This window comes from Hydractinia symbiolongicarpus, chromosome 5, assembly GCF_029227915.1.
Source record: "Hydractinia symbiolongicarpus strain clone_291-10 chromosome 5, HSymV2.1, whole genome shotgun sequence".
NCBI lineage: Eukaryota > Metazoa > Cnidaria > Hydrozoa > Anthoathecata > Hydractiniidae > Hydractinia > Hydractinia symbiolongicarpus.
Genome location: NC_079879.1, coordinates 14,279,326 through 14,423,504, shown reverse-complemented (window position 1 = coordinate 14,423,504; position 144,179 = coordinate 14,279,326). Strand labels below are relative to the sequence as shown.

The 144,179-nt window shown below is 35.5% G+C and overlaps 6 protein-coding genes and 2 long non-coding RNA genes across 12 annotated transcripts; 3 read left to right on the top strand and 5 right to left on the bottom strand.

The window, feature by feature from the left end:
* Positions 1–15,867: 15,867 nt before the first annotated feature.
* LOC130645980 (DNA oxidative demethylase ALKBH2-like) lies at positions 15,868–17,036 on the bottom strand. Its single transcript, XM_057452110.1, has 2 exons — positions 16,903–17,036; positions 15,868–16,754 (listed from the first exon to the last, which is right to left on the bottom strand). Exons 1-2 carry the CDS (start codon positions 17,034–17,036, stop codon positions 16,022–16,024), a joined length of 867 nt encoding a protein of 288 aa, XP_057308093.1. The 3' UTR covers positions 15,868–16,021.
* Positions 17,037–43,397: 26,361 nt separating this feature from the next.
* Positions 43,398–45,914, top strand: LOC130644948 (uncharacterized). The gene is made up of 2 exons (XM_057450748.1): positions 43,398–43,849; positions 44,536–45,914. Exons 1-2 carry the CDS (start codon positions 43,575–43,577, stop codon positions 45,503–45,505), a joined length of 1,245 nt encoding a protein of 414 aa, XP_057306731.1. The 5' UTR covers positions 43,398–43,574; the 3' UTR covers positions 45,506–45,914.
* A 9,705-nt stretch (positions 45,915–55,619) lies between these two features.
* On the bottom strand, positions 55,620–58,094 carry LOC130644946 (uncharacterized). Its single transcript, XM_057450747.1, has 2 exons — positions 56,463–58,094; positions 55,620–55,741 (listed from the first exon to the last, which is right to left on the bottom strand). Exon 1 carries the CDS (start codon positions 57,747–57,749, stop codon positions 56,580–56,582), a length of 1,170 nt encoding a protein of 389 aa, XP_057306730.1. The 5' UTR covers positions 57,750–58,094; the 3' UTR covers positions 55,620–55,741; positions 56,463–56,579.
* Positions 58,095–61,504: 3,410 nt separating this feature from the next.
* Positions 61,505–94,917, top strand: LOC130644945 (uncharacterized). Of its 3 annotated transcripts, none has more exons than XM_057450745.1 (16): positions 61,505–61,648; positions 78,823–78,904; positions 84,491–84,632; positions 85,345–85,547; positions 85,618–85,819; positions 86,233–86,344; positions 86,424–86,668; positions 87,307–88,718; positions 88,981–89,110; positions 89,225–89,707; positions 90,050–90,174; positions 90,305–90,428; positions 91,025–91,070; positions 93,785–93,840; positions 93,990–94,049; positions 94,416–94,917. In XM_057450745.1, the coding sequence occupies exons 1-16, from the start codon at positions 61,624–61,626 to the stop codon at positions 94,818–94,820; spliced, it is 3,852 nt and encodes a 1,283-aa protein (XP_057306728.1). In that variant the 5' UTR covers positions 61,505–61,623; the 3' UTR covers positions 94,821–94,917. The 3 variants fall into 3 exon arrangements, with proteins under 3 accessions (XP_057306728.1, XP_057306727.1, XP_057306729.1); XM_057450744.1 differs by having other exon boundaries at positions 61,506–61,648; positions 93,779–93,840; XM_057450746.1 differs by having other exon boundaries at positions 61,507–61,648; positions 90,062–90,174; positions 93,779–93,840.
* Positions 94,918–98,342: 3,425 nt separating this feature from the next.
* On the bottom strand, positions 98,343–99,397 carry LOC130644944 (uncharacterized). Its single transcript, XR_008982647.1, has 2 exons — positions 98,651–99,397; positions 98,343–98,533 (listed from the first exon to the last, which is right to left on the bottom strand). It is a non-coding gene; the product is annotated as an uncharacterized LOC130644944 (long non-coding RNA).
* On the top strand, positions 98,360–130,801 carry LOC130644942 (TIP41-like protein). Of its 3 annotated transcripts, none has more exons than XM_057450743.1 (7): positions 98,361–98,869; positions 114,405–114,584; positions 114,874–114,964; positions 115,490–115,621; positions 117,633–117,728; positions 118,011–118,073; positions 130,655–130,801. In XM_057450743.1, the coding sequence occupies exons 1-7, from the start codon at positions 98,775–98,777 to the stop codon at positions 130,655–130,657; spliced, it is 660 nt and encodes a 219-aa protein (XP_057306726.1). In that variant the 5' UTR covers positions 98,361–98,774; the 3' UTR covers positions 130,658–130,801. The 3 variants fall into 3 exon arrangements, with proteins under 3 accessions (XP_057306725.1, XP_057306726.1, XP_057306724.1); XM_057450741.1 differs by lacking the exon at positions 130,655–130,801 and adding an exon at positions 125,378–125,776 and having other exon boundaries at positions 98,362–98,869; XM_057450742.1 differs by lacking the exons at positions 117,633–117,728; positions 130,655–130,801 and adding an exon at positions 125,378–125,776 and having other exon boundaries at positions 98,360–98,869.
* Positions 116,716–119,332, bottom strand: LOC130644943 (uncharacterized). The gene is made up of 2 exons (XR_008982646.1): positions 119,242–119,332; positions 116,716–117,695 (listed from the first exon to the last, which is right to left on the bottom strand). It is a non-coding gene; the product is annotated as an uncharacterized LOC130644943 (long non-coding RNA).
* Positions 125,841–127,442, bottom strand: LOC130644941 (putative sodium-coupled neutral amino acid transporter 11). The gene has a single exon (XM_057450739.1). It carries the CDS (start codon positions 127,425–127,427, stop codon positions 125,856–125,858), a length of 1,572 nt encoding a protein of 523 aa, XP_057306722.1. The 5' UTR covers positions 127,428–127,442; the 3' UTR covers positions 125,841–125,855.
* Positions 130,802–144,179: the final 13,378 nt, after the last annotated feature.

Here is a 144,179-nt window from a genome sequence, read left to right as displayed (position 1 = left end):
GACGGACCGTATATACACTCTGTTTTCCAAAAGTAATATCTTTGTTGATTCAAATTTACTCCTTATTTATTTTTGACATTCACGTTTAAAATGGTTGGTAAAGGTAACTACAGATCATTATACAAAGGAAATTTTTTTTGTGTTCTTAACCTGTTAATTTTTACAATTTGTGTATATTTTTGGGAAACAGGATAGTATGTAATTGAATAAATGTTTTCCAGATATAAATTTGATGTTTTTTGACACTTCTGATTGAAATATTAAAGGTTTTCAACAAAGTAAATATTTGAGATGTGTTATTTCTGACTTTATTATTATTGTTAGTGTTGTACTTAATTCTAACATTATTTTGATTAGTGTTTCAAGCTCTACACATAATCTTTGTTGATTCAAGTTTATTCTTTGCTCATTAATTTTTTGACATTTATGTTTAAAATTGTTGGTAAAGGGCAGTGCGGAACTAAAAGAGAAAATTTTTGTGTTCTTAACTGGTTGATTTTTACATTTTGTGTAAATTTTTGTGGGAGAGGATGGTAATGCAACTAAAATGACTGACTTTTCTAGATTTAAATTTTATGTTTTCCAAACTACGGCTTTTTTATAATTTTGTATAAGCGTAAGGGAAAAACAATATTTAAAATGTGTAAAAAACTTATTTTTGCTAACTCTTGGAGGCCTCCTTTTTGACACTTCAGAATAAAATACTGAGGGTTTTCAACATAATCACTTATAAGATGTAAATATTTGAGATGCGTTATTTTTGAAATTGTTATTATCCGTGTTGTGACTGTTGGTGTTGTAACTGTCGGTCTTCTTACTGTCGGTTTTGTGAGTTTAGTGTTGTGAGTGTCGTTGTTGTAACTTTTTACACCTTGCAAGCTGTTCTTTTTTATTTTGTGTAAGATTTGTGTGGAGGATTTAATGCGATTTGATATTTGACATTTTGTGTAAGATTTTAAGAACATTTTTTTGTATATACACTGCTGACGTCAGAAAAACATCTAAAAGAACCTATTTTCCCATTGTCCTTCTGCCTAAGTGGATTTCTCCACGGGCCTTATCGACTAGTCTCTATAATAATACGGAGCTTCTGTCTGTGAATTTTGCAAAGTGGATTAAATTATAAAACATCGCCTATAAATTTGTTCTGTAAATTAGCAAACTTTGACGTTAGAGCAATATTGACGTCAAAGGAAAGTATATTAAGATTAGTGAAGCCATTGCATTGCACTTTTAAATTTAAGGCTAAATAACTTGGAAACGGGTGGAAATAACTGACGTCATCTCCTGCGTGGGTAACTAGGGACTACCTGGGACCAATTTGGGTAAGTTTTTCAACCTGGGTCACCGAATCCGTTTCGGAATGGACGGGTTAATGACGTCATAAAAAAACTTTTAAACCCTAATATCTCTGCATCCGTTTGTCACAACTACACGATCCTATACATTTTCTTGATCAGCGTTTCAAGATCTATATGATGAAGGCAACAGGCATACACATTTTTGAGAAAAAAAAAATTGTGTTCTGACAGGTCTCTGCTGACATCATAAAATTTAAATGACGGTTGTTTTTCTCTGTTATCCTGCCTAAGTGGATTTTTCCACGGGCCTTATCGACTAGTCTATATAATAATACGCCAGTTCTGTCTGTGACTTTTTCAAAGTGGATTATATTCTTTACAATTTTCTTTAACAAATTCTATTAAACATCGCCTATAAAATTGTTCTGTAATGTACCAAACTTAGCAGGTTAATACTATTCAAAAAACTTTAACGTTTAAATAGTATTGACGTCAAAGGAAAGTTAATTAAGATTAGTGAAGCCATTACAGTGCACTTAAAACCTTGAGGCCAAATAACTTGGAAACGAGGTGGTGACGTCAATGATTTTTCACCGCGTGGGTAACTAGGGACCACCTGGGACCAATTTGGGTAAGTTTCCCAAACCTAGGTCCCCAGATCCGTGTCAGAATGGACGGGTTGATGACGTCATCAAAAAACCTTCAAACTCTAATATCTCTGCAACCGTTTGTTAAAAGTACATGATCCTATACATTTTCTCGATCAGCGTTTCAAGATCTATACGAGGAAGGCAACAGGTATATAAATTTCAAAAAAAAATGTTTTGTGTTTTCACGGGCCTTTGTTGACGTCAGCACAATTTTTAAACCCTTATATCTGCTTTTGCGTTTCTCGAAAACATATCATCCTATACATTATTTTAATCAGCGTTTAAACCTCTACACAATACAATAAAAGAATAAAATAAATTTCTCTAATTTTTTTGGGATCTTCACTGCTGCCTTCAGCAAAACATCTAAAACAACCTATTTTTCCATTGCCCATCTGCCTAAGTGGATTTCTCCACGGGCCTTATCGACTAGTTTGTTATTAATAGTAGGGACATACTATCTTCATACTTCTCTTTTGATATACATATTGGATATGGTTTTTTATCCTCATATCCGATGCATTTATTCTGATATTGTTTTGTTTTTCAATTTTATTATACTGTTTAGTCGTTACAGGAAACTTAATACCATCATAGTTCAATTCCTCTACATATCTTCTATCGGATTTTTTAATTCTTTCCGGTTGCGATCCCTTATATTTGTTTAAATGCCTAATATGACACCATCTAAAACATTCATTATCTGTATTTTGCATATTGATTAGTCCCTTTGAACTATTTCTTAATTCTTTGGGTAGTTCTATATAACTTGATCCGTTTAGTGGATCATATAATGTTAAACTCAATGTGAATCTACTGATTCAATAGTCCATCCAGATCTTTCAGAAATCCATTGGTTGATAGATTTATTATTTGCTGAGATGATAGATTTATAGCATAATGGATATCATTTTCATTTGTGACAGTGTATACTCTATTTTTAAAGTATGCAGTTTTAAACACCATATCATTTGCATTAAGAGGCTTTACAAATGTTATTTTTAATGTTTCCACATATTTGAAACCTTTTAATTTCACCAATTCTCTATTTAAAATACCAGATATATTATTTCTTGTGGATTTTTAATGGATCCATATTATTTTTAATTTTAACCTCGAATGAATTAGTTGCCATCTCAAATGCACTATCAAGTTGTATTATTGGGGTTGGAACAGTTTTTCTTGGTACTGGTGTTGGTTTAGTTGGTCTGGGTGCTGGTGTTTGTTTACTGGGTCTGGGTGCTGGTGTTGGTTTTATGGGTCTTGGTGCTGGTGCAGGTTTAGTGGGTCTGGGTGCTGACATTGGCTTATAGGGTTCTATCTTACCCTGTTTCAAAAGTTTTTTATGCGTTGCACCATCTATCTTGACCCATATCTTGGTCTCTGGATATCTAATATACCAAGGTTTCTCATCAGTGGTTTTATTACCAAGTATTAAATTAATTAGCTCAGCCTTGCTTAGTTTTTGAAGATCTATAGTTTTGGAAATTATTTTATTCATTTTATACTTTAATAAAGTTGTATCTCTTTAGGTCTAATTTCCTAACTACTATATTGTTTTTTATAAGCAAGTGCGTATATATTGATCCATTAGATATAAATATATACAAAAAATATATGTATATCTTTTAACTCATTTTTAGATAACTGAAATATGATACTTTATTTACTTAAGTTTTTTATGAATGTGTTTTAGATGACTGTCTAATGTTTCTTGTGATTTAAAAGTCCTATGACAATATTTACATTTGATTCTAATCTTATAGAATAACTTAATGATATCTGTTATAATTTCATCATAATCATTGCTTACCAGTATCTTATATCCATTTAATTTATATTTCTGTGTCATAACTCTCTGATTATCAGTTAATTGGCCATTTCCCTTGGTGTTTTAAACTCAATTACAAATCCTGGATATAACATGTGAAAATTTTGTATTACCATATGTGGTGCACCCTTCTGATATCCCATATTGTATGATCTTATTCTCATGTTACTATTTATGTGATTTTCACCCAATGATACACACATAATTGTATCCGGATAATGGTTTCTAATATAATTGACAACTTTTGAATGTAGATTATATTCTGATTTCATTGTGTATGTTATCATACTTTCCAGTTTTCCTTATTGATGATAAAACTTCCCATGTAACCCATTTTTTGAATTCTTTTGATTTCTTCATCCTTGATCTAATAATAGGGCTATATAATCCTGATTCATTTATGTAAATCATATGTCCATTTTTTAGGGGTACCGCCACAGACCCCCTAGATTTGAAGTCATTTAGTGTGGTTTTATCTTCTGGTTCAACATGATCCCTTATAGCCTTGCGAGTATTTGTGTATTCCAATATATTGGCAATTACTTTTGCTTTGAACCAAACAGTGTCATTAACATTAATAACATTTAATTTAACCAACCATAGTCATACTAGCAACAATAAATCCTAATTCCCTATATTTCTGTGATCCTGATGGTTTATAGAAGTCTGATAATTTAGGTTCAAGTGGTAGTCCTGGAAGTTTGGTACCAGTAAGCACATAATATCTTTTCATCGCAAGTCCTAAGTCATCAAACCTCTTTTCCGATAAGTTTTTCAGCCCATGCTATTTAGGTCTTTTGCATTGTTTCAATTGCTAGGTCGTGTCTTTTTCTCTCTTCATCACTTCCCCTTAATGCACTAAAAAGGAAATTACTACCTGAGAAAGCAAGCGCATTCACAACAGCACCAATACCCATCATTGCTAATCCAGCCATTTTTATTAGATAGTCCTTGGTCATATCAGCAGCAGCAACAACAACTACCAATTTAAAAGTATCCTATATATCAAATTTACTAAGAGATGGTGGTGTCATTTTAAACAGTGATTTTCCTAGCATTGTGTATCCAACAACAAGTCCATAAACGACAGCTCCATGATACAGGCTTTCTTTTATATTTTTAGTGTAATCCGTAGTACTCATTATATATTATGGCATAGAAAAAGTTATTCCATACTAAAGATATCTTTACTAGGTTTTTGGATAACTACCTTTGACCTTTCTGGTTCTTCAATTGACTGTGGTTTTTGTTGTAATACTGGTATTTTCGTTTTTATTTGACTTTCTGCAATATATCCACCTATTAACAATATGCCTGCACCAACAATCACATACTGGTAATTATTCGTTTTGTTTTGTTTTTCAACATGGTGTTCTTCTTGCTTAGTTATACTATCATTGAGTCTCTTTAATTCTTCTTTTTTACGACGATTATGTTCAACAAGCTTTTTACCCTGTTCAACTCTTAGGGGATTCTTCTGTTTTGTTACTTTCTGCTCCTCCACTACTGTTGCTACTGCTGTTGTTGGTTCCACTATTTGCTGCTCTTGCATTATTACTACAATTAGTACTAGAATTTTTCACATAATGTCTACCTGTAATCATGGCTACACTAACTGGTGCTAGCATTGCACCAAATTGATAGTACGTATCACAAGTGAATCTCTGTAAAGGAGTATTAAGAAATGGATCATTCTCTAGATCATCGTTTAGTTCATTTTTATTTTCCATACATAAAGCTCCACATGCTATATTAGAATATAATTCAATTAATGATTTTCCTAATGATTTAGTCATCTGGCCACTTAATTTGCTCTCATATCTTGTTGAAATATTATTTATCTCAACTGCATTCATCTCCATTATTTGTTGTTCAGTGTATTCTTTACTTAGATGTTGTTTAGAATTGCCTGATAGCACACAAATAATCAGTCTATTCCTTTTTTCAGGATCCACTTCTTCCATTGGTTCTTCAATTAATGGCTGTTCTATCTTTTTCTTTCTTCTAACATTTCTTTTAGGTTTTATTTCTTTAGCAACTTTCTCTTCTAAATTAGTTAGTTGATCAAGTATCTTAGAATCCATTACTATATTTATAAGATAGAAAATCTTACGCAACTTATAACATGGATATATAATTGCAAAAATAATTGCTAATAACAAAATGAAGTTAACGTATTCAATCATTATATTATTAATTAACAAAATTATAACTAGCGTATAACTAGTGTATCAACAAATTTTAGCAGGATTTTAAAAAATAATAACTAGTTGGCTGGTAACACTTCAATATAAGTTTAGAATATGGCAGATTTTGCAGGAGTGTTTTTAATCTATCTCGTTCATTCTTACCTGGCACAACATCATTCTCCCTTAAACAATCTTCAAAACTATCTCTATCTTTGGTGAAGAACAAGCAAAGCCATTTAACTTGTTCTTTAATGTCTTTTGAAACCGAATTATACTTTTGTGTTAATACCCATAGGGAGTGATTTCTATGTTTACTAGAGAATGCAAGTTCTGATAATGCACCACGTTTTTTATTTATTTCTTCTTCAGCAGAACAATCATCAATTATAAATAGTGTTTTGTGGCCCTTAAAATTATTGGTAAATAGTCTAATCCATTCATTTAATTTACATTCTACATCATAAACAATAAATACACTTTCATCATTGAGTAACCACTTTCTTGATAAGTACGTCTTATTATCTAAAACTGTTGGACATAGAATAATAATGTATTCAAAATGGTGCTTATATTTAGTTTCAAGTAGTTTTAATAAGTATTTGGTTTTACCACATGCGGTTGCACCAACAAACATTGCACTATGAGGAAATTTTGGAAAGTTCATTATATATTTAGTACATAATATTAACAAATTCACCATTTAAAATGTTAATTTGGGCATCCATAAATAGATAGATATAACACTGCAGATTACCACCAGCTCCAGCCGTCTTTGTAATAGCAAGAGTAATACCTTCTGAAGCATTCTCAATACGTCTACCTGTTCCATGTAGTGTGTTATCATCAGATGATCTAAAATCCAACCACAATCCAAATTGTTTTGTATAATAATCTACCATTCTCATATCAAATACATTTAACTCATGTTGTGCTGAGCCACGTTGTTTCAATCTACCAGCACCAAAGTGTTTCTTGATTTCATCCCATTGATTAGATTTTCCTTCAACAGCTACCTCAACATTAGTAATTTTAGGTTTTTAGAATTTTTCAGTGTCTCTTGGCCAATTAGTCTCTTTTGTAAACAGCATTAGAATACCTTTTAGACTCTTTGCTGGTGTGTTGAAATTCATATTTTATACTGTATCAGCATCTTTTAGAACAAGATGTCTGTGCCTTAAAAATCGATCATACAAAATACTCGTCCACATATATTCATTTTTGATTTCGGATGCCAATCTTGAATTAGAAATTACATCAAACTCCAATGAGATGTTGCTAATAGTGTATGTAGCCTCCGTTTTGTCACTCTTAATCACTTTATTGTATTCATTAAACGTTAGTTCGTATGAAAGCCTACCCGCTAGTCCAGACTGATAGAAGGGCATAGAACTTTCCAGCATTTTAAAGTCTAGTGGAATACAAAACTTATAACCGAATGCTGTAGATATTGCTTCATCTCCAGTATTTGCTGCTTTGTCTCCTGCACCAATTCGATATTTAATAGCATTTTCAGCTTGTCGATTTCCTTTAGTAACAATACCTTGAAATATAGCATTTCGTCTTTCAGAATATGCCATCCATAGATCATGTGTCAAGTGTGTCACTATCATCAATACTAAGTATTTCATTACCCTCAATTTTTATAACTTTTTTCTTAATAATAGCCCTTCCAATATTTTTAACCAATGTTCTGTTCAAATCATCGGTTGAATTAAGAGTAATATCAAATGTTAACCTGGTTGTTCCTGGGATGTTGTCTATTCCCTTTAATTCCAAAAGCATTTCTAAGTGATCTATTAGGATTTAGTTTTTCTCCTGTGGTTGTCATTATATATTTATACAATAGAAAAAGTTACATAATATGAAGAACAACCGATGTAGGTAAATTACTGTTTATAATATTTCTGTCATTATCTAGTAGCTCAACACTAATATAATCTATTATACCATTTCTCATAGTTTTGTATTGAACATTAGTTGGCTCGAATATTATTGTATCACCAAATGAAACATCTTTTGGTGTGTATCCAGTATGAAGGGTATTGGATGGAATCCCATTATGTAGATTATCTGTTGTAGAGAGAGCATCGGTGGAGAAAGTAAATGATTTTTTAGATAGAAGAAGATCAACGTAATTATTATTATTTACTCCTAATATGTTGTGAAGATAGTAATCAAACTTTTTTATTCCATTTCCAATTATAGATTTTCCAGTTAATGTACTATAATTTATTCTACTGCTGATATGTCGTATAATATCATTAATACTATAGAAACCCTTTTTAACAATAATGTGTGTATCATTTTTTAGATAAATCTTCTCGTCTTCTTCAATGTTGTAAAACGTGTAAACCAAACGTGCTCTAACTAAACCAATTCTTTTACTATTATTTCTATTGTCGATAGGTTTTTGCAAATGGATACCTTTTCAAATGTCATCTATTACAATATACATTTTCTAAGTTATATAATATAATTAATAGAATTTTTAAATACAATCCTAAAATATCAGGGTTTTATGAACCAAACGGTGGAAAATACCTACAACAAATCAAAGCAAAGGACCTATACATACAGAATATAGTGGTTTCGGAGAATGTAAGTGATACTGAGAGTTTCCAGAGTAAGTTTGCAAACATATTTACCAACTATGAGGTAGAAAGCAGTTAGGGCAGGAGATCCAACATTTGACAATTGGAAAACCAACCTATTCAAACTTTGGCAGACCTAATTAAATTTTGCAGTATTTCTATCAACAAGCGTATTTGGAATATCACCCGAGCATTTAAATGAAACAGATCATCCTTTGGCTAAAAGCATATACAGTTTCCATGTTTATTATCACATTAGACGGATATTCAAAATACTGGAAGCCTATCTACCATACCAACAAGGGTTTTCTGTTAGTAATATTACATTCACTAGAGATAAATATCTGCAATTATGTAGAGAATATGGTGTTGACAGCAATTATAATACATGGAAAAATGAAAACTACATGAGTTCATACAAAGTAAGAGACCAGAATATAACAACACACCCGGCGATTCATTTTATGATTCCAATAGTTTTGCTAGATGGATTATAGAACATTCTAGGGGTTTAACAACAATTGGTGTACAGAAGCTTAGTGAATCCGTTAGAGCCTATTCATACCTTCTACTAACATCCCAAACGTCTACAAGATCAAGCATTTTAGGTAATACAGGTCCAGCATTAGATTGTCAGCAAGTGTTTCTAAACAACTTTGAAAACATTATTAATAGGCATGTTGATATAACTATAATAATGAAATCCTAGTATCAAAATCAGACTTTGGCTTGGGTACTAATCTTAAAGTTAATACGGAAAAATAACCGGATCCAAAACCTATACCAAAAGAAAAGAAACCAGGTCCAACTACACCAAAGAAGAACCCAGATCCTATACCACTAAGGAAGACAGATCCTACAATTCCAAAGAGGAATACTACTGATAATACAAAATCAGAAGTACCGATAGGTGAAATAACTCATGAGGAGGAGAAAATAGCTGTAATTTTAACTATAACTACTGTGTTTTCAATGTGGTGGTATCTTTTTTAGATAGATTATCCTCTTTTTCTTGTCATAAAGTATGTATAGATTAACACACCTATACCTGTAATAAGTGCCCATACATTTTGCGATAGCCATCCAATGGCATTTTTTGCTCTATTTAGTATCCATGCGACCACGGATCCTATAATCCCTGGTAGTGCTGCTGCTACTGCTGCTTTCCTGCTAATTTACCAAGTAGGCCAGCAAGTGCTTTCAACTTATTCTTTATCCATTCTTTGGCACCTCTTTTGCCACTAGGTGTATCACCACCTCCACCACTGGCTACCGCTGCTGATCCACCACCTGGTAATAATGCTTCAACGATGACGCCAATAGCCATACCAAAGGCTGTTAGAACTGATACTATTGTAATTCCTTGTTCACGGAATAGGTTTTTAATTCTTTCACCTAGTGTACCGGTTTTCTTATCTACAAAATGTGAAAGTGACTGTTTAATTTGTTGTATTTGATTTAAATATTCATCTTTTAACTTACCGAGATCCTTATTACTTTTTCTAAGATCTTCATTTTCTTCATATATTCTATGACTTCCTGTTTCTGTTCCTCGGTATAGCTCTCATCATTTTCCATTACATTAAGCTTTATGTACTCCTTCTTTTGCCTATTTTTGGTTTCCTTTATTCTATCATATATATCTTTAATTCTATCTATGAGTTTCTTAAATGCACTATTTTTTGATTTTAGTTCTTTATTTAGTAGAGGTGTATTTTCATCACCAACAAGGGATATGTCTACAGTGTGTGTAAAAAAACTATGGATTTTGTTGTTTCTTTTGATTTTTTAATATCATCCATTTCAATATCAGTGCCTTTATTATCATGGCCTGATTCTAATTTATTAAGATCTCCCTGTAGTTCAGTAGCCCCTTTTAATAATGCTTTTTTTGCTGATTTAGATTTTTTCGGTCTAAAGCCAATCTCTCTTAATAAATCATTGCCAAATAATTCACCATATTCTTTAGCCGTTCTAAATTTGTTTTCATCTGTTAATAATATCCTTCTACTACCATAATAAATTGTAAAAAAATTGTAAAACTTTTATCATTATACTTAATTTTATCATACAATATTTAGCAGATTGTTCATCTTTAAACTTCACTCTTGTATTTATTTTATTTTATTATATTCTTTATGCAGTTTCGATACTATCTCTTTAGACATCCTAACTTTTTCTTTTTCAATTTTTTCATTATATCATAATAATCTTTTTCAATTCTTCTCTTTCAGCAATTTGCTCTTCTGATTGTTCACCTTTATCTATATGATATATTTTTGTTTCTAATTCTTTAACCAGGTATAATGATTTATGATAATCTAATCTATCATCATTACCATAATCTTTAGCTTTATTAAAACTTTCATTAAATTCATCGTTATTATCTAATGGTTCAAAACCTTTTGCCATTCTATAATATATAACTAGAATAATTTATTTTATATATAATATAATGAAACAAATCATATGCTTTGAATATAGTGGTGAAGATTGTTCAGACGTTGAAATAGTTAAACTATTGAATTGGTATAAGTATTACCAAGTTGTACATATACTACAAATGGAAATATAAACGTACTAAAAAACTAAAATTGGTTCTAAATATGGTTAGTATAACATTAATTGTTGTTGGTGGGATTGCTGGAACAATAACTGCAAATGCCATCATATTGGCAACTATAAGTGGTGTTAGTGTCATCATACAGGGATATATGACGAAAACAAATATTGTTAACAAGGTTGAGATGTATAAATTTGCATACACATCATACAATAAGGTTCTTACCCAAATACAATCATTTCTTAATGGATTAAAATATGAGGATACTACATTTCTATCAGATATGGTGATATTGGATGGTATTATTACTGACCTATGTCCACCAATCAATGGGATAAGTAACAAGTATGAAAAGATTTATGGTTCTTAGATATTATACTCCATATATTATAAGAATGAATAAGATTTATCATACTGGAGAGGTAGAAGTGCAATAAGTAAGTTGGCTAAAAAAGCCGGTACAACCAATTTACCAGCACCAAAGTATATTCCAAGACCCAATTCCTCATTTTCTGTTTATGCTACACCCAATGATATTCACCAGGTAGATGTCTTGTATCTTCCAAATGATAAGTACAAAAGAAAAACATATAAGTATGCTCTCTGCGTTGTGGATGTTGCTAGTAGGTATAAATCAGCATATTAACTAACTAGTAAAAAGCTCGAAAGAAACTGCCGAAGCCTTTAATTGGACATATGTTAATACCGAATTAAAATTTCCAAAAACATTAATTTGTGATGCTGGCAAAGAATTTTATGGTGATGTTACAAAACTTATGAACAAGAATGATGTCATAATACAACGTGGTGAACCTAGCCAACATGGAAGTCAAGGTATTGTTGAACGATTTAATAAAACATTAGTGGATAGACTATTTAGTTATCAATACCATAAAGAGTTTGAAGATCCATCAAAAAGTAACAGAGAATGGGTTGGTAGATTGCAAACTGTAGTTAGTGCTTTGAATAACGAAAAAACCAGACTAATTGGTATGAAACCAGCAGACGCCATAAAACATACTTCAATAAAACAGGGATTTTCACAGCCCAACAAAAGTGATAATAAAACATTGCTAGATGTTGGTACCAACGTTAGATATCTTTACGAGCCTGGTGAATTGGAAGGAGAAATTTATAAAGGTAAAAGACGAAAACGATCTACTGATCCAATATGGTCGGTGGACGTATATAGAATAAAAGATAGATACATTAAACATAATCAACCAACGTTAATTGTTTGGATGATGGTCCTAAGAGATCATTTGTTTCTGAAGAGCTTCAGCCCATTTTGAATCCTTAGATATTAAACCCCATATTCTTTCTATTTCCTTTTGCCTAGATTGGGTTTTTAATTGTGGAATTATTTTTGCATAATCATTCATACCCAGTGCTTGGAATATCTTTTTTAGTGTAAAGTAATAGTTTATAAAGCTCTTTTTCTTACTTGGTTTGTACTTATTGTATAGGCGACTTATGACAGTAAATAGATGTTGTGCTCAATTACGTTCCTCTATTGTTAGATGTGGAAACGGTTGATTCATTAATGTGAAATAAATGTAAAATATACTATTTTTATAGGACATCAACTTGTTCTTCTTTAATAGTGATTCTAGTATGGGGATACTCAATGGTATAACATAATTGTATACTAAATGTCTGTATTATTAATCTGACTCCACAACGTTTTTACCACATCATCAGGTACCACTTGATCTTGTATACCTATGAACTGCTTTAGGATAACAGTGAAATTCCCACCCCTCTTGTATATGCAATTCTTCCGAAATGTACAACGTTCAAAAACACTGTATGAATTTATATAAACTGGAATATCACTAACTACACCACATTTTGGACAAACTAATATCGATGCTGCTGTACTCTTAATCTTATCCACATCACAAGTACAATCTATAATATCTTATCATCAGTATCATCAAAATAATCATCCATATGATACCCCATATAATCAAGTAAATCCTCATCACCTAATTCCAAAATTTCTCTATCCGTAAATTTATTTATCTATACTATACATACATGTTATTTCTTTATATATATTCCATCAAACTATGACGTCATAACTACCACTACAACATTTGAACTTTTTCTATACCATATATTAGAGACATCGGACAGTTGAACTTTTTCTATACCATATATTAGAGACATCGGACGGTTGAACTTTTTCTATACCATATTTTGGAGAGACATCCGATGGTGTACACGCTGAAAAAACATACTCTTGCCGACCCTTGGCAACACCATAAATATACACTTGCAGACCCTCCCAAGTATCAAAAAATAGCACTTTACACGTAAATGGCCATACGTGTATTGTAATATCTCCAAAACACCATATGAGGGTATGAGGACAGTTTTACATGTGACGTCATAAAGCAAAGCCGAAGGGTGTACAAGTAGTCATAGAGATGAGGTGTTCGAGGAAAGTTTGGTTTACCAAACTGGCCTCGTACCCCCATCTCTATAATTACTTTGCGGAATACAACTACCATAATGCATTGCGAATTAGCCGTATAGAGGGAACGGGAAATTGATCCTGAACATACCTGAGCAGCCAGAGATACTCCTCGATGAATTGTGCAATGGTATTTATAAAAAAACTCATTTTATTTATTAAAAATTTTCTTGATCAATAAATCTTGACATGGACAGAAATTGACACCTTGTGCAGATGACGTCAAACTCTGTTGAAGTTTTTGCGCATGCGCGGATGTTTGTCGGATGACGTCATATTTTGCGCATGCGCAGATGGGGTGTCAGGGGGTGTAGGGGGATGTATGGAGAAGCGGGTGGTTTTGAGGTTTTAACAGTTTGCGCCAAAACATACAAATATATATCTCTAGTTGCGCTAATTATGCGAAATCATGACGTCATGAAGTAGCTCTAAACATGTATTTTCTTTTATTGAGCATAATTATGGTTACTATTACTAAATATTGAAATTTATGTAAAATGTTTAAAACGTCAAAGTGAACAGCCAGAAAACATTTTTAACTCTATATGGACCCAGCCGAATTACATTAATTGGCAATTTTTATGTTTCTCTTTAATAATAGCCGTATTCCGTCTGTCTGTCTGTGTGTCCGCGAAAGCCGCGTCCCGTAACGGAAACACGAAATTTTGTAAATTACGCGCCGATACCAAATGCGATATATTTTTACCGACTTTGTTTTGACCGCTCGCGCGTGGAACACCATTCACAACGCCTGATTCTTTAAAAAAAAACCAAGATTTTCGCGACCAGAAAGAATCCAAGATCTTCGCGGAACGAAGGCCATTTTGATAATGGTCGTGTTTGTGGTCAGTGTGTGAGGTTTGTAGGCCTGTTTGACTTTTTTATCTTCTAAAAGCCTTATATATTTGTAATATTTGTTTTCTGTTTGTTTTCAATGTTAGGATAAATATATTGTCACGTTTTTTAGCCACGTACAGATCTTAAACGCACCAGTTTTAGGATGTTTGGCTAGGAACGAAGATTAGCTAGCTATAGCTACTAGCTAGCTAGAGCCTCACTTATTGCTATTCTGTATGGTATAAGAGCTTTTTATCCTAGCCAACATTTATTTTTATGTTGAGGCTGTGGCTATTTAGCTAGCTCCTTAAAAAGTGAAAGTATAAAAATGCAGTTTGGCTACAACAATATTCTTAAGCAATATATAATTTTTATGCTAAATGCAGTTAGCTAGCTAGGTATAGCTACATATTTTATTATTTTTCTGCAAACTTTTTCTGCAAATGAAATGACTGAGCGATTGTTTTGGCTGGACGAGTAACGACAGGCTGTTCCCTGTGTTTTTATTTAAACCGAAGTTGCAATGAACATTTTTGGAAAAGGGTAATACGCCTTATGCGCCTGTTCAACTGTGTTTAACTGTACTAAGCGGTTAGCCCAGTGTTAAAAACAGACTGTTTTTTGTAAAAGGCTGTTACGCCTATGGGCATGTGCAACACCGTTTACCTGTATATACTAAGGTCAGCCCACCACTGTGACAATTAATTTTTAAACTTTCTTGGGAATCACGCCTGGACTAACCGCTCAGCCCTGTGTCTGCGAGAAAGTTTTTTTCAAAAGGGTATTATTACTATACGCTGTACAACACGGTTTAACTGTACTAAGCGCTCAGCCCAGTGTCACGATTAATTTTTTAACTTTTAAAAAGACTTTTCCACAAAATAAAATAATATTGACCGATTGTTTTTGCTATGACAGGGTAACAACGGTTTGTAAACTCTGTTTTCATATCAGCTATTGTTGCGGGAAAGTAATTTAAAAAAAATATGTTACAGTCGCACACTATAATGGTGTATGCGCTTAACTTGATTTACGCCTGTGCAACACGGTTTAACTGTACTAAGCGTTCAGCTCAGTGTCACGATTAATTTTTTAACTTGCGCAAAAAGTTATTCCGCAAAATGAAATAAAATTGACGATTGTTTTTGCTATGATGGAGTAACAACACTTTGTAAACTCTGTTTTTATATGAGTTATCGTTGCGGGAAAGTTATTTTTTGAAAAATATGTTACAGTCGCACACTATAATGGTGTATGCGCTTCAAATGATTAACGACATACTGTATACCTGTACTAAAGCGCTCCACCTGATTGTGTGGGACAGTTTACAGCTCTTATTAAGCGCTCCACAGAGTGTTCAATGCCGGATCACACCTTTACTTGTGGCTTAACCCGGCGTTTCGACGCCGGGTTTCCCGGCTAGTTAATATTATAATATAGAAATAAAATGGACACGTGTAACAATAAGAAAAAAAGGTAAAAAATTTTTAGCTATTTAATTTTAGCTATTTAAACAAAATAATTAAGTATACAAATGTTTTAGTATTCCATTTTCTTGGATGTATTGAGTAAATAGTTGACTAAGTCTTGATTTTTCTAAATGTCAGGTTTATCCTTGGGTTAGGACATGATCTAACAGATCGTTTAGGCAAGCTATGATACCAATATGTATTAGTGGGAGGGTTCATAACTAGCAAACTTCCATGTTCTAGTGCCAATTTCACATTTAGAATATCTTTTTTTAACTTTGATCCTCGTGATGAGTGATGTTTAAAAGTAAAGTCTCTTTTCTGTCCAAAAGAAAGTGAGACAATTGGAAAGTTTATGTCTAAATCTTTTTCATTATCTCGATGCTCACCAATGTAATCATTTCCATCCTTGTATCTGTTTACCAAGACAAAATTAAATTTGCAGTCACAAATACCCTCCACTATTCTTTTAAGATCATATACCAAAGGATGCCATGTTTGAGCAGGTACTTTTACACCGGAAAAGTTATAAGTGATGCCAAAGTCACCAAATGCTACTTGTTTTCTAGAAATATCAAAGGTATTCCCAAAAATCCTTATTTTACTGTCCAGTGAATACTTAATTTCTTTTTCCAGCTGCCTATATATTTTATTAGCAACATCAATTTTGAAAATAATTCTATAATCAATGTCCAATTTGAAGGATAGAATTTTTCTCACTTTGAAGTCTGGATTAGCTGTAAGTTCTTCAATGGAGTTAAAACCGTGGGAATCCTTTCTTTTTTTAGTCACAGCAGCCTCATTAAAATAAGTAGGAATGATCCTTTTGTTTGCCATACAAATGCTATATTTGAAATAAAAGAAAGACAAGGGCAATCAGCTAATATACGCACATTTTACTTTAAAAGAATATACTTTGTAAGAACATTAGTAGTAGTAAGGAGTGAGGATATACGGTTTTTCGCTCCTTCCACACCTTTACCCTCAAAAACCTCGCTTCCACCACTTCCACCACCACCTCATCCCAAAAAACAAGTAAAACGAAATCATATGACGTCATCAACGGATACGCAAAAGCAATAATGCTGACATCAACAAAAATAGAATTGAGTAGGGAAATTCCCATACTCTAAGGTCCGTGTTATTTGAAGTCTACACTGGAGTTGTAAAAGAAGAATGGAACGCTCAAAATGGCTACAGTGTAGACAATTTTTATCCATGGTTAAATTCAGAATCAAGGATGATGGGCAGAGGAGAAAATCCTACATCTGGTGCCTTGAGGCTATACAGGCTGCCGCCCTCGAAGAACGTCAGAAAAAATATGGTAATGGTAAAATGTGCCCCTGTTGCGGGGAGCTTAAATTTGATTTCGAGTATAGGATAATAAACAAAAAGAGCCTAAGATTTAGCACAAATTGTATCGAGTGCCTGCTCAAGAACGCTTACAGACATGAGCAAAACCGAAAAAGGTATTTCCATTGGTTATATCGTTGAATATAACCGGGTTTTCGCTCCTCCTACACCTTTACCCCCAAAAACTCCGCTTCCACCACCACCTCAGCCCAAAATCAAAACGAAATCATATGCTGATATCAACATATAATCATATCATATTGCCAATAACCAACACAAAATAATATGAATATGCCAGTAACCAACACATAATAATATTAAATGATATGACATCATCAACGCATGCGCAATATTATATACTCATATTATACAGAATATGAGTAATCATGTCCCCTGAATTATTCCAAAATAAATATGGATATTTATGAAGAGCTCAATATCAGAGACATTGAGCGCGACTCCTGGATCTCTGTTCTATTCCAGATCACTGCAAAACAAAAGACATGTGTATCAAGGCTACTAGGAAGGATCCATGGTTGCTCAAGTATGTCCCCAACCATTTCAAGACTTTAGAAATGTGTATCAGAGCCGTTGAACGCAATCCCTTTATGTTCGAGTATGTTCCAGATCGTTTCAGAGCCATGGTTACCTGAAGCCTTTAAAAATAAATGACTGAATATTGTGATGAATGTGGGATTGATCTCGATAAATATGATAGATGGAAGTGTGGACGGAGGTTAATTATATGCGGGAAAATGCTGTGTTGGCAGCATTACATGATGTTTATAACGTACAATGGTGGGTGCTGTCCTTGTAAAAACCCTAGTTAGAGTCTAATTTTCATAAATAAACGTGATGTTTAAATTTTATGGAAATGATATTGAAACAACGGCTTTTTATAGCAACCTAGCTGCATTTAACATCTTTGATATAAAGATCGAAAACATTGTACTTAGCGATCCAATACAAGCCAATAAAGGCAAGGATGCTAGATTTGTAAGTGGTTATAAAAATGATAATAGAATTACCGCCCTACTAATCAGAACACCAGGGGGGCTATATAGCAATGGAGCATCCCGCTATGATGATAGTTCCTCACTTATGATGTCATTTAACTGACACAATCATCCTGAATGGCTTGAAAGGTATCAGAGTATACTCACCAAGATAGAGAAACTGTACGGTAATGAATTCAATAATCCACCAGTTAAAAAAGAGTATGTTAGTACCAAAGTAAAGGAATGGAATAGGGAGATTAATACTGATTTTCATGATCAATCAGTACCACTGAAGCAGCCCTGCGACTGCATCTGCATTTTCTCGAGGAGTGTAAGTATAAACCAGTTCAACAATTCAGGACACGACACCTTGATTCAGATTATGATCCATTCGTCGTATTATAATAAATGAATGATTTGAAAAGAGAAGCGAGAGAGCTGGGTATTAAGGGCTATTCTATGATGAAAAGGGCTAAAATTATAGCCGCTATTCACAAAATAAAATATATCAATACTAGTAGTCAAACGGATGGTCCATACTGCAAGCCATGTTTAGATATCGCGGCTATGAAAGTACTCGATGAGTACATCAGAGGCCTCGAGGCAAAACAGAAACGAATAATAATTGACGGAGATTTCATGGTTGATGCAACTACTGGTAAGGTTGTGAGTACCATTTAATGTAATTAACAATACATTAGATTATGAATACACTGGCGGTTCGTCTAGGTAGCACTTACATACTGCGCAGACTGCAAGTTTTTTAACAGTTCTGCTCTGGCCTCCTGTCTTCCCTGTGCCAACAATTCCGCGCTCTCGTTATCGTTGATCATTGTCACAGCCTTCTTAGTCCTCTGACGTATCTGCTCCTTTAGCACCATATATTTTTGCTTCTCCTGCATAATAAGGCTAAACTCATAATCGGATATCACACCATTTTCAATAGCCCTGCTATTAAGATCAACTATACTACTAAGCTTAGTCTCTGCCAATAATCTTATTGATTCATGCTTCTTGGATTTTGCATCCAGCTTTTTCCCAGCGTTCCTTAAGCCTGCCTGACCAAGTCCTACGGCTATTGTGATGCCTCCCATGGTCACGCTCAGGAGAGCTCCCAATCCCGATAATAATGCTCCAATACCGACACTTGAGGTTATCACGGAGATACTCAACAATCCGTGATCGCAAAATCTAATCCATGTTCCATGCATTTTAAACTTTTTAGCGAGCTTATCCCGATCTTTATCCTCACCCCGGAAGAAAGCCTCGATCTCTTCAATCTTTTTTAACCTGTATGTCTGCCCCTCATTTTCTTAATCAGGTGCACTCGGTGGTAAGCTCGGATATAATTTCATAATATCAGTCATTTATCCTTTAAGCAAATGCATTGTTATTGACGCAAAAGGGTTCTTTTCGTTTTGATATTCGTTTATGAGCATGAAATATAACTTGTCCGTTGAACCTTTAAGAGGGAGGTATACAGAAGCGTCAAAAATCCATGTCACCATATCTCCCCAAGCGTTTAGCTCTTTGATTGGACCTCTCACCATTTAAAAGAGAATAATCCGGATCCAGCTGGGGGCATACTAGTCTCAGTCGCTGATGTATATCATTATTGTACTTGCTGTCGTAGTCACCCGCCGAAAATGATATTTTGTTAATAAAAGCATACCCCATAAGGTCCTGCAACGGTTGATCAATTATAACAACATATCCTTTATTAACCCTAATTCTACAGCCGCCGTTCCTAAGTACAAATATCTCTATCCTATCCCCTGCTTGGTTTTTGACAATAGCCGAGAGATCCTCGATTCTATACAAGCCCAGCTCGATAGAGATTGTGACTTCCAATGGCCCTACATTAAACGTCCCGTCACTCATCTTGGCACCCGCTTTATAGATATTGAATTCACTCTTTTTATAAAGATTCACCCACCTGGGGCGGATACTAATTTTTTTAGCGCTATTCCGGTGCCTTCACTCAGATATTCATCAAATATTGTGGGATTCGAAATGTCGGTTATACATAACTGTCGCATCTTTCTTTAAGAAACAATGAACATATATGAATATAATTCAAAAGCAAAATATACCCCTAACCATGGGAAATACCTGGAGCAGCTAAGAGGTGAAGATCTCACGGTACAAGATATAGTAATAGACGCGATATCTTCCCGATATCTTTATGGACTATGTTTTCCATGCTAACCCTCCGGTCGATGAATAAAGGACTCACCCTTTCAACCTCTGGTCTACGCAGTTGAATTTCTTTGCATTCGCCGCAACGTCGGCTTGGGGTATCAGCATGCAGCATCTAACGTCTCCATTACCCCTTGTTCTCTCTGTGTATAGGTTCCATGTCTATTTTCAAATTCGAAAAATACTAGAGGAGCTTGAGGTATCGTTGCCTGGCTCTTTCCGCTTCAATATCTTGAATAACCCATTCAATAATCAAAAGCTTCACGCATTGACACGTGAATTTGGAGTATCTGGCAGTAAGCAAGAGTGGAAAAATGAGAGTATTTTCAGTTCATGGCAAGCCAAACGTAAAGATTTTCCTGGCAGTGGGCCTTTATATTTTAATGAAAATTCATGGAGTAGGTGGGTAATCGAAAATAGTCAGGGTCTTACACGTATTGGCATTGAAAAGTTATCGCAAAGTGTACGATGCTACGCGTATTTGATTTTGGAGTCCCAAGCCAATGCGCGATCAGAAATTATTGGTAATCAAGGCAGTTCTATCGATGCCCAACGACTATACTTGACGACCTTTGAACAGTTGGTGATTAGACCTACAAATACAGGTAGAGAGACTAGTGAATTCGAGAACGTACTCAGATATGCACGAAGCAAGGTCGATTATAGTGTTGCTCATGGCGTCTACATGATCCCAAGCGATATGTCACTGAGGATCGGAAATGTGGCTGGATTTAACAAGAAGATCCTGATCAGTCAGGACCATTTCAAGATTGGTATCAATCCCAATATTAACGCTCCGCATGCTGTTGTACCAAGGAAGCAGGTACATGATAACCCCTCCCTCCACCATCCTCCGAGCAAGCTGCTTTTCACGAGGATACCAAAGCCACGCTGGTTACGGTAGGAGTAGGACTTATCCTCGCTTTCATCTGGATGAAGAAATAGGTTTAATGTGTTGAACAACATACTAGACTCTTCATCGATTCTTACTCCTCCTGTTACTTCCATAGGCAACAACAATACCCACGGCGGCAGCCAAGGCCATATACAAGTGCTTTGCTGCGAATTCAACAACTCTCGCTCAACGCTGCCAATGATTCCGGGAAGAGCTGCCCCCGCCTTACCTGCCAAATATTTGAGGAATTTTCCGAGTCTCTCCAGCTACTTTTGAACAAACCCTTTGCCTGCAGCACTACTTCCTCCAGCATTAGCTCCTGCTGCCCCACTACCACCTGTGAGCGCCAGGACGATGGTAGAGACCATCAATCCAACAGCAGAAACGATGCTCGCTATAGTTATCCCTTGCTCTTGGAAGAGAATAGTCAGCTTCTCCCTTAGCAATGTGTCATCTCCAGCTATTTTCATGAGGGTCTCCTTAATCGCTTTAAGCTGATTGTGTATATACTTATCCCAAATATTTTGTTGCTCCTCGGATACACCTGGTGTAGCTTTCTTTGTCTTTAACCTCTTCAGTTAAACGCTGAGAGTCTGAAGCTGGCGCTTAAACCCCTTTCTTTTACGTTCATCTAAGGCTTCGGTAAATGTAGTATCCTCCTCCATGAGGCTCTTCGTTTCATCTAGAAAATTCTCGAGTACCGGCAACATTTCGATGTCATCAGCCTTCTCTTCAACGTGAACAATCTCGTTAAGAAATCCCTGTGCCATATTTTTACTGCTTTTGTTGGGTGTAACATAATCGGGGAACACCATTTTGTTTCGTGAGCTCTACACCATCGTAGGTAAGCTGATTATCATCTATTTTAAAACTATCGTAATGCCTGGCATTCGGTTGCCCTAGCTCCTCATCAAGGGCTTCATATAAGTCTTCAATTTTAGACATCAACAACGCATGCCTTGCCGTCATGGTGTCACCTCGTGAAGGTGTAGTGGGAATATCCTCAGGTCTAAGGATCTCGCTCTCGCTACTAAACTCCTCGGCTTCGTCTTGAATATCTTCCTCTGGCGTAAAGTCATCTTCATATCCCGGATTATCAGCCATTTATTTCAACCACCAGCCTACCTAAATAAATGAGGAAGACTAAATTTTGGAAGACTAAACTCTTATCAGGAAGTCAAGACTATGCTCGCTGTTAAAGGCAAGAGGCAGCGGGTTAAAGTGAGTCATGTACCGTCCACGATTGGCCAGAATGAGGATCTCTATGTGGAAATACCGAACATGGGTCGAGACGATGTTATATTTCCTGGGAGTATCAGACTACTATTTGATATGGAATTGACCGGCACCAACACGAAAAGAACGATCGTTAGCAATATTGGGAAGGCCCTGGTGCGTGACCTACGTATTACTTTGAATGGGAATGAGGTCCAGCATATTGCGAATTATAATGTATTCAGTGTCTACTGTGATCTCGGATTTCGACATTTAATAGGGAGAACAATCTGATTTTGGAGGGAATCAATCCAAATGACGGGACAATTCGCGCTTTACAGGTAAAAGCATCTGACCATGTAGGAACAAATGAGGAGCGTGCTATAGCACACCTTTTGTATTCCGTTGGGGAAAATGTTCGAGTTGACGAGAGATCTCCCGTTTTATCAACATAGACTCCACGATAGGCTACAGTTCGTTCTACATTTCGCTTCATACGATAAAGTTATCAAGGATGCCGGTACACCAGCCGCGGGCTCAACCGCAGCCAAAGCAGCTGACGCTACATACAAAATCTCTAACATTTCGCTCGAGTTTGAAAAATTAGTAAATGAGGATCTGGCGAGCGCTATGATGTCGCGATACAGCCGCCTCGCCCTACCATACGAACGAGTATTGAGGAGTAAAGTGGTGACTATGAAGAAAAGTGATACATCCTACAATCTCCAAGTCGATACCCCTGTTAAATCGTTGGTGGGTACATTACTACTATTCGTCGATCCTGGAGTATCCAAGGCTTATGCGGGTGTCAATGAGCAATTCTACAATCCCAAAATCGAGAAGATTTCTGTCACAGTGGAGGGTGAGCCCAATGAACTGTATTCACATGCTATGCTCCCTCGAGATCATTTTCAGCAGATCGTTGAATTGTTTGGGTGCCATGATAGTGAAGTGACCATAGGTCAATTTTTCACCGAGCGTTATGCGCTATTCATTGATTTCAGGGCAACACCTGATCGGGGCCTACATGGTAGTGGGCGGCCTCTGCAAAGGTTATTGGACGGTATAACCCTGCACATGACGAAAAAGGCGGATGGCAATGGAGATATTAGGTGCTACGTCTTTCTTATCCAAGACGCGCAATTAAACATCCTGGATGGCAGGTTCCACAGTGTAGAATATTAAGAGATAAAAATTTGTTTTTGTAGGCCTTGGGTCTACAAAATAAATGGCAACAATTGGTGTGCTCGTAGCAGGTGCAGCAATTAACGCATTAGCCTTTAGTGTGTCAAATTTCCTATTCAGTAAACTCTCGGGTCATGGTGAAGAAAAGCGGAAAAGACACGATTTAGCGGTAGAAAAACTTCAAGCTGCCAAGGTCAATGAGTGCGTGACAGACATGCGAAGATTAATGCGTACAATAAGAGAAGGGAGGAGCAAAGGCAAGCTGGTGAAGATTTGAAGGAATTGGACGAAGGAATGAGAAAGTATTTCATTGCTACTATCGATAGGGCCCTAAAGCTCCTAGATTTTTTTACACCCTCAAAGCAGCAAAAAGACGGTGAACTGACGTTCCTTCTTGGCTCCTTAGCCTTTTTGGGTTTTGCGGCGTACAAATGGCGTAATCGTTTTCGATATGTAGTAAATATGTCGAAAGTAAAGCATATCATTACTCCAGAAAAAGCGAAAAAATTAAGCAACATCTATTACCAACCAGAACATCTATGGATTGGACGGAAAGCTATTAAACTACTCTCCGAGCATAGTGGTCTCTCCAAAAAGAGAGTTATTCACTGGTTATCTCGTCAGTTGCTCTGGCTCAGACATATCAAAGGGCTCAAGCGCATCAATTATCTACATTTCACCATCACGAAACCCAACGAGATGCATCAATTTGACTTGCTCTACATGCTTCATGATAAGGTCTATGGAAACACCTATAAATATATACTTACAGGCATCGACGTAGCCTCACGCTTCAAGATAGCGAGGCCATTACGTACCAAGAAAGCCAGTGAGGTAGCTGACATGCTCAAGGATATTTATAAAGAAAGACCTCTACGCTATCCGAGTATTTTCCAATGCGACAACGGAAGTGAGTTCAAATCTGATGTGAGTAAGCTGTTGGAAGCCAAAGGCGTTTCCATCAACCGGGCAACTACTAAACATCACCACGCGTTCACAGCGTTCGTGGAGTCCTACAACAAAGTACTCGCACAAAGGCTCTTCAAACCTCAACATGCGCAAGAGCTTGCCTCTAACGAAACTAGTACCACATGGGTCAAACACTTGTACACTATCGTCAAAAGCATGAATAATACCAAGACCGTCATGATCGACATGAAATTTTCGAAAGCCATCAAGCTCGATGAAGTCCCGCTTATGAAAAGCGATGGCCATCTTGAAGAAAAGCCTCTACCTGATGATGGCCTATACTTGTACTTGCTGCAACCCGGTGAAGAGCATGGTGATGCTAAAAGACGCGCGACCGATACTTGGTGCAGCAAAAAGACGTATAGATGCGATCGTATTGTGACTGGTACACGTCTCCTGTACTATTTAAAAGACGGGCCTGATCGAAGCTTTGTCTCTGAAGAACTCATGCTAATACCAGAGGATGTTGAAGTACCTCTGTAGTATGTTAAGGATTGGTAAATTTCTCGATTAGGATGACCGTTTCACCGGTTCCGCGGTACCGGGGGAATTGCTTAGTTGCCACTTGTGGGTGTAATTTTTTGTGGCAGTTAACGTGAACCTGTGGTTCACGTTAATATCTACCCGAGCAACATCCCTTTAATCATCGTCGGAGTCATCATCATCGCTGGAGTCAATCGGATGAAGGCGGGTATAATCATAAGGATGTAGGGTGTAGAATGGATAGCCATAGACGATTCCCTTAAATACATTTGGCTTGCTATCAAGGTCTTTGATATCAACTAGGCGCCTATCCTCGATTTGAATGTTGAGTATGTCGCCAATTTCCTTTAGGTCTGCTAGATCCGAGAGCCTTAGGTCCTTATCCTTGATGATCTCGTAGCAGAGCATGCCCCACTTGTTCTCATCAGCTGAAACAATATGCATACCCCGGTCCTCAATATCGACCTCGAGATCCTCATCTATATATTCCGTCGGGATTGTCGCCCATGGTTTTTCGCCCGAGGCTACTCTGTTTAAAAGCTCGTCATCATCCGGATATACAAAACCTTCATAGTACTCGTCATCTCTAAATCTAAAATTCTCCAAACACTGTGAACAATAACCGGTAGTGGAACCTGCATTGATACAGCATCGCAGAACCGGTACCGTCACATCGTAAAACTTTGAAAATTGCTGACACTGTACGTACTTTTCCATTTTTTTTCTTCAAGTGTTAAAAGATAGTTAACAATTGAAGTGGTCACGAAAGCATCGTCTCCGGTTACTTCCTTGGACGGTGCGTCTAACGTACCCCCTGTTATGAACACACAAAACCACGTGCCTCTAATCTTTTTCTAATGCTAGATAACCCAAGTCATATAAATCGTCTCTGGTAAGATCAATAAGCCTGAAGTGACATATGTAGCGCTCCATATGTCCTTCTTCCTCGAACCTATTAAAAGCATGCATCCCATTGGCGTTATCTATAACGACTATCTCCTCAGACTCAGGATATTGAACCCTGATCCATCGTCTTTTCTTTAAAATACCACGTCTTTGTACACGGGCACAGTAATACGGAAGACGATGATACCTATCGTCGTCAGGAGTAGTATGCTTGCGAAATATCATGATTACATTATCCTTGCCCGCATCATTGGCATGTGGCACATATCTCTGACGTAGTCCCGCAATTTCCAATGTTCGTAGATTGAGCTGTTTCTCTCTTTCATGGAGGTCATTGTTCAGCATCGCCATAGCCATATCCCTCTCCTCGATGGCCTCCTCTAATTTTAAAATACCCTTTAGCGCCAGCCATTTCATGACCTTAAGTGCCTTTGGTTTTCTTGAACGCGCGCAAATCTCAAGAGCAGCATTTAATGTAATGAAGGCATCATGAGGATTTTTAGTTTTTCCAAGGGCCTGGTTTGAAACCATACCCATTTCATCACGGAAGATGGTGGGAATATCTCGATACCCCTCCACAATATTAGCAATACCCAAGAACCTCCCAAGATCAGCACGTTTAAACATGGGTTTACCTTGATCATCGAATAGAATTTCAATAGCCCCAGCAGGTAATGTGTTTAAGCTTTGAGGAAAGAATACGGAAGGAGAAACAACTTCATTTCTGTACGCTTTAAATGTATTGAATTTTCTATTGTTTTCAATTTCAAAAGAATCAGTGCGTGAGGTGCTCGACCGAGTCTTTTTCGCAAAAAATGATCAAATTCCATATTCTCCTTTAATAGGGGCTAACTTTTTTCTATTGAAATCTAACTGTAACACGCTGCAGGCACGTGATATTTGTATGGAAAGTGTACCTAATATAAGTCGGTAAACATTGCTGTTAAAAACTTCAACAATACGTTTGGAAGTAAGCGTTTAACCATGATATTAACCTATTTTTGCAGGTTTGAGTATACCACTTTGATCAAGAAAAACAATATAGATAGATATGCGCCGGACGAGTGCCGACAAAATGTGTGCTGGATTAATGTTTATTCTAACTAAAGAAATAACTTCTTATAACAGAACGTCGTTTTAAAACGAGATATAAACTTTTTGTTTTTGTTTACAAAAGTGTCGAGCAAGTGCTTCTTCGCTAATTATTTTAACATAAGAACAACAGAAATTTTACCGATTTCAATATGGCTTCTTGTTTTGATAATATTATCAAACTCATCATCAAATTATCTAATTATTTTTATAACCAATCATAGTTGCGAATTGTTATTCACGAATAATTTAGTCACACAAGCGCCAAAATTTCAAATTAAGTTTCTATACAGACACCTGCTAGAACCTCACGCAGTGTTTCAATAGAATTAAAAGAGTTGTTTCTCCTTCCGTATTCTTTCCTCCAAGGTTTAAGGTAAGTGACATTTTATTTTTAAATAATGGTTCCAACCAGGGTGATCATTAGGACAGACATGAATCCGAAAAAATACATGGTGTTCCTCTGATACCTTTCCCTTTCTAATGCATCCCTTAGCTCTTCATCAAGAGCCTCCAGACTCTGCTCCAAATGGGGTGTGCGATCGAGCTCTTCATAACAAGCCCTCAACTGTTGTTTTATCAATTCATATTTATTCTAGAACAGCCCAAGACCTGGGGTGCTCGAGTCGAATATATAAGCACACGTGCTTAGACTTTTTGAGTTGATTTTTGATCGACTCCCAGTCGTTAATTATGTTGGTTTCTTCATCCACCAATTTCATGTCACTCCTTTCGTGCGGGTACCACATGAACAACTTCTTTTTCTGCCTCCTCAGGTTTTTGGGAATTGCCGTATAACTCTGAGTCAACAGCCACAAGGAATGCTTCCTGTGCCTCCCGCTAATGGCTAATTCGAGCAGGCTCTGGCGTTTTTTATCCATGGATTCATCAGCTATGATATCATCAACAATGAAGAGTGTGCTTTCACCCGATAGGAGGTTGGAAAATTTGCTTATCAATCGAACAAATTATCACCTGGATCAATAAGAAATACACAAGGATCTTTCCAAAGCGATCTATCGAGTTAAGTCCTATTGTAACGTATGGTGGGACAAAGGATTATAACATTATGAAAGTGACCCCTGTATTCATTTTCCAGGAGGTCGAGTACACGTTCGGTCTTTCCACATGAGGTAGGGCCTGTAAATACTGTAGTGCAGGGGTCTTTAACGATATCTAGAGTCATTTATTCTTCATGTATACCACGTGGAATACATGAAACTGGTGGTTGCTTTACTTAGGTTTTGGGACTATACTCGCGGGCAACCATCCTTTACTCACTGCCATCTCACGGCTTTCTCGACCAGCTGTAAAATATGCTACCATCTTCATCACATCTCATATATCATGTCTATAATCTCCTTTTGCTGAGGGGTAACATTAGAACTCATGTTTATTATACCCTATCTCATACGAAAAATATCAATATCTGGCTTAGGCTCCTGCCTAACGCTTGGTTGCTGAGCCACTGCAGGAAGCTGCTGTGTACTCGCGGGTCTCTTACGAATAAAATATATAACACCTCCAATACAAACGATTATTGCAATAAGGCATCCACCAATATATACACCACTTCCTGACTGTATAGAACTCACTCCAGAAGAGGTTTTGACTGGAGGTTGTACAGAACCCTCTTGTTGCTTCAGATCTTTCTTTCTCTTCTTCATCAGTGCGGCCAACTTGTGGCCCTGTGCTACTCTCCCCGGATGCTTTACTGGTTTAGTAATGACCCTTTCTTCTTGCGATTGTTCAGTGTTCATTTCTTTATAAGTCGTGACACTCTAGCTAGCCTTCAAATCTTCCCTGCCGGCATATCTTATCTTATTCAAATGTGGAACACTCATTAAATTACAAGCTTGTGGTGGAAACCGATCAGCCGCTGGTGTCAAAATCACTAGACCGCGTGCGAAACAGTCACCATATATACCACACCAATCCGTGTACCGCGATTTTATTGTGCTATTATTTAATGAATCTGCTATGAATCTGCTTTGAATTGGGCTTGGATATGACCAATGAAAGTGCAAATACCGCACCCCAGATACTCGGTGGAATAAATCTCTCTGTCACGGTTTAGAGCAACGCGAATCCTGGTCATGATAAGGTCATGCATATACCCCGGGAAATCACATTCCTTACAACGACCCCTCTGTTTTTGATGCGGGCATTTGTTCCGCTCTACTGACGCCCTCCTACTATCGATGCATTTGATACACATATAAGTCAATTGTCTGTCCCTCTTGATTTTGAAGTTATTAAAAGATAAAGACTTTTTGCATTGTTTGCATTTCTTGGTTTCCTCCATTTTGTTTTTTTTACATTTTGTGAAGTAGTGCTTCACAAAACTTTTGGACATGGAAACCTCACTATTTACAGCGTCAGCGGGGAGGTGTGCACGTTATCCTCATGTACAACTCTCTTATTATAGAACGCCGATAGCTCCAGCTTGTTTTGCTCATACGTGATCATCCCCTGGTTATGCACCTGGAAGCCTACATTTTTAGCTGTATCTAGCTCGCCTTTCAGTGCTCCCATGTACCTTGACCATGTTACTTCGTTCTGCCTTTTCGACATTCCTTTACAGGAGAATTTTGTGAACATTTCAGCCATGACTTGGGGGTAATAAAATAAACAAATACGAAAATGGTTTTTCTTCTATATAAAATCAACAAACACGTGTTTCTTCTTTTACACTTTTAACTCTACCATCTTTAGTCCTAATGCCGTTCTAGTTAAACGGCACCGAAAGTCTAGCAAACAAAAACAAATATGGCGGCAATCTAACACCCCCACTTGACGTAAAGTTCTCATTAAAAATTACTCTCCAAATAAATATTGTTTGAACATTGTCAACAAATGTTTCTTTGGCGGTTTTGTAAATATATCAGCTTTGTTTTCACTTGAAGGTATATATTCTACAGCTATCTGATTCTGTTGAAAACATTCTCTGATATAATGGTATCGGATATCGATATGTTTGGCCTCCATGTGCTTTACGGGGTTTTTCAATAACGCTAAGGCGCCTTGGTTGTCATTTTTAATCACAGGCGGCTTGAGGTCAAAATTTGTTAAATCTTTGATAAGTCGTGTTAGGTAGGCGGTCTCCTGAGCTGTTAGTGAGAGGGCCATATATTCAGCTTCGCATGTTGAAAGTGCCACAGATGCTTGTTTTTTCGACCTCCAACTGATAGGTGGCCCACTCGGATTGATGTTGATACAATAACCGGTAATACTTCTTCTGTTATCCAAAGAAGAAGCCCAATCAGCATCACAAAATGCATAGAGACGAAATTCTTCATGGTTTAGTTTACGAAAAGTGAATGTATAACTCACAGTATTCTTTATATATCGAAATACATGTTTTAACATAATCCAGTCTGAATTTTCAGGCTTTGACAAGTGTTGAGATAGCTTAGTTACAGCATAACTCAAATCTGGTCGGGAGCAAGTCATGGCATATACAATGCTTCCCACCATTTGACGATATAGTTTGGTGTCGTTATCGGTCTTCTCAGTATCACTGGTCTGGAATATATACTCGGCAGGGTTTTGTTCGCATGGGGTATTCCTCGGTTTACAATCATTGAGACTGAATCGAATAAGGACATCTTTAAGGTAACGGGACTGGGACATGGTGACGTAGTCAATCCCCCTCTCAAAATCAATTCCAAGAAACGATGAGAGTGTTCCAAGATCTTTCATATTAAATCGATTCTTCAACTGGATCTTGACAGTGTTGAGCAGTTCGTCTTTACTTGATGTAATAATAATGTCATCCACCCAAACAAGTAACATAATGGTATCACCACATTGTCTACGAACAAACACACATGGATCGGCATGAGATTGGACAAAACCAATATCACATAAAAATCATGCAGCAATTGGTGCCAATTGCGTCCACTTTGTTTGAGCCCATAAAGAGATTTATTTAACTTCCAAACATTATTGGCTGTTTCATATCCAGGAGCTGGTTGAACATAAACTTCACATTCTATTGGAGCGTGTAAATATGGTCCTTTAACGTCCATTTGATGAATTTTCCAATCTTCATGAACAGCTACCTGTAGTAAAGTACGGATAGACTCCATTCTAGCAGTTGGTGAAAAGGTTTCTGAGTAATCTATTCCTTCTTTTTGACTGAATCCTTTTGCTACATAACGCGCTTTGTAAATTGGGTTGCTTGAGTTTCCTTTGATGGTGTACACCCATTTTTCCCCCACTGCTTGCTTATTTTTGGGTAGTGGTGTTTCGGTGAACGTATCGTTGAGCTTCAAACAGTTGATTTCTTCTTCCATCGCGCTTATCCATTCATCTGCGTCATCTTGTTGAATTGCGTCATTGTATGTGTTTGGAACATTCAGATAGCAACAATCATAACCGGTGTCTTCAAAATCACTACAGTGATAATCAGCATATCGTGGTGGAGCTTTGCGTTCCCTAGTTGGGTATCGAGCCTCCGGATTTCTCTCTGGGTTCTCATTTTGTTCTGAACTACTTTTTGTAGCCGGTTTAGTACTGGCTTCAGTTGAAAATAAGTCGTTGCTGATGGCTGTGTTCGGCTCTTCGACATGAAATTTTTCCGTAAATTTCACAAGTCTATGTCTTGATACAGTCCTGCTGTCGGAATAGTAAACTAGATAGGCTGGACTCTCTTTGTCATACGCGACAAAAATTCCTTTACGGCTTCTTGGGTCCAGTTTCTTTTGATTATGGACGTATGCATAACATATTGTACCAAAAACATGTAATCTTGAGATGTCAGGTTTTAGTCCTGTGATAAGACCATATGGCACGGATGTCTGGCTGACGATTACGACTGTTGCGGTCTACAAAACAACGATTTCGAATATGTGTAGCAGCCATAACAGCATATGTCCATAAATGTTTAGGTAAGCTAGCTTCAAGTAACAATGCTCTTCCCATTTCAAAAAGGGTGCGCCAGCTGCGCTCTGCAGTGCCATTTTGATGAGGAGAATGTGGAGCAGAGATTTCGTGTTTGATACAGTATTTTGTCAGGATAGTTTTAAAGTCCTGTAATATGTATTCCTCACCCCCATCCAATCGCATTCGTTTTGCATCACCAAATGGAAAAATTTCTTCGTCAAAATTAAAGGTTTTCACTTTGCCGTAGGGCGCTATGTCTGCTAAAAAATTTTCTAATGCACGGGACGCATCAGATTTCTGTTTTAAAAAATAAGTAAACATACATCCTGTGAAATCATCATTGTAAACAAGAGCATATCTGAAGCCATTCAGTGACGCTGGTTCTATTGGTCCGGCTAGGTAGGTGTGTACAAGTTCGAAAGGAGTCGTGGCACGGATGTCTGGCTGACGATTACGACTGTTGGTCTGCTTTGCTAGTGTACATACCTCACAGTCAAACTTTTCTCGTTCACTGATGTGCATTCCTTGAACTACAGATTCTAATTTTATCACATCATCAATATTACAGTGTCCTAATATTCTGTGCCATGTTCTCAAATCTTCTATGCGTTTTTGGCTCACATTATTCTTGTACAAATAGTATAGTCGTTGGCCTTGTTCGATTGGAAAGATTGTTCCATCTGGGGCAATGAGATTATCATGATCATTGGAGAGGTTGACAACAGCACCTTTACGGGTTGCGGATTGAACAGAAAAAATATTTTGAGGGTAAGTTGGTACATACAGTGCGTTTTCAAGGTTAACTTTAACTAGTTCTCCACTTTCTGTACGTAAGTATGTGATATACGTTCCTCTTTTCAATGCAACATTGTTTGATTTGCTCCCATCTGCCAATTCTATATAATGTTCAGCTGGTTTGAAGTTGTTATCAATTTGAATCATATTTTCTTCAGAATTCACTATATGGGTTGTTGCTCCACAGTCCACGAGTAGTGTCTCACTACCATTAATTTTCATACTGAAGTCATCATTAATCTTGAATGCAAAAGAATGACTCTGATTATTATCACTCATCGACTTGGCCTGGTCGCGGTTTTGTTTTCGGCAGTTACGGTTCGAGTGCGATGAGGATCTACAAACGGTACACCATTGTCGTCGACATTCACTCGCTTTATGTCCAGCAACTCCACAACTGTAACAAATGAGTTGTTTAGATAAATATTCATTTCGTGCTTTCATAATAGCTTCATTTTTATTAGCTTCTGGTTTTGTAGATCGGGCAGTTTCAGTTTCATCAAAATTTCTCAGAGCTTGCTTGAATTTGTGAAATGTGTCTACAGTTTCGGATTGTGTTATAATAGCAACAAAAGCTTTGTACTGATCGGGGAGTCCCTTGAGTACCATTGCAATTAACAAAGCATCACTGACATTCTCACCAGCTGTTTTCAATGTGGCTGCAGCTTTTTCTGCCCTCATCATATAATCAGTTACTGATTCATTGTCACTTTTCAACAATGTTGTAAGTTGGTTGTATAGGGTAATTATTCTCGGTTTGCTACTTCCTGAATAAAATTCTCTTAGTATTTTGAACGCCTTTCTTCCATCATCTTTTGCTTCACGAATGACCATTGACAAAGAACATTCATCTAAAAATTGCAAGTTCATTTTATCTTGATCAATTTCGATACTACTAGTTCCAACTAAAGTGTCTTTAAGTTCCTTGACTCTCATGTAACGTAAAATCTTTGTTTCCCATATCTCAAATTTTCGTTCATCCCCATCAAAAATCAAGTTCTGCCACTGGTTTCTTGGTGGACTGGGCCCATAACCTGTGAACATCCAGCCATGACTTGGGGGTAATAAAATAAACAAATACGAAAATGGTTTTTCTTCTATATAAAATCAACAAACACGTGTTTCTTCTTTTACACTTTTAACTCTACCATCTTTAGTCCTAATGCCGTTCTAGTTAAACGGCACCGAAAGTCTAGCAAACAAAAACAAATATGGCGGCAATCTAACAAATTTCGTGCCTTCTAACCCTTCGATGCAATCATTCTGGACCCTATGAATTCTCCTTGAATAACCCTCCGGTGCGGCTTGAATGCTTGTCGGTAACGACATCCTCATCATACTGCTTGAGTAACTCCGAGCGAACAACATGACGTAGATTATCACCAGAGATTGCAAAATACGCGGAGTCCGTATCCATATAAATGTACTCGTAATTTTGTCAATCTACGTACTTATCCAGGAAGTCATAGTAAAATTCGAGCATCCGCAGCATGGCCAATTGATATACAAGGAGTCCACATTGATACGCCCTATTTATGGAAACGCCTTGTTTACTCCGTCTTACTTTATATGCGTCTCCAATTTCTTCTAAATCCTCCAAATATGGGCTTCTCATTGCTGCATCTACTACCTTTTCATCACTGGTAAAGGTGGTATTGGCATGTCTCGCAAAATCCTCGATCATTTTTCCATAGAACGAGTTCCCTTTTAATTTTGAAGTATCACCAGTGATGCGCTTATCAGGGTCTTTATCAGCTTGACGCCGCGCATCCGCGATTTCTTCTGGGAACCAAGCGAATGGTTTACCACGTAAGTACTTGAGTAGCTGATAGCAAGCCGTAATTTTTAACCCATGATTCAGATACCACTAGAGTAGGTCTGTACAGAGCAGGATCTTTGAGGCTCTCATCACTCCCAGCAGCTTTCTAGTGCCGGGGATACGTTTTCGTCCAGTCTTGGTCAAACACTCGTGCGTGTGCTCTGGCATTGGCTTCATCGGGTATCGCCTTTAACACAAATAACGGGGCCATTTCGCTGAACTTGTCGTACAGCTCGGCAGGCACTTCGATATCAACTTAGGCAAAACCAAAGAACGATCCATCTTGAATGCTCACCATTAGAACATCTAGTTCTCCAGCAGGGTCTGCTATTATGATCAGCTTCTCCTTACCACAAGGGAAGTCCTGCAGCAGGGTGCTAGGGTAGAGCATGTTGGCATCATGCCCGAGTATAGTCTTGCATTTGTTTGGCTCAGTATAAATATGTGAGCGAATACCCGTCACATCAATCTCATGATATCTGCAAAATACGATTGCGGGGCCATCCACCATGCCTGTTTGGAGGAACTCATATGCATCGTTTTTTGTACAATATTTACAATCTTTTTGAACCACCTTGCATGCTTTGCATAAGGCTTTGGTACAATGAGTCTCACATTTATGCTTACATGGATCACCCGGGGCATAAAGATTAATATCAGGGTTCAACCGCAAGGATTTGTTCAGTACGTACCGCATAGACACACCCGGAATGCTCACGGCATCTTTCAAAATGTCAATCTCATCCTCGTAGTATGTGTTGCGAGTCTTGTCGACGGCCTCGATAAATGGTATTACATCGGCCATATTGTATTCAACCAACCAATCAAGCATCGTGACGCACCCTCTCTTAAAGAACTCATCCCGGAAAGCCTGGTAATCTTCGGGTGAGAGTGTGTTTTTACCACTGTGTGTGCTATAAAAAGCCTCATACTCTACTGGGCCCATATGGTTCAACCTCTCATAACTTGTTAGCCACTCGTATGGGAACACTAACATTTTGAGATTGCAATGCAATGACTTGCACCATTTTTCATAACTCAGGCCTGGTGCGAGGAAATTTTTTATATCGATGAATTTGAACTTTGAAGTGGTTAGAAACATATAATCATTATCTTTTTTCGCCACTTTGATATTGGGATCAATTCCTTCGACAGAATACCGCTTTATCATGTTGATATCGTACTTGCCGCTATTGAAACCGATCACCGTCAATTGGTTAACCCATTCGTGCCAAGCAATTTGAGTTTGTTCCAAAAGCATATCGAAATCATCGGGCTTGGAATATATACGTTTGACTTCTTGGACAATCCTCATTTGTCTCTGCTCTAGTTGCTCGACAAATTTTTGCACAACCACCCTTGGGTCTTCATTCATGATGAAGGTAGAATGTTCTTGGAGCGAATGGCTACGCTGACGGGGATATGCTCTGAAATACTTGTCAAATCAGATGTTTGCTGCTGGTTCAATGGTGCCAGGAGGGCCTCGAAATCAAAGACAATGAAGTGGGGATATCCTCGAAATTCTTTCTTGAATACTCTCTTAACCTTTGTAGGGTTTTCACACGCAGTGACAAGATCTCCCATGCAGTGACAAGATTGTACCCCAGCCCCCGAATGTGGTCTTTTTTAAATTTGGTACGATTGAAATTATTTTTACCTACGTTGGTTCGCTGTGGTTGACATGTGCATCCGTGCCATTTGCAACCATGATATTCGTATACTGTCTTTGTCTGAGGATCATACCCATCAATCTTGTATACAGCCTTACTACCGTCGCGTATAACAGGTTCTCCCCAATGCCCACAAAGAGCATGATGTTTATGCCTACATTTTTGCTCTGACATGGCCTCAATCCATTGCCAAGCCGCGTAACTAAAACCCTTACCAGGGTAAAATACCTTTTCGGAGCTACTGGGCATGCGCTCGATCCTCTCACCTCTGCAAATGATCTTGGTTTTAATACCTTCACCGTCATTTTGCTTGTGTCGTGTGAGGTTCTCCGATCTGGTAAATCTTTGTGTACAAACCTCGCATTCCCAATGCTGAGTTATTACCTCCATTTTCTTGATATAAAAACAATGACCCTGCAGCATACCAATATTGATCGTGTCTAAGTCTTTATTGTATTGGCCTTGTCCATATACGAGTCGCCATGGGTCCATATCGGTGTTTGTTTTTGGTTCAAAGACTCTTATGTTAATTTTGATTTTTTTGGCGATACCCTCCAAATCCACGAGCCTCGTGGCACGTACCTCTCCCCTCTTTAACTTGGGTTCCTCGTAGTATTCACGAGCTAATTTGAGGGCTGTCTTTGTAAGGAACTCTGTCCCTCTTTTTACATCCGCTCTCTCCCTTACAGCTAAGCATCTCCAAAAGCATAGATTGTCCGTTCTAGCATCTTCACCGTCTATGGCATAGATACATCTTTTTTCGCGCAGCCAATCTGGCAAAGGTCCACATCCAAGTAGGGGTTCCCTCGTAGAAATTATCTTGATCTGAACGTGCTTGAATATTATTTTACCTTCATATGCTCCTGGTGTTTCTATAGTCCTTTCTGGTGGCAAGTAGGCTTTCGTCCAAAATTCTGCATCTTCCAAATCAAGGCGTTTCATCTCACATTCATTGATGAAAGCCTCGATTTCAGCCATGCTTGAGAGTGACCCGGAGCTCTTTGTTTTGTGATAATTTGCAACATCTCCACCACCTCTGTAAATATCACAGCTAAAGCTGTATACCACCTTCACATGCATGTCTACGTGTGGTGTGATTTTTCGCATGATAGCGTCCGTCAATGGCTGGTTAATGTATTATTAAATCGCCATGTCTTGCTGCGGTTTCCGTTTCTATCATTTTCGCGTCATCATCAAAAATATTATGAATATCCTCAATTACATCAGTATTGGTGGCATGCTTTGATTCTTTCCCAAACATGTGTTTGAGGTCCTCAATTCCTTGGTATTCCTCATCTATGGTGACACGTTGAACCTCATCGTGGAGAGTTGGTGATCCTGAAATTGATCCCTGGCCTTGTTGTAGCAGTAACTAACGGTATCCCGCACGATCCTTAGTTGTTTAACGAGAGCTTCGCGAGTTGCCGCTACTGGTGCCGACACGGTATTATATATTTTAATGATTGCATTTTTGAACCAACTTATTCCTTTATTATATACAGATTTCATTCCCAACCAGAAAATGTTTTTGATTTGGTCAAGGATTGGATATTTTGGGGAATTTCCCTTACTCATATTCTGTATGATTTAGCGTATGACGTCATATATTGTTGTTTATATCATTTAATATTATTATGATTTCACGTATGCGTTGATGACGTCATATGATTTCGTTTTACTTGTTTTTTGGGATGAGGTGGTGGTGGAAATGGTGGAAGCGGGGTTTTTGGGGGTAAAGGTGTGGAAGGAGCGAAAAACCGTACATCCTCACTCCTTACTACTACTACATTCAAGTTAACAATATCCTAAGAATATGGCTATTCAGACCCAACTTAGAACACGGCCTGTCTATTGACGGGACGGACCATCTTTCGACATGCTGCGCAGTCAGTTAACGGGCCAGGACCAACTTGCGACATGGCGTTAAAATATTTTTTGCATACATCAAGACCTTGTATTTAACGTAAACTAACTCCAAAAAATGGAAAAACTGTGAACTGCGGCAACTTTTTATGACGTATAGTTGTACATAGCTGGCTGAGATTAAAACGAGTCAAGCATTCAAAGTTTGTTATGGCTAGCAAAAACAACACTACTTGGCAACTCTTGGTGCATTTTGATTTTCATTTGTAACACAGCTGACAAGATCGTATGGCAAATGCATTTTTTAAAAGTAGTTACTCCAAATAAACAGGATTGAAATATTTTGTAATATATTTAATGTTATGTTTTTATTTACATTTTATGTGATTAGTCTCACCAATTTCGAGCGACACACCCTTTCACTTGTCCATGAGGGATAATGGGGATCACTAATGTTCTTCTTACTTTTTTACTTGTGCTTTTATTTATCAAAGAAAAAAAGGAAAAAAGAAAGTTTTACTGACCAGAAAAGTAATGGCGTCAGCCAGGGCCACACCCAAATATGGAAAAAATGATTTGTTTATTTTTTTGTATTCAAATCAACCAAAGAATAGATAAGTCTACAGGTCCCTGCACACGAAGTTCTAATTTGTAACATAGTGACCTTCACAAGAACCACAAAGGCAGTTCCAGAGTGTTTGAAGCTCCCATTTGGGCCTAAAAAACTTTTTTTAAATTCTTGCCCAACCAGACGACAAAAATTTGTGGAAATCAAACTCACAACCACTTGGACACGAGTCGAATGCTCTACCAACACAGCTACTCAATCAATAGTATTTCCTATATCAAAAAAAAAGCGAGTATTAAGAAAAGTGCATAATGTTTCGAGACAAACGTAACAGAAAGCGAACTTTTGGAAAAAGGAAATCAATCTATTGCTTCCGTAAAAAAGTTAATTACTTTAATTGCTGTGATCTGATTGGTTGATTTCGATCCTCTGATTACCTCAACTAATAAACAGCCAATTGCGCGTCGATGACAGCTGTAGCTGTCGAAACGTAGCCTGGAATAGACTCGCTTATTCATAACATGAATAATTTGCTTGCATTCTAAATGAAATTATGAGTAAATGCTTGGCTTAGTATTCTCTGTTAACTCGTTTTCTAAGGTTTCGTTCGAAGTATATTTTGCCACAAAATCTAGTAGTCTGTCTGTAAGTTGAATTAGCTGACAGTACTTTAGGGGTAATTTTTTACACAATTTTGCATTATCAGATCTTTTAATCTTAACTGTGCGAAGAATATGCCAATAGCAACATCGAATTTTTTTAAACACAGAACATTGTACGAAGCAGTAATACAGACACTTTAGCAATAATAAACCTTAAAGCTTCCAATAACCTAAATTTTGTTGCATAACAGTGGCCACAACAGTCACCATTACAACTCTTTTGGAAACATGTTAGGGTTAGATAAAAAACTTTGCTATCTCTGCAACAGTTGCCCAACAATTATGGACTTTATTGGAAACCAAGCTATTATACCTGAACTTTTTTGGCCCTTGTAACCCTGTGGGGTAAAGGGAACAAAGCGCCTGCTGGCCATAAATCCTGAACCACTCATGGCTAAGTGATAAAACTTGCCACAGTAAGTACAAACTCTTTGCGGGTAAAAAAATAATTTGACGTTATAGGGATCAAAAATGACGTCATATGTATGAAATGCTACGTTTACACTGAGCACACTTTTGCGTTTTCGTCCAAGAATTCCGTTTTCGTACAAAAACGCTAAAATCAAAGATCATAGATGATTGACTTATAGATTTGTGTTTTGGTATTTTTTGCTTTTACATTAGTCTTAGAAATCATTAATAATTTTCGCTTATAAACTCTGGCCATATGATTTTCTAAAAATATATATATACCGTTTTAAAAATAAAAATGTTTGAAAACGAAAAACGGCATGAAAAGAGAAAAAAGTTTTTCAGATTAGATTCTGTTTTCAAATTTATTCGTTTCCATCAGAATTTGACCCTAAGTATTTTACTTACTTGCGTATTTCAAAGAAAATATTTTTTGTGTACCAGTGACTTTTCGGCACAAAAAGTGTAAATCAAAATTGAAAATCGATCACAAGGTTAACAAGAAGCCCTGGGGGCTCTAAGAATTTCCGTTCGCTACCAAAACATTTGATGACAACCTGCTTATTCGTTGTGTTATCGTGCCAAACATTCGAAGAGGTTTGGTGCATGAAGCTCTGAAAATAAAGCACACAAGTGACATTATATCTTACAACAAACGCAAACAAAACGTGCTAACAAAAAATACAGCCATTCATGGTTGAAAGTCTTGCGATTGAAACGTTTATGGTCTTAAACGGCATTTAGTTGACAAAAAATCAAAATTTTGATGTGACTATTATGTTCAGCATACTTTTTTTGTTAACTGTGCCAAATTTTGTCGAAAATAAAGTAGTATTAATTTTTGGACCAATTTTGGCCTAAAATGACATTTAAGGTGGCAAAAAATTAAAATTCTAATGTCACCATCATGTTCAGCATACTTTATTTGTTAACTGTGTCAAATTTTGTCCAAAATAAATTAGTTTTAATTTTTGGACAAATTTTGGCCTGAAATGACATTTAAGTGACAAAAAATCAAACTTTTGTATCACCATCATATTCAGCATACTTCATTTGTTAACTGTGTCAAATTTTACCGAAAATGAAGTGGTTTTAATTTTTGGACCAATGTTGGCTTAAAATGGCACTTTGACACAAATCAAAATTTTGATGTCACCATTATTTTTAGCATACTTTATTTGTTAAATGTGTCAAATTTTGTCCAAAATAAAGTAGTTTTAATTTTTGGACCAATTTTGGCCTAAAATGACATTTAAGGTGGCAAAAATTAAAATTTTAATGTCACCATCATGTTCAGCATACTTTATTTGTTAAATGTGTCAAATTTTGTCCAAAATAAATTAGTTTTAATTTTTGGACAAATTTTGGCCTGAAATGACATTTAAGTGACAAAAAATCAAACTTTTGTATCACCATCATATTCAGCATACTTCATTTGTTAACTGTGCCAAATTTTACCGAAAATGAAGTGGTTTTAATTTTTGGACCAATTTTGGCTTAAAATGGCACTTAGGTGACACAAATCAAAATTTTGATGTCACCATTATGTTCAGCATACTTTTTTTGTTAACTTTGCTAATTTTTGTTGAAAATGAAGCAGCTTTAATTTTTGGACCAATTTTGGCCTAAAATGGCATTTAAAGGTGGCAAAAAATTAAAATTTTAATGTCACCATCATGTTCAGCATACTTTATTTGTTAACTGTGCCAAATTTTGTCGAAAATAAAGTAGTATTAATTTTTGGACCAATTTTGGCCTAAAATGACATTTAAGGTGGCAAAAAATTAAAATTCTAATGTCACCATCATGTTCAGCATACTTTATTTGTTAATTGTGGCAAATTTTGTTGAAAATAAAGTAGTTTTAATTTTTGGACCAATTTTGGCCTAAAATGACATTTAAGGTGGCAAAAATTAAAATTTTAATGTCACCATCATGTTCAGCATACTTTATTTGTTAACTGTGTCAAATTTTGTCCAAAATAAAGTAGTTTTAATTTTTGGACAAATTTTGGCCTGAAATGACATTTAAGTGACAAAAAATCAAACTTTTGTATCACCATCATATTCAGCATACTTCATTTGTTAACTGTGCCAAATTTTACCGAAAATGAAGTTGTTTTAATTTTTGGACCAATTTTGGCCTAAAATGACATTTAAGGTGGCAAAAAATTAAAATTCTAATGTCACCATCATGTTCAGCATACTTTATTTGTTAATTGTGGCAAATTTTGTTGAAAATAAAGTAGTTTTAATTTTTGGACCAATTTTGGCCTAAAATGACATTTAAGGTGGCAAAAATTAAAGTTTTAATGTCACCATCATGTTCAGCATACTTTATTTGTTAACTGTGTCAAATTTTGTCCAAAATAAAGTAGTTTTAATTTTTGGACAAATTTTGGCCTGAAATGACATTTAAGTGACAAAAAATCAAACTTTTGTATCACCATCATATTCAGCATACTTCATTTGTTAACTGTGCCAAATTTTACCGAAAATGAAGTTGTTTTAATTTTTGGACCAATTTTGGCTTAAAATGGCACTTAGGTGACACAAATCAAAATTTTGATGTCACCATTATGTTCAGCATACTTTATTTGTTAACTGTGTCAAATTTTTTCCAAAATAAAGTAGTTTTAATATTTGGACCAATTTTGGCCTAAAATGACATTTAAGGTGGGAAAAAAATTAAAGTTTTAATGTCACCATCATGTTCAGCATACTTTTTTGTTAACTGTGCCAAATTTTGTCGAAAACAAATACCAATTTGGCCTGAAACGTCATTTAGATGACTTCCCAGTACTTAGGGAGTTTGGGTACGAAGTTTAAATCTGTGACGTTGCAATTGACTATTTGGGACAGGGTTAGTTAGATCCTCCTCTCAGAGAAACGTGAAATCCCAGGGTCGATTTTTTCTCAAAAAATGCTCCGAAAGAAAAAACGACGGTTTTAAAGAATTTCCTACGCCTTCGGGCGCGGAAATTCAAAAATTTCTTCTCTTAAATAAGAGAATAGGAAAAAAACGCAAACAAAAAAATGCTGATGTAGTTTTGTCATGTTAGCAGAGGGAAATAAAAGAATATTTATAAATGTTATCATTTTTGCGTGTTTTATGATGGCTCCTTGAATAAAGTCTGTGTTTTAAAGAGGGAAAAAAAGAAAGTGAACTCAGGTTGGAACGATATTACTTTAACTTTCTTAACAAATTTTTCCAATAAACTTCCAAACCTGTTTTTGGTCAGCGCCGTCAGGTAGCTGATCTTTCATTTCAGTTTGCCTTTTGTGCTCGTGTGTTATTCTGTCCGTCCCTAGTCAGCTTCCCGACCACCTTATTACCGCCTACTTAATCCAAAGGCCGTTTTCCACTCATCAGCCAATCAGGATGCAGGAATCATGAGTTTCCAGAACCAAACGACATTTTAAAAGAAAGAAACTGATCTGATCAGATCTGAAATACAGCTAAAATATAAATAAAACGAAATATATTTCTGGTTTTGGCTGTCTGACTGGTAGTTACGTCTCCGTACACTGACGATCTCACTGGTTTTGTTGTTCGCTGACCATTTTCAAGGCAAGTTATTCTACTTATCTATTTATTGTTTTATAGCTAGCTAGCTATTAGGTAGCTACCGTTAATGCATTTAAGTTTTCTTAAGTTGTGATTGGCTAAAAATCAATACCCTGCAAAAGCCAAAATGCTCACGCTAGTCTTCATCTTCATATCTTCCTCAACACCATTGCTCAACATGGCGTTTAGTTCAGTGAGAGAAGATGTTTTGAAATTATTTCAAGACGAAGATTTGCAGAAATTGTTTGAAATATTTAATATTTATTCTGAGAAATGGATAAATTCAAATAAAAATGTGTTTTTACTTTATGCTGTACTTTCTTGTGGAGAAATTGGTGTGAATGAAGATGCTTTGAAATATCTTCCTGCATCAGTTTCTTCCAAGAATTGTGTTGCATTGAGGTAAGATTTTATTTTCTGTAATTTCCATTTCTGATTATTGCTGACCATTTGTTACCATAGTAATTAAGTGTACATCACTACGTCATCACCATGTCATCACCATGAACTACTTATGGCTAGATAGATAGATAGATGTGCATATTTTACATGGCTAGCCTCACAAATATCGAGGGATATACCCTGTCTATTATTTCCAGGAGGGGCCATGGCTTAGATGGAGAGTCCTAGAGTATTTAATGCTCATTTTGAGCGACGCAGACCCAATTAGGGCCCGCGCTCTACTAGACAACTCCCGGCAACATCCAACGGCCCACACAGTGTGCCATCTTCCCAATTTCCCTCACATGGCTTGGGTTAACCCGGGGCTATGAGAACATTCACTCGCCCATGTTGAATCGCCGTCAAGAGGAATCGAACCCCGGTCTCCGCACAGAGTACGAGAGCTATAACCACTAATCTACGGCGCCATATAATAAGCTAGCTAGCTACATGTATTCGTGGTTTTTGTTTTGATTATTACTCTTGGAGAGCTAGCAACCGTATCTATGGTAGCTAGCTGGCATGTGTGTGTGGAATTAATAATGGTTTTGATTCTTCTCAAAATGTTAAAACTTAGTGTCTTTGCTCTGAGGAGTGAATTCTCTTTAATTTCTCTAAGAAATATTTATTTGTTTTTCACTGTTTAGGTCCGAATCATCTGGAAATTGCTTGTTTAGCTCCATATCCTTATGTCTGGTAGGTGATAATAGTTTGACGCAACAGTTAAGGCTACTTGCTTGCATTGAACTTTTTGTCAATTCTGAGTATTATAGTTCTCACCCCAATTTATTTGTTGACAAATATCCATCTTTAAGTCCATCAAATATTTTAGCAATGTCAGTATCTCATGCCGCTGTTGATACTAATTTTAAGGCTGCTGAACTTGTCAAAGCTGAGGCTACTTTTTGTTTGAAAAACATGAACCAGTGGTCTGGTTTTCTCTTTGTTTTGTCATTGTCTTCTATAATTCGCAGAAATATTATGTGTTATTATCCTGATTGTGGTCCTCTCAAATACAAAAAAATATTCAATAAAAAGGTTTTTCCACGTGTGCCAAAGGTTGATGAAACTTGCTTCCATATTTTGTTTTGTTATGAAGGTCATCTCATTTCAGATCTTACTTTTAAACATAATCACTATGTGCCACTTTTATTTACTTCTAAGGAATTAATTTATAAGCCTCTATTTAAGAAGAAATGTATGTCTACCAATGTTTCTGGATTCTTTCAAAAGAAAATTGATTTTAAACCTGTCACCAAGAATAAGCTTATTTTACCAAAGGTATCTCTTCCTCACCAATTGCCTACATCAAGTCAGGATCCCCAAGCAATAATAAAAGGTACTAATAATACACCTTCAAGCAACATTTCAAATCCTTCTACTTCTTCTGTATCTAATGTTTTTAGTAATCTTTTACAAAATAGTACTAGCCATGAACCTAATTTTTTTCCAAACAATAATAAATCAGTCATAACATCAAAAATAGTTGATTCCCTTCCACAAAATTTTGATGTAACTGATGTTTTATTTGATATAGATGATATTATTTTAATTGTTATGTATATTTGTTGCAAAGGTTGGTATTATATTATACTATTGGTATTCTTAAAAAATTAATTTAATAGAAAATATGTTTATCAAAATTATTAAAACACTTATATTAATACTACTTTATCACTTTGATTGTTAACATATTTCGTGTTCCATTTCCATTTTTTTAGTCCATAGTTTATTTTCATTTAATTGACAACTGTCAAGAAATAGTAGAACATAGTTGCAGGGACTATGGGGTTACTCAGTTGTCATTTTATCCTGCATTCATTTTTATTCATATCAAACCATTTCATTCCAATATTCATTATCATTTAATTGGCAACTGTCAAGAAATAGTAGAACATAGTTGCAGGGACTATGGGGTTACTCAGTTGTCATTTTATCCTACATTCATTTTAATTTATATAAAACCATTTCATTCCAATATTCATTATCATTTAATTGACAACTGTCAAGAAATAGTAGAACATAGTTGCAGTTGTCAAGTTATCCTGTATTTTTTAAATATAAATATGCCAATGACAACTAAATTTTTCTCTATTTTTTCCTCATCATTGTATCTTGTTATCTTAATTCTTTACTTCTGGATGACATTTTTTGTTATCCTAGGCATGCTGATGAGCTCTGATATTGAGCGAAACGGCCTATTAACATCTATAAATTATATGAGATAATCTTGTTTCTTTAGTTCATAGGCTTCATATATAACAATAGAAACTCAGCAAGAAAGACAAGCAACCAAACAACATTGTTGAAAAGATGACACGGTAACGATTTTCGTTTTATGCTGTATGAATGACAAATAGCCTTTTTATTTTCCAAATAATTTAGATGCGGGAATGTTGTTTTCAGACAATCTAGGATCCTCCAATGTTTAAAAATTTTCTGGACCCTCAGGCCCAACCATGGTGGGCCTTCGCGTGTCACTAATATAAGTACATTTTATGACGGGGTACATCAGAAATCCTAGATCCGCCCCTGATAGAGATAGATAGATGTGCATATTTTACATGGCTAGCCTCACAAATATCTAGGGATATACCCTGTCTATTATTTCCAGGAGGGGCCATGGCTTAGATGGAGAGTCCTAGAGTATTTAATGCTCATTTTAAGCGACGCAGACCCAATTAGGGCCCGCGCTCTACTAGACAACTCCCGGCAACATCCAACGGCCCACACAGTGTGCCATCTTCCCAATTTCCCTCACATGGCTTGGGTTAACCCGGGGCTATGGTAACATTCACTCGCCCGTGTTGAATCGCTGTCAAGAGGAATCGAACCTCGGTCTCCCGCACAGAGTACGAGAGCTATAACCACTAATCTACGGCGCCACTAATTATTTAATTATTTACTAATTATTAACTAATTAAATACTAATTATTTAATTAACTATTCCCAAACTTTAACAGGTTTCCAATTTTTGCCAGTCGCACTGCATGTAATAAGTTAGCTAGCTAGCTAGCTATATATTAACTGAAATATAGCTAGTTAACGACCTACTGTCCTAACTGCTAAAGCCGACATCAATGAAATGTTCGGTTCGTGTCATTTTTGCATATGAAAATGTGATGAGCGAGCAAAAAAATTTGCCATCTTCGTTTAGGGTAGGCATCCATATGGTCACATTGCCAAACTAAGCGTTGAGTCGACGTTACTTTGAAAACCCCCCACCAGCACCCTCTGCCATCATGATGACGGAAGTACATTCTGACCAAATGTAGTTTGTTTGATGCTACATGGAAGGTCCCTCTCTCTTCCGCTCGTAAACAGACAAGATCCGGGCACTGTAAAATACGATCGTTTTATCAAATATATCTCTCCTGGCCCAGAGACAGGAGAGATACATATAATAAAACGATCGTATTTTACAGTTAAAATCGAAGTCGTCTGGCTAATTTCGCACCCTGATATTTGTGTAGCATGTTTTGCATTTGTGATTATTTAATTTGTGAAACTGCTTTCAAAGCTCGTAGTAGTGCACACAACTCTCTCCGTCATCTTGAATGAATACATTTTGATTCAGTAGACACTAATTCTCCATGCCTTCGTGGCCCTGTTGCCATAGATGTAAAAATTGCATAATATTGCACAATATATATATATATATATATATATATATATATATATATATATATATATATATATATATATATATATATATATATATATATATATATATATATATATATATATATATATATATATATATATATATATATATATATATATATATATATATATATATATATATATATATATATATATATATATATATATATATATATATATATATATATATATATATATATATATATATATATATATATATATATATATATATATATATATATATATATATATATATATATATATATATATATATATATATATATATATATATAATATATATATATATATATATATATTCACGCTGAATTAACTGGGCATGTGTCCTGCAATTACCGCAGGAATAAATTGTGGCGGATTTTGCAACTTTAGAATCTAAAAGTGACCGATCCGCAAAAATAATTCCATTTTTAAGAATTTCGAGTTTTTGACCCAATTTACAAAAAGACTTTCAAAGATGGTGGATATTTCAAAAACACAGTTTTTCATAACCGATTAAAATTTTGGTACAGGACCGTAGAATTTATCGGTAAAAATACATTATCAGCCATCAGACTTTTCGTCTGTCATATTCAAAATAATTAAGTTCTTGGTGAAAATCTGCTTCGCTCCTAATGCAATGTATAATGCGTGTAAGTCATATTAAAGAAGAACTACTTTGTTCATCACTAACATACTGCCAAGCAGTGAGCGGGATTCGATCCGCGGTCCCCAGAACTGAGAGCCGCTTGGTAGTATGTTAGTGATGAACAAAGTAGTTCTTCAATATGACTATTTTTTCTCTTTAATACGGTCTTGATATATTTAGTAGCATTATCCTCATAATTTACTTTATGGGGCATTAATTTGGATTGTGAAATCGAAAATGGAGCGTTTGATGGTCCCTAATTTTCGCAAATTTTCCTTCTTGCAAAAGTTTCTTCCCTTTGTTTACAAAATATTGTGTAATTTTTTTTCTTCTTTTCTTATAGGTCAAGCAAAAGAACAACGGTTTACTTGGTTACTTGTTTACACACGTTTACTTTGTTACTATTTAATCTCTTGTCAGACTTGGACACTACCTTGATCTTACAATATACTTTTACATATATATAACTTACAGAAAAGATTTTTTTTACGATAAAAAATAATATATATAAAAAATATATATAGCTAGCTATATAATTTTACTGTTCTACTTTGTTGTATTTTTACGATCTAGGCATATCGCATTGCTATTGGAACTTTCGGTTCAACCACTCAGCTCAGTTCAGAACTACTGTTTCTGAAGAAATTTTCTCGCTCATTTAAGGCCAGCTCCATTCTGTTTAATTTTTGTGTAAATATTACTTTGGCTTTTCTAATGGCTAGTGACGTTTAGTCCAACCCCGGGCCTGTCAACCCAGATAAAATAGTAATGGGCTCATTTCATCAAGGTCATTCTAGATTTGGAGAATCAGCGGGTAGCCAATGCGTGTGCAATGCTTTGTGGGCCATCTGTTACCCTTCTATTGCGTCTGCGCGTTACTGGACTGAATGGGATCTTGATCGTATTTTGACACTAGGGAATGATCTTTACGTCAGCCTTTAGGTTACACCAGTCAATATACATATAGGTGAATATTTATCATAGCACATCCGTATTTCATTCTCAACAGAGAATGCTTCACCCCGATCAGACCTCTGATCATGACGGGCGAATATAATGCGTGTATGTCATATTGAAGAAGAACTACTTTGTTCAACACTAACACACTGCCAAACAGTGAGCGGGAATCGATCCGCGGCCCCCAGAACTGGGAGCCGCAGATGAACCCACCACACTACGTGCGGCAATATATGTTAGTGATGAACTCAGATAGTTTATCCGGATGGTGTGTATACATATAGGTGAATATTTTCTCTGTTGAGAATGAAATACGGATGTGCTATGATAAATTTTCACCTATATGTGTACACACCATCCAGATAAACTATCTGAGTTCATCACTAACATATATTGCCGCACGTAGTGTGGTGGGTTCGTCATTTAGAGGTTTGAGATTATTATCGCTTAAAAAGTACTTAACAGTACAGTACTACTCAAATCTTAAGTAAATACTACTCTAATCTTAAGAAATGCTTCGAACAACACTACACTTGGCGATATCGATTTTGAAACAATGCAGGATGGAAAAGCTGCAAAGTATGCAACTTACATCAAATGGACCGACGAGAACCGTTATACGATTGGGAAGTATGCCTCCGAACATGGAAACACTTCAGCTGTCTGGCGTTTTCGGAAGCAATTCCCAAACATAAAAGAAAGTACTGTAAGGGATTTTAAAAAAAAGTATGAAAGGCTTATTCAAGAAGCAAAAAAAAGAAATGTCGAACCACCTAAAATGATCGAAAAGTACAGTTCAAAGACTGGACGACCTTTGCTCTTAGGAAAATTTGATCATATGGTCCAAACGTACATCGAAGGAATGAGCAATCGGGGTGCTGTTATCACCTGGTCTATCGCTAATGCCGCCGCTAAAGCCTTGATCAGAAAATACCCTAACATTATAGGAGACATCAATCTTGAATTTTCGTATTGGGCGCAGAGTTTATTTCGAAGAATGGGATTTTGTCGTCGCCGAAAAACTTGTGCCAAAATTGATCTCCCAGAATCTGCCCGAAAAGAGATCGAGTACCTTTTCTTGTACGAAATTGTATCAAAAGTGGAGAAGTACACGATTCCAGATTGTTTGATAATCAACTTCGACCAAACACCATTGAAAATGGTTCAATGTGGAAACAGCACCCTTGCAAAGAAAAACAGCAAAGCAGTTACAATTGTAGGAGCTGATGATAAGAGATCTATAACAGCCACTTTTTCTGTTACCTTATCAGGAAAATTTCTCCCAATGCAATTAATTTACGGTGGGAAAACATTGCAAAGTTTACCGCGTTACAAGTTCCGCGTTACAATTTTTCCTTAAATGTAAACAGGAAGCACTTTTCCAACACCACCGAGTCCATTAAATTGCTGAATGAAGTAATTGTTCCGTATGTTAAAAAAGAGCTGGAGCTAAAAGGTCTTGATAAACGACAAAAGGCACTTGTGATAATGGACGTATTCACGGGGCAAATGACTTCCGAAGTCAAAGAAGTTTTAGAGAAAAACGACATATTAGTTACCAATGTTCCTGCAAACATGACCCGTTTTTATCAGCCATTAGATCTTACAGTAAATGGGAGCGCCAAAAGATTTATTGCGAAGAAATTCCATAACTGGTACTCGCAACAAATATCCGATGAGCTTGAATCTGGCAAGTCATTGGAAGAAATCGAAATCAAACTGCGTCTTTCTACCCTCAAACCACTACACGCGGGTTGGATAATGGATTTCTACAACTACATAACGTCAGGCGAAGGAAAAAAAAGTCGTCATGAATGGTTGGAAAAGTGCAGGCATTTACGATGCTTTAAAGCAAGGCACCGAAAAATTACCAAACATAGATCCTTTTCATGATATTGATCCGTTGATGGGTAACAATCCTTCAACTGTTGCAACAAATTTAGACGCAGTCTGTCAGCTACGCCAGGAACAGTTTGATTCATTTCGCAGCCAGAGAGATATCAACGGAGATTACGAAGATGAGGAGGAAGTATGGCAGCCTGAAGAACATCATACCAATGCATTCGATCTATTTGACGATTTTGATGACGAAACATCTCTGTAAAATATAAGAGTTTTTGAAAACTTATATTATAGCTAGAGAAAGTGACGATTATGCTAAGAATTTTGAAGTTTTTTCTAACTGAAAAATTTCTTGTTCGCGAAACTTTATCTCGCAAAAATTTGCGGGTTTCTTTCATTCGCGAAAGTTAATCTCACGAAATTTTCCGAATTTCTTTATTCGCGAAATTTTATCCAAAAGATTTCGCGAATTTTTTTTCTTGCGAAAGTTTCTCTCGTGAAAGTTTCTACAATTGAAGTAGTTTAGCGAACAAAGAATAGAATGCCATTTTTGCTGTATTGATCAATAACTGTCAAACCTCAATGCACGCAGGGTAGTATAATGCTGTTAGCGTGATCTCATAAAAACATAACAAAGTAATTAAACTCAAAACCATGTTTATTCGTTACGTTGTAACTTTCGAATGTTTATCAAATCCGAAGGTGCTGCATTGTGGTTAAAATGTACATTGTTCTTGATGTTGCTGTTGTTGTTAATATCATAAAAAATGTTTTTTGATGTTTATCGCAAATAGCTCTGGGTATTAAAATGCTTTTTCTGCAAACTTTTTATTAAGCGCTTCATGGTCAAATAATTTCATTCCAAGTTCAGTCCAAATGAGCGCCCAGAGTATAGATACTAAAATACTTAAATTCTTAAACCAAAAACATGAAAGACGGAAAGAAACAATTATGCAGATAAAACCTCTTTGTAATGTTTTCTTTAAATAATTTCTTGCAACATGTATGCTGTTTGCACTTGCTGAAAAACGAATGCGTTTTTATTAAATTTACAATTTTTAATAACTTGTACGGGCTCCGCACCTCCACTCTCATTGTAAAAAGAAACCGTGGATAACAACCATTATAAAAAGTGAAAATAGAGCCCTGGGGCGAGGTTGCCTGGAGACTTTCAAATTGCTATAAAAATTTTTGCTTGCGAACATAGGGGACCTCTTTCCACTGCACAACCTTTATATATAGACCACTTTCCGCGTGTTGTAGTTGTTTTGATTTCATTTTGAGAACAATGGGCATACGTGCACTTTTGTGTAGGTAAGAAAAGCAGGAGTCGCACAGGGTAAAATGGTTATTAATGTAAAGATTTTTGGGGTAGCATCATAAGATGCCAGAGGAACTGGAATTAAAATTTAACTATATATATTCTTCTTATTCTTCTTGAAAAAAACCCACTAATTTTGAGTGAATACTTCTTTTTGGATGGTTTTCTTTGATTATTGTGGTCTGTTGTTTCTATTTTCTGCCTACAGAAATGCTTGCACAAGTGCAAAAAAAAACACAAACTTTTTTAACTTTTGTAAGCATTAGCAAGTCATCTATCTATTGATCTAATTTTAGTAACATGACTAACAAAAACGGAAAAATTTGCATCAGCGTAAACGTAGTATATATAATTATCTGGTTTTTTTGTACCCAAACTTCTTTTGCCTGAATCTGTAACAAAGTTGGAAAAGTCACCAAATTTCAACATTCAATGTCATCCACACCCCCCCCCCCCCCCCTCAAGCAGGTATAATAGCGTTAAGCCACAGACAAGGACGACCTATCAGGAATATACACCAAGTGTTTATAAAGTTACCTATGCATATGTATCAAATAAATATATCTAGTATGTTTGTTATGTTAAAAGATATATAAATATGTTAAAAATACATCACAAAAATATAAATATGGCTTTCTTTTTTTCTTTCCTTTTTTATTATAAAATATACATATGAAAATGATTAGTTCCAACAAAGATGTGTGTGTGTGTGTGTGTGTGTGTGTGTGTGTGTGTGTGTGTGTGTGTGTGTGTGTGTGTGTGTGATCTGTAACAGGCAAAGTGAATATGCTTATTTATTTTTTGATGCAGCCGAAAAAGTTGTCTCAAATGTTAAAATTTCTGACGTTACAGCGCAACGTCAATAACAGTACTTTAACGTCGATATCTTATATAAGCCAATATAGTGCACTTAAAACTTTGAGGCCAAATAACTTGGAAACAAGGTGGTTACGTCAATGATTCTTCACCGTGTGGGTAACTAAGGACCACCTAGGACCAATTTGGGTAATTCTCCCAAACCTGGGTCCCCAAATCCGTTTTAGAATGGATGGGTTGAAGACGTCATTAAAAATCTTCAAATCCTAATATCTCTGCACCGTTTGTCAAAAGTACATGATCCTTTACATTTTCTTGTTCAGCGTTTCAAGATCTATGCAAGAGGGCAACAGGTATACAATTGTTTTTGTGTTTTGACGGGCCATTGCTGACGTCAGCAAAATTTTTAAACCCTCATATCTTCTTTATTAAAAGCACATGGTCATATACTTTCTTTTAATCAGCTATTTAAGCTCTACACAATAGAGGCAACAAGTAAACAAATTTCTAAAAAAAATATTTTGTCTTTTGACGTGTCCCTGCTAACGTTATCAAAACTTAAATAACGGTTCTTTTTCACTGTTATATCCTGCCTAAGTGGATTCTTCCATGGGTCTTATTGACTAGTATTAGTATAAAACAAGGAAGTAGGTATTTTGATGCTTGCGCGAGGATAACATAGAATAGGAAGTGGCTAGTACTAGCTATTATGGTAACCTTGAAAAGGGGGGGGGGGGAAGAAAATAGGGTAAAAAACAAAACAAGTAAAAAAAAAGCAATTGCAAAAAGAAACCGGACCAACAATACACAATGCCATTTCGGCTAAACTTTAGAATACCATCGCAAAAATTGATCTACACAAGAATGAGAACCAACGAGCCAATGACCAATTTATCAGATTACTTAGAATAAATCCACCAACAAGCCAACGATCTACGTGTGGTAGTCCCCAAGCTACCGCAAAAGAAAAACTTGAGCTGCTGTTCTTTGTTTGACTTTAAAAAAGTAAATGTTCGTCATTCAACATCTTTATAGTTCATCGAAGGATAAGATTTATGCGCAGTCTACGTCCCCTGTTTAAGGGCATGAGATTTAATGCCTATCATTTGTAATTATTTGATATAGAACTAATAGACTCTGTTTTAATTTTATTTATCATTATACAAAATATTGTTTCCTTACATAATTTAAAAGCAATATCTTTGTTAAAAATCAAACTTATTCGACGATTCGATTCAGCTTTGTTGCCGTAGTGATGATTGACATTTTGCTTAATTAACGAATCACATTTGTGCTACATCCGCCATTTTTAAAATTTTGCAGGGTGAAAACTAGTTTGTAGGAAGAATGCTAAAAAATGTGGAAATGGAAGAATAATTAGCTAATGAAATGTAACCACAATAAAAATCTGTCTGGAAATGATGCTTAGCTATCTAGAATTTGCTCGTTGGCTATGTTGGTTCGTTGTTGGCTATATTGGTTCCTTGACTATGTTGGCTCGTAGTTGGCTAAGCTAAGTTGGTTCGTTGGCCACAAATTAAAAAGCTGCGATGGTATTCTAAAGTTGCTCCGCCATTTCTCAATAAGGTGGCCAGAGAAAGGAAGAAGAATTGAAGAAAACAGTGGAAAATAGACAATACACACATCTTGTACAATCACACAACAAACACCCGTGCGCTACCAAAACAATTCTGTTGTGATGCACTAGTAATGTTATATCATTCAGAAATTGATTTCAATCCAATCCTAAATGAAATGACATAGAAAAGGGCAGTCGTTCATTTACCTGAAATTGAAGGATTAATCGAGTACTTACGTATGATGATTGATCCAGATTTTATTTTCCAAATCTTCTGCGTAAGCATGAGGGTGAGAGCGAAGCTCGATAACCCAAAATCCTACTTTGAAGACAGAACGTGACTCGCTGGCCGAGTGTACCTGCTAAAGCCAAAAAGGCATAGGGCAGGGAGGGCAGGGCACCCTCATGCTTACGCAGAAGATTTGGAAAATAAAATCTGGATCAATCATCATACGTAAGTACTCGATTAATCCTTCAATTTTATTTCCCAATCTTCTGCGCAAGCAGAGTATGAGACTTCAAAGCATAAACGCGGCCAGCGAGTGTGGTGAAAACAAAACAAAGGGTGAGAAGGATAAGATAAAGAAAATTTGAATAACTGAGCAAACTTCTTTTAACAATATAATGTTACTAGCCGTTAACCCGTGGAAAAATCCACGGGGTCGCCCGTCCTTTATATCACGTATTTCGTGCTTCCGTAATACGACGTTTTTCTCGCAGACAGACCGACAAAATACGGCTATTATTAAAGAGACTAGCCGTTAGCCCGTGGAAAAATCCACGGGTTCGCAACAAAGTGGATAAAAATATATCGCATTTGATATTCGTGTTTCCGTAGCATGATTTTTTAACTCAGCGGGGGATCCGCGCAGAGACAGACAGACGGAATACGGCTATTATTAAAGAGACAATCAGTATGTAAATGTTAAAAAGAACGCAAACTAAGATTCATGACTTGTCGCTTCCATAACTGAGTCCAAGAGCGAGGCACCAAGATCATGAAGACTTGTCACACTACCAATAACATCTCTACAATAATAACGATAAAAGGTAGAATCCCTACTCCAAGTGCCATACTTTATAATGACATCTAGAGGTACCCCGGTAATTTTTGCTTTACTCCCAGAGGCTGAACGACAGCTGCCTGGGGAAAAAACACTGGTATCAATACCGGCTGAGGTCATAGCTGATTTTATCCATCTTGATAGTGTATCCTTAGAGGCAGCATGATGAGGTTTCCCAAAAGTTACAAAAAGCGGAGCAATTTCCTTAGATATCAATTGTTCTCTTTTTGACAGGTAGGCTTTGGTACATTGGAGTGGGCATAAATCTGGGTCAGAAGGGAATGCCCTGTACATCAAGGTCCTATCAGTCTTTTTAGGCCGTGTTGTTTTAAGCAAGCCAGGTAAGTGACATAGCATCACATCGTCTGTCAAATCTATATACGGAACAGATATATTATGGACACTGTGAACTCTTTGACCTGCTAAAATAGTAAGGAGACAAGCCAGCTTGATGTTAATATCCTTAAAGGATAAATCTTTGTTAGGACTAAGAGACTTTAAATAAGTCAAAAGAACATTTGTATCCCATATTAAAGAGTATTTGGGGGTACTTGGTCTTATATTAAAAACTCCTTTTATAAAACGACTTATCAATGGATGCTCTGAAAGAGAACTGTAACCACTGATTGAAACAACTGAAGCAATAGCACTTCTAGTTGTACATAAAACACTATATCCAGACCCACCTTTGAATAATTCAGTAAGGTGTATTAACACATCTTTCACATTTGGATGATAGGGATCAATCGACCTCCCAGTGCAATTAACTGCTAACTTAAGGTCAGCAACAACAAGGTCTTTACCTACCATTGTTTTCTCCCTTTGTACCCTTTGTACTTCAGGGTTTGAGTGTACCTTCTCAGGGAGTGGTTTCGATCTTTTGAGAAGGTCTTCTCGTTTTTTGACTGGTTATACTTTGCAGAGGAGGAATAACTGGAGGATGGCTGTTTGTAATTTTTAAAATTATTTTTTGAATATGGTGTAGATGGTCGTGAGAGCACTTTACTAGTTTCCTCCTCATCTTGCAATGATTGGATTCTTTTGTCCAAATCATCTCCAAACAGCAACAAGTCTTCTTCAGACACATCCTTTGCCAATCCTTTTAGGTGAGGCATTGCACCGATTAATCCGACTCTTCGATACTGATTTAGCTGCTGGTTGGCGTTACCGATTAGACAAAGAGCATCTTTAGCCAAATTTAATAAAATGGATGGTTCTATTACAATAAGGTTTCCTTGTTTGGGTGCCTTAATAATTTGGTCTGCCAATTGTAAGATATGCACTTGGCTTTTCGAAACAGTGGTTTGCAGTTTCTGCAATACCAGATCATTTGATCTTTTGCTGTCTGCCTTGGCCCATATAGGTTTATTGCAGCTCTTTACAGACAAAAAACGGCAATTCGTGGGAATTTGGACTTTTTCTAGTCTGCCTTTCAATTTTTCATTGGTAAGTTTCTTCGACCACATGAGTTTAGCCATAGATGCTAAAGGTGGAGCTACTTCTGTGCCAAAGGAGTCCTCATCGTTATACTCTTTGATGAGGTCAGACCAGACATCTTGGTCTGGGTCCTCTAACTGGTTGTCTTCTTGCCCCAGCATTTCATTCATTAAACCATCATACAATTGGTTGGATGCTGATGTACTTATGGCATCAACATCTTTTTTACTAGGCCTCCTAGTAGAAGAACTAGATTCTACATGACTGAGGCAAGTTTCTGCTGATGAAGACCTGGATCTTTTCCTTCCTCTAGGGTGATCTGCAGATATGGAAGCATTTGCTTCATTTTGTTTATCTGCACCATGACTTAGACCAGGAGAATTGTCTCCACTGCGGTCCACATGGAAGTTATTATCATTGTTTAAAACATCGGCTCGGAGGCTGTTCAAGGAAGTAGAAAATTTTTCTCCTAGGGCTGTGATTGCTTCCAGCTGCTGTTGTTGCATGGCTGGAAGGAGCTTAGTTAAAAAATCCATTGGAGTTTCTAACACTATGGGTTCACCACCTTCTTTTGGAGCTGAGGTGTCTGCTATTTTGATTGCAGCTCACCATAAATTTTAGATCTATAGCAGTAAGTAAATAAATAAAATTATATAAGAGAAGGAATAAATATAATTCTCTACTACTTATGGAAAAATAATAAAATATAGCTAGCTATAGAAAAAGAATTAAAAACGGATTAGCATAGCTGAAGTTTACCAATCGCAAACACCAACAAATCGCACACGTCCTTCACCTTCAGTAAGATTTGGGAAATGAACTGCTGAGGATTTTGGGTTATCGAGCTTCGCTCTCATACTCTGCTTGCGCAGAAGATTGGGAAAGGTCTCCAATGCCGATTGATCGGAACAAAAAACGCGAAGAATTAATTGAAGTAACGACGAAACATCATTTTCACAGTTTATTGGATAAAAATGGTTAAAAGAGGTCATAAGCAACCATCGTCATCGAATTCAAGAATTGATAGTGTTGAGCAGAGTCAAGAGACTTTTCCATGTATGAAATGTCACCGAAAGTTTAAAACATATAGAGGTTTGGTACAGCACTTGAAGTATTGTAAAGTGTTGACACAGAACATTGCACAAACACAACAGGATACAAATCAACAACGTAACGTAGACGCAACTTCATCTCAACATCATTTTGCTGATGCTCCAGAGAAGTTTTGTTGGAGTAATGTTAAAGGAAGTGAAGCAGTCAATGACATCGAGGAATGTTACAGCAGAATTGTTTATTGGAAACGAAACTTGTTTATGCTGCCTAATGGAAACGCAGGTAAATCCTACATACGTGAGACCACAAGATTGCTCAATGCGTGGATTGAAAACACACCTTTAAGAGCTATAGCATTAAAAGCTATACATATCATGCCTGCTCTGCTGCTGCAAAAACCATCACAAGCATCGAAATCTAAGGAGCACGTAGAAGCATTAAACAGACGTCTAACACAATGGTTTAAAGGAGATTTTATGAGCTTAATGGATGAGGCACAGACGATTCAAAGCCGACTACCTAAAGTAATAAAAAAGCAAGATATTGCAGTTATTTCAAGGAAGTTCCGGAACCATATGCAAAAAGGAGATGTTCATAAAGCGATTAATGTGGTGACGAACAATATGTCTGGAGGAATACTTCCTTTGAATGACGAAACTCTTGAAATGCTAAGACAAAAACATCCTGAAGGAAGTGAATCATACGAAGACACGCTGATACAAGGTCCGATCAAATCAGTTAATGCCGTTGTATATGACGTCATTGACGAAGACATGATAATGCGAGCAGCGAAGACAACAAAAGGCGGCTCCGGACCATCTGGAATGGATGCGAATGGATGGATCAAAATCATAGCGTCTAGAGTTTATGGCGACACTGGAACAGATTTATGGAAAGCGATAGCTAAGTTTACAAGAAGACTTTGCCATGAAGAAGTAAACGATAATTCTTTAGAGGCGTATTTAGGATGTCGTCTTGTGCCTTTAGACAAGAACCCTGGTCTTAGACCTATCGGAGTAGGAGAGGTTTTAAGACGCATTATTGGAAAAGCCGTGATGTACGCATCAAAGAATGATGTTATTGAATCTTGTTCAAAAATTCAAATGTGCTCCGGTCATGAATCTGGGTGCGAAGCTGCTATACATGCAATGAAAGATGCATACTCTAGTGAAGAAGCCGAATGTGTCTTATTAGTTGATGCTGCAAATGCCTTCAATAGCTTGAACCGTAGTGCAACACTTCATAATACCAAGATCATTTGCCTGATTCTAGCAACATACATCAACAACTGCTACATAAAGCCTGCGAGACTTTTTGTGATTGGTGGAACTGAACTGAGTTCAAGAGAAGGTACCACTCAAGGTGACCCGTTGGGGATGGCCATTTACGCAATAGGACTCACACCATTACTTGATAGAATGAAAGACATTGCTGATATTGATATGAAATTGGTAGCTTTTGCTGATGATTTTTCCACCATTCGGAAATGGTGGGACGAGCTCATTGTGGAAGGCCCAAAATTTACCAACCACAGCCAAAGAAATCATGGCTAATTGTGAAAGATAAGAACATTGAAGGAGCAAAAACACACTTCAAAGAAACAAATATCCAAATTACATGTACAGGAGAACGACATCTCGGAGCAGTTATTGGCAGTGAGACTTTTCGAAAAGAGTACGTTGAAGACATTGTCGCGAAATGGGTGAAAGAAATCACACTAATTTCAGAAATAGCTGTTATCGAACCACAAGCAGCTTACACATGCTATGTTAGTGGATATCAACATCGCTTCACATACTATTTACGGACCATCCCAGAAATATCATCATTACTGCGACCAGTGGAAAGTGTAATAAGACACCAACTGTTGCCGGCTATTACTGGTGGTCATATTGTAAACGATGTAGAGAGGGAGCTAATGTCTTGCCACCACGTCTCGGGGGTCTAGGAATAAAAATCCTTGAGAATGTTTCTGACACAGAATACGAGAATTCTCGGAAAATGACGACGGAGCTCGTAAATATTCTTCTCAGACAAAATGAAAATGCGAACGAGATCAGCAAAACGAAAAGCCAAATAAAGTCTGAGAGAAATAAAAGCCATCAAAACATTCTGCAAGGACTATTGTCACAAATGGATGAAAGTGCTAAGAGGCAGAACGAAGCAAATCAGGAAATAGGTGCGTCAAAATGGTTGACGACTCTGCCAATAAAAGAGAGTGGTTACTACCTCACAAAGGAGCAGTTTTTCGACGCATTGAGAATTCGATATAACTGGGAATTACCCAGGTTACCATTTGAATGTGCATGTGGCTCAAAGTTTGATCTTGCTCATGCGTTATCCTGCAAAAAGGGTGGGTTTGTCACACAACGTCATAACGAAGTTCGTGATATAACTGCTCAGCTTTTGAAAGAAGTGTGTAAAGACGTACGAATTGAACCGATGCTTGCTCCACTACAAAACGAACGCTTTGACCAGAAAAGTGCGATCACATCCAATGAAGCTCGATTAGATGTTAGCGCACTTGGTTTCTGGATTCCTGGCCAACGGGTATTCTGCGATGTCAGGGTCTTTGACCTTAACGCCCAGAGGTATAGGAACACAGAAATCAAACGTTGCTATGAAAGAAATGAGCAAGAAAAGAAAAGGTTATACAACGAAAGGGTTTTGCAGGTTGAAAATGGTTCTTTTACACCTTTGGTGTTTTCTACACACGGTGGGTTAGGAAGAGAATGCAAGAGATTCTATCAACGTCTTGCTGAGTTGATAGCAGATAAACGTGGTATACCAACGTCTATCGCTACGACGTTTGTCAGAACGAAAATTTGCTTTTCGTTACTCCGATCGACATTGCTATGCCTGCGTGGATCAAGATCATTGCGGCGGGATGTTAACATATCTGATATCGACATGTCTTTGACCAACACACTATCGGAAGTAAGGGAATTCCGATAGCCGAAATAGTATTACATATTATATATTTTGAGCGGCGGTCTCTCGCTATAGAAATAGACCAAAACAAAATTATATAAAATAACGTATGTTTGAATTTTCAAGGTATCAAGCCGAATAAAAGGATGATACTATGTAATTTTATAATTTCTAAATATAATATATAACCGATCAAAAAAAGAAGATTGGGAAATAAAATTGCACTTCTGCTACCATTTATAAAGCCCTTCACCATAGAGCTTTCAAAAGGGTAATAAGTTGTCATGGGCCTCAGTATATTAAATTATGTTCCGTGGAGTGTGGTATATTCTACAGAACAAAATTAACTTTTGGAGTACAAGATTCCAAGAAAAATGGCCGCTGCCCGCAATGATAACATGATTTTCACATTGTAAAACAATATTGATGGATTTTAAAGCAGCTATCTCAAGTAATATATTGATCTTGTTATTTCTTATGTTTAAAAAATTTGTTATTTATTTTCTTATCTTTAGTATTTCCGAAGATAATGGCATTTCTTAAAATGTTTAGCTAGTTAGCTAGGTGAACAACAACATTTAGCTACAGTTCATTAGCCAATTGACTTTTTTTTACATTTTGTCAGGATTGACATAATAATTACCTTTTGACATAACTAGGCATTGTTCAGAAACAATCAAGGAAATCAAAAATGAATGGGATTCCGTCTTTCTTTAGGGATACTTTTAGTTTTTAAGGGCCTTCTGCATTATTAAACTCACACATAAAAACTCATCATTGTAGAGTACAGTTCTATTGCTGTAGATAGGACAAAAGTTACAAAACATTTATATATAGTAATAGCTGAAAATATAAACAAGCATGAAATGAAAGTAGAACACATATATAATATAAGCAACAACAAAGCCAAGGTAATAACACATCTCTATAAATATTAATAAGCGTGAACAAAATATATATATACATAGCATAGCTATGTGAAAACATAGAGGTATATATAATAGCAGCAGGGAGGAAGGAGGAAGAAAAACTGCTAGAACTGAAAAGGAAAACCATGAGGCAACTGCAGCTTAAATACTAGAAAGAGTGTTGACCAAAATATATGCTGCTGACCAGAAAAAGGCACATAGGTAAATGGTGAACTAACTATGGGCAATACAAACCAGAGTACTGTAGGAAGAAGATCCATATGTGTGTGCATTTAAACACTCATAAATATATATTTATGAGTCACAAAAATTTGTTTTTGTATGTTACACAAGTCGTGTATTCAATTAATTGTGTTTGCATACCTTGTAATTAGCCTGTAGCGGTAATTCACGTTTTCACTGACTAAATTCAAAAGTTAACGTTAATTGGAAACATGAAGTACCCCATTTGGGGTAGTATTAGGGGGCCATTGACAATCAATTTCGGATCTTTTATGCATAAACACCCCGGTATATAGAGAGACTTCGTCTTATGAAGAAGCATATATAGCTAGTTAATACTTGTTGTTATCTGTGTCAATTATTTCTTTAAATATGTAGCAACATATAGCCCATCGCTTCACCATAACTGGATATAACATGGTGTCAGAACTGTTTAACTTACAGAAGTTATATTTCACTGGTTTTATTGTTTGATATGGAATCTCTGAAGTGCCCACAAGAAATACACTTAGACTCTCACTCCAACCTCTCAGAAGTGTGGAAAGTATGGAAAAGGGACATTTTTTCTCAATGCCACCGAATCAGCAGACAAGCCAGACATGGTAAAATCATCAATATTGCTCCATTGCCTAGGTAAATCAGCTAGAGATATATACAATACTTTTACTTTTGATGAGGGACAAGAAATGGTATATAATAATATAATCTCAAAATTTGATCAATATTTCTCTCCACGAAAAAATCTGACCTTCAATCGCTTCATCTTTCTCACTGCTAGGCAAACTGACGATGAATCTTTTGATGAATTATACACTTGCTTCCGCAAACGTAGTGAAGATTGTGAACTTGGAGAACTCTGAAACTCATTGATAAAGCACATAATAATTATTGACATTACAGATAAGAAATTACAAGAGCGTTTACTAAGGGAATCAAACATTGACTTAGAAAAAGTACTCAAAAATAGACATGCCTCTGAAGCCTCCAAACAGCAAACTAAAGCTCTCCACAACAAGAATTCCTTTGCTGCTTCTAATCATGGCAATTCTACCATCAATCACGTCCAACGTGAACAGATCAACACCTCTGACTGTAACATGCAGTCATTATCCACAAGTTCCCAAGACTGGACAGTAACTTTAGAAACAAATGGAACCAATGTGATGTTTGAAATAGACTCTTGGGCCCAAGCTAACATACTACCTCTCAACACGTTTAAACTTCTGCATAAAAACAACCAACATTGCACAAAAAAGGAATAGCGGCGATAGAAATGTTTTTTTAGATCGCATTTTTAAAGTTTAAAAATGAATAGCGGCAATAGAAATGTTTTTTTAGATCACATTTTAAAAGTTTAAAAACAAAAACCGGCGATAGAAATGTTTCTTTAGATCGCATTTTAAAAGTTTAAAAACGAATAGCGACGATAGAAATGTTTTTGCGAAGATGTATCTCCTTCTCTTTTAAACCTCCTTGCTTCGTTAGATAGTGTTTTAAGTATTTAAAATGTTATCAACTCTATCAATGTGACACGGCGAGCCATTGTTTGATATTTTTATAAAATAAAAGATTTGCGCGAAGACTAAATAGACAGCGAAATGCATTGTTTCTTGGAAGCATTGTTTAAATCTTTTAAGCTATAGAACTGTTGCGCGCTAGAAAAAACAAAGACAATGTTTTTAACAATAAAATGTAGCATAATACTATAAAACACAATTATCGACATGTCTTTTTAATACAAAAGGCTAGCGCATCCTTTTTAAATCTCATAAGAGAATTTTGTTATTTATTAATGTGATTTTATTATGCTCTATTCGTTGTGTGCAAATCTATTGTTTAAAGTTATGTAATTTAGTATTCACATAAACAAACACAAGAATATTAAACAGGTTATGAAAAGTACTTTCAAAAATAAATAATGTATATACAGAAAAATATAAAATAAACAAAGATTTAAAAATGTTTTAATGTCCAGACGCTCTCCCCTCGCTGTACGACAATTGGCAAAACTTTAAATACATGGTCAATATATTTATTACATTTTGCGATGCATACAGTATTCCACAACTTAATAATTCCATCTACAAGTTCTTGTTTACTCAAAGGTTTTACCTGCTTACATAATTTTTTAGCTCTGCCCACACCATCTCAATAGGGTTCATGTCCGGAGATTCAGAAGGTGTAGGCCAATAGTTAATTTTATTATTTTTCATAAATTCCATGGCATATTTTGATTTGTGCTTCGGATCATTATCCTGGAAAAATCTGTGCCTAACAGTTTGGATTGGCAACAGTACTTTAGCAAATATTGTGTCCACATAAAATTCCTGAAAATAAAGTATAAATATAACTACTAAATATTATTAGAGGGCCAAAGATGAGGTGGATTAACACATTTACATACCTTTCTCATTATACCAGTGAGAATAAGCAATCCTGTTCTCCCTCTTCTGGAAATGCCAGCCCATACATGAACTTTGTAGGGATGTTTTACTTTCGGTTTGAGTTTGGCAAAGTGATTTTTTCTCCTAAAACATATTCTTGAATGTAGCTCCATCCAGATACTTGATTCGTCTGTGAAAATTACATCGTGAAAATCTTCTTTGGTGGTAATTAATTCAGAGGCGAAATTTAATCTTATTTCACAATTTACTGGCCTTATTAGCTTGACAGTACCTCGGGCCACTTTGTATCCAACCTAACCTTGCTCTATGGCACTTTAACCAAGTAATTGATAATCTCATTTTGAATTCTTTAAACATCATTTTTTGTAAATCTCTTGCACTAAGTTTGTCATTCTTTACTTACGCAATATCTATAAATTCCAAATGCGTTAAGTTTTTTTCTTCCAGATTTACTTTCCCACAACAATTGTTTTTTTTTCTTGGTATTTTTTAAATATTCGTGACACGCTTTGCCGCTGAATTCTAATTCCATCCTCCAAAAGTCTTTTTACAATAGCACCAGGCTTAAATCAAGATAAACGTAAACGTAGATTAATAATCTTTGCACTATTTCTTCGGTATTAAAATTTAAAACAAAATGTTCTCACAATGAGTGTTTTGATCTTTCCCGAATGTCAAAAGTTATATTTTTAGATTTTTTCTTTCTTCAGTATTAAAATTTAATTTGTTTTCGAAAAGTCCTGAACGTAGGGTTTCTCCGTTTGCGTTGCTAAACGTTGCTTTTTATAAAAAGAACTTTTAAAAGTTTCGCATGTTAAAAAATATGTTTCGACGATAAAGAAATATTACTAAAAGTTTTAAAAGTAGCATTTTTTTTTTAAATATTTAGATCATTGGATTTGTTGTTTTTTAAAAGAGCTTGTGTTTTTTAAATATATCGAGATTAAAATCGTGTTACTATAATTAGTTTTGTTGTTAAAAAAAATAAAAATTCAATGGCCTTCGCGTTTAATTTTTTCTCGCGCAGAGTATTGTTTATAAACAATGTTTCTTGCTATGCTTTTGTTTTTAACACGAAGCAAGAACTCGCTATCCTATTGTTTTTTTTGAATGAAAGCAATTATTTTTGCAAGTTGAGTACTGTACTGTAGCTGCAATCGTGACATGCCTCCACCCACAAACGTGAAATAGCTTCAAAGATTTCTTGGAACGGTAACCTATCCAGGAAAATTTATTCCGAATTTAGCAAGAGAAACCGCTCCTCTCTGTAAACTCTTAGAAAAGGACATCATTTAAAAATGGATAAACCACAAAGTAATGCTTTAGAAAGACTCCAAAAGATTGTCACCACAAGTCTTACCCTTCAATTTTATGATCCAAATCTACAAATCCGTATCTCCTGTGAAGCAGCGATTCAATTTGGGCAATTGAATATTACCAGAGCTCCGGGTTAACCCAAGCCATGTGAGAAAAATTGGGAAGATGGCACACTGTGTAGGCTGTTGGATGTTGCAGGGAGTTGTCTGGCAGAGCGCCAGGCTTGGACAAGAGTAAAATCTCTGGCATGCGGGCCATCACACGCCAAAATCTTGTTGGCGAGTGCAACAGACCTCATGCCATAAAGTGAAATTAGGCGTGCATAGTACACGCCTTAAATACTTGGCGTGCATATACGTTGGGTGAAAAATTGAAAAAAATGGGTGTGAATCAACTTTTATCAGACAAAACTTCCAATAGATTTCCATCTCTGTCGGACACTCCCATTTGCTTAGATCTCAGATTTATTGAATAGTCCGGGTCCTTTTAATCCAGGAGTAAGCCTATTCATAGCCAACCTGACCATCCTAGCTAATTCACTAACTCCTGACTTATTTAAAAGAACTATGTAGACATGAATCCAGTCATGTGGTTCTTAACTAATGCGGAGGTGAACGCCGATGGAGCACAGATGAAGCAAGTCTGCAAAGCTGCACTTACAGGCAGAACGACACACATAAATATTTTCAAGCACAAGCGACCAGCGTTCTATTACCAGTTCGAAGGTGAACAAGGTGAATCAATAACGTTACTTTACTTAGGACCACTGTTGTTAAGGCTACTAGAAGTTGATTCTTTGTTTATGGTAACTTGTTGCGATAAAACTAAAATGCGCGATGCGCTAATTTTGTAATCACAAAAATAGTTATGTTGTTAAACAGAAGTTTTTAACTTTTTGTGTGATTTATAACAAAAATTAGCTATACTTTCGCTAAAATAGTTGCAAGCGAAAAACAAGACATATTATTGTCGTAACACCCTCCTCCGTTATGATTAATATATATGTTTAAAATTACACTAGCTAAACTGTAATACAGTCAATACCATTTAGGAAAAATAATTAAAACAAGATAGAATACGCTTGTCGTAACACACTTCTCCGTTATGAATTTTAAAAAAAATGATTTTACCGCTGCGAAAGACTTTAAATATTCTCAACTAAACAACCATAGTCCAAAAAAGAATTTGCATTTAAATTTAGATTTTCCTATAAAACTGCGCAAAAAACATTAAAAGAACACTAAAATTGTTTGTTTTTTTATTTTAAGTAGGAGAAAAATAACTTGCTGTATAAGTTTTGAAACAGCGCAAGTATAACCTGCTCTTAAACTTTCAAAACAATACAAGTATATTCTGTATAACTTTCAAAACAGCAAAAGAATAATTCTTGCTGCACAACTTTCAAAACAACACAAGAAAAATTCTTGCTGCATAACTTTTAAAAACAAGTTTTTGAGCATGCAAGTATTTTTATCTTTCACCTTGAGAACTAGTTGCATATTTTTTAGCGAGACAAATTCTTATTATTTTTTCTTCGCAACTAAAAAATATAAACTGTGTGCGTTATGCAAAAATACATAGAAAAAAACGGTTGTCATAACACCCTCCTCCGTTGTTATTTTTATTATTTTTTTTGTTGTTCCGACCATACATTCTGAATAAAACTATTTTTATTTCGCCAACCGACCATAAGCTACTATCGACTTCGCCCGTAGAATAACTAATTAAATTGGAGTCGCCTTATATGCTTTAAGTTTTCTTTAGCGATGGCATTTTTGTGATTTAATTGACTTAATAAAATGCGCAGCCTTACTTTGTTTTTTAATGGCGCCCTGATACATTTATTACTTGTGGTAAGTGTGATCATGATTGTGAAACTTCCATGATGGCACATAGCAGATAAAAAGAAAACGAAAGAGATGCAGAACGAAGATTGATTAAAAGAGACAGATTATATTTGAATTTTCTTGTTTTTTTGCATGTTTCGATTTTAATTTTTGAAGTTATAATAGGGGATGTGTAGCTACAAAACCGGCTTATTTTGTTTTAATGTTTAAAGGCTTTTACAGTCTCCAGTGTTTGGGGTTTACTGGTTAAATCTTCCCCACCTTTTAGGAACACGCCAAAATACTTTCTACACTACTGGAATCAGGACACCTAACATCGTGAGCGCGTATCACGCGCGACAGGAACAATCCATGATCCTATCGTGACCATCGCGATAGAAAAAATGTTAACGAAGAGCTTCGCAATAGTCGCGATGTATAAAAAAATAACGATGCTATCGCGATCGTCACTATTAATTGTGATTGTCGCGATAGATCGTGAATAACATTAAAAATATTAAATAATAGATTTGTATAGCTAATCTTGTGTCTTCGTTTTCGTTACATTTAAAAATTCTTGTGCATCTTGTATTTTTATTAGAAATTAGATTTTTTTAATAAAGTGACTCCAACTTACGTACTTGTTCTACGCACGAAGTAGATAGTAGTTTACGGTCTGTCGGTTGGCGAAATAAGAATAATTTTATCAAAAATGTATAAATGGTCGGAACAACAAAAAAATAAAAACAACAACGGAGGAGGGTGTTACGACAAGTATATTTTTCTATCTTATGGTTTGCTTGTATTAGCGAATGTCCGATTTAATGAAAGTTCATGGAAAAATAAGAATGTATGGTCGGAACAACAACAAAATAATAGTAATAATAAAAATAACAAGGAGGAGGGTGTTACGACAACCGTTTTCTATGTATTTTTGCATAACGCACGCAGTTTATATTTTTAAGTTGGGAAGGAAAAATAATAATAATTCGTCTCACTAAAAAAATATAACTAGTACTCAAGGTGAAAAGATAAAAATACTTCCATGTTAGGGGTCGTCTACAAATTTCGTATGATATTTTATACGAATATATACGAATTTAATTGCTTTCAATTCGTATAAAAATCGTATACAATTCGTATAGTGTTAAATAGTTATACGATTTTTAAAAAATCTAATACGAATTTTATACGATTTTCATACGAATTGTCATACGAATTATATTCTCTTTCATACGAATTTCCATACGAATTATATTTCGTTTTTAAACTTTTAAAATGCAATGTAAAAAAGCATTTCTATCGTCGTTTTTCGTTACTAAACTTTCAAAATGCGATCTGAAAAAACATTTCTATCGCCGTTTTTCGTTTTTAAACTTTTAAAATGCGATTTATGCAGCAAGTTTTTTTTATGTTGTTTTGAAAGCTGTACAGCAAGAATTATTCTTGTGCTGTTTCGAAAGTTATACAGAATATACCTGCGTTGCTTTGAAAGATATAGAGCAGGTTATACTTATGCTGTTTGGAAATTTATACAGCAAGTTATTATTTTCCCATTTAAAATAATAAAATACAAAATTTATTTTAATAAAAAAGTTAAGTGTTTTTTTAATGTTTTTGCGCAGTATTATAGCAAAATTAATATTTAAGTGCAAAAAAGTCTCACAGACTATAGTTTACAGTACCGCCTGAATTTGATGTTACATGTGCACGATAGTTATCACTCTTACACGAGCTTTCGGTAGCGTCAGAACTTTACCGATTTTTGTGTGGCTTATTGTTTTTTATAATTACCGCAGCTGCTAAGGGATTAACACAAAAAAATGTTGAAAAAGTTAATTACCCTTCGTGTCCCTATTGTTTTAGCACACGAACATCTTTTATTCACACATGAATTTATTTGTTAAAGTATCTCCGATTTTGTAAACGATTATGCGAATGTTATTGTTCTGCACATGAAAGAAATGCTATATCTTTTGTCTATACATGTAACGATTTATATTACGCTAGTTAAAATGTATAATCTGTCGATTAAAATAGTCTACCATATAGGAAATGTGATATAAAAACAAAGCAGAATGCGCTTGTCGTAACACCCTCCTTCGTTATGATTTTTAATTAACTTTAATGCTGCGAAAGACTTGAAATATTGGTAACTAAACTATATTCCATAAAAAAAACTTCCACTTAGATTTATTTAGAATTTCTTATAAGACTGCGGAAAAAACATTTAAAGAACGCTTGAAGCTTTTTTTACATTATTAGTGGGAGGAGAATAACTTGCTGCATAAATATAACTTTCAAAACAACGCAAGCATATTCTGTATATCTTTTACAACCAGCATAAGAAAACTTTTTGCTGCATAACCCTCTAAAAACAAGTTTTTGAGCATGCAAGTATTTTTATTTTTTTTACCTTGACAGCTACTTAATAATTCAAAACAAGAGAACAATTTATCTGAACATTTTTTTTGGTGAGATAAATTATTAATTTTTTCCTTCAAAACAACCAAAAAGTTTAAAGTCTTTCGCGACATTAAAATTATTTATTTATTTCATAACGGAGAAGGGTGTTACGACATGCGTATTTTACGTTGTTTTAATTATTTTTCTAATATCCTTAAAAAAGATTTAATGATATTAATTATTTTTCCTAAATGATATCGACTAAAGAAATTTAAGATTTTAGCAAGCAGCGTAATTTTAAACATATTATAATCATAACGAAGGAGGGTGTTACGACATTCATAATCTTTTTTTTTCACAAGATGGGATAAGACATAAGACATTAATTACATGGTTTTTATAATGTTTAAAGATGTATCATGACGATCGCGATATGGATCGCGAAAGAAAAAGCAATTAATTGCTCGCCTCAGAGTGTCTACGCGAGCAATTTTGCTCGCCATATTTTTCGCTAAAAAAACTTTACATTTAGTCTCTTTTTCAGGAGAGGCCTGCGCCTTGGCACACACCTAAATCGTTTTGGGGGTGTGATTAAAACGTCCGCCACATTTCCAGTTTGGTCGGACATGGCTGTAGCTCGTTTTGAACTTTCGTCGGTTAAAACGTCCGATAGATTTCCGTCTTGGTCGGAGACTTTTAGATCTCAGAATTATTAGTCCTGGTCCTTTAAATCCACAAGCAAGCCCATTCATAGCCAACCTGACCATTCTAGCTAATTCACCCACTCCTGACTTAGTTAAAAAACTATGTAGACATAAATCTCTTTTGCTCGGCCCCTTTGTCGTTGGTAACCAGGTCTTACATAAGAAATCCAGCCATGCGGTTCTTAACTAATGCGGAGGTGAACGCCAACGGAGCACGGATGATGCAAGTCTGCAAAACTGCACTTACAGGCGGAACAGAGAATTTATCATGGATTTAATTGTAGATAATTTCTTCATTTGACGAAACAATTGGAAACCATAGCAGGTCCAAATTTAATGGATTATTTTCTTTATGCCGCAACTGTTATTCAAACAATTTTAAAAACGAAACCCACATGCGGTATAATTTTTTTTTTCTGTATAAATTTTATGTACCTGATGTGTACCATAAAAAGAGATTTTATTTATTAGTTTTATTTAAACCACGCGGATAAAGATTTTTTTTAATTTGAAAATGAAGCATATTTTTTTCCTATTTGCTTGTTATGACCTGAAAAATAAACATTAAATTCTATTTTGGACATGTAGAAAAGGAAGTTAAGATTGAGAGAGTCGCTATACATACCAGTAGACGCTGTAAAATAAATGCGCAACAAAGATTAACCTTAATGCCCGTATCGCACACGTTTTATAAAATGGCGAATAAACTGTTTTGCACGATGGGTGGAGAATAATCACACCAAATATCTTTTCAGTTCCACTTAAAAAACCAATCAATTCTTGAGAAGAACGCAAGCACTACGCGGGCGCGAGCAATTGCATGCGACTCAGCTCTTAGAACATCACCAACCAATAATCTAGGAGTAGCACCCACAACACTCTTCTTCAACCGAACCATCCAAACCATTATCCCAAGCATCAACAACGCTGGAACTCACATCATTGCTTCTCTTGCTAAGCTACGTCAAATAAAGCAAGGAAAATATTTCAAGCCTTTGGAACCTGGAGATAGTTTGCGAATTCATAATGGTACCCCCTGGACCTGCCCTAGAAAAGTCATCGATTGTACACAAGAACCTCAATCATACCTGTTACGAACGGATAAAAACACAGTCATCTGTCCCAACTGACGCCACTTCTCAAAACAGCTGAGACATTCAACAACTTGTCTGACAGTTCAACAACGGGAAGCCTCATTGAAAACAATGCACCCAATGAATCAAGTGTTAACTCAGACGCAACAATACCGTATGACGAACCACTTACTCCAACAGCTCCAACAACAAGATTCGGTCGAGGGAAACAACTAACCAAAACACCTCAAAGACTTTTAACCATGGTAAAACATTCAAGCATTGAGTGAGGATGTTATGGGTCGCTCGAGACTCACTACACAACAGTATATGGTCAGCTACTAACATGACCACTGACCTTAATGTACATAAACACCCCGATATATAGAGAGACTTTGTCTTATGAAAAAGCACATTTAGCTAGTTAAGACTTGTTGTTATCCGTGTCTTTTATTTCTTTAAATATCTAGCAACGTATAGCCCATCGCTAGACCATAACTGGATATAACACCTCCTTCTCAATTTCTGGGCCAAATTTTAAAAAAATTGTCCAGAAATAAAAGAATACGAAAACCAACTTTTCTATGTAAACAGCTATATCGTCTTCCTTCCACCACTATCTTTTGTTTTATCGATAAAATATATTAAGAATGAATCCAACCAGCTAATACAATGTGTTAGTAGATATATCTAATCTAAATATAAACATAAGAATATAAAGCATGTAAACAGACTAATCCCCTTTCTTTGAGGATATAAGAGATAAATAAAAGTAACACAAAAAACTGTTTATTAAGTCTAAGTAAATGTTTTAATGTCTCTGTTAAGAAGTTGGTTCATATGAAAGTTCTTTTTATTTATTTATTTTATTTTTTTATTTTAATAAACAATGTTCTACAACTCTAAAAATCCTCTTTCGATAATACTCATAGCTTTTGCAGTACAAACTCCCTTTTTCGTCAGAACATCTGTCAATTGTTTGTTGGTGTTGATCCATTGAACAGCCTATACTGTGCCATTTTCGACCATCTCTCTAATGCTGGCCACATTAAGCCCTCATGGTTTCTCAGCTACATGTTTTGTAGAGTTGACAGTGGCAACAAGGTTCTTGCTTCCAGTAAAACCAATGATACAGTACTGTGAAAAGGTTTTTTAACATCGTGTTCGTGTAACGAGCGTGGTGCACACGAACCACAATAAAATTGTGGTCTTTATGTATAACAAACATTCAAACATTCTATCGTGGCCACCACGCTAGTATTATTATCTCCACGAAGGATCATGTGTCCCACAATTATTTTCGCGAGCTCCACAATTTTTATAGCCAGTATAATTTAGTTTTTTTTCTTTTTAAAAAAGTCTTTGATTAAAGGTAATTTGTTTGTTTCAGGTTTTATCAAGTTAAAAAAGCATATTCGTAGTTTTTGCTTGGTGTATACTTTTTCGTTATGGCGTGGTTGTATTTTACGAAATGTCATTTGTCTAGAAAAGTTAAACTTGTCTGCGGGGGTAGAAATGTTTTTTAAGATTGCATTTTAAAAGTTTATAAACGAAAAGTGGCGATAGAAATGTTTTTTGACATCGCATTTTGATTCACGAACGATTAAAATCTATTATATAGCTTGCTTTATGACAACGAATTAAAACAATTTATTTTTTTGCTGTCGGTTTTTGATTTAATTGATAATTGATGTACGGTCTTTGTTGTTTTACAATAGAAGTTATCTATCGTGGACGGCACGGTGTAATGTTTAATTTTTGTTCGTGTAGTCCACGAAACATGATCGTGAGGTCCATGATTGTTAAAAAATACGCATCGTGAGCTATCGTGGTTCGTGCGTAACATGAAATAAACATGAACCACGATGTTAACAAACCTTTTCACAGTACTGTATGTACTTTTTCGCCAAGTAGTTCCTGTAACATTTCTTGTAAGAAGATTGCATTTTCAAGACCTTCAGCAAAAGGAAGACTTTCTGCTGCAGTTGTGCTCTTAATAACACGTTTAATCATGAGCTCCACATGATTAAACAAGCTTTTCTTTCTTCACCAAGAAGAAAAATCATGTGTCCACAGGAAGTTGAGTTTAGATCTAACACAGTCTAGATCAGATTGGAAGAGGGTCATTAATATACCCCGTCCAACCCATGCTAGCATGGAAAACGGACGTTAAGCCGAGAATGATGATGATGATGATGACAGCACTTGACACTTCATCAGGCAGGTTTGCCAAATGAAGCGTCAGTGTAGACCACAATTTTTGTGATAGACTTAACGAAGGAAAAACCAGTATTTGTTGCTATGTTGCAGTTTCTTGATAAATCTGTTAGCATTTACTAAATGCATTTGCCTGCATGCTCATTTCAAGAACATCAAAAGCAATATCAGGTCGTGATTAATTTGCCATCCTATTGATTTATCCAACAGCAGCTCTGAACAATTGATGTTCGTTTTTATTGACATCATAAAATTTCTTTATAGCTCTTTTATTATCAATTTGGATTTCAGTTATTGATTCAGCAAATTTGTGTTGATCAGGAGTTTTGATGTTTCCTTTTTGTTAAACATTAAGTCCAGCATACTTGATTTGGTTTGCAACACATCATTCAGTAAGAGACAGAGTAGGCTGATAACATATGAGTCTGGTGGTTGTAAGACACAGATAGATTACTTCCTGGCTAGAAAGTCAAACAAGAAAGTGGTGAAGGATGTGAAAGTTATATCTGGGGAAAAGTGTGCTTCCCAGCATACAGTACAGTCTGAATGTAATCTACCGCGGACGTGAAACCCGCATGAATAGTTACACAGAACAATAACATTTGCTTTTGTTTTTTTAAGAAAATAATTGCCTCGCTGATAAACAATGACCCCACGCGATCGATTGTTTAATCACAATAGGTTGCAAGATCAATTTTAGCAATCTATTTTGCGCGAACTCTTTTGAAAGTTTTAATTGCAGTAATTAAGCGTTTTTTTGAGATTGCATTTTAAAAGTTTCAAATCGAAAAGCGGCCATAGAAATGTTTTTTTAGATCGCATTTTAAAAGTTTCAAATCGAAAAGCTGCGATAGAAATGTTTTTTTAGATCGCTTTTTAAAAGTTTAAAAACGAATAGCGGCGATAGAAATGTTTTTTTAGATTGCATTTTAAAAGTTTAAAATCTGCTAATTCAGCTTCAAAGAAGGCTTTTCTGGCTGCATGCATCGTGTTTATATGTTGTACGACATCCATTGACCCAGATGTGCCATGGAGAGCTGGAGGTTTATCTGCAACTACTGATGGTAAACGTGGCTGTTGACCATACACAAGCTGATAAGATGAGAAGCCTGACCACATCCGCAGAGAATTCTTGGCATTGATGGCCAGGCTAGTGCTGTTTCTGATATATACTGTAATGACTAAATTAAGCAACATTGCTACAGCAATTTTATAATTGCAATTTTCAAATACTTTATTTGGAGAAACTTTTTTGTGTGTAATCGTCGCGAATTTAGAAATTTAAAAATTTTTGCGAGATAAACTTTCGCAAAATCTGAAATTGGAAAGTTTCAGTGAGATTATTTTTTATGTTCTTATAAAACAAATTCTATTTACAAATTGGGCTTATCTTCAAAATCAAAAAACAGATCAAACACATTTCTAGGCTCGTTTTCTTCCGGCTCCCATGCACCGTCGTCATCGTCTTCTTCGCCAGTAATTCGGTTATAAGCATTCTGCTTCTCTTCATCAATTCTGCAAGCGGCGTTCAGATTCAAAGCTAATAAGGTATAGGGTCTTGATTGACCAAGGGATCAATATCATGGAAAGGATCTATTGTCGGTAGCTTACTTAATCGAAGTACAATGGAGTCGTATATTCCATCCATTAATTATGATATCTTTACCATCGGCTAATATTATGTAGTTGTAAAAGGTTGTAAATCACCCAACCAGCATGCAAAGGCTTGAATGTTGAAAGACGCAATTTAATATAGATTTCTTCTAACGACTTGCCTGACTCCAACTCGGCAGCAATTTGGCTCAATTTTGTTTGATGATCTTGAGGTATCATTAACATTAAATGAGACTGCTGATTTGATGGAAACTGTAACTGAGAAAAAGTAACCAAAAGAGGCAAAACCGCCAAGTCATTAGACATGCTTGGTGGTGAAGATCCAAACAGGCAAAGAAGAAAAGAAAAAAGCCCAGAGACTGTTGTCCTTGATTAATTTTTTTTTTAAATACATACGTTTGATACATCATCACTTTTGTTTATTTCTAAGTTTATTCCAACCTCGTTCCCAGCACCGGCTGTCTTTTTTATATCGTGAGGGTGAGCCAAGTGAGGGCGAGTCAAGAAATAACTTTTACAACCAGCAAATTTTATTAAAATTTTAGTGGACAAACTTTCGCGAATCTACAATTTAGAAAGTTTGTACTAAATAAACTTTCACGAATGGCCGTTTTTGAAGTTTTGGCGAGACAAAATTTCGCGAAAAGGCCAAAAAACGCCAAATTCGCGAAAGTTTCTCCGGATAAGGTAAGAACACCTTTTAGCCAAAATATTATATCTTCTGGTAATTGTCTGTACCTTTGTGATGGATAAAATTCTTTTTACTAAAATGTTTTTAAGCAGGGGTTTTCAGTACTTTAATAGCCAACAAGCCAAAACACTCAATTTTGAAACTAAATTTGAAAGTAATTGTTTTTTCGAAAAATCGTTTAATTGATAAATAATTTTTTCAAAAAAATATTCATGTCAGTATTCCGAATGTAAGCAATAGTTGGGTGAATAAAGAAATACATTATTAAAATTTCAAAGCAAAAGCTTTTCAGAAGTTGTTCATCATCAGTGCTATAAAAGAGTAAAAATTAAAAACTTTTTTCCATGGTTTAAAACAATTAATGTTAATTGGATTATTTGCATTGCATCCTTAAAGTTGAGAAACCCATACAACAACAATAAAAAAATATAGCGAACAGATAAAAAAAAACATGAGAACTCGAAAAAAAATTTTTAGCCCTGGCAAATATATACTATATACCATGGCGGCCTTGTGGTAGAGCGTTTGCCTCCAGTGAAGAAGGTCTTGGGTTCAAACCCTGACTGAGTCATGCCAGAGGCTATAAAGTGTAAATCGAACCTTTTTCGAAGCTTTTTTGTTAAATAAAAATATCTAAAATTTTATAACACAATATAAACACATCATTTATTACATACATTGCTTTAAAACAATCTATTTCTTTATCACTTGCATTTTAAAAATAAGATTCACGTTTGCTGCATGACAAAATTTTTGGTTGTGCTGCAAATGAACTTTTGCCACATTAAAATGTTGCCACAGTTAAAAAAACTACCGAAAACTACCGAAAAATAGACCGTATAATGCTAAGCAGTTTCCGTAGCGTGCTTCAAAAAAATCAAAACAGGTCCGTATAAGGTTAATACAGCACCATAGTTTGTTTGAAAACTGTCAAAACGATACCATAGAAGGTTAATACAGCGCCATAGGTTGCTTGAAAATTATCAAAACGATACTGAAGAAAGTTATGCGGAACTGAAATTTACTTAAAAACTGTAAAAATGATACCATAGAAGGTTAATACAGCCCCATAGGTTGCTTGAAATTATCAAAACGGTGCCGTAAAGAGCTAATACGTCTTCTTCGCAGGGAAATCCCTATAACAAAATCAGCTGTTGCAGTGAATTTCCCTAGCTAAAATACTTTTATACAGAAAGAACTTTTATTAAAGTTGTGCTAAAAATGTACTAGTAAAATGTTTACAAGGATAATATTTTTTCAAAAACGCAACAATTTTTTCACACAAAAAATTGAGGAAAAACTTTTTTAACAACAATATTTTTGTGCACAATTTTTATAATCTTTCGTGTAATGTTTTGTTGAAAAAAAGAGTATAGAATAAAATGTTAAGAAAGATAATATTTGTTTCAGAAGACTAAAAATATAAAAAAGCATGCGCATAAACTTTTTTAATAGCAATAGCTTTGTGCATGATTTATTGTATTTTTTCTCCTAATTAACAAGCTGTTAAATTCTATACCTATGAGAAAATAATTACTGCATTATTTTATCAAAATCATTAAAGTAATTAAGATAAACAAAGGTAAAGGGCTTTCGACTTGAAGATAAAGATTTTATTTAGCCCGTATGTAGAAGCTTAAAATCGGACTGTACTGTAAGCGATGTCTATTTAGCCAGAGTAGGGGTCCAAATTTCAAAATTTTTGCATCAATGATAGGCCTTAAATGTCACTAAATTATATGCTCTATAATATATACTATGCCCTATACTTAGTTGTACAAATTATGGTTTCATATAGTTCTTTTTGAAATTCTTTCAGCCACATCTTATACAAAATTTTGTCTTCATTAACACACGCAAAACTTTTTACAACAACTTCTGTTATGTTCAATAACAAATAATAGATCTAGTCACAAAAACAAAACACATTTAAAACCACATCCACTAAAATTTATATTAAAATCAAACTTGTTTGATTTTATTTTTAAAAATTATACACATGAATCCCAGCTCTAGCACCTCATCATAATCCTTATCATCATTATCTACATCATAGCTTAACATCTTCCATGCTAGCATGAGTTGGACAGGGTATATTTTTAATGGAAAAAATGGACAAGAGGAAATCCACTGTTTTTATTTGCACAATTGTATTGGGTGTTAACCCTTGAACATGGACATTACCTGTTTCATAAATGATGCAAGTTTCTTAAATTTTCAGATTCGGGAGAAGAACGGCTATTTAAACAGTTATCAAGTGAAATTGAAAGAAGATTACCAGCAGAGGCGGTAGAATGGAAAAGGTATTTGATTATGACTTGCCTTTTTCTTTAAAGTTTTGAAATATAGCTTTGGAATAAAATGCAGAAACTTTCACAGACAAAAACTTGCATGAATGAGAAAATTTGCAAAATTTATTATTATCAAAGCATAAAATTGAAACTGAAATGTCTTGGATTAATTTTGTTTTATGAAGTGGGCCAAAATATGCGGGATTCATAAAAGTTTCTGCACTTAAAGTACAGAAAAATTTGGATATTTATTTTACTGGCAACTATTGTTTCGTCATCTTTAAAACGTTGTAAAACATGGTCATCATATTTGGCAATTAATGACTACATTGTTGCGAAGGAAGAATTGACCATTAAATTGCTCAAATGATTTCTCTTTAAAGAACTTAAATAAATTGCATCAGAAATGCCTTTAGGTAGATAGCTACCATTATAGATATGTAAAATGAAATTCTAGTTTTTCACTTTGTTGTTTTGACTGTAAAGAAGTTTGATTCAAATAAATGTTTGTGGCAGCTTCATCGTGAAGGCCATTCCTTAAGAAACTTAAGCAATCATCTCTAAATCTTGCTACCCATGGATTAAAAACTTGCATGTTTTAGTAAGGCTAGACAAACCCACCACTATATATTATACCCTATAAATATACAATCACACATAAACAAACTGTATTGTCAGAGTCAGACAGTAGGATGTTGACATTTTCATTCTCTCTTTTCTTGTAACAAGTAATATAAACATACGGCAGCAAATGCATAGAAACACTGCAAATGCCCTAAAACAAAATCAAAACATAACCAAAGGTTCGTGAAAGTGTATCAAGAGTATCTCCATCCAATCTTTCCAGTTTCCAAAACAGCTGTCAGCTTTGTTGGGTCTGACCAACTTTTGTCAATGAGTCTGCAAGTTGCATGAATGTAGGAGTCCATTTTAGGCTTGACAGTTTTTTTCACAAAATCATTTCTTTTATGACAAAAATATCAACTCAGCTCTCTGCAGCCATTGTTGACGAGTAAGTATTTTGGTAAAGAGAGTCATTATCAGTTAATGCATGAATCTAAATGTGCTTATGTTGTCTGTGGAAATCATTTCAGTAAGAACTTGTGACATAAAATATGCAGTGTCAAGAGCATCAACCATGGCACTGGATTCGGCAGCAAGTGTACTTCTAACAACGCGTCGAATAGCTTTGCTACTCCAAACTAATGGGCATACCTGTTCCTTATTATCGGAAAGGAAAACAACATATTGTCCTGAACTTTGACCTGATGACAAATTTGCCAACGATGCATCACTGTAACATACAATCGATCAGTTTTACTTGAGGAAAGGTTAGGAAGAGGAATCTTTAATGGATTACCTTCTGTCCTTAGAAGCACTTTATTTGCTTTCCAGAAATTTCACACAGTGGGTGTTTTCATAGCCGAGGTCAACACAGAAATATCGAAGGCAATATCTGGGGAGTATGTGTAGCTGCCCAGTTTAATTGACCAACCAATTTACAATATTGAGAATATTCAGTTTTGGTACAAACAGAATCTTTCTGAAGTTGATGTTCTTGAGTGATTAGAATGCGATCAATTTTTTCAATCTAATCAAATTGGTCAAGTGATAGCTGTCCAGATTCAAACTGACTGATATTAATGCCAACATATTTAAGATGTGATGAAGCTGAATGGCAACTTAAAACATTTGGTAAAGCTTGTCTATGACATCAGCTTTAAAAACATCAGTACCCTCCCATAGGAAATCATCAACATGACCTTGTAAAACACCACATAGTTAATCCTTTTTATCTTTCCAATAAAGAACACCACAATCGATAGTTGATCTACTACATCCTAAATTTTGTAATGCGTTCCATACTGCAAAATACCACATACGATCAGGAGAAAAGTGTGTGTGTGTGTGTGACCATAGACTTCCAGAGTGTGTTTGGCAAGGGTGCATCACAAGGTGGAACAATAAAGACATCCTGTTGTATTGGCTTGCCTTGAGAAAAGCTGGTTTTATGTCAATAGAATTTAGTGTCCATTGTTTGCTTGCAATTAAAGCACTAATCTCATACATTCTTTACTGCTGGTAGGTGAGTCAGCAGGTATGGTAATATTTTCCTGAAAGCCGTGGATGACATATCTTGCTTTCGGTACAAGTTTTCTGTCAACAATTTAACCTACATCTGCAACCTCTTGGTAAACCTCATACTGTTTCCATTTTTCAAGTTCTTCACTCTTGGCATTCGTGAACTCGTCCTGTGCTTTGAAGCAAATAGCAACACATATCTCCTCTTCACAATTAGAAGCAGTAGAAGGTTCAGCCTCTGTTTGGTGAGACTGAACTTCGACTAAGTTCCATTCTGATACATCACTTCAATCCATAGAATATTTATGGTTGGGGTGATCTCAACGTTTACCCAATCTTTGTGGATCCAACCCTTTTTTCTAGCAGGGCCTAGAATTTTTACTTTTTTCCATTCTCCATCAGGACTGTTGTATTGCACTATCTGTTCTCGTTTTGGGAGAACCCTGATAGCAGGACTATATTCTGGTTGTTAAGCTTGGATTTCTGGTTGTTGAATTGCAACATGTTCATTAGAATGTTGTACTTCCTGTTCAGCTTCTTCTTCTACAATGTGGTGCTGCTCATACTGTGCTGTCTGATTTTGAGAAATATTTAATTGATTGTTTCCAACTGGTTGTGGTGATAATTCTGGCTGTGATGAGGGGTGGCCAATTTTATTAACAAGCTGTAAACAACATGGATGAACACGGCAAAGAGCACTGCCATGACGAATTTTCCAGCGCCTATCTTGTAATAACTTATAGAAGACTTGGTTACCAGGTTGATGGAAGATATCTGCACACTTGCGAATAGGATGTTTTAAAGCTTTGCGAAGCTTTGAGCTTATTTCTGCCTGCACAAAAGCTTTTCTGGCTGCAGCGATGGCATTGAGATGCTTGGCTGTTACAGAGCTGGTAGTAATGCCTTCTAAGGCGGGAAGTTCGAGTAACCATATTGATAAGGTAAATTATCCATTTACCCTTTCTTTCTTTTAGATCAATACTAACTATTTCATTAAATTTCATTTTATCTGGATCATTTGAGTTACCCATAGCTGGCCTTGAAATGGTCGGTTTGTACCGTTTACACACCAGACAATTTTGAGAATATTTATGCTGAATGTCCGAAAATTCCTTGTCAGGCTTATCAAGGACACTGAGAACTTTCTTTCGAAACTCAAAGGGAGGATGTCAAAATTGGCACTACAAGTGTGTCCTCTATAAATGAGCAGATTCCATGCTTTTATAGTTTGCTTCCTGAGTAGAAAAGGAGGATCAGTGTCAACAACATCGAATTTTAAGGATGTGATTTCCCCAGCAACCAAAACAGGAACTGTAATTGTGTACAGAGACTTCATGACTTGTCCACCACCAAATATAAATTTGTTTTTACTATCAAGGTTTATGACAGCCTTGAACATATCAGTACTTATGGAATCAAGAAAACACTGTATCCAGACTATTTCTGCGACATTCTGTGGGCAGCCTGTATCAAGAATCATTAAGTTAAATGCAACATCATCTGCCATAAATACATCAGATGCTTGGCATTCAATAACGTCAGAGTTAACAAAAGCAACCCATGAGCGGTTTGTAGAATTATCCTGCTGCTGGTTGTCTTCTGAGCCTTGTTGTTTCTCAAAACAATGTGGGGCAATCTTGAACAAAATGTGCAATTGAACGACAAACACAACATGTTAATGGTTTCCCATCAGCATTGGGATTGCGATGTTCCACGACCTTGTCCTCTGTAACCGTTATTTGATGAGTTACTTTTTATGGATTGGTATTGTTTCCATGCAACATATGTTTTATACTCATCCAGTGTGACTTGTTTTACCCAAGGAGGTTTCTTTTCAAATTTCTTTTGTTTACGCGTTTCTTGGAACCCATCCGTTGCGCTGCTTTTGCTGTATTTTTACATACCAAGAGTGAGACCAGAGTTTCAACGACAAAGCAGAACTTTCAAAAAAACATATTAAGAACTATACCGAACATGAATAAAACACTTGGCTCTGTTGAACTATAAGAATTAATGCTGGTAAAGTTTATTTTCTCTACTTGCAAAAAGATTCAGCTTGTATTTGGAGCTTCTATAGTGTAAGTTGTTGCCCTGAGATATGATATAATTTTATATCTTGTGGATATTTCTGAATGTTCCCTTCTAGCACAGCGTCAGTTAAAAGGTTGATAAAACTTTTAAAAAATATTACTCCAGGAGGGGTTGCATATTGGTACATATTTTTTCTTAAATGTTAATGAATTTTCGGTATAGAATGGGTGTTCGGTGACTATTGTTTCTTTCATAGAACAAAAGAAAAAATTAATCATTTGTTACTATCTCTAATTATGAGTTTTTCGTTGGTTGATATACTTTTATTTCTTTGCGTTTTTATTTTCTGATATTGTTTTTTATTTTTTCTTTACCATAACTTCCCAAAAATAACCCTCATATTCGGCTGATTTTACTTATTTTCTGCATATACCACCAGAAATGTTTAAAAACTGATTTTAACCAATCAAATTACAAAACAAACGAGTTTTTACCGCTAGAAAATTATTTATAATTCATGCAGAAATAACAATGAACAATGGTTACTTTTATAATTTACGCGCAAGATTTCAAAACAGCAGTGTTGTATGACTGAGTACTTCTGACTGCAGCACTTCCAAAATATTTCTTAAGAGCCTTTTTAGCTTGTTTGTGCATCTCATTTGGTTGATCTCCATCAACTTCTCTCATCACTAGACGGAGGTCAGAATTAGTAAAATTTGCACCACACAGTAAATAAGTCCAAGAATGTGCTCTCTAAGCTTCATGTCAAAACGTTTAATTCTAGCTTTATATTTCTTATAATACATGATATATTGTTCAATATTTTGATGTTATCCTTACTATAGTAAGTTTCAATCAATTCTATTACCCTTTTTCCACCCATCATCACTTATCATGTCCTCTGTATCCAGGGTATCAAATACCTGACGACGTATTTCGCTTCCATTGGGAAGATGTAGTGCTAATTGTAAACCATGAACTTCTTTCAGTCCAGTTACACCAGAAGGGGCAACTTTTCATGCCTTGGCTTCTTGGAGCCATAACAAAAACTCTTTGTTTTCTTCGTCCAACCATAGTGGGTTTAAAAATCCACTAGCCATTGTTAAACTACAAACCATACTCTGCTATCATAAAAATTCATATGTATTAGTTAAACAAACCCACCACTATATATTATAACCTATAAATATACAAACTCACATAAACAAACTGTATTGTCAGAGTCAGACATTAGGCTGTTGACATGACTTACCCTGTTATTTTTGTCTGTCGTTTTACTTGGGACCAGAAACCTCAGTGAAATCCATTACCTCTAATGTTTTTTTATCCAATCCTGCATTGTATTTCTCCATCAAACTTGTTTATCTGATTGAAACACACAAGTCCTCCTTTACGTCAGTTCAATTTTGTCACATTCTGAAAACGCAGCCTTTCATTGTTCTTCTTGTTTATAATTATTTATTTTTTTGGCACAACATTTAGGTCTTATGGTCGACCACCTAAGCAAGTTGTTTTGCAAGCCAATTTTTCCAAGTTTGATGTTAGTCATTTGTCAAGCTCCGTCAATAATGCTTCGAGCCTGGGTGGGAAACATTTGCTGCATGTTTTCTGGACTGCTTGTTTGGTAAGCTATAATTTTGTCCTATAGTGTAACTTAATTTTCAAATATACTTTTTTCCAGAAAATAACAAGGCACAAAATTAATGCAAGTTTTGAAAACTTGCGCTAATTACCCCTAATAAACGTAAATTTCCAGGACTTTAAAAAGTTACTTGTAACAATTTAAAACCTGTATTAAAGTTTAAAATATGTTTTTCTAGTAATTGCAAAATTAAGCTCACACAACGCATTTTTCAGATACAGTTTACCCACCTAATGTGATTAAGGCAGGCAGCAGGGAAGCTGATATTGTGAAATGGTTATTATTCAATCCATTCTCAAAATAAAGAGAAACATATTTCCAAATTCACATTATTTTAATGCTTTTTGTGAGTTGTTGTAAGCATTCACGTTAATTCCCTTCGTGTTAATTCCGTGTTTAAAAATTTTCTGCCTTGTTAATTTCCTGTAATATGGTATATAGAAACAATCGATCAAAATTTTTTTACCTCATAAATCCTTATTTGACTTAGAAAAGTTGGTGAGATCAACTAAACAATCAAAGACAGACAGTGTTTTAGCCAATTTAATTTTTTTTATTAATTAAGCAGTGAGTTAAAGAACTACTGTAAAAATTTAGAGTTTGTGAAAAGGCTAACTGTGCTATGTTTTTACACTTGTTTGTGCACCTTGCTTGTTTCAGTGTTGCTCATGATTCATAGGTTTTATATTGTTAGGATAACGATACCTATAAAAGTTGGGTAAAAAACAGCATTGCAAGATGGCAGCAGCAGCTGCAGGAAAGTTCCATTACTGATTGGCTCATCATACATGTTATGTATCAAGAAAACCACAAGTCTGCAAAATCGAAAATTCAGCTGCCACGCACTTCTGTTTTTGATAAAATTAAAACAGATTTTGGACAAAAAATACAAGAAAGGCATGTATGAACTTCTTCTTTTTATTTTTTAACATTTGACTTTATCGCTAAATCTTTCCCCCCCCTTTAGATGCATACAGCTATGGGAACCAGACAAAGAAAGTTTATTTACAAAATCTGAAGAATCCTGGATTGCACTTTTAGGGCAAATGCGCTTGTTGCTATTAGATTCCTTTGGCAGACAGCTTGACCAATTTGAAGACAAGATTCGAGTTTTGCGGGAGAAGTATGCAAACCCAGACTGGCCATTTTTGGAGTACTTTATTGTGCATGTAAGTTGATTTACGTATACTAAATTGTCAATATTAAATGCTGATGGCTGTGTGATCATTTTAATTTACCATGCATTGGAAAATTCTGAGTCCTAAAACAGTAGCAGACTTCCAGACAGCAGTAACATTTTAAAAAACACAATATACAACATGTCTTACTATTACACAAGTTTGCCACATCTCTTCAAAACTTCTCACTTCCCCTCTAAAATTAGATATCTCTTTAAATCTTCTCAATTAAAATTTTACAAAACTATATGGTAAAGTGCGTCTACATGCTACATGGGTACAGCAAAAAAATAAAAGAGTGACAACCCTGGTACAGGATGTAGGCATTGATTTTGTTAAGGTAGGAATTGCTGTATGTAATATCTGACACAATAAAAAGCTAAGCTCTCGTTTTGTTTGTATAGGAAGAACTGGCATTTATATACCATAGTATTATGCTGAAAGAAGATGCACTTGTTCAGTACGATGAAGTAGATGCACTTTTATCTCAGTTTATTATCAACTGCAGTGGAAAAGGTTTTGTAGCATATTTTTTTGATAATGGAGCTATTGATGCTTTAGTCAAGAGATTTACTGTATTTACATTTTATTTAAGAATTACCACATTGGTTGGAAAAATTTTGCGTTGCGCCTAAATATTGGAATGGTGTTGTCTTAAACAAAGAAACTGCGGAGCATCACAGAAATCTGATAAAATCAGGAAAAGCAAGTTTACTGGATTTTAGAAATTACCTTTTTGCAAGACAATGTAGGTTACTGATGAAAAACCAGAAATGGGAAATACCTTCAAGATTGTTGCAATTTTTGTTCACAGTTGTGCACGAGTTAAAGTTGCTAAAAGTATGTGGTATTATTTTATTTGCACTTGTTAGAAGATAGGCAGACCAGGGAAGTCTATAGGAACTATAATATTACTGTGTTTATGGTCAAATATAAAATAATTAACAAGATAAAGTTTGGGTAACTTGGATTCTTCATTTGTGTGCATAGTGCAGAGGGGTCAGGACTTCCACCTACAAATAAACACCCCACCTACTAACTAACACACCGAGGTCAAAAAGGTCTGGTAAAAAAAATTCCAACGGTATCTCCAAAAGTATTGAATTAATTTAATGAAGAAACTTTTGCGGTTCAGCTTTACCGCAGAATTTTTGCATTTTGCCGTAAAACATTTTTGTTTAAGAGGAAAAGTTTTTGAGGTTCTTCAAAAATTTTCATATTTCCGACTAGTTATTCACATTTTCTCTTGTAACAGCGAAATTTTCCAATTCACTTTTACGGTTTACGATTGAATTTACTTTTTGCGGGAATAAATTTTTATAAATTTCCAAAATAAAGCGAAAATTTTCTATTACAAATGGTGCAGTAGTGTTTCATTATTATTTAGGTAACAGAATATAAGCAGATACAGTATTTTTAATCAGAAAACAAGCGTCACTGTGACTTGAAAATATGAAATTCTTCTGACATATTTTTAGATTGATTTATTTGAAGGTGTCACTGCTTGCTGGATTATACTGACATGTATGCAGTTTTTCAAGTCTTTGGAAAGCTTCGAGAGTAAAGATCTAACATACAATGCAACCATGGCACAGTTGTGTGATTATATGAGACAGAAGCTTCTTTTACTTGGATGTTTAACTGGATTGTATTTTTACCGTGCACAGACACCAGAGGAAACAAATATTTCTGAACGTTTATGCAGCGGTTTTGGTAATAGTTCATTTGCTTCTGCGCATTCGAACCAATTGAGGGATGCTTTATGCTCGAAAAAGGAATTTGAAAAGTTTTATCTAGATGTAACAAAAAAGTCAATGAACATGTTTGATAATATCAAAAGGTTTAATTTTTCCATGGTGATAGGTATTGATTTAGCTAAATTTCATCTTCAGCATGGTCGTTATATTGACGCTGAGCCTCTTCTTGAAAATGCGTGGAACAAGTTTAAGAAGCGCAAATGGGAAACTCTCTATACGGACGTCTTAATTCCACTTGCTGATTGCCAGTTTAAGCATAGTTTACACGATAGATATTTAACTGCTGTGGCTTTATTGTCGTGTGCGTACTGCTTGCCTACATCAACTCGACATTATTATTCCAAAGAACTGTTTAAGCTATCACGAAGCGAGAATGTACAGTTGCCTGTCATAGTTACAGAACCAGTTTTAAAAGTAGTCAATATTAAAATCGATTTAGTAAAGAACAAAGGCCACATAGGCGATGAAGTAAAAGTCATTCTATCTCTTTCTAACGAACTGATTGACGAGTTGTTGTGCGAAGAAATCTCAATATTCACTCGTCATCATGATCTAAGCGATCCTTCGAGTTTTACAGATAATATTTCGTCACCAAGAGTTTCAATATTTGACCAAACGGATGGTAATATGGATGTATCTTTAACTCCTGAAAAGCAACCCATTAAGGAAAACGCGAAAGAGCCCCTAACTCCAAGCGGCCTTTTAAAAAGAATTAAAAGTCATAGGAGGACATGGAGTAAAAACAAAAACGTTTTTGACGGTAGTGAGATTAAGGAAGAGGCGAAAGTTTCAAGTACAATGGCTAACTTGGATGATACACCTATTACAAATATGCAAGATTCTTTGGAAACTCCTACTAACGTGATAAGCCCTACTTCTAAAAAAGCTTCCTTTACGTTGGATGGAGACTGCGAAATAAAATCTAAAAGTACTGGGGATATTCAGAGCTTGGAAGAGTCCGAAGCTAAGCTACCATTGCTAGCACTTTTAAATTCAAATGGAGAGTCTAAAAAAGCGGAAAGTGAAAACTACATTCAAAAGTTAGAAAGCAAACCTCTAGCTACCAGCAGTGTGTCAGAAGAACATATTAATATTGAAATGTTGTCAATAGCAAATGATGATAAATCCTCTCAGTGAGTTTAGTATTTATTTATCTATCTCCTTTTTAAGCTGGGTTTTATTAAAAATGTGTTTTTTAATGGTGGGAATTAAACTAAAAAAAAATACAAAAAAATAAAATTAATTAATTAATATTTATAGGGATAAAATAGTACATAGTTTCTGCCCTTCATTTTAAAAAAGATTAAGACAGAATCGATGAAATCTTGGTCATTGGCAGCTGCGAAAATATTTTTGAAAAACGTATTTTCTATCTATATATTTTTATGTTTATAGAGATTCTATTAGCAGCGCGGAAGAAAGTAGTATGTTTGTACAGCAAGAACCAGTGTACGATGAAATGTTAACATCTGGAAGAAAAATAACATTAACTCCTGGTATTAATGAGGTTACTGTTAGTGCGAAGGTAATTTTTCGGATTAAGTAGAGAGAGAATACGGTATAAATAGAAAGATGAAAGTTGCTTCACGCTATAATCAATACTGCTAATAATCTAATTTCTTAATTCACTTTTTTTTAGATTAAGAATGAAGGGAAGTATAATTTACAATCTCTTCGCTGCGTTGTTGGTAATCTGACTTTATCCAAGTCGTTTCCATCGAGAAATTCTAAGGCATTTTTTATGGTGGCTGACCCTCCGAAAATTACATGGACAACAGATTACGTTGTAGATTACCTCTTAACCGGAAGTAAGCAACGCCTTCACGTAACCCTGCTCAATGGTCCTGGCATCATTATGGATGGTTCTATATTACGTATTACGTCCAATTCAGGTCTGTTATTTTATCCTCTCGATTCCAGCTCCATAAATATCTATCCGATGGAAAGAAATGGTGCTCCTAGAGAAGCAGCTATTTTAATAAGAACTGAGACGCCAGATTGTAGTACGGCTGCCGACTTGATTTTGCCTGCTTGTAAAGCATTTGAGAGAGTTGGTATTTTTTTTGACGTTGTTGCTCCTGTTCACCGTAACACAGGCGAAAGTAGCCAATCACAGCACGAGGTTAGTTCGCCGTTCCGTAAAGCGAAGTAAATTTTTGACGAGGTATTTGTGCCAATTTGGCAGGTTAATGAGCTTGTTTCCGAATTTAACTGCCTATGAAATTTTCCATAATATCGAAAGTACCTTATAAAAAATTCTCGACAATACGTTCTTAATTCATCTAAGTATACAGTTAACTGTAAACCACCTGCTTACGTGTAATTGTTGGCTTAAGGTTTTAATGTCGTTAAAATATATCCTGTATTTCTTTTGTGTATTCTTCACACGGCCGGTTTTAACTATCAACGTCGAATATTATTTAGACTGGCAAAAATTTTTTTCCTATTTCATTATTTCTTAAAGTTCTACATTCAGATAAATTTTTGGTACGTATGGTTAAAAGAATTGGTGAATACTTCACCGCGGTTGGATTGCATATTTTATGAACCTTTTCAAGTGAGCAACGAAACCATATGTAGGGGAAATAGGTTAGTTTAGGTATCTTTGTCTTTTATTGTTGCCCACATCGTCTGTGTTAATTTGTGTGTTGTTTAATGCTGTTAAAGTACCAGGGAGACATTTCAAGACTACGAAATAAAAAGATGTGTTTATTTTTAGAAAATTTATTAAAGTGACATTGTGTGGTGTGAATCCTGTCTATTTGGTGTTTTCATCACCTCAATTGTACGCTGCTAATGCAAGGAAAAATGTGTTTTCAAAACTATCTTCCGATGATGAACTGGTAATGAATTTTTTTACTTGTTAACATGTTTGTCGTATAACATTCAGGAAGATGGTAAGAGGACCGCTTTATTACTTCTTATGTATTGACTGACTGGTAGTCTTGTGGGCGAAGATTTGCTTGCAGGACAGCTGATCGTAGTTTTGGAGACTACAAAAATATAAACCAATATAAATTGCTTAGCACTTGCCATGAGAATAGAGCCGTTGCACAGGTTCTGCAGTGGACGTAGAAGTAATTTATTATACATTACAATGTTTTTTTAGATATGAACATTTAAGAATTTATCCAATCAAGTAGAATTTTTTAAACCAAAAGTTCCAAAAAGATTTTTAGAAAAATTCAACACTTTGCTTTGGTATTTCTCGTTACCAGCTGCCTTCCACGGAGTTATTTAACAACCATTGGCAAGCTTTTTGTCAACCCTTTATGTCGAGTACTTAACAGCGCTTTTTAACAGGGCAGGTGACTCCCCCTACGACTCCCTTATGACCCGTTAAGGGGACAACACGGACATTAAGGGGTTAACATGGGTGAAATAAATATCACTTCGAATTTAACGAATGTTTCACAGCCTTCATGTTTATATGTTTTAGCGTGTGTTTGGCAATGAACAATGCCATGTGTTGTGGGAATTGACAGGTATTGCGAAAAATACTATTTTAAAAAGCATTTTGTGATCGCACTGCTTAGGCATATGTGATAACAGTCAAAAGTCTTAACTGCTGAACTTACTGCGTTTATTATCAGTGTGGTTGTCAACATTTGTTAAATCATCATAAAGTTTTTAATAAGGGATGATTCATAAATTGACGTCAATTCCTCAAGCATTGAGTATTTAGACATTAGAGACCTTAAGCAAGGAGCACGGGAGGATAAAGTACGGGCTTCGACTCACGAAGGTCAAAGTTCAACTACGTCGTTTCCGTAGTTATCTTTTTATATTAAGCAATGTGAATTTAGCGGGAAAACTTGAAAATATTCAGCAGTGCAAAAATTTAGTTTCGAAAACAAAAAAAAAAACATGCCATGTAAAAGAAATGTCAGGGAGGCTCTACTTGTTTCTTCGATGATCTTATAGATGACGATGAATTCGTGCTCTTGTATGATATCAACAAATCGACGAATCCAGATTTACCTTACTGGAAGTATACGAGCTTTGATTTATATCGTTCAGAAGATGATGAATGTTTAGCCAGCTTCAGGTTTCATAAATCTAACATTTATAAATTGCTTGAAACGTTGCAGATAGCTGATGAAATTCAGTGCTATAATCGTACTAACGTGGATAGTGTCGGGGCGCTTTGTATATTTCTAAAACGATTCGCGTATCCTTGTAGATTTGGTGATTTGATCGCAATGTTTGGGCGGTCAGTTCCTAAAATGAGCATCATTTCAAACCACATTACAAATCACGTCCACGATACCTTGGACACCTTTTATCAACATTCAACCAGGCTGTACTTCAAAGGAATCAACTGGAATTGTATGCAGATACTGTGCACCGAAAAGGTGCAGCGTTGAATAATTGCTGGGGTTTCAATGACGAAACAGTACAGTATATGTACACCAAATCAAAACCAGAGAATTCTTTACAATGGTCACAAACATGTACATTCAATTAAGTTTCAGTCAGTTGTTATTCCTAGTGGATTGATTGCTAATCTTTGGGGACCAATGGAAGGGAGACGTCACGATTGTGCTTTATTGGCACAATCTGGATTACTCAACCAGCTGTCACATCATTCGTTTTCTAGAGCTCGCGATCGCCTTTGTGTTTATGGGGACCCAGCATATCACTTGCGGGTTCATCTTCAAAGCCCATTTAAGCCAGGTGGTGGGCGAAGACTGACTCCTGATGAAGATTTGTTCAACAAAACCATGAGTAATGTACGGGTGTCTGTTGAATGGATATTTGAATGGATAGTTGAATGGATTGAGCGCAGTTGGCAAAATGTCTATCGGATGTGCTTTATTACACAATGCTAGAACTTGCTTTAATGGAAACACTGCAAGTACTTTCTTTGACATACACCCACCAGATATTGATGACTATTTCCAGTAGAAATCTTACACCTTTAAAATTTTGTATCATTTTTCGATTTATTGTTTTTTTCCTACAATATTTGTTTAATTAGTGTTCGCTCAAAAAAATCGCCTAATCAAAGGCGCGTACTTGTCAAATTTCTTGGAAATCAATAGTGCGTATCATTGAAAATTTCTTTCTTTTTAAAACTAAACTTTTAAAACTAACATTTTTCTTGTACTTGTTCATCTTTTCAATCATGGATAATATAGCTAATGTTGTTTGTTTTTGCATCTGCATTATGGCTCTTGTTAGCTGCTGTTGATCACTTTGTTGTTGTTGAAAGGTGGCCAAAAAAGTTTGTTGCTGTTCCAATAATTTTTCGTTATTTTGTTGTTCATTCTGCTTTACCTGCAGCTTTTGTTCTCTAAGAGCATGATCTCGCTCAGTCTTCTCCCTTAAGTAGCCAATTGTTTCACTGCCAGTGTACCTACTTTTCTTAGCTTTAGCATCTCCACCTTCTTCAAGTTGTTTTCTCTTCCTTGTTTCTGCATATGTTTCCATGCACTTTTATCTTATCTTGTGAGCAGCAGATTCTTCTTTGTCCTTTTCTTTTTTACTTTCCTCATCAATCTCTAGGAATCGTTTCTCATATTCATCTACTTTATTCATGACTTCTTCCATGAGAACATCCAGTTCTGTGACCCTTGGAGATACACCAGATTCTTTCAATGCATCCGAAGCCCTTTTAGCATAACGCTTCTGTAGGGAAGCAAAGTGTTCACGAAATGCTCGTTAATCAACAGTGAAAGGTGGTGCCACGTCAACTTTGTTTAGATTATTTGCGATGGCTGTCCATGATTCTCTTCTGTCTTTGGTTGACTTTTTAAACCTGAATGGTTCCACAACCAAGATTTCTCGACATAAAATTACCTATATTTATTGAAAACTCACGTTTTTCTCTGTTTTGTTTCTGCTTTCATCACGTACTCTCGACGACAAGCAAACATAGTAAATGGCGTATTCTACGAAAGCACTGCTACTAGCTTATGGGGTTTTCACTGTCTTACGCATACGCAGTTCATACAAATTTGATATGATTCCCGTAGTTTGGTCTGCCGTTGTAGTTGCTTAAGCTGTCTAATACGCTATGTGAAGCATGCCGAGAACGAATCAGTTCACAATGCTTCCTATTTTCTCATAATTGGTATTATAACCTCTCCGTGCCTAATGTCGGAGAGAGTTTACATTTGTCGATTTCTGAGTCATCCCTAATAAGACTTGTTATCTGCAGTTTTCATAAGGAAATTGATTAAACTTTTAGATTTAGATTCTGTTGAGGAAGAAGAGTTAGAGTGTTTGTTTAAAGTAAATTTTAACACCAAGGTATTTATCCTTTTTTATACGAGTTTTTTCGTTAATTTGAAATATTTATACACCATTTCAGTTACAAAATAATGTTATAAATGATCTTATAAAATGTTATTTTTTTGAATACCATGACGAAGAATATGTTAACGCTTTTTTTCTTTCAGCACGACGATGAAAAAAATTTAGGCTGCTTTGAACAAAAGTTTATAATTTACTTGCATCCGGTATGTATTTACTGACAAGTTCGTAGTGAAGAAAAGGTCAGAAAAGGATTTCTGTGGCACAACACGGTTTTCTCATAAACATAACGCGTATAAGGATATGTAGGCTCAAAATGGAGAAAATATTCCTAGACTTATGATTGGATTTCAAATTATCTGTACAAAAAAACATGGATATATAACTAGCAGCAGTACAAGTCGGCGACACAATTTTCGAATGGTGGCCAAAAATTTATGTTAAGCATTTTTCCATTTTAAATTACAAGAAAAGCACAAATTTTTCAAAATTCTTTTCTTAATTTTAACACAAAAAAACATGGCACTCGATGAGATTGTGTGCAGTTATTGTTGTTATCATATTGCTTTCAGTGTCGTTATGTTGTGGAAGCTCAAATATCGAAAGGAAAAATTCTCCGATCAAAACCATGTACTGTTTCGGTTACTACTAAACGATTGCTACCCGCAACCTCCTCTTATCGTCTATTTTTAACGCTTCACCCAAGCGATACGAACTGGAGAACTGTTGGCGATGAAATACGTCAAGAAGTTTTGTTTGACGATTCCAATCAATCTGTAAACGAATTTGAACTTGTTACGGACAATTTTATATTGGCATCACTACCAACATTTACCTTACTAAAATTACATGAAACAGGAGCTGATGACCAAAACAGAGTGGAACTTTTGTCACAATTTAGTAAAGGAGAAGTTGCTCACCAAAGCTACGCCGAAGTCATTGAAACGTATGATGATAACACGGTAACAGAAGTATAAATTTTACTTCAGATTTTATATTTTTTATTGGAATTCACTAGCCTATTTAAAGTTTTGTAAAATTAATAACGATAAATCCTCTGTTAGCGCCGAAAAACGTTTTTTATTTTGTGTGGACTCAGCACTTATAAAATTTCTATGTTTTTTCTCGATTCGCATACCACAATGTACCTCCTTAAATTTAAAATTTGTAACAAACGCCTCCCTCTTTAAACACCCCCTTAACAAGGTCGTTAATCGTCTGTCTGTTTGTGCGCGAAAAAAACATTACTACGGAAACTTTACATATGCGATATAAAAAGCATTGGCACCTGCTACCGGCTAGTCTCTTTAATAATAGCCTTCTGTTTGTCTTTTTGTTACGGAAACACGAAATGCGATATATAAAGGACGGGCGACCCCGTGGGTTTTTCCACGGGCTAACGAATAGTCTCTTTAATAATAGCCGTCGTCTGTCTGTGTGTCCGCGAAAGCCGTGTCCCGTAACGGAAACACGAAATTTTTAAAATGCGCATCAATACCAAATGCGATATATTTCTGTCCACTTTGTTCCAACTGCTTAATTTAAAGGACGGGCGACCCCGTGGATTTTTCCACGGGCTAACGACTAGTCTGTCTTTCTGTCTGTCCGCGAAAGCCGTGTCCCGTAACGCAAACACGAAATTTTTAAAATGCGCACCAATACCAAATGCAATATATTTCTGTCCACTTTGTTGCAACGGGTTAATTTAAAGGACAAGCGAACGCGACGGGTGACCCCGTGGATTCTTCCACGGGTTAACGACTAGTCTCTATAATAATAGCCGTCGTCTGTCTGTCTTTACGCGGACCCTCCGCTGAGTTAGACAATGATGTTACGGAAACACGAATATCAAATGCGATATATTTTTATCCACTTTGTTGCAACGGGTAAATATAAAGGACGGGCGAACCCATGGATTTTTCCACGGGCTAACAGCTAGTCTCTATAATAATAGCCGTAGTCTGTCTGTCTCTGCGCGTACCCCCCGCTGAGTTAGAAAATGATGTTACGGAAACACGAATATCAAATGCGATATCTTTTTATCCACTTTGTTGCGACGATTAAATTTAAAGGACGGGCGAACCCGTGGATTTTTCTACGGGTTAACGACTAGTCTCTTTAATAATAGCCGTATTTTGTCTGTCTGTCCGCGAAAGCCGCGCCCTGTTACGGAAACACGAAATGCGATATATAAAGGACAGGCGACCCCGTAGATTTTTCCACGGGTTAACGGCTAGTATATTATAATACCCGTATACGTCTCTCTGTCACGCAAAATGGTAGCTTAGCTGCGCAATAGCGAGAAGCACGCAATGCGGTATAAAAAGGACGGGCGAACCCGTGGATTTTCCACGGGCTAACGACTATCTCTTTAATAATTAGCCGTATTCCGTCTGCTGTTTGTGCGCAAGAAACACGCCGTGTTATGAAGACACGAAATGTGCAAAGGACGCTAGTCTCTTTAATAATAGCCGTCGTCTGTCTGTCTGTGTGTCCGCAAAAGCCGTGTCCCGTAACGAAAACACGAAATTTTTAGAATGCGCACGAATATCAAATGTGATATATTTTTATCCACTTTGTTGCGACGGGTAAATTTAAAGGACGAGCGAACGCGCCGGGCGACCCCGTGGATTATTCCACGGGTTAACGACTAGTCTCTTTAATAATAGCCGTCGTCTGTCTGTCTGTGTGTCCGCGAAAGCCGTGTCCCGTAACAGAAACACAAAATATTTAAAATGCGCATCAATACCAAATGCGATATATTTCTGTCTACTTTGTTGCAACGGGTTAATTTAAAGGACGGACGACCCCGTGGATTTTTCAACGGGCTAACGACTAGTCTCTTTAATAATAGCTGTATTTTGTCTGTGTCCGCGAAAGCCGCGTCCCGTAACGGAAACATGAAATTTTAAAAATGCGCACCAATACCAAATGCGATATATTTTTGTCCACTTTGTTGCGACGAATAAATTTAAAGGACGGGCGACGTGGATTTTTCTACGGGTTAACGACTAGTCTCTTTAATAATAGCCGTATTCCGTCTGCTGTTTGTGCGCAAGAAACACGCCGTGTTATGAAGACACGAAATGTGCGATATATAAAGGACGGGTGACCCCGTGGATTTTTCACGGGTTAACGGCTAGTCTCTTGAATAATAGTCGTATTCCGTCTGTCTGTTTGTCCTTCTGTTACGGAAACATGAAATGCGATATATAAAGGGCGGGTGACCCCGTGGATTTATCCTAGTCTGGACTAGATTGAACCTATTATTTTAGCAAATTTAGTGTCAGGATGTACGTTGACATTACAGGAACAAATTTTTGCGGGAACTAAATTTCGCATGCTTTGCTTAAATATGCAAATATAAATTACTACGAAAACTTTTAAAATCAATCTTGAAATGTTAAAATCAGGCATCAACACAGTTTTAAACAATTGTCCTAACTGATGTCCTGACATCATTATTTTTTGTGCGCAAAATTGCATACAGATCATTTTTAGCACATGAAAAACGGAAGAGAAATATTAGGGCAGTTGGATTCGTGGTGACATAGACTGCAATCCCTGCAAAACTTTTTCAATCAAACGTGAAATTAAATAACTGCAAAAATTTGTTCCTATAAGGTATTTAGAATTTGCTTATTTTACCATAAAGGGAAAAATTTATAATTAACAGAAACGTGTAGGTTGAATAAACATCTCGCTTGAATATAACTTCCCTAAAGTGGTTGAAAATTTTATTAAACAGCTGATGTGTTTGCTATAAACTACACATCATTAAGAAAGGCAATAGTTATGTAAATCTACAGATTGGAGGGATTGGATTGGAGGGATGCAATACAAAAAACAGGGTGCAAATTTTACCATAATATTGAAAATTAGACAATTAAAACATTTGAATTGCTTTTTTCAAAAAAGAAACCAAGCAGTATATACAATTTATATTGTTTCTATTTGAAATACCTTAAGTGGATAAATTTTGGTGAGGATTAAAATTAAATGCCCGCCAAAACTTTGATAACTGACTATTCGGCAAATTAAATACTCGCCAAATTTAACATAATTTACCGTTCGCCAAATTAAATCCCCTCCGGATTTAAAAAAAATATATTTTTTTTTAATTATGAAAAGAAAAATTTTTTTTTCCTCAAAAAACGAACTTGTGTTTATATATACGTTTATTCTTATTTTTTATATAAGATTTCAAGACATAAAAATTCATTTCTTTGTGTCATTTGCCAAAATAAATACCCGCCAAAATAAACATTTTTTTGTATTCACCAAATTAAATCCTCACTAAATATTCCATTTTGTTCATTCAACAATTTAAATACTTGCCAAAATTTATACAATTAAGGTATGTGAATACTCTAGGAAAACGAAACACATTAAACACATACATTAAACTACAATAGCTCTTCTCATATACAGGCATGCCATTCAATCAATTTTACTAGTACCCAATAAAGTTTTCAATCTTTTTATATTTCCATTCTTCCTTTTGTGATTTTTCAAGTATCTGTCTCATTTTATTTAGTCGTTTATTATGCAGTTCTTTGTTTACTGCTTTCATGTTTTTCCCAACTTCAATCTCAACATCAGTTTTTTTCATAAATGTCTCGATTGCTTCGTTTTTAGTGATGTTTGCTGGGGATTTAAATAATTCTTTTTTCACCATTTTGGCGATGCCCTAGTAAATATAAAATTTAGCACCCAAGCTAGATTTGAATATTATGGTCATAGTGCATATGGTATCTTAAAAATTAGAGCAAAACAAAAATTGTTGTCTGGCATAAATCTACCTTACTCCTCTCCAAACCAACTTCTTTGCAGCCATACGCATTCCGTCACGTGTAACAATCGCTTCAATTTTTCACCAAGTATATTATAATGTTGATGAGAGAGTCGTGCGCTTGTTGTATGAATATAAAATGGCAGTCAAGATAAGCAAAGATAACTTTGTTTTCGGTCCATGGGAAATCATTGCTTCTAAGGGTCCAATCTTAAAGTCAAGTGATGTTGAAAGGTGAGAATTTTATTATGCATTTACACCTCTTAGTACTAGGTAGGTAGCTAGCCAGATTATTTTGTGGAGTGATTGCCAAGTAGCAGTAAATGCAAAATGTCTTGCCAATGTTTACAAAAAGTTTGCAGATTTTCGTACATATGCACACATTCTTGAAGTTAAAACAAACAAACAAAATGGCTATGTAGCTAGCTAGCTAATGTAAGCTGGAAGGAAGTCTTGTATGAGTTTTCTGTCACATGCCTGCATGGGCAGTACTACTGTGGTTGCCCAGCCACAAATTTTTCGTTTAGTAAAAAAGATAATTATTTTACAAAAAATTCTAAAACTTCTGGAAAAGGTGAAATAAGCCTCAATTCTCACAAAAGCAACAGCTATTAGCGATCTACATGTTTCAAATTTGTTTGTTCACAATTGTATCCAAAAAGTACCTATGTGTTTTTCTTTATAAAACACCATAAAAACTGGTTGTAGTAAATAATATATATATATATTATGTGTGTCAGATCAATAAAATACACGGTACTTTTGTAGGACTTCAAGTTTCATGTTAAACAATCATCAGGTACAAGTTACCAAATATTTTGTTAAATCTATAAGATAAAACAAAACAAGCATTAATACAAAATCATAAACATATTTAAAAATCTTGAACTCTTATATTTAACCCACACCGATTCTCTTAACGTTCTTTAACAAGTATTTGTTGTCATGACGACATTTACTGATAAATTCGTTTTTTGAGTTAAGTAATTTCGGGTCGTCAAGGGAGTTCAAAATCACAATTTTCTCTGTTAGACATAATTTGCAATAATTTTAAGATGTGAAAAAAAAACATACATTACGGGGACATTTAATTAAGGGGGACATTTTCATGTCCCCCTTAATTTTTAAAGTAAAATTCTTGCAAAAGGGGACATTTTCAGCTTAAGCTGCTTAAATTTTCCTAATCTCTTAGACACTACTAAAAGTCTGGAAAAACAATTTAAAGTAATTCAAAGTAGTTTCTCAATTATCATGGATTGAATATTTGACGTGTATATTCTCGTATATGTTGTTGTTAACTTAGGTGGACATTTACATTTTGATGAAAACTTAAAAGCGCATGTGTATATTTTACTTTTTATTACAACTGTGCGTAGCCTTGCCTTAGTCCTTCTTCCTCGCATATGAATCATTATTGGCAAATTTGTGCTTCTTTGGTTTTTATAGGTACGTTAATTTTACATCATTTTTGATGTTTAAATGTCCATTTCAGTCCTCCATTTCAGTTTTTATTATTTTTTAAAGTATTTTTACAATGTATGAATCCAGAAAAATGAATGCGTTAATTTTCTCTAAATATATACTGCTGTCCTCTTAATATGCATTTTTATAGCATTATTTGCTTAAAAATTGAAGGATAGGAGGACATTTGTTCGTGGAGCTACAGCAGGCACGGAAGTGTGTTAATGTCCCATTCAGGTCTCCAATTGAGTTTTTTTTCTCAAAGTAATTTTACATGGTATAAATCCAGAAGAATAAGGGCGTTAATTTTCCCTAAAAATACACTGTTGTCCTCCTAACCTGCATTATATTATATTTGCATTACATTATATTATATTATATTATATTTGCATAAAAACTGAAGGATGGGAGGACATTCGTTCTGGAGATAAAGAGGCACAAAAGTAATTTCTTTCTTTTTCGATACATATATTATAAAAAAATCCATTTACGTCTGTAGTTCTGTTCATAAAAAGTTGGAAAATGGTAGTTTTTTAGCCACATTTCAAAATTCGGGTGGTTACGCGCCTTTGCAGATTCACAGCAACTGTTTTTTCCGGGAACTGTAATTGGTTTCATCGTGCTACGTGTCAACTGAAAGTTGATCAAATGTTAAACTCGTTGATGGCAATACGTTTCCATTTTTTTATTTTTTAAGGAAAACCACGAAAGTGAAGCAATGAAATCTTTTGTTCCTTTTAAAATTAAAAGGGTTTTGTTTATCAACTTCTACGTTTTGTCAAATTGAAGGTTCATAGGTATGATCATTATGGATAAGGGAAATGCAACAGTTGCATAAAACAATAATAGACATCGTCACATGTTGTTCTCTGAGGAATGTCTTTATATTGCTTATTTCTTTATCTTAGGTTTTACTTTGTTCTCATCAACGTCTTATATATGATAAGATTGAAATGATAATGTTTGTTGTTTAGTTACGACTTGCGAGGATATTGGTTGTTTAGGGTGACAGAAATTGTCGGTTCCAATTGATGAAATGGATTAAATAGCACATGCTTACAGTATGATTACTATCGAAAACATTGCGCATTTCTCTATTTCAGTGTGTATGTTGTTAATAACATCGTATATTTACTAGAGGTTTAGGACAGAGTCAAGATTTATTGATGGTCGTTTAGGGGGAGGAGAGGAAAGGTGCCAGACAGGACCGTTTCTAAAAGGATAAAAGACCGTGATGAAACAGTACATGATGTATTGTTTGAAATAAAAGAGACAGCGTTTATATAACGCATTAGTCAAAGAATGTTTTTGCATCGAATATGTAAAATATGTTTAAAACAGTATGGTAAGATATATTGCTGGAATAATAATTCCTAGATACCTGGTTGCTTAGGGGACAGCAAAGGCTCGTTTCAAGGTTATAAAAAGCCGTGTTAAATTACAATTTTCTATTATGAAAAATATTATCACATCGCACATTTTTACGTTTTAGGTTTATATTTTGTTGTCCCCATTAAAAACATCGGATATTTAAAATATGTTAAGAAGGATCTCTGAGCGTTATTGGTAAGTTAACATTTATTTGAAATTAAACTATTATTCGGAATTGTATGGAGACAGAAATAGTTAATATATAAAAATATACAGAGTGATAAAATAGCGCATGTAATATTTTAAGAAGGTTTACACCATTTATTACTTTATTTCAACACATATTTCGTTGTCCCCCTTAACAACGTCAATCATTTAAAATGTGTCTCGAACAAAATACTGTCCTTGACAATCAATTTTAGGCTTCACTTTGTTGTCCCCCTTAACAACATGGTAATATAAAGCAGATTCAAAGCGACGCAAATAATAATTTGAAACTTTGCACTTTTACTTTGCTTGTTTGTTTAGGGGGACATAATGGGTCTCTGCAAACTAAAAAAGACAATGTCGAAATAGCACATTATTGTACGAATATATTCACATAACATAATACTCCATTCCAGATTTTTCTCTTTTGTCCCACTTGACAACAATGTATAATAAAAATATTTTATCGGAGGATCCAACAAAATATATTTTTGAGTTACACGCTCAAGTTACTTGGTTGTCAAAGGAAATAAAAAGCACTGTTTAAATGGCATATGATAAAATATCCAAAAAATGTTCACATCGGCTTTTTTTCTCAATTTAGTTTTGTTGTTGACCCCCTTAACAACATCGTATATTTTAAAATATGATAAGAACGATCCATAAGCCTTATTGTTAAATTAATAATTCGAAATTATTAAAATTTTTAAAGAAACATGAAGAGTTAGCTTATAATAATAATAAAAAGAGTGATGAAATAGTGCATGTAATATTCTAAGATGTCTTTGCACAACAAAAAATTTATTTCAACAGATATTTCGTTGTGCTTCTTAACAACGTCAATCATTTAAAAAGTTTCTGGAATAAAAAGCACAGTCTTTTACAATCACTTTCGGCTTCATTTAGTTGCCCCCTGTAACAACAGGATACAAAATAGATTAAAAGCGACGCAAATAAGAATTTTAAATTATACACTTCTTTGTTGCTTGGTTGTTTAGGGGACATAAAGAATCGGTATAAAATGAGAGAAAAAATGTCGAAATAGCACATTATTAAAGGGCTATTATCACATAACATAATTCTCTATTTCAGGTCTTACTTTGTTGTCCCTCTTAACAACATGATTACATAGAGAATAGGTTAAAATGGACGCGAATGATAATATTAAACCTTTCTATGTCGCTTGGTTGTTTCGGGGGATTAAACGGGTCGGTCAAAAATAAAAAAACAGCGTTAAAATAGCACATTATTGTAGGACTATTTTCACGTAACATGATTTTCCATTTTAGGTCTCGTTTTGTTGTCCCCCTTAACAACATAATACATATAAAATAAATTCAAAGCGTTGCAAGTAATAGTTTTCAACTTTGCTCTGCTTGGTTGGTTGGTTGTTTAGGGGAAACAAAGGGTGGATCTAAACTGAAAAAGACAGTGTTGAAATAGCACATATTTGTAGAAATATCTTAACATTACCGAATTCTCTATTTCAGGTCTTATTTTGTTGTCCCCCTTCACAACATAATACATATAACATAGATTAAAAGTGACGCGAATAATTATTTCAAACTTACCACTTATATGTTGCTTAGCACATTATTGTAGGACCCTTTTCACATAACATAATTCGTTATTTCAGCTCTTATGTTGTTGTCCCCCATAACAACATGATACATATAATATAGATTTAAAGCGACGCGAACAATAATATTAAACTTTGCAATTGTGCGTTGCTTGGTTGTTTAGAGGGACATAAAGGATAGGTATAAAATGAAAAAGACAACGTTGAAATAGCACATCATTATTATTATTGGAGGACTATTTTCACATAACATGATTTTCCATTTCAGGTCTTACTTTGTTGTCCCCTTTAACAACATCATACATATAAAATAGATTAAACTTGACGAAAATAATAATTTTAAATTTTACACTTCTTTGTTGCTTGGTTGTTTAGGGGGACATAAAGGATCGGTGTAAAATGAAGAAAACAATGCCGAATTAGCACAATTTTGTTGGGATATTTTCACATAGCAACATTTTCCATTTTAGGTCTTGTTTTGTTGACCCTCCTAACAACATAATACATATAAAATAGATTCAAAGCGACGCGAATAATAAATTTAAACTTTGCACTTCTGCGTTGCAACAATTTATTGCGTATTCAAAATTGTGCTACAAAAACAACGAAATATTTTCAAAAGGAGCAAGAACATTTCTTTTACGATGTTTGTAGACTTGTAGACGCAGGAGGGTATAATTGCGATGTTTTATCATTCTCCACACGGGTGATCGTACATCATGACTTAATTCTTACTGATGCATCTGTGGCTTCGTTTTAATAACCATTTAATCGAAAGGCTTGGCCACGCTAGTGTGACGCTAAACAGTTATCTACGAAAAAAAATTGCGGAATTTTTTATAGCGAATTGGCACTCCAAAGTAGCAATTTACGGTGGCCCACAAACATGTAACCCTCATAACAGTACCAATAGGAATTAAGGAGGCTAACCTGGGTAAAAAATAATAATAATGTAGATAATACAGAACACAAACACCATTTTTTGTGTGTGACGTCGAAATAATTGAAAGTCAGATAAAAATAATGAATGCCCTGGCCAGGATTTGAACCTGGGTATCCTACAAAAGTAGGTGTCTTAACAGCTAGACGACCAGAGCTACACATTTCAATCACCGTTCATAATACAAAGTCCAAAATCAAGAAATAAGAATAGAATTTCAAATGTTAAAAGTACAATACGACGCTCCGTATTTTCTTTCTTTTTTAAGACTTCGTTAAGGAAGTATGCATGTAGGTGTAGCTAAAGCCTTAGCGGCGTATATCCGATAAGTTTGGTACGGACGTCTTTCCTTACAGCTCAAACTTATTTGTGTATTTCAGCCTTAGGCTTTTCACTAACCAAATCACTTGGATGAACATTATATATAAAACAATTTCCCATAAGTCATGGGTGGCCAGCACATGATACCATCGTCCTCGTTGAACAAACCTCCTTTATATGTATCAGGCACAGCCATGCTATGTCATCATTAACGAATGATGAGGTAAAATGTCATCCACTTCTTCTGCTATGTTCGAGTTAGAGAACTAACTCTGCTTTTTCCAGATATCTTAAGGCCTGTCAGTCTTCAATACTTCTTCAATTCGTCTACTTCATTTTATTTATAAGGACAAAATCCATATTTCTACTAGACTGTCTGCTTTCTTCAACTATAATCGCTACGATTTCGTAAACTAGAGCCCAATCTTTTTTCCACGTTAACAAGAATACGTAATTCCGATTAGGAAGCGCGTATAATCGTTTAATTGTAGATGGCAAGGCAAAAGTATCAAAACATAATTTTAATTTGCCGTAAAGTTTTCATTTTGCCGTGGAAAATGTTTAATTTGCCGTTAGAAATTTAATTTGCTGTGGAAACATTTTAATTTGCTGTGAGACTTGTCGGCCACCGTAGAGATTGGTTTGTTTAAATCCAATGATACTAAATGCACGATAAAATTACGAGCAAGCTGAAAAACATAAAATGCAAAAAAAGAGAAGGAAACTCGTCCTTGTTTAAAAAACTTTGGAGTTTAAGTTCGCGAATACAATATATTTAAATTACAAATAATCACTATAATTTTAAGACTCATAATCATTGTCAGATCAGAATGTATGTGTATTTTGTTCTTAGAGGGTTAATTATGACTGTTCCGAGCAGTGTCTAATAACTACTGACGTCAATAGATAAAGTTAAAAATGTGAAAAATGAGTATTTATTCTAGAACATGATGAAAATTAATTATTCCGTTGAATTTTAAGCGCTTTCACACCAGCAAGCGTAGGTATACATCCGTCAGTCCATGGTTCTGCATATTGTATCAACTTTTTTGTATTAACACTAAAGTTAATAAAAATTTTCTCAAAGAATAAAACTTTGCAGAAAAATGATGCTTTAAGGGGACAAAATAATGTGCTAAAAAATGTTGCATAGGTGGACTTGTTAATGTCCCCCTAATGTGCAATTTACACATGACACGAAAATCGTGTCTGTGAATATATATGAACATACGTTTAAGGTGTTTTTTACCAAGACTATACCTATCTTGCAACATTAAAATTTCATCGTAAAAAAAATTCATTTTGAGATATAGAATGTCCCCCCAATATGCATATTATGCTTTGTCCCCCTAATATGCAATTTAGGACTATATATATAGTATATATATATATATATATATATATATATATATATATATATATATATATATATATATATATATATATATATATATATATATATATATATATATATATATATATATATATATTGCAATGTGTATATACAAATTGCAACTGCATCTTCACATAGCTAGCTATGGTCAGTTATTATAGAAAAAGCTTAACTTGTATCTAAACGCATCACAAAAGTTACCTTAAGGGGAACATATGGAAAGCGGTAGCTGCCTTATGTTAGTAGATATTTACAGTTGCAGTAGATTCAGTCAGTGCTGTAGATTCAATAAACAGCGTTGTAGATTTAGTATACAATGATGTTATTATTCAGTCAATAAGTACAATTTTAAAACGGATGGGTTATTTCACCTAATTGTGCGGTAGAATAACCATTTTACGCTTACTTTTGCTATGTAGTAGTTTCGTCGTTATAAAGTAGTTTCGTTGTTATAAAGTAGTTTCGTCGTTAAGTAGTAGTTTCGTCGTTAAGTAGTAGTTTCGTCATTATGTATTAGTTTCGTCGTGATGTAGTAGTTTTATTGATGCAGCTTCGTTGTCAACGAATTTCATTGAGGCAAAATTTCTCGATAGGTACGAAAACACACGTGTGCAAGTGCAACATGGCTGCATCTGAAATACGATAGAAAAAGTGCTCTCAAAGTTAGGAAGGAAACACCTGGCAAAACACTTCACTGAGGAAAAAGTCACTCCAGATATTATATATTTGCTTACTGAGTCCATTGGAGTTTGAAAGTTTAGAAGTGACTAACAGACAAGATATGATGAAGTTAAGGCTAGAATGTATAAAATATGGCATAGTAATGTTTTGATGGGAGAAGATACAAATGTTGCTGGTCCTTCGAAGTTCGAAATTCCAAAGGATGTTATGGAGAACTTACTCGGCAGAGATTTTTCTATTTCTACCATTGCAAACATGTTATCTGTGTCTTAATGGACAATTTATAGAATAGGGAAATAAAACCTGTTCAAAAGAAACTTTTTTGAAATTACTGATAACGAACTGGATGTTATATAGTGACACAAAAGTGGAAGATCTTCAAGCTCTTGGGGAGGTTATGTTGAAGCAAATATTATATAATGACAATGTTTACGTTGCCCGGATGCTACTTCGCGATAGCATGCATAGAGTTGATGAAAAAGGAGTACGCAACAGAAAATCTGGCTGTTTAAATCGCCGTGTTTATATTGTGAAAAGTCCAAATGAACTTTGGCATATTGAAACCAATCAAAAACTCATTCGCTGGTATTTTGTAATTATTGGTGTCGTCGATAGATTCAGCAGATTACCCCTGGTTTTAGAATGCTGCAAAAGTAACAAAGCTGAAACTATTTTGTCATGTTTCCTTAACAGAGTCTTGGACTTCGGATTTCCCATTCAAGTGCGCTCAGACAAAGGAAAGGAAAACGTGCTTGTTGCTGATTATATGATTAGCTCCAGGGGAGCAGGGTGTGGAGGCATGTTAACGGGCAAAAGCCCCATCATCATCGAATAGAAAGGTTGTGGAAGATGTGCTCCATTGTGTTATGTATTTTTTCCATTCCTTATTTTTTTTTATAGAGGAAAACGGAATATTGGATCCACTACATATCACTGATCTTCACTATGTATATATATTTGCCTATTATAATTGATAAATTGAATGTATGAAAAAGTGCTTGAAGTCGGTATCGCTTAAGAACTGCGAAGGCATTACCTTTACAGTTTTGGGTAGCAGGTTAGTATTAAAATCCTGTTGGAATTGACATAAGAGAGGAAGATGTTGAGTATTATGGCGTTGAGGGTGAGATATCAAGTGAAAATGACGAAGATTCAAGACAAATATTCGAAAGTCCCAGTGTCCTTTTAGTGAATCAAGTCTTCAGAAATTACGAGAATCTGTTCATATTGATCATGCCAACTATGGTATATATAAAAGCGTTTGAAAAAACAGTAGAAGTTATAAATGACTCATTAAGTGTGTCTTGATTATTTTTTTTTGTTCTGGTTTATACAATACTGTATTCATAATGTAAAACTAAATAGAAACCTTCATGGTATGAAAGTCATATCATCAAAAACCTCAAAAATTTTCACTTGGAACTAAGTTTTTTGCTTTAAATTTTCCTTTTTTCTCATTACTTTGTCTGTGAAACAATTTCACTCACTTTAATTAGAAATATTTTAAAAATATAGAACTATCATAGTCTATAAAATATATAGTGTACAAATAAATATATATGTTGTTTCTTAAAAGCATAAAAATAACAAGACTTAAAAATAGAGAAAGAATGATTTAGCATATATCCCTACTTTGTGAAAATATAAAAATTCTCAACCAGGCCATTCAAAAATGAACAGAACACAGAAACAGCTATAATCCTGGGCAAAATTGGTAAACACAAATTTGAAACTAAAAAGACAAGGAAGAAACAAAACTACGGGGAAACTGCAAAATAAATTTTTCGAAGCGCTTTTAATGTGCCTGATTCCAGATCTCGAGAAAGTTAAGATTGTGTGAGCATGTGCGAAATAACGTCTCTTATTAAAAAAACTGAACAGTATAAAAAATATTTACCTTATATCAATTATAAAAAATGGTGGAGTATAAAAACTTTTAAAAATAAAACCAACAACAAATTCTTGGTCACCAAACCATTTGTCTTTTTGTTGATAAGGTATTACCAGTAGCTGCCAGGACTCAATATAAAGTTATGAATTTAAACAAAACGAAAGAAAATATGATATGAATTACTTCTTTCCAAAGTAAAGCATTCAAGAATGCATAATCATGCACTTTACAGTTTTTCTTGAGATGTTATTTTATGAACCGGAGTTGGATATGGTAAAGAAAGTTGACTAACACAGGTGCTGGCTTTAGGGATTAACGAAAACATACTGTTCCCATCTGGAATTACCTATACAAATTGAATAGATGGCTTTAATGCGAACCTCAATTAAGGTTTCTCATCAACACATCACCAAATGAAGTATCTGACCCCCTTCTATCTATAATTCATAAAATACCAGTTGCAATATTTTTACTGTTCACATAAATGATATGTAAAATGTAAAAAAAAACAGTTCTAGAGACTACTCTGAGAAAATAAATGTTTGTGGGAATTAATTTTGCGATTTTGAGTCCAATTTATAAAAAAAGTTCCATGATAATTTATTCTGCAATAATTTATCCTTGCAAAAATTTATTCCCTTAAGGTAATGAATATAATTTGTAAGAAAATATATCTAAATGTAATAACTAATATACCCTTTTTTCTAAGAACCGGTAAGATATATTGTTTTTTCATTATATATTCAACAGGTACATTGTTTCTCTTTTATTCACTAGCTTAAATTTTGAGGCTTGTGTACAAAACATGTGTATACAAATTCAATTATATAAGAAAAAAATTGTAGTCATACTGTGATATTTAACTAAGTGTAAATAGACTTGTTCTTGAAAAACTCTCTGTTGGAAACAGCTTCTGAAAATTCTTGTGTCAGCATATGAATAAGTCGCTTAATGGTTAGCATATTGAAATCGTTTGGATGGAATATATTAATTCACTCACTGGCTCAGTAGATAGTGACTTGTGGATTGGTCGGATATATATTTTGGCCTGACTACTTCCACCAACAACATTTCTTATCCCCCTAACTTCCAGGTCACGGCAGTTTGCCACACATCTTAAAAGCTCAAACCCTCCATTATTTTTTAATTTGGATAGCCCAAAGTTTCTGATGGGTTATTCTCCAATTTGACATTAGAAGTTATTTCTCAACAACAGTTTTTACTTCATCCTCAATATCAAGTCCAATTTTTTAAAGCCCAGGCCAGCTCTTGCAAGGTTAAGCTTATCCTGTAAGTTTGGAACTTCTTTTAAGCAATCCTGCTAGCTAAACACACAAAGTTAATGGTCCATGACTTTGACTTTCTTTTAATCTGTTTGCTATTTTCTCAGGTATATTTTAAGTTCTCAAAAGTCATCTTCTCTCCATGAAATTTATCGAAGTGCTCTTCCAGAACAGCTCTGCGAAGTAAACTCTGCAGTTTTTCTTTAGCTGTCGCCATCTTTACTTTTGGCGTTTTGACGTGAAACGCGGTTTTCGCGCGCTCCCGCCTCTCATCCCAATCTTTAAAGTAATTTTGATTCCAGCGCTCTTACCACTGCAATATAACAATGAAACTACCACATAGCGATAAAACTACTACATAACGATGAAACTGCCACTTAACAATGAACCTACTACATGGCAACAATAGATTGACAGCGTAAAAAAGAGGTAATTTTTGTTGGGCAGAATGACACTCGTTTGCTCAACTAAGGTCTCTAAAAGATTTCCAATGACCCAATAACTACGGATCTGCAACTTGGTTTATAATATAAGTCCAACTATAATATAAGTCCAGCATCATTTTATACCATGAGTTCCTATGGAATGCCGTAGCTGCCTTTGTGAGTAGATATTGGCAGTTGCTGTAGATTCAATAAACAGCATTGTAGATTTAGTATACAATGATGCAATGCATACAGAATAAGCAGTGCATTTATTCAGTCAATGAGTACAATTTAAAAGCGAATGGGTCATTTCAGCTTATTCCACGGTAGAGTATATAACCATTTTACGCTGTCAATCTATTGTTGCCATGTAGTAGGTTCATTGTTAAGTGGCAGTTTCATCGTTATGTAGTAGTTTTATCGCTATGTGGTAGTTTCATTGTTATATTGCAGTGGTAAGAGCGCTGGAATCAAAATTACTTTAAAGATTGGGATGAGATGAGATCACGAAATCACTTCCATTACACTTTTTTGCGCATAATCATTTGAAGTTTTATTTTTAAGTTTAGCAAATTAAAAGAAGAACCTGTTGTCTTTCAAGATGTTTTAATTCAAAAATAACACAAGAAAAATTTCATAATACAGTTCAATACACGTAATACTCATGTCTACAACTTAAACTATATTTATAACGGTGAAGCATTATTTTATTCTAATAAAGATATTTATTTCAAAATATAACATGAAAACCTGTCGGCGTGAACACACAATCCAATCTTATAATAAATCGATTAAAACATGGTTTAAATCTGCCAATGCAAATAAAACAAGAAACTGGGACGGTTGAAACACTACGCTTTTGTACGAATGTTCTATCGCAAGGGGTAGCAGCAGTACTTGCATATATGGTGATGTCACATTAAAACACTGTAAAGAACTTTTACAATAACAAAGATATCAATATTTTCTTTTTCTTTCAATAAATTATTTTCAAAAACCATGAATAGAATATACACAATTGACTGCAGTATATAATAAAAACAAAGATATACAACACTGGGTAAGCAAATAATCGATTCCTGTAAAAACCCAATAGGCAAGTCCTGTTTATACCATCGCTACATCATATTACTGCGATTTTGAGTAACAAATTTGTGAATAAGGAAAAAATATCACTTAAGCTACGGGGACACGGCAACAATTTTCATGCGATTGCAACAAAAAATTTTTTGTTGCAATCGCATACAAAGATGTTTCCGTGTTGCATGAGTGCGCATGAAACAAAATTTATGAAAATGAAACCAAAACATGTGTAACAGTGATTAATGATGGCCGTTGCAGTTGATCAAAGTATAATAATCGCTTCTATTGCACTTCTTCTTGATGAAGAAGAAATAAAGAAAAAACAATCCAAACGATCTATTTGGACAAAGCCATGGTTACAACGATATGTTTTCGGTATTAAATTTAATAAGTTCATTTTTTCTTCTTCCGAAAGTTTTTGCTTCGCTTAATCTTCCGCCATGTGGAAGTCTTGTCTAGTCTTGTCTAATTTGTTGTGATTAAAAAACTTTTGTTTTGATTTGTTTTTAAACGAATTTGATTGGTTAAAATAAAAAATGTTGCAAAAATTCTCCTCAAAGTGCGGGGACACGAAAAATTTCCTGATCCTTATTTGCAACATGAAAATTTTGTTGCAGCAAAAAATTCAAATTGATTTGAATTTTTTTTTTTTTGTTGCAGCAACAAAAATTTTGAGCGAAAAATGTTGCAGAATGAGGATATTTGGTGTGGGGACACAGTGAAACATTTTCATGCGATTGCAACAAAACAATTTTTTGCTGCAATCGCATGAAAATTGTTGCCGTGTCCCCGTAGCTTTATGAAAGGCAAGGAATTTATAAAAAGTAGCAGCTTGGATGTGATTCTCAAAAATCTTCAATTACAGCAATAATACAAGAAAGAGAAACAACTTGATAGCAGTAAAGGTTATATTTTATATGTTATACTGAATAGTTAGTTCATCCTGTAAAAACATTTTAAATAAAAAATAAAAATATTTTTGACGTAACCAACAATGTTGTGAAAGAATTATATATTTGATTGATGTCAACACTGTGAAGAATCATCTGAAATGACAAATTTCAAGATTTTTGTATCATCATAATAAAGATACAAAACCATTTGCAACACTGCTGTAAATAATATAGAATAAAAGAATAGAATCAAAGTCTGCAGAATGAATTTTCAAAATACACCTAATTTATCTAGCTAGCTATTCTTTGCTTAAATGATGCAATCAAAATGTTTAAGCTTCAAAATGATATGAAATCAATGTAAAAACATAGTTGAAAAACTAAGATAAGGACTAAATACAGACATTAAAATCAACAGCAAATAACCAGTAACCAGTGTATATAGTAAACCAACACATGTGCGATAAGACTTAAAATTGCAGAAAGAATCAGCCAAAGTTTTGTACGGAAAGCAAAAGAAGCGCCTTGTGCGCAAAAATCAATAAACTTTTCGTTTCTGAAGAGCTGCTTTTCAAACACTAGCCACCTAGTCAATAACTTTTACAGGAATATGAAATAGGTTTATCTTAACCTAAACTTGACTACACTATAATAAATACAACATTATGAGCGCTAGATCTTAAGACAATCTTTTAAAAATCAATGTCAACCCGCTTTATAAATAAAAACTTCACCGCCTTGGCTACTTTTTTATGTAATCTCGCACATGAATTGGCTCCGCGTAAAAGATTAACCAATGTGTTCATTTTTTTTTCCACAGACGAAGAAAGGCTAAACCAAACACACATTTCCGGTTTGTGTAAATAAATAAAATTACTCATAGACAATCACTGGAGGCACAGTTTAGCATTTCCTTGCTTCGTTCATTCAGAATGCGTTTATTTACATTCAAAATACACGATGCAGTCATATTTAAAACTGATTTTACTATTGGTTACCTGGCCCACAAGAATAAAAAATAATGAAATCCGTTATTGGACCCTTTAACCAGGGAAATATTAGATTTGGTGATACAGCTGGACGACAATGTGTTTGCCATGCTTTATATGCGATTGCATGGTATATGTTTATACGCATCAGTGTATGGACTACAGCAGATTTAAAAGTTCTTATTGATGGTGATAAGATATATAAGAGTCTTGAAATTAATCAATTTTTGTCTTTAAAGGAGCTACCAAATTTGTTTGTATTGAAAATAAAAACTTCCAAGTTGTTAAATTGGAATATTGTCAAGGAAAGATATTAGCCTTAGACAATGCTAGATCATTTAACACAATTTATGCAAATAAAAGCACCAAAGCTAATAGGATTCTATTGATTATTGAAGGTTATACACTCAGTATCATGTGGAATAAATGTCATTTCTTTCTCACAGCCGTGGTGATGAAGGGAAGATTATCGAGAATGGTCAATCAATGCTATTAGAATTTAGATCCCTGATAGCAATTAGAAGTACATTAAGGCAACTTATTTAAATGGTTTTTAATCCCTTGTGTATGGTATGCAATGTTTAACATTTAAACTCACATCAGAAGATGGTAGGACCACACCCTGTGATGTTGACTTTTGTAAAATGTTACAGAGTGGTCATACGATTGCTGTCAAAAATGAAATGTATGTGTTACAGAAGAGAATAGCTCGTGAAAATTACCAGCGGTTGAAGAGTTCTGAGAAATATGAATTAAAAAGAAAACGAACGATGGGAAACTATGAAAACTTTAAAAAATATGGTTTGAAAAAGAAACGAATGATTGATAATTATAAAAGTTCAAAAGTTTCGAGAAGTATAAATTGAAAAAAAGGCGACTACCGAGCATAAAAATATACCTGGCATTAAATTAAGGGCCAGGCGGGTAAGTATCAATATGTGGGGGACTGTCTTCGCATATCGAGCACGGACGATCGCACGGGAGAAACTTATCAATGTCTGTATACTATAAAAACGCAGAAAAATGTGGTATAAATAGATTGGGTTTTTTAGACTGCCACAATTGTTTAACAAAAATACCTTATTTTATGAATCGAATGCTTTAAAAAAAAATGGGCTAAAACAGATGATAAGAAAAACGGCAAAAAGAGTGCTGGAATCAGTGCGTAGATGTCTAAGACGAATGTCTTTCTTGTTTTTACTTTAAGATAACTTTTAATAAGTCAAATTTCTCTAAGCTTATTGTTATTTAGAATTATCAGAGAGCTTAATATACCTGATATCCCAGAAATGGTGTTTGGTGATACTATCTTGGAAATAAAAAATGAGTGTGGTTTTAAAGTATTTTTTACTGCAATTGATGCTTTGCGATTGGTTGATAATAAGCGAGATTTGATGAAAGTTGGTGTAGCTGATGAATGGCAGAAACAAAGGTCTAAAACCTTTACTTTATTTTAGAATTTCATAATACTTCATAATATTAATAATAATGTATAGAAATATCCTTTACTGCAAAGTATTTTGTAAGGATGAACATTTAGACGAAAACCTACTGGCAAAAAAATCTAATTCTGTACTTGAGTCTCGTGTTGCTGTTCTAAAAGATAATACTGACAAAAAAGTTAAAACCCCACCCATATACATGCAATTTCATTCTCAAAATAAGGCATACATATATATAGGATCATTTGCATATGACACTTATGTTATCTTTGATTACAGGGCTGATTGTGAATATATACAGGAAGTTTTGAAACCTTATGACTGGACATACAGTACAAATTATAAAGGAAATGTTGTTTCACCTACAAAGGTATACAGTTTTTTGTTTAATGTGTGGATGACAATGTTGATGTTGTCCTTAAGACAACTTGTGAAATATTGCAAAAAAGAAAGAATGAAAATGTTGATTTATTTGCTAAAAGATATCTTACACTGAGAAGCATTTTCAGGGCAGAAAATAGTGATTAGACTAAAAAAGATTACTGTAAAGTAATGTAATGTTTTATATTCTTAATATTTTTTTATATTTTATTTTGTAAATAAGCTTTTTCTGCGCCACTCAAAAAATTGAGATTTTCAATGTTAAACAAATTGACAAAGCCTTGGGAACAAAACTTGCTATTCAAACATATTATAACTGGGAATTTTGACCTTTTTTAAAAAGAATTTCAAGTCAAATAAGGGTTTTTTTGTGGGCATTAATTGCGCAAATGATTTATATTATATAGTAAACATTGATTCAAGGAATAACATATTATAGGAACATGTAAAATTTATTGCAAGAGATTACTAGTTAGTTTCATTCAGGTTTGTTAAAAAAGGTTAACGATTTTAGGTTACAACTACTGATGACAGGATTGATATGGAAAAGTTAAAAAGGAGAGAAAAAATACATTTTTATCAAGATTTGCTATTATTTGAAGATGAATTGGCAGATCACGGAATCGCCAAATTAAGTGTGAAAATGGTAAGTCTTCTAAAAATGGAAAGGTACGTAAAGATGTTGATATACTTTTGAATGCCTTCTTATTGTTCTTTCTACAAATCTCATGTCATTATTTTTTTTATTTTTCTAGAAAGTGAGCCGCAACGCTCGCTTCCGTTCCATCGAATAAGTAAAAACTATAAGAAATATCAAGTTGATTTCATACGAAAACGCTGTTAAGTTGTCTATGAATCTTTTTACCTTTTGGTAAAATCTTTATTGGTTTCCGAGATCAAGGCCTTGAAGTTTAACTAATTATGCGGAATTATGACATGATAACTTAGATGCTGAGAAACAATTGCTGGTATAAATAATAATCAAGATAAAGTGAATAAATATTATTCATGTAAATATGTTCAAAATGTCAAAGTGATTAGGTATAAGCATATTTATCCCACTGCATACCTTGATAAACGCTTAAAACGACACCTCGTTTCTATCAGATTAGCAGAATAATAAAACTTCTAAGTCAAAAATCTTTTAAAACGATCAATATTTCTCGACAAAATACAATGATATAATACAAAATTATTAATCCGGCTGTTATTTTCGCCTGAGGTAAGCTTTAACGGAACGTAAAAAGGGTATGAGTTTTTTTGTGTTGTTTTGATGCGAATTTCTTTTTCAACGGATTTCTAAAAATAAAGGGTTGCTATGGCCTTCATCAAAACTCCTCAATTCTCCTCAATTTTGAAAGCTCTCCTCCAATCTTCTCAATTTTCTATTTACAAAACTATATGGTTTGTTATATTTTTTTAATTTTCAAAATGCATAGAAATGCTGCACTAATTTGTCCTTTACTTGTGGTGTAACCTTTTTTCTAATATTTCTCGATTTATTTAGAAATGTAAAAATCTTAAATCTTCTCAATTTATGTTATGAAAATACCTCAAATCTTCTCAAATTTGACTTCATAAGAGTAGCAACCCTTTATTGTCATTAAGGCAAGATTTTCATTTCATATCATCATTGCCTCTCCCATAATTGGGTAACAAATGATGACGTTTGAGAATTCTTTTGGAGAACGACGAAAAACTGGCTTAATGGTCATTACTAAATTAAGGTGGCAGTAACCCTTTAAAAATTCTACTTTCTACATTGTCAGTTACTAAAATCTATTTCTAGACAATATATCTATATGTTTCATATTATTATTTTATGTTATGCTTCAGCCCTTTATTTTTTTCTTATTTTAGGAAAAATATCGGTCGTGTTCTTATAAATTGTCTTTTACTCCAGTGAGGATTTTCGTCCATTGATTAATTCACGATATTCCAACAAACATTTTTATTAATCTTGTGCCCGTGATAAATTTTATGTCGATTTTTATCATTCAAATCGTTCAAGTTCTTTTGTTTGAAACTTAATTACTATATATACTTGATTGGTTAAAGGCATTTTAAAATAATCGAGGCGGTCACTTTTTGAACATCTACAAACGCATTTTGATTTCTGAAAACGCATTTGATTCAAACGCAACAAACAAGTATCAATTAGGCAATATAATAAAACATTACTATTGCATGCCAATTCTTGTTGAATACCAAGATTTATTTACTCTCGTGGAGTGACTAAATCTGATAGAGTGCCTTTATCGCAGTAACGAGTCAACTCATGCCATTTGAGAAAAATCGGGTAAACAATGCAGATGTACACCTAATGTATACATTCAGAACACCAGGATTCAAATTGATAACAGTGTTTTAAGCATTAAAGTGGCTGTATAAAGAACTCCAACTTCACATATTTTCGTTTTTCTTAAATTTTTCAAACATGTTTGGTCAATCATACAGCTATGATATAGTCCATACGGGTAAGCTATCTACTTGTGTAGCTAGCATATTGGCGCACAAGTGTAATGGATCCATCTGTGGCTCTCAGCTCTAGGAACTGCGGATCAAAGCGACGCGCAAAGTAACTCGACTCCAATTTCACTAGCTACCATGTAAATTTGGAGAAATAATGATACTTTGAAGTTATTGTATTTATTTAGAGAGTGATGCCTTCTTCGTTCTTTATCTTGTTGCGTTTCTTCTTAAGAGTCGATGGTGTTCTCCTAAGAATAAACGATACACGGATTTACCACGAGGTATCCTAAAATTTATTTACTGCAATTAATTTACTGCAACGCTTTGAACGAACGGGTGGGTCGCGTATTATTTTTTTTTCAAATTTAAGAGGCGGCGATTGTTCGAGGGAGCGTTTAATAAACCGTGAATGAGTTTTTGATAAGATTGTTATCGGTGAAATTCAACATTTGCATTAGGTTTCGAATAGACAGCCCTCTAAACAAGTCTATCAGAGGGAGCTCATTGAAAGGTGGAAGTTTAATCGAGGAGGCTAAAAAGATATGGCGTTTCTTTCTTTATAGGCTGGTTCTAACTATATACTTAGAGAATATACTTCAAAAGAAAAGAAAATTAGTCAACTTCAGGTAGCTACTTTGTCGATTGAAATATCTAATCTTTTTCAGTTAGGGTCGACGAAAAATGCTGGCCATTTCTCAATTTTCGTAAAAAATAGAACTAACGATTGATAACACGTTTTGCTTAAAATGTTCATTATAATGTGAATATAAACTGGGGTAATTTTTTTATATTTGTGAGTTTTGGTTTTCGAGATATAAAAGTCAAAGTAGTCCCACGGTCGCTTCTATGTCAGTGTCGATTAGGACTTTCTGTTCGGTAAAATACTAACTTGTTTGGCGTAAGTCCGCGGGAATGTAAACAACTCATTCTGAATGAACGAAGCGAGGGAATGCTAAACGGGAAAACTGTGTCTCCTATGATTGCCTAAGAGTAATTTTATATGTAATATTTTGAAATAAATATCTTTGTCAGAATAAAATAAAATTTCACCGTTATAAATACAGTTTGAGTTTTATGCATGAGTTATCACTTGGAAGAATAATCGTGTATTCAATTTTATTATGAAATTTTTCTTGTTTTTGTTTTTTATTATTGTATTAAAACATCCTGAAAGACAACAAGTGCTTTATATAATTTGCTAGACTTGAAAATAAAACTTCAAATGATTGTGCGCTATAAAGTGTACTGGAAGTGATTTTGTGATAGCAAAGCAAAAACACGTTTCCCAAATATATAGCTAGCATGTTTTTTAAAATTTTGGAATTTATTGTTTTGACTTCACTTTTGAGATCATATTCAGCATCATTGAATTGGTGTGTGTATAAATTTTCAACTTAATCTGACATTTTAAAGTGCAGTTTTGGTGGTGTTATTGTTACGGTCAAAGTCTTCTTTTTGATTTGTACTAATAAGCTTCTGTTTCATGCAGAGGTCAATTAGTACAAAATTAGAAAAACTGTTTTAGCAGGTTGTTTGTTTGCCGTATGAATCTAAAGATTTCACATTCTATTAAGTTTCATTCAAGGATGTCAAAAATCACATTCAGTTTGTTTGATAAAGTTGAGAAATAGCAAGGAGGGGAGTGAATATGCCCAGGAATTCGCTCCCCCGATACCTCTACCCCCAAAAACCCCGCTTCCACCACTTCCACCCCTACCCCAGCCCCCATCCTCCCAAAACCAGTAAACGCGCCTTCATCCAAAAATAAACCCGATAAATACCCTAGGTACGTACCCTCGCCCGTGCACGCCATAAACTTCAGCCAGGACCTAAGCCCTGCTCCCACAATTTTACTATATATCCAGCTTCGTATATAGCTATTCAGTATCACCTTGAGTATTACCTGTGTGAAAATTCACGCATCACCGGTTAGGTCTTTTGCTCATCATACATAAAATCTCTCGACCATTCAAAATATGATAAACATTTTTGAATGTATGAGGCAAATGAGTTTAAACTTGTTTTATATCGTCCTCATACCGATGGGGAGTTACTCGAAGTTATGAAGATAAAAAATCTATTCAACGCGACCGACTTTGGGGAGATATATATGGACAACCTTTCTTTTGATTCTTTTTAACCTCCATTTGTTGTTACTTTTATGAAGCATGGCTTCACAAAATATTGGACAAACCCCCACTATTCTCACATGAGTGGAGAGGTGTGCACGTTATCCTCATGTACAACTCTTTTGTCATAAAAAGCCGAGAGTCTCAGCTTGTTTTGCTGGTACATGATCATGCCTTGTTTGTGCACCCGGAAACCTACGTTTTTCGCTGTGTCCAAACTACCCTTCAAAACCCCCATATACCTATCCCACGTTACTGCATTCTGCCTCTTTGACATTCCTTTACATGAGAACTTCGTGCCCTCTTTACCCTCAACGAAGTAGCACTTGGCAGTCAATGCAATCATTCTAGACCCTATGAATTCGGGTTTGAATAACACTCCCGTTAGACTGAAGTGTTTGTCGGTGACGAGCCATTTCGTAACATCAGTTTCATACCGCTCGAGCAGTTCATGGCGAACGACACCTCGCAGCTCTTCCCCCGAGATAGCAAAATACGCGCTATCCGTATCCATATACACGTATCCAAGTCCTGTCGGTCTACGTACTTGTCGAGAAAGTCATAATATAATTCCAACATGCGCAAATTTGGCAATTGGTAGACGGCAATTCCACACTGATAAGCTCTATCAATACTCACCCCTTGTTTACCCCTTCTTACTTCGTACGCGTCGCCTATTTCTTCAAGATCCTCGAGATAGGGGCTCCTCATTGCCACATCAACCTCTTTTTCATTTCTCGTGAAGCTAGTATTGGCATGCCTTGCCATTCCTCGATTATTTTTCCATAAAAACTATTCCCTTTCAACTTGACAGTGTCGCCCGCGATACGTTTGTCCGGGTTCTTATCACCTTGGCGTCGCGCATCGGCAATTTCTTCCGGAAACCACGCAAATGGTTTACCGCGTGAGTACTTGAGGAACTGGTAACACGCCGTGACTTTTAGCCCATGCTCTAGGTACCATTTGAGCACGGGTGTGTACAGCAATATCCTCTCGGCTTTCGTCAGTCCCAAGAGCTTTTTAGTTCCGGGGACACGTTTGCGCCCAGTCTTAGGCAAGTACGTCCGCATGTGCTCTGGAATGGCTTCATCGGGTATCTCTTTGACCACAAATAACGGAGACATTTCGCTAAATTTGTCGTGTAGCTCGGTAGGGACTTCAATATCAACTTGCGCAAAGCCGAAAAGTGAACCATCTAGAACGCCTTGCTCTAGAGAATCCAAGCCCTCTGTTGGTTCAGCAATCCTGACAAGCTTCTCCTTACCGCATGGGAAGTCCTGCAGCAAGGTACTCAGGTAGAGCATGTTTGCATCATAGCCTAGAATGATCTTACATTTGCTGGGCTCGTTATAGATATGAGATCTTATAGCTGTCACATCCCTCTCGTGGTACCTGCAAAAGACGATCGCGGGGCCACCTACCATGCCCGTGTGCAGGAGCTCATATGCCTCGTTCTTGGTACACTCGTCGCACGCTTTTTTAACCTCTATGCAGGCCTACAACAACATGTTCGCTCGACTGATTTTCACACATCGGGCTTTGACGCAATTGTCTTGACATTTGTGCGTGCAGGGGTCTCCCGGTGCATACAGCTCTATTTCAGGGTTCAAGCGCAGGGATTTGTTCAGTACATAGCGCATCGATACGCCTGGTATACTCACGGTCTCTTTCAAAATGTCAATTTCATCCTCGCAGTACGTGTGGCGGGTCCTGTCGACAGCCTCAACAAAGGGTACTACGTCCGCCAAGTTGTACTCGGCTAACCAATCCAGCATTGTGACGCAGCCCCTCTTGTAGAACTCATCTCGGAACGCCTGGTAATCTTCAGGCGAGAGGGTTTTTTTACCGCTAAGGGTGCTATAGAAGGCCTCATGATCGACGGGGCCGACATGGTTCAACTTGTCATAGCTCGACAGCCACTCGTACGGGAACACGAGCTTCTCGAGATTGCAATCCAATGACTTCTAGCAGCCCGCGTAATTCATTCCAGGCGCGGGAAAGTTTTTAATGTCTTTTTTAATGAATTTGAACTTTGATGTTGTGAGGAACATGTAGTCATTCTTCTTTGCTACTTTAATTTTATCCTCGTCATCATCCGCAATTCGTTCGACAAAGTACCGCTTGATCAGGTTGATGTCATACTTGCCGCTGTTGAAACCTATCACCGTCACTTGGTTCACCCACTCATTCCAAGCTTTTTGGGTTTGATCTGAAAGCATATCAAAATCATTCGGCTTGGGGTGCAGCCTTTCTACTTCTTTGATGATGTGGGCCTGCCTCTGCTCTAATTGCTCGACAAATTTCCGCACCAGCACCTTGGGGCTTTCATTCATGATGAAAGTGCGATGTTCCTGTAGACTATCATGAATGGCAACACTTACCTGGATATGCTCCGAGATGTATGTTAGATCGGCCGTTTGCTGCTGGTGTAATGGTACCAGGAGAGCTTCAAAATCAAAGACGATGAAGTGGGGGTAGGGTCGAAATTCTTTCTTAAAGAGCCTCTTAACATTTGGGGGCACTTCCATGTGGTGACCAGGTTGTAGCCGAGTTTTTGGATGTGATTCTCCTTAACCCCTCCTTGGGGTCTCGATGGTTCTGTCAGGTGGTAAGTAGGCTTTGGTCCAGAACTCCGCATCTTTCATATCCAGACGCTTCATCTCGCATTCTTCTATGAAGATTTCGATTTCCGCCATGCTTGAGAGTGACTTGGAGCTCTTGGTTTTGTGGTAATCGGCTACATCGCCACCACCTCGTTAAATATCACAGCTAAAGCTGTAGACTACCTTGACACGCATGTCTCCGTGGGGGGTGATTTTTCGCATGATGGCCTCCGTCAGTGGTTGGTTAAGGTTCTTATTGAATCGCCACGTCTTGGTGCGGTTTCCGTCTTCCAAAAATTGCGCGTCATTCTCGTCAAATATGTTCTGGATGTCCTCGATTACCTCCAGGTTCGTGGCCTGCTTCAATTCTTTCCCGAACATGTGTTTGAGGTCGGCGATTCCCTGGTATTCATCTTCGATGGTGATCCGTTGGACCTCATCGTGGAGCGTCGAACTTCTCGAGATTTGCTCCTTCGCTTTGTTATAGTAGTAAGTAACAGTATCCCGCACCCTCCGTTGTTGATCAGCGAGAGCGTCGCGAGTTGCCGCTACCGGTGCTGATACGGTTTCATATAGTTTACCAATAGCTTTCCTGAACCAACTCATCTTTATTATATACAGATTTCGATTTCAATTAGCGCGGTCTTGAGTATGGGACTTCCCTCTACACATTGTGCATGCGTATTGGGATTATCGGGTTTCGGTATTTATCGAGTTTATTCTCGGATGACGTCGGGATGGGGGCTGGGGTAGGGGTGGAAGTGGTGGAAGCGGGGTTTTTGGGGGTAGAGGTATAGGGGGACGAATTTTGGATATATATATATATATATATATATATGTATATATATATATATATATATGTATATATATATATATATATATATATATATATATATATATATATATATATATATATATATATATATATATATATATATATATATATATATATATATGTATATATGTATATATGTATATATGTATATATGTATATATGTATATATGTATATATGTATATATGTATATATGTATATATGTATATATGTATATATATATATATGTATATATATATGTATATATACATATATATATTATGAGCTTGGGGGAAAGGGGGTTTAAAATTTAATACTTGTCCACTAATTTATGTCCAAAATTGTCTAAAATTTATAAAAAAAAATTTAAAAAATAGGTAGGACAGCACAGATGCTTTCCACATGGTGACATGGCCGGCTACCATTTTCAAAAAATTTGCGAGCTGAAAAACATTTCGTGCAGCTTTCACATGACACCAAAACAAACATTCAAATATTCGCGGCAAATTAGTATTAAAAGTAAAAGTGATTGGTGGCAGCTATACAGGCTGTACCGACACGTTACCGTAATACTGCACGTTACCGCACACATTACCATACACGTTACCGTTATTTTTACTAGAAACTTTGGTGAGACAAACACGTTACCGTCACATTTTTATAAGTTTTATATAACATTATTTATCACAAAGTTGACGGTAACGTGTTGGACATAGGCATTCCGTAGGCTAAAAAGCAGGGTTACAAGCACGATAACGTGTACGGTAACGTGTAGCACGACGGTAACGTGTGGAAAAAATCTTCTGTTTTTCTTATGTGCAATGTCTTAAGAGTTTTGTTGTCTTTATAAATTTTTTAAAAGACAAATGCAACCTTTACCTACACAAAATAGACCTCAACATAAATTATATGTCGTAAATAAGTCAACATAAATTAGATGTCGTAATATATATAAACGCAAGAATCTCGTGCACCTTACTATGCAAATTTTTTTTACACCAAAGTTGTTACTGGTGGATTATACCGTGCCAGACACCAACCTGTATTTTGAGAACCGCACCGTAAATAGCTGTGCACGGATTCATGCGCATAAGACATGATTTTATTCTCTGGCCCTTCACCACTATGTCTATTAGTGTTGACATACTTCTAATTAAATTATCTATTTTCTCAATAGGAAAACTTAATATGCAACCCATTCACACGAAAAACTTATATAAGAACACGAAACGCATTATTCTGTTTGTTTGTCTGTTATACAAAAGAAACACGACTATAGTCTACCTCCAAATAAATACCCATTCATATAAGAACACAAAGCCATGTTTTGTTTGTTTGTTTGATTGTTTGTTTGTTTACATAAGAAATACAAGGAAATTATTGAAACTTTTTGGCATTTATGGAATACGAAAACCAAGGCATGAAGCCGAAGTGGCCTAGCTAGCAACTAGTCTCATGAACTATTAAAAGCTTGCACCTAACTAAACCAACCAAAATTGACTAAGTCTTCAAAATTAGAGACAATCTTGGACAAAATATGTATGGACTTTTTAATTTTCCCTGTGTTAAAATGTAATACTTGTCCACTAATTTATGTCCAAGATTGTAGCAAATTAAAGCACCTGTCGCCTTTCATGATGTTTTAATACAAAAAATAACAAGAAAAATTTCATAAGTTGAATACACGTATACTTATATTTTTCATGTCATAAACTCATGTCATATTCATGAAAGTGAAACATAATTATATTCTGCGAAAGATATTTATTTAAAAACATGATGAATAAAGTTACTTTCAGACAATTACAGAAACACAGTTTTTCCCGTTTAGCATTCCCTCGCTTAGTTCATTCAGAATACGTTTGTTTACATTTCCGCAGAATTACGTCACACAAGTTAGTAATTTACCGAACAGAAAGGTCTCATCGACACTGTCATGGCGGCAACCGTAGTACTACTTTGACCTGAAATATCTCGAGAACAAAAATCTCACAAATATAAAAAAATTTACACAGTCTTACATAGTGAACATTTTAGCACAACTTGTTATCAATTGTTAGTTCTCCTTTAATATTTAGGAGCTAATAACATCAAAAGATGAAAGTCAGTAAGAGTTTGGAAACATTTCAAAATTTCCATAAATCTAATTGTTATCAGTGTAAAATATTATAGCGTGACTTCATTTATTTCCCAAATCATCAAAAAATAATAGGAACACTAAATAATAACTTATACCTGAAACAAAAACTGATTTTAGTTTGATGCATCATCCTTCTTATGACTGCCAAAATGTCCACCTGTTATTCTTATTCCTTTCTTATCATTTTGTAAATTTAATTATGCATGTTTATATCATTCCTTCTTCAGTTAAGCAATTGTGTTTTAGAATCCATTTGCAGACGAGGCCATACTGGCAGAACAGTTAGATCTAGTTAAAGAAGAAGTTGAAAAGATAGTATTCGAAGAAGAATCATGCAATTCGAATAGCTGACACTGCGCATACGTTTTTAAACCAAAACATAATGAGTTTCTAGTGTATTACTAATTCGTTGTTAATGTAGATGTAAACACCAAAACAAATATGGAAATAAACACTAACATGCAGGTAACCATTGGAAGAATTATTACTTTTAATCGAACTTTAACACACACCGTTTTTTAATATCCGGTTATTAAAAAACTGTTCTATTTGTGTACCATTACGTCATTTTATACGTAAGCATACAATTGTAAATATAATGTATGTACACAAATGAAGACAAAAAGTTAAAAGAAATAAAGAAAATGCTTCATCTTCTAAGTTGTAAAGTACGCTGCAGCGATATCAGTTAAGTTCTCATATTCCGTATCAAAACTCGTTAAATTTAAACCAATCGTTGCGGATCGAAGTTTACGCTTCCGTTTAGAGACATCAATGTTATGAGAGGTCCGAGTAATTCACTACTACCGTTACAATAAGGGAACATGTGTGACTGATGAATGCAATAATGATTGGTAAACAATGTCATTGTAAGACCACACACAGAAATCGTGAATCCTGTTGCTATGGATATTAAACATGGTAGCTTCGTTGCGGAATATAACTTGCCAGCTGATAGGCGCACGAAAAATATTGAGGGTAGTATAAATATCAACGGAACAGCCAACATCAAACCTGCAGTCTCTACCACAATTGAAAGGCAGTCGATAAGCATTGCACCTAACAGAGCTGGTGTCAAAACAAACAATGTAATGGAAAAGTGAAATATATTTTGAAATTTACGGTGCACCACTACTCCTTGTTGGATGAGGTGACGCAAGCTTTGACATTCCATTGGAAATAAACATAATATAAACCCAGCGAAGAAGATTCTTGCGAGCGTTGCTAAGAGATCTTCCTCACAGTAATTCTCAAGTATATTGCCTTGAGTTATTCCACGAAACGTCAGGTAACCACAGCAACCAAGTACAATGGTACACAGTAAACTGTACGATGACGCGATACTTGCCGGTTTGTCGGGATCGAATTCCTTACTCTGATCGATTGTGGCGTAATATAGACGACATGTGTGTTGACATGATAACGCGAACGACATAACTGCAACAGATTGTATTATATTCGTGTTCAAAAACTTAAATGCATTGTATGTATGTGGTACGTGTCCGCTCAGTGTAAACAATCGTACCGTGACCAGAACTGTGACAAATGAAGCAGAAATAAGCGAGACTAAAGACCATTTGAAAATTCGTTTGACGTTAGTGGTCATGGAAATGGGGATAATAATTATTGTTAAAAGAAGCAGGATCACTTTTCTGTTTAAGGTAACATGACTTCCTAAAGCTTGTTGTAGGGACTGCGTGAACTTAGTACAAGTGTCTGCAAGTATGACGTTGTACGTAAGTAATACACTTAAAGAATATAAGTACGGTATCATGTAAGATATCACAAACCCAGGAGTGCCAAAATGTTTCTTCGATATATTTTGTAAACAAGTTTCTTTCGCGAGCAAGCTGCATTGTATTAACAAAACTTCCGAGTACTCAACCATAATGGAAACTGCCAAGAGTAAAAACAATCCCATTGGGAGACCAGCTTGTTTTAAAGCGTACGGAATAGCTATGACGCATGCGCCTATTATTGGATGACATTGTGGCTGTTGGTCAATGAATGTTTCGTCTGCTTTAATTTTTGCGAAATCTTTTGAAGATTTGGTGACAAAAATCTTCGAATCATTTTTTTCTTCGTCAGTTGCTTCTATCTTTCGTTTTTCCTGAATCTCTTTTATTTTCGTTCGCGTCTTCTCAAACGTTGATTTTCCATAATTTAGTGCTTTTGTAAGCAGCGCCTTCGGTAAAAATTCTCTGTGTTTTTCTGATTCGGGTATTGGTTCTTGAGTAATTTTATAGAGCTTTTGGAAACCGGGATGGCGAGGACTGTATTTCAGTTGCTCTTCCATGCTCGTTTGAGTTCAATTAGCATGCTCAAAAATGATACAAGCGCATTATACGCTTGGCTGCGCACCGAAATACGGAAAGGCTCGTATGAGGACTTCTTAAGCTAGATTAAAATAATGAATCAATCATTTAATCAATTATACAATTATATCCTTTGCTAATTGGAAAAGAGATATAAAAAATTTTGTTTTGCAATTGTTGAGCGGAAAAATTAATGACAATTTCAAAAAAGGAAAACAACGATAAATATCAAAATTATATTCCGTCAAGTTCTCTGTCTAATTTTCAAAAGTTTGTTTTAACGTTCAAAAAAAATCCCGCAAACCTCGCAAACTTTTTACATGTTGCTTGTTCGGTTTTCAAAATTAGGGAAGTTGCGTGTATGTAAACATTCGGAGTAAGACAAGATGGTTATGATCTATGGCATTAGTTTGAGGCATAAGGGATTAGGGCGCAAATAACGCAGCGGTAATAAAAGCCATGTAGAAAAAATACCAAATTAGGATAAAATATTTTATCACTATAAATATTGTATAAAATTTAATATTCATTCGCACCCCTCGAATTTAATAAGCGACACAAACCAACCAATACATTTAGTTGTGAATTATATCCGTAAAGTTTTTAAAGATTCTGGACGGCTATAGGCATTTTATACAGATAAGATAAGAATCTAGTTTAAAACAAAATAAAAAAAATAATCGTGAATAACATCAATATACTAAATAAAACGCTGATTTATCTAAATCAACTATATAAATCGCGTGTCGTTTTCTATAGTTTCGTGTAAGTGTAGGGAAAGTTCGGGCAACTCGAAGAAGACTTCATGTGAGTCTTGTCACCGAGAACCGATGTAGAAAACTGGTTAATTCTCTAAATTAGAGCTTTCGATTTAGTAGAATAATAAGATATTTTTTCTTATTATGTTTTTCAAGATATTTTTAATAATATGAATCAATTTCGTGAAAGGTTTTGATATTTGCTTTAACTTTACTCTTAAAAACGTTTAAAGAATATATTTCTGTACCTTTTAAAATTAGAGGTGTAATTTTGTTCCATAAGTGTGGTGCACGATAGCTGATGCAAAATTCTTCATACTTTGTTTTTATTATTGGTTCTTTGAGTTGTTTTGATCTTGTATTGTATTTTCCTGATAACTTTTCTGTATACAAGTTATGAAATATACGAGGAGATTACATTTAAACATAAAACAAAGGTTTTGATAAATATTAATTTCCATTAGGGTTGGGATTTTCAATTCTTCAAACAGTGGCTTAGAAGGTGTTAGACGATCTTCAAAAGTAATAACTCGGATTGCATGTTTTTGTTTTCTGTAAAGTTTCAATAGCTTAGTTTTATTGGTACTTGCCCAGGTTATATTACCATATGATAAGTGACTATGGTCGAAGGAAAGGCATAATTGTTTAAGCAGATACTTTGGCAATAAGTTTCTTGATTTATATAGGATACCTATGCTCCTGGAAATTTTGCTACATATTGTATCAAATGATGTTTCCATGTTAAATTTTCATCAATATATATCCCTAAAAATTTTGTAACTTTGCCTCTCTTAATCTCTGTATTATCAATTTGAAGTTTTGGAAGGGTAGAAGAATTTTTTTTCTTCTGATATTGTGAATGAAAGAAGTATTTAGTTTTAGAAACATTTAATGATAACTTATTTGCTTTAAACCATAATGAAATTTTTTGAAGTTCAAGTTTCATTTCTACAAAAAGATCTTGAACGTTTTACCTGATTTAAATAAGTTTGTATCGTCTGCAAACATGACGTTAAAAAGTTTTGATGAGGCTTTATAGAGATCGTTGATATATATTATAAACAAAAGTGGTCCAAGAATTGAACCCTGTGGTACTCCACAAATTATATTCAAAGCTTCTGAAAGTTTGTCATTATCATAAGAAACATGCTGCTTTCTATTTTTATGGTAATTTTTTTAACAGTTTGTAAGTTTTGTTTGTAATACCGTAATATTCTAGTTTTTGTAATAAGATCTCATGAGTTACCGTATCGAAAGTTTTAGACAAATCAATAAAAATTCCTAGTGTTACTTCTCCTTTAGAAAAACCTTTTATGATATCATCAGCTAATTGCAAAATGGCATGCTCAGTTGAGGTATTTTTTTGAAATCCAAATTGTCTAGAAAAAAGAAGATTATGTTTATTGAGATGAGAATAAATTCTATTATATATAATGCGTTCTAAAATTTTTGAAAAAATTGGAAGAACAGATATAGGTCGGTAATTTCCCTACCCTAGTTGAATCACCTGCTTTAAAAATGGGTATAACTTTGGCTATTTTGAGATCGTCAGGAAAAATATTCTTATTTATACATTTACTAAAAATATAAAAAAGTGGATCTTTGATTTCTTTGTAGACCTCTATCATTAAGTTACACAAGAGGCTGTCTGTTCCAGTTGCTTGGGTTTTTTTTGAGTAGACTTAAACGCCGTTTCAAATTCTTCAAATGTTAAGTCACTATCACCAATTTTATTTTCAGTTCTTGTTAGATAATTTTCAATAGAATTAGAAACATCTGGAATCTTACTAGCTAACTTAGGTCCAATATTAGTAAAGAATGTATTGAATTCTTCAGCCATCTTAGATTGACTATCTTCTGGTCCGTTTTCTGTATGTAATAATTTAGAAAACGTGTTTTCTTTAATTTTAGTTTTTCCAATTATTTCTTTCATTACTTCCCAAGTTTTCTTAGAATTGTTGTTATGTTTTTTTATTTTGAATAAAAATTCCTTTTAGCTTTTTTTTTAATTTTTTCAAACAGGTTCTTATAATCTTTATATTCCTGTTCTGCTATGTGAGTTTTGGTTTTTAAAAACTTTATATAAAGTCGTTGTTTCTTTTTAGACGATTTTCTTATTCCTTTACTTATCCAAGGTGTCTGTAGTGTTTTTATTTTAACTGATTTTGTTTGAATCGAAAAGTTTTTGTCATAGAATTTAAAAATAGAGTTGTAGAAACATTTATACAGTAAGTGTACATCTTCTATATCTTTCATAAAAGACCAGTCATTTAAAGCAAGCTCTTGTTTAAAAACTTCTTTTTGTTCAGTTGTAAAATTTCTTTTTCTAATTTCAAATTTCTTTTTCTAATTTCACTTTTTTTATTACGATACTTTTTATTTGAGATATTGATGGCAACAAAAATTCCAAAATGGTCTAATATCTCAGATTTAATTATTCCTTTTTTTAGTGACATATCAAAAAAATTATTTGTTTGTTTATACAGACGATAGAGCGCTACTTCAAGGTCCAAGAGACTCGTTTATCTGTTCAGTGTGATGAGTTTGGCACTTGAGCGACAAGTAAAAATCGATTGCAAGCTGTAGTTTTAAACAACGTTGTCCGCAGAGAAATCAGTGATTTTACTTGGGTTTTTTTACCTGACGGGATTCAACATTTCCACCATATCAATGAACCTCCAAATATGAACAAGGAAGCAACGTTTCCAGATTTGACAATACTATCCTCGTCCCCAGGGTTTCTTGGTCCCTGAACCGTTTGTACGAAAAATTACCTTATTCCATGAAATTAACGAGTCAAGAAATTTACGCGAATTAAATTAACGGTCATGAAATTAAGGTGGTAGGTAGGGGTTATTTTAAAAAGGCAATTTTTAATGATATATTAATGTTGTTCAGATGTTTTGAATGTCATAAATAACAATCTCAAAATATTTTTTGTGATTTTCCAAAACATTTGTCTCGCTTACCCAAAATAGCCGGCCAAAAACCGATAATATTCAAAACATATCTGAAAAGCGTAAATCATCACACCTTGAAATTTGGGTGTATTCCACCGAACAACCTGAAATTTCCTCTTTCATTTTCTTGCACTTTCCTTTCGCATTTTATATTATATATCAAGCTGTAAAAGAGAAAAAACTAGTGCAATGATGTATATATACAAGTTACCTCTTTCAGAAAAAATTTACTTTCAACATTCTCTAAAGAAAGAAAGGCAGCAACAACTCAGACAAAACACAGGTAACTTTAAAAACACTTCCGAAACAATCATGGAAATCAAGTGTATTATCAAGCAATGACTTATAACAAAACACGCTGTTAACGATAGCAAAGACTATAACGCTCCTCGGGCGCGGCTAGAACGTTCAAAATTTGGGAAAAATTGGGTCTTATTAACCCGAAAAATAGTTTGAAGGTGTTGCTAAGGGCGTTGCTAAGGACTGGAAATTACACCAAGTGTCTGAAAAGTCTAAATTGTCGCGAATCCGTAGGAAAATTGTGTCAAACAACATACATATTTAAAATCTACGTTAAATTTACTACAAAATGGGACAAATAAAGAATTGAAAATTTTGGCAATTAACACCTACCGCGGTTCAATTAAATTATTTTCAATAAGGCATTTAATTTAACGCGGTTGAGCAAGGTTGTTTTCAAAAATGCATTTAATTAACGCGAATTTGATATTATGCGATATCACTCGCAGAAAAAATTAGGCAACAGTCGAATCCGTCAGTTGCTGTTTGGAAAGACATGTTAAAATTTTTAAAAAATTTGGAAGAAAAAGTGCTTTCAGTTAATTTTCCACTTGGATGGGTAAAATCGTCAGGGTATGACGATTTTATACAAAAGCTATTTTAAAAAAGATCGCTGAAAAAGAGAACACCGTTGAGCTATCGTCCGATGAGGAGGAAACAGTGGAAAATTGGTAAAAAAAAAAAATGTTTTTTTAATATTTTTTAAGCTTTTATATATTATAAAAAGTAACCAAATTAACAGTATTTTAATTAACAAGTCATGAAGTTAACAGTCTTTAAATTAACATTGCATTTAATTAACGGTCATTAAATTACCGCGAATTTTGAAGAACCGCGTTCATTTTATGACTCGTTCATTTCATGAAATAAGGTAGTCAAAAAGGCAAAATAGTAGACTAGGGGGATGCTTCAAACCATAGTTTTCAAGTTCAAGCGCAAAACCCCCGCTTCTATAAAGATCCTCATAGTTTTGGGTTCAAGTGTAAACTCCCCGCTTCTCTAGAGATCCTTCGACCCCGAATGTAATTTCTGTGCATGTGCAAAAATCCGAGGGCATCTGACGTCATCCGCCCCCATCCTACAAATCTGACGTCATCATGCGGAAGTGGAGTAAAGTTATTTTTAAAATGTTCTGTCAATTTTAAAAAAAATCTTTTTTTTCTAAAATCTGTATATAATAAAGGAAACATGAGTTTGTTCAGAAATGCAATGACACAGTTATACAACGCTGTATCAGCGCCAGTAGCAGCCACTCGCGATGCTCTTACCGCTCGATTACAGAGTGTGCGGGATACTGTTACTGATTATTACAACAAAATAAAGGACGGAATAAAAAACGAATTAACCCAACACTACACGACGAAATCGAAGATGAAGCACAGGAAGACTATTATGAACCCGAAGAAATTGAACGTTGAAGACATCAAGCATCCGTTTCCACAGGAAAAGACTGCAAGCACCAAAGACATTTAGCACATATTCGATAAAAAAGATATACGAACGCCGGAGGATGGGAATCGTGTCAAGACATGGCATATGCAGGGAAAATCATCTTCGATCATGTGCAGATTAAGATCATAAGCACGCGTAAACCTCTGTTGGGTTGCTGACTTTTTCCAGACTGGTTGCGTAAGAAGAGATGTATCTACGCGTTTGATGGGAAAATGAAAGAACGGACAATCTATGCTTCTGGAAATGTTTAGCGGTAATAAATAGGGCTAACGTAGAACGTGGAACAGACTTCCTTACAAGGCTAGTTCTTGCATTAGCTCGAGAGTACTACGAGGACTCCAAGCTAAAGCGTAAGGATGTGCGCTCTACAAAGCTGGTTTGATATGGAAGGTATTGCAAAACACTTTAAAATATGAGCCTAAAACAAACAAGGAGAAAGCACCATGGCGACTTATTTATGGTCAGAAGCAGCATAAGAAAGGGTTAGATGACATCACTATTAGAATGTTGGAAGGCCACTGCTTCTACATTAAAGATATCAAGGTGTTGACAAAGACGTTGGAATGTGAAGTATGCGGTCAACTTTTCAAACAAGCCTGCCATCTCACGCAGCATAAGAAGAGCGAATGTGCAGGAGTCAAGATGACGATCATCTGCAAAGGTGAGAAAGTAAAACGTATGCCAAGCAGGTCGGAGAAGGTATTCTATGGTGAAGGTTATAGCTATGAAGCATCTAAATGGTTAGAACACATGTCGAGGGAAATAGGAAGACATATACATCATGATTTATGTGGTCATGGTGGTGAACGTGTGATACGTGATGAAAAAGGGAAGGAGCGGAAAGTAGATGGTTATGAGCCTATAACAAAGACCGTCTATGAGTACCACGGATTCCCCTGTGCCCGTCAGGCCGGAGCCGAAGGCGATCAGCCAAAACCTCATACGTACCTCTATGAATAGACGATAAAGGAGGAAAATATGATACGCGAACAGGGATACAACCTCATCACAGTATCCTCATTATATCGTGTTTGATTTCGAGGCGCTCTCGTCACCTCTGAATTACCACCAAACATTTGATTTGACATACCTTTCGAGGCATATACCGGTAAGTGTCGGTATTCACGATAGTTTAAATGACAACCCAAAGTTCTTAGAAAAAGATCCTAAAATTTTATCGAAACTTTCTGTGGAAGAACTGGAAAAGAGACACGCTCTTATCGTCGCCGAAGTGGAAATAATGTACCCGAGACCTACAAATTTTTACATGCTTCCGCAAAAGTCCCAGGATGCGTGGAACGAATGGATAAATCAGGTTGCTGTGATTGGTGTTAGTTTCAACAGTGGAAGATATGATCTGAATATGATCAAGCGCTATTTTGTTGAGCAAATTGCGAAAAACGAAAGCAAAAAGATCAATGTTGCAAAGAAAGACAACAATTATATGTTCGTGACAACATCAAAATTCAAATTTCTGGACATCAGAAACTTTCTTGCACCAGGGATGAGCTACAAGTGATGGTGCAAGTCTCTTGAATGTAAGCTAGAGAAGCTCGTGTTTCCATACGGCTGGCTGTCTAGTTATGACAAGTTGAATCACGTCGGACCCGTCGCACACGAGGAATTCTATAACCGCTTAAAGGGTAAAAATACACTATCACCCGAGGGGAGGAACCTTCTGCACATGTAATGGGGAAATATTTTCCCCATTATAAACCGACGGTTTCACCCTTCTGAGCCGCATTTTATACTTCTCACGAAAAAGTCACTGAAGGGCTTTTACTGCTATCCACACCGCCAAACAAGTGCTTGGCTCCGTGGATAGGTAGGTGGTCCATGGTAGGCAGCCCACGAACTCGTAACTCGCGCTGCCTGAATTCCTCCAATTCTTTTCGGCGTGCTGCAGCGCTTCTCGGTGTGCCGCAGAGTAACGCAATAACCAATAATAGTACAGGTATAGTTTTGATGTGGCTGAGCATTTATTTAATATACTTATTTTAAATTTTACTCGAGAATTTTGTAGCTTCAGGGATGCTCTAACCTAACATACAAGCACGCATCTTTCGACTTTTTGAGTTGAGCCTTGATCTCCTCCCAATTACTGATCATATTAGTTTCTTCATCGATAAGCTTCATATCTGAACGTTCGTGCGGATACCAGAGGAACAATTGCTTTTTCTGCAACGATTGAACAAGTAAACCGGTATACGACTGTGTTAATAACCATAGGCTATGTTTCCTTTGTCTACCTTAAACCGCTAGTTTAAGCAAAGATTGTCGTTTTTTATCGAAATTTTTATCAGCAATAATATCATCGATAATAAACTTATCGGCTAGCAGTAACGATAATTTTTTAATCCATTCAAAAAGTTTATCCTCGGGATTAATCAAGAACACATAGTCATCTTGCCAAAGCGAGGATCTCTCGAGGTACGTGCTGTTCCATCGTATAGTTGGACATAGGATAATAATGTTGTAAAAATATTTTTTGTATTCACCTTCCAAAAGATCTAAAACACGCTGTGTTTTTCCACAGCCCGTTGGTCCTGAAAATATCGCCGTATGTGGATCTACAACAACGTCTAAGCTCATTTATTTGAAGGCGATCTGCGATTAATAGTCCACACTGTGGTATCTACCATCGAGAATATTCAACTGCGCGTCGCTAATCAAATACACATAGCAGCGAATATCATCGGTTCCCTCGGCCTTCTTCGTTATATGAAGAGTGATACCGTCTTCCACTACTGTGTAGACTATGATCAGGAGATGATCGGAAATCAACAAAAGGTGCGTATCTCATAAACCTTCCTACCGTTACTGTCGAATCGTGGCTACCAAAAAGGTTCACAATTTTTTTCATAAATTGTAACTTGTTGCATCTTTTTTCATAGTGATCACCTTACTGCGCAATACTCTTTCGAAATGTAGTGCTAAGTGACTATACCGGGATACCATAGCACTTGCAAGTTCCTCATTATTAACCTTGTCGAATTCTAGAGAAATTTTGCTGATCTTATATGCAGCATCCACGGGCTTTGCTGCAGTAGATCCCGAAGCCGCTGTACCTCCATCTTTGATGAAATCTCCATACGATGCAAAATGGAGAACAAACTGCAGCCTGTCGTATAATCCAGGTTGGTAAAACAGTAGGTCTCTAGTCATCTCAAACATCTTCCCCAAGGGTATACAGAAATTATTACCATAGGCTGCAGCGATCGCCTTCTCCTCGAGTGTGCCCGCATAATCGGTAGCTTTCACTTGCAACGTGCGGACCGTACCATCATTTGAATTGATCCCCTCTAGGATCAAATTATTTTCAAGGTCAAATTGCGGTAACCACAAGTCTCTATAAACAGCCAGTACTCTGTAGTCGTTAATACTTTGTACCTCATTACTATTAAGTGTGATTTTTAGGTTTTGCTGCCGATATTGCTGACTATGGTGCGTTTTGTATTTGTGCCCGTCAGCTCCAGATCAAACATTAACCGAAGGTTTCCTGGAAAAATTACATTATTCTGTGCCATGTTGGGGACATCCACATATAGGTCCTCATTCTAATTGATCGTAGATGGCACGTGGCTCACCTTTACACGCTGCTTTTTCCCTTCATTGCAAAGAGCGTTTTCATCTCCGCATACGGATCAAGTGTTTTTCCAAATATATTAGTCATGCTACTACTTTATTATTAGATGATTTTTGTTTCAAATATAATGGATAATCCAGCTTATGAAGGAGACGATTTTACAACACAGGGAAATATTGGAGGTGATACTGATGATGTATCTCTCAGTAGACCCGACCTTCCTGCTAGTATCTAGACGACCTGGGGAAAGAGACCACAAATTTAATGATCGATTCTTTTTATAAATATCTTTTATATCTTTTATCAATATCTTAAATATCTTTTATAAAAATCACGAACGAGATTGTTTACGTTGAGGAGAACGCGGATGATATAAAGATGATGCCATTACTCGAGAATGTCCTGGATGAAACGGAGACTTTTATCAGAGACTTCCTTTGGCGGGGGCGAAGTCATTACAGATAGAGAAAGAAGAGGGCTTAATCGCGAACTCCAAACTGTAAGAGGAAATTTGAAAAATTTGAAAAGTAACTTTTTTACGATAGTGATATTAGGGAAGCGGAGGCTAAGGTGGAGAGGCTTGAAGCGAAAAAAGGTGCACGTGGAATATCAGAACAACAGATAGAGATTTGGAACACAGATATTGCAAAGGCTACTGAAGATCTGGAACGACTCCAAGGTGAAAAAGAAGCTGTACAAGAATGGCATGGTATACTATCATCCAAGATTCAAGGTCATCTCATCGCTATTAAGGAAACACTAATGACAATCGTGGGAGATGATATCACTCACCGAAAAGCTAAGATCTTTTTCAAAGAGCAGGGAATCACTATAGCAAGCATCGTTTCAGCTGTTGGTTTGCTAATATCTACCATTGTACTAGCAGTAACAGGAGGTGGCTCAGCGGATGCTGCAGCGGCAGGAAGCTGGGGGGGGGGGGAGTAAAAATTTTGTGCAAAAACAATTGGAGAGGCTTGGAAAATATTTAAAATATTTGGCAGGGAAAGCTGGCACAGCTCTTCCTGGTATCATAGGGACGATCGTATCCTTCTTTTTCAGAATGGCTCCAAAAGTTGTTGAATTTGTGGCTAAGCACCTATACATGGCAATTGCTGGCGTTGTTGCTATTGTTGTGGCATACATCGGTAGGAGCAAGGGTAAAAGGTCGTAAATCCAGTATGTAGAGTCTAATTTGTTGATCAAACACACTAGACTACAGGCATATCATGCTAACGCTAACACGACTCTTTTCAGATATATATCGATGACCTTTCGTCTGATTATCCTCAAGCCACATAGGATGCATGTTGGTATAGTGCAGTCTTGAGATTTGTTCTTCCTTACTTGGGTATACCCCGTTCTCTCTGTATTTTATCGGTATCTTATGGTCAAACTGCCACTATCCTTAGTTTCCCCAGTTCATACCGTCTCTAAACTGTGCTTGGATATGTCTCATAAACGTTACAATGTCGCATCCCAGATATTCCTGAGATGATATCTCTCTATCATACTTTAGGGCATGACGTATTCTGTTTAAAACTACATTGTATAGATAACCTGGGTAATCGCATGTTCGACATTGTTGTCGTCGTTTTCCGTGTGGGCGTTTGTCACGTTCTCTTAACCCTTTGACGTCATCCAAGCACTTAATGCAAATTTTTTTCAGCTTTGTTTACCCTGAAGTTGTCTAGTGGTAAAGAGCGTTTACATTTTGTGCATTGCCTTGTCTCTTCCATGTCTTTTGTGTTGTTTTGTGAGGTTGGTACTTTACAAAAATTACCGGACACGACTGGAATGTTTGTTTCCTAATTTTTGAGCCATATGTAAAGTAAAGTAAAGTAAAACCTATTCCTGTTGAAACTAACGCGGCATTGCATGTTGCTCTGCTTCTATTACCTCGTGCTTCTGCAGAGCCACTAGGCGATGTTTAGGTATCACGTGGCTCACCTGTGGTGCTCCTGCGGAGACGCTAGGCGATGGGCGATGCTTCGGGGTCTTGTCAACCTGCTTTGCGTTAATCTTTGGATTGATACCAATCGAGAAATACTCCTTGCTGATTAAAATTTTATTCGTGAAATCCATGATATTTCCAATGTGAAGGTTCATATCACTTGGGATCATATTTTAGACGCCATGGGCAACACTAAAATCTACCTTGAATCTCGCATACTTCAAAACATTCTGAAATTGAGCAATTTCTTTGCTTGCATCGTTATCCTTAATTATCAGATCCTCAAATGTTGTCAGGTATAAGCGTTGAGCATCGATCCCACTGCCTTGGTTTCCAATTATACCAGATCTTGCGCTCGCCTGGCTTTCGAGAATTAAGTAAGCGTAGAATCTCACGCTTTGCGATAAGCGTTCAATACCAATTCGAGTGAGGCCTTGACGTTTTTCAATAATCCAGCGACTCCACGAGTCTTCATCGAAATAACTTGGTCCTGAACCAGGATAATCCTTGCGATGAAGTTGCCAACTACTGAAGATGGTTTCGTTTCTCCAATTCTGTTCAGCACCAGACACTCCAATTTTATTGGCCAATTGCTGCAGTTTCTGTTGGTTGAATGGGTTGTTTAAACGTCGAAATCCGATATACGGCACGAACCATAGGCAACTCAGCGTTTAGATGTTGCATGGATATACCACAGGCAGACGTTGCACAATAAGCAGCAAAATTAAGTTGCGTAGACCAGAGGCTGAAAGGGTGGCTGTTCAATTTCTTCACTAGTGAGCTCGTACCAGAATGGAATTCATAATCAACAAAAATCTCTGGAAATTTTACAGTGAAAGAGGACCCTTTATCATCAATAACGATGTTCTGCACCGTAAGGTCATTTCCTTTAAATATCTCCCATGATTTGGTGCATACTTTGCGTTTGGATTGTAGGAATAGATATTCATCTTTTCTTCTACAAAGAAACATGAAACAATTGTATATCACATATGACGACAAGCCTACAATTTTTGGCGATTACCTAGATCAGTGCACGAGGATCGCTCTAAAATTAATCAGTATTCGAGCTACCTGGTTGAATATTTTTTGTAATAATGATTGTGTCCTGATCAGAAGGTTACTCGGATTGAGTTCATGAATGGTTTATATAAAATCGAGGATCTGGCGAGTATCTATATAATAATACGCCAGTTCCGTGTCTTTGTGACAGGCAAAGTTGACATCGTCATTTTCCTTTGATCTAGCCGAAAAAGGCATGTCTAATATGTTTAGTCTTTAGCAATTTGTCAAAACTACAAAACTCGTTACCAACATTCATTTTCAATAAATTAATTTTTTTAATCAACAACAATTCTTTCAGTTGTAAATAACTCACGAGGAATGCTATTTCGCACCTTCACAATATTCTCCACGCCACGCGCAAAGGGCGTCAGCGGTGATTTTATGTACGCTGACCAGCATTTTACGCATTCACGTACTTGTAGCAAAAAAAATTAAAATACGGTCACGTACTTGTAGCCACTTCGAAAAAGAACAGCCATCTTTTTTGCATACACAATTTCCGTTACTTTGTGCTAGAACTTCATTTAACAAACCACACAAAACTCGCGGATTTTCACGACAAAGAAGACATTTATTTTACGGCAACATCAGAGACCTTTTTCGGCAACATCAAAGGAAAATGAACACATCAACTTTGCCTGTCACAGACACACGGACACACTTAGCGTATTATTATATAGACTAGTCGATAGGCCCCGTGGAGTAATCCACTTAGGCAGAACGACAATGGAAAAATAGGTTGTTTTAGATTATTTGCTGATGTCAGCAGTGCAATTAAACAATAAATAAATTGAGAAACTTGTTTTCGTGTTTCCTCCATTGTGTAGAGCTTACACTGCTGATCAAGAAAATGTATATAATCGTGTGGTTTTGATGAGTGATTAATGAAATGTAAGGGTTTTAAAAGTTTGCCGACGTCAGCAATGGCCCGTCAAAACCTAAAAATTTTTTTTTAGAAATTTGTATACATGTCGCCGAAAAATGCATGGCTAATATGTTAAATTTTCTGACGTTACGGCGCGACGTCAATAACACTACTTTAACGTCAATATCCTATATTAAATTAATGAAGCCATTACAGTGCACCTAAAACTTTGATGCTAAATTAACTTTGAAACGAGTTGGTGACGTCAATGATTTTTCACCGCGTGGGTTACTAGGGACCACCTAGGACCAATTTGGGTAAATTTCCCAAACCTGGATCCCGAATCTATTTCGGAATGCACGGGTTTATTATGTCATCAAAAAAACTTTAAAACACAATATTTCCGTAACCGTTTGTCAAAAGTACATGATCCTATACATTTTCTTGATCAGCGTTTCAAGATCTATAAGATGAAGGCAACGGGTATACAAATTTCAAAAGAAAAATTTTTTGTACTTTTATTAGGGACTGCTGACGTCAGCAAAATTTTTAAACCCTTATATCTCATTAACCATTCATCAAAAGCACGTGATTACATACATTTTCTTGATCAGCGCTTTAAACTCCGCACAATAGAGGCAACGTAAAAACAAGGTTCTAATTTTTTTTTGCAGATGGGTTGCTAACGTCATCAAAATTCATAAGACGCTTATTTTTCAATTTTATCCTGCCTCGGTGGATTTTTCCACGGGCTTTATCGACTAGTTATTAATAATCAAGCTGAAGGAAAGGTTAAGATTTTTGTGTTGACATATGTACTCTGCAGGCTCCGTGTGTTAGATGGTTTTGCAGTCGTCATCCATAGACCACTGAAAGAGCTCATGGGTTTACCTGATCCAGCCGCTGGGAAGTATTATATGAAGGAGGACTAAGATGGCTACTACAAGACCGATGTTTACATTCGATTGAGACTTTTATGCCCTCAGTTAGATGAAGATGATTGCTTGTTTAATGGGAAGAAATCCAAGATTCTCGCAATGCTGCCCACCAAAGAGATAAATGCTTGAGGGACATGCTTACATGGAATTTCGAGACTCCAATCTACCCTCCGTTGAAGGGGTCGACAGATAGACTCGAGTTCATGCTGAGCGACAAGTTCCACCCTGAAAAAAAATGTAGCTTTTACAGAAATCACGATGCAGTTGCTTATAAAATAAAGAAGATGGATGATAGAATGAAATTATATCCAACCTTACCGCCAAGTGCGCCGGAGTACAATGAAAGCCAAGACTTTAGGTTAAAACATATTCAAGGCATTAAACCATATTTTCGTGAGAAAATAAAAGAGCGTGATGAGCTCGCAAAAAAGTTCAAGATGCATGGCACCTGGGTTCGCTATTGTGACAATGGACTATTAAGCGTAAGCGTTATCACTACTAGCTGTGGAATTACTGTATTAGGAACAGGATTTGGAGCTCCTCTAGGTATTGCTATGGGAGGGATCGCGATGGTTATGGGAATTGGGCAAGCTGGCCTGAGGAATGCTTCAAGAAGGCTAAATGTAAAATCACAGAAACAAGAAAGCATCCGGCTACTTGCTGAATCAAAGTTGAATTCTGTCGTTGATCTCATTTCGAAAGCACTCGAAAATTGTGTTATCAATGACTATGAATTCACTTTAATCATGCAAGAAAAACAGCGGTATATCCTGTTAAAGGAGCAAATACGCCAACGAGTTAAACGTATCGTCAATAACATCAATGTTATTGACGATAGAAAGAGGGTAAAGATAAAATTTAAAAAAAAAATTAATCCGTGCAACATGCCAGCGTTACTTAGATAACCCCCACCTTATTCGATATAGAGTTTTATAGGAAAATATTCCTACAAAACTACATGCGTTCATCATCGATGTCGCAACCGATTACAACACCAGTCTCCAAATCGATCAGCAGGCCTTTATCATGTACTATACGTCGCGATTTTTTAGCGAGTTGTTGGAAATATTTTTCAGGATTTTTTTCATATGCAATTTCAACACTGGGCTTGCAATAAGGACCATCTGTTTGGGTTGAAGCATCCTTGTATTTAATTTTGCGGATTGCCTCAACAAGGTCGTCCTTATTCATGGTAGAATAACGAGGAATTTTTATCAATTTTGCCTCTTTTCAAAGTACGTTCATTTATTTCATATAGTTTTTTTTACTCATACATTTACAACTACCACCGTTATATATTATGTATTCATGATAACAAGGCCAACGTAAAATTTTACCTTTCACCACAAGTTTCCTCCCACATTTGCACCTATCATACTCATCTAGTAGACATTCACAATCATCGCATTGTTCTTTCATCGTTTTATCAATCTTCTCTTCTTCACCAATCTCAGCCTTTAGTTTTTCCTTTTTCTATTACGAGGCCCGCTACCATAATTGGCATATAGAGCCCAATATAGACCGTTACGCTACTAAAAAATATTTCCACCATATGTTTAAAAATTTTGGTATTCATTTATTTGTCAATTTCCCTGATTCAATTACAATTACTCCCACAATTTTGAAATGAGTTGTTTTTCATCCTCTAAAAAGCACCAATTCCAATATCGCTCAGGGGCGGATCTAGGGTTAGGCAGCCTAGGCAATTGCCTAAGCCTAATTTTGTGGCCGTAGAAAAAACATTCTATAGATAGAATAATAAAAAAAAAACAGAATTATTTTTGTAAATTTGTTTTTGGCATCAATTTGGCGTCAATTTTTTTATCATTGATATTTTACTCAAAAGCAAACCCGGGGCGATCTTAGGCAAAAATGTCGATTCGCCTAAAACGTCCGCGGGTTTTAAAGTTCCAACAAGAAGCCCTGGGGGCTCTAAGAATTTCCGCTCGCTACCAAAATATTTGAAGACAACCTGCTAATTCGTTGTGTTATCGTGCCAAACATTCGAAGAGGTTTGGTACATGAAACTCTGAAGATAAAGCACACAAGTGACATCATATCTTACAACAAACGCAAACAAAACAAAACGTGTCATAATAAACTCACATTTTAAAAGAAATTGCTAACAAAAAATACAGCCTAACATTCATGGTTGAAAGTCTCGCGATTGAAACGTTTATGGTCTTAAACTGAATTTTGTTGACAAAAAAATCAAAATTTTGATGTGACCATCATGTTCAGCATACTTTTTTTATTAACTGTGCCAATTTTTGTCGAAAATAAAGTAGTTTTAATTCTTGGACCAATTTTGACCTAAAATGACATTTAAGGTGGGAAAAACCAAAATTTTCATGTCACCATCATGTTCAGCATACTTTTTTTGTTAACTGTGCCAAATTTTGTCGAAAACAAATACCAATTTTGGCCTGAAACGTCATTTAGATGACTTCCAAGTACTTAGGGAGTTTGAGTACGAAGTTTAAATCTGTGACGTTGCAATTGACCATTTGAGACAGGGATAATTAGTTAGTCAGTTATACCTACACACGTGAAATCCCAGGGTCGATTTTTTCTCAAAAAATGCTCCGAAAAAAAAACGACGGTTTTAAAGAATTTCCTACGCCTTCGGGCACGGAAATTCAAAGAATGAAATTTTGAAATGGGAAGAAAAAACGCCTAAAACGTCCGTGGGTTTTCTAATTTAAACGCCTAAAACGACCACAGGTATGGTTACATTAGCTGGGTCAGGTCCAATACACCTTTACGATAATTCGGGAAAACTGACACTTCATCGCAGCTTATTTTACGATCAGAGGAGGTAAACATCATACTTTTATAAGAGTTTATTAAGGAGAAAA

Excerpts from the sequence above, each read along its gene's own strand:
- LOC130644941 (XM_057450739.1), bottom strand. The coding sequence starts at position 127,427 with ATGGAAGAGCAACTGAAATACAGTCCTCGCCATCCCGGTTTCCAAAAG.
- LOC130644945 (XM_057450744.1), top strand. The coding sequence starts at position 61,624 with ATGGATTTTAAAGCAGCTATCTCAA. Across the intron at positions 78,905-84,490 it reads GAGGCGGTAGAATGGAAAAG|GTCTTATGGTCGACCACCTA; the intron begins GTATTTGATTAT and ends CACAACATTTAG. Across the intron at positions 88,719-88,980 it reads AATGATGATAAATCCTCTCA|AGATTCTATTAGCAGCGCGG; the intron begins GTGAGTTTAGTA and ends TTATGTTTATAG.
- LOC130644946 (XM_057450747.1), bottom strand. The coding sequence starts at position 57,749 with ATGGATTTTTTAACTAAGCTCCTTCCAGCCATGCAACAACAGCAGCTG.
- LOC130644948 (XM_057450748.1), top strand. The coding sequence starts at position 43,575 with ATGCTCACGCTAGTCTTCATCTTCATATCTTCCTCAACACCATTGCTC. Across the intron at positions 43,850-44,535 it reads AAGAATTGTGTTGCATTGAG|GTCCGAATCATCTGGAAATT; the intron begins GTAAGATTTTAT and ends TTCACTGTTTAG.
- LOC130644942 (XM_057450741.1), top strand. The coding sequence starts at position 98,775 with ATGGCAGTCAAGATAAGCAAAGATAACTTTGTTTTCGGTCCATGGGAA. Across the intron at positions 114,585-114,873 it reads GATGAATGGCAGAAACAAAG|GGCTGATTGTGAATATATAC; the intron begins GTCTAAAACCTT and ends CTTTGATTACAG. Across the intron at positions 118,074-125,377 it reads AGAAAATTAGTCAACTTCAG|AATCCATTTGCAGACGAGGC; the intron begins GTAGCTACTTTG and ends ATTGTGTTTTAG.
- LOC130645980 (XM_057452110.1), bottom strand. The coding sequence starts at position 17,036 with ATGGGAATTTCCCTACTCAATTCTATTTTTGTTGATGTCAGCATTATT. Across the intron at positions 16,755-16,902 it reads GTGGAAGTGGTGGAAGCGAG|CATTTGTATGGCAAACAAAA; the intron begins GTTTTTGAGGGT and ends TTTCAAATATAG.